We start from the raw sequence: 142,177 nt of genomic DNA, 5'->3' as shown, positions 1-142,177 counted from the left end.
GTTATTGTTGTAATTAGCATTCTCTTTCTCTCCTGGACAATCCTCGGAAAAGGAAAGATTTCTTACCACTTGTCTGGAAGGAGTACCTCCCTCCAGGGATGGAAGAATGCTCCAGCTAAAGTGGACTCTAAGGGAAGCATCTCCCAAAGAGTTTGTATCCATATGTGTATACAACCCCTTGTGAGATGTCACGTAAGGGTATATGCATTCCTCATCTTCTAACCCTCTCTACCCTAATCATGGTCAGGACTAGGGGGCTTAACTGACCCTGAAAATGTCTGTCTCTGGGTCCTAACATAGAGTTCAAGTACAGCTGGGAATGAAAGAGATAAATTAAAACCTTTGTGCAGACAGCTGGCCATTCAGAATCTTTCTTGTTTATCTGTCAGTAAGTTGCCCAACTCCTAGCCTCCCTTATAATTAATGTGAGTTCCATACAATTATCTGTGGGACCATGTGCCAGGAACTGAGTCAATCTTCACAGTAGGAGATAGGGCGATGAATCAAAGGGGGCCCTGGCCTACGCAGAGCACCGAACCAGGGTGGAGAAATGGGCATGGTGGGGTATGTCATGTTGGAAGCAAAGCATGTGGGCATGTGGGATAGACTGTGGTCACTTCCTGCTGAACTTGGCAGTGGGAGAGAGGGGGTTGTTTATTATGATTATTAACACATATTAGTTGAACAAATCAATGCAATTCGCTGTGATATTCCTACATGTGCTTGCATGGCATATTAAAGAAGAAAAAGTTTTAAACCAACCATAGGGTCTAACTAATAAGATATTCTGGGTAGGGAGAAAGATAAGAACATAAAAGAAAGGTCAAAAACAACCTGGGTATGGGTACTGTAATGGAAAGTCACTGAATGGTACCTTGTACTGACAACCAGGTCAGGCTGCTAAAGCACAGGCTCCTTGAATTTGGAAGCCTGTGTTGAGAAAAGATGAGGAACTGATCCCAGCCAACTTAATCAGAGCTTATGGCTTGAGATACTAACTAGATAATTTTCTGCCCTGTTTCACAGGTCTGTTGTTTTCTGCAATCCTTACATCATTTGCAAATTTCCTCTCCCCAACGCTCTTCCGGGTCTTCCGTCTGGCCAGAATTGGCCGCATCCTCAGGCTGATCCGCGGAGCCAAGGGGATCCGCACCCTGCTCTTCGCCCTCATGATGTCCCTGCCCGCCCTCTTCAACATCGGCCTCCTGCTCTTCCTGGTCATGTTCATCTACTCCATCTTCGGCATGGCCTGTTTCGCAAACGTTGTGGATGAGGCTGGCATCGATGACATGTTCAACTTCAAGACCTTTGCCAACAGCATGCTGTGCCTTTTCCAGATCACCACGTCAGCCGGCTGGGACGGCCTCCTCAGCCCCATCCTCAACACGGGCCCCCCCTACTGTGACCCCGACCTGCCCAACAGCAATGGCTCCCGGGGGAACTGTGGGAGCCCCGCGGTGGGCATTATCTTTTTCACCACCTACATCATTATCTCCTTCCTCATCGTGGTCAATATGTACATCGCAGTGATTCTGGAGAACTTCAATGTGGCCACAGAAGAGAGCACAGAGCCCCTGAGCGAGGACGACTTTGACATGTTCTATGAGACCTGGGAGAAGTTCGACCCAGAGGCCACCCAGTTCATTGCCTTTTCTTCCCTCTCAGACTTCGCAGACACACTCTCTGGCCCTCTTAGAATCCCCAAACCCAATCAGAATATACTAATGCAGATGGACCTGCCATTGGTGCCTGGAGATAAGATCCACTGTTTGGATATCCTTTTTGCCTTCACAAAGAATGTCCTGGGAGAGTCCGGGGAGTTGGATTCTCTGAAGACTAATATGGAAGAGAAGTTTATGGCAACTAATCTTTCTAAAGCATCCTATGAGCCAATAGCAACCACCCTCCGGTGGAAACAGGAAGACATCTCAGCTACAGTCATTCAAAAGGCCTATCGGAGCTATGTGTTGCAGCGCTCCTTGACGCTCTCCAACCCCCTGAGTGTGCCCGGGGCTGAGGAGGAGGACATGGCACCCCCTGGGGCAGACTACGTTACATTCATGGCAAATGACAGCAATGGGCTCCCAGATAAGTCGGAAACTGCTTCTGCCATCTCTTTCCCACCATCCTATGACAGTGTCACCAGGGACCTGAGTGACAGGGTCAACATCAGCTCATCTAGCTCAATGCAGAATAAGGATGAGGTCAGCAGTAAGGAAGGGGACAGCCCCGGACCTCAGTGAAGACACTCAAGCATGCGCAGGGTGGGTTCTGATGTCTTCCTCTACTGTGATAACTCTCTTTCTCTAGAGGTGGTACCCATCCACAGCCTTACCACTGCATGCTGCTGCTCATGGTGTCAGGGCTGAGGGTCCTCGAGAAAGACTCCACACCAATAGGAATCAAAAGCCAAAAATAAATCTTCACTTCGATGCCTCTTCCAGTTTTCCAGGAAATGCCGTTGCTTTGTTTATTCTGTTTGTGACTAGAGATGTGATTTTTTCCATGACCAACTTCTCAGAACCAGAACGTGTAGAGCTACACAGCAAGGACATTTCTGAGGGTCTCAGGTAGGCTTCGAGAAGCCACATAGTGATGGCACTGCTAATTAGGGTTTGCATGACTGCATGTACACAGCTGCTGGGCAACACCTGTGAGACAGCCATTAAAATTAGTATTTTTAAAGGTATGGCTAGAGTAACCTGTGTGTGTTTGTGTGTACTCATGTGCATTTGGAGGCCAAAGGTCAATCTCTGATGTCATTCCTTGGGAACTTTTTGAGATGGAGTCTGTCACTGGCTGGGTGATGAACGCCAGGGACCTACCTACCTCTGCCTCCCCAGCACTGAGGTTACAGGCACACTCTCCAAACATCTGGCATTTTCACATAGGGTAAAGGGGTTGCTTTCAAGTCCTCAAGCTTATTTATAAACTGAGGTTTCTCCCCAATCACTAGCATTATACCTTTACGTATCATTTTATGCCCCCCGCTAGAGATTTGATACTAACATTTACCATGAGCGCCTTCTCCCTCTCTCAGGGCTCCTGATGCCATTGCAGTCAGAACTTGCAAATGACAGAGGAAACCCTGTCCTAGTAGTTGGAGAGCCTGGTTCTAATTTTTAAAAGTTTTTAAAACATACATGTATATGAGGGATAGGCATATGTGAGTACAGATGCAGAAGCCAGAGAGGGCCGACGGTGACAGAGAAGGGAGGAATCTACATCTGTGAGAGACACAAGGAGAACCATCCTCTGTGCCTTTTAACTTATATCATCAAAGAACTTTACTGTTCAACACACAGCCAGGGAATTGACCTGAACTTTTTTGATTACGGCTGGGAATCTCTCAAGAGTTAACAGAAGATGGTAAGTGCCACCTAAGACACCAGGGAGAGTACGCCACAGCCAGTGCCTTCTTTTTGGATGTCTGGCCTCCGGGAATGCAAGGAAATGCATTTCTGTTCTTTAAGCCACCTAACCTGTGGTGGTTTGCTATAGCATCTCCAGAAAACAAATGCACCACATTCTTCATAGTTTTCAGGAATATGCTCAACACAATGCAAGGCCGGCCGTCTCTCTGCAGCTTTACTGAATCTTGGCTCAGTGGGTTAAAGCACTTGTTGCCAACCCTGAATGCCTGAGTTGGGTCACCCAGGACCTACATGGTGGAAAGAGAGAACTGACTCCCTTGGGTTGTCCCCTAACCTCCGTGTGTGTGCAGTGGCACATGCAGCTCCTACCCAACACACTCAAAACAAACAATCGTAATTATTAAAACTCCACTAAGTCCGCTTCTAACGTTTTCCTAGTGGCCCCATTACAAGGTAAGAGTTGGGCTTCCAGGGGAACAGATGTGTAGAGTGCAGGTGTGTGGAAATCCAACCTCACACACCTGCAGGAGATGGCAATAGAACATCTTTGGTCAGAATGTGCATGAATCCTTCCACACTGGAGGAGAGAAGATGCAGATCAATGGCGCTGACCGTGCAAGTATCCAGGAAGTGCACCTTCCTTACTAAGTGCCTCCTCTGATGCAGCACTCACTCTCATCAAAGAGGCTTGCTTTTGCAGCTGGTGAAGATTATTAAAGACATCCACAACTGGTCCAAATTCAGACAACAACTGACCATGGGCTGCCTGATCCCAGTTGGTATGTCTACAGCACAGCCCCACACCTAAAGCTTCGGGAGTATCTCAGAAGAGGAAGGAGAATGACCAGAAGAGCAAGGCGTGGCTGCATAAGCAAGCCTTTCATAACGATGACACCAGCTGGCATAACAGCTAGGAAGGGCACGTCTTAGATGAAGAGCTGCAGGCAACTAATGGCTGCTGAGAGATGGAGGACCAGGGACTTTTGGATCCAATCCCAAGCAGTCAACCCTAAAATACACACACAACATTGAATGGGCTTACAGGATATGTTTATCTACGTGAATGTGTGACAATAATTAAATAATAAGAGGCTTGAGAGGGAGCTAGGGCGACACAGGCGGAGGTAGAATAGGTAGGAAAGGATACAAATGTCGTTATGTGCAGTGCTCATGTATGGAATTTTAAACAAAAAAAACTTTTAAATTTTTAAATTTTAAAAAATTACTACATTTTATGCCATTAAACTAACTAACCCACAGATGTAGTTTTTAAAAAAAGAAAGAAAGAAAGAAAGAAAACCCAACACATTGTCAACATGAAAGGCCAAGCATGGGCATTTGCCTTTAGACAAAGGTTAAGACAATTTCCTCAGTTCTGGAGTTGCAAAACTTGACTGCTGACCACGTAAATGAAAAGGCAATCCTCAGAGTCCCGTAGCAACAGAGTAGCATATTTAAAGGCTTCTGCCCCTGAAGACACAGACAATGCTGGTTAGATACCGGATGAGCAGCAAGTTGGGAGGCATGAGTAGAAAAAGCTGCATTGTCCGTGGGAGGAGCAAAGGATTCATTATGTTCAGGTTCTGCTTAGTTAGGAACGTGTGGTTTAATTACCAAAGTCACCAGTGACACAGCAGAGGGAGTATATAACCTCCAATAGGACAGGGAGGAGCACACTAAGAAACAATTAGGAAAGAAGCTAAGAGGGCTGGGGAGGTGTCTCCGCGAGTCAAATGCTGGCCGCAGAGCCATGAGGGCCTGAGTTTTACACCCAGAACCTATGTTTTTTAAAAAAAAAAAAAAAGGTGCTGGGTGTGGTGGTATGTGCTGTGACCCCAGCAATCAGGAGGGAGAGATGGGGGACAAGGGTGCACCTGGTGCTTGCTGCCCAGCCCACTTATGCAAATCAAATCAGTGATAACAGCGAGAGAGCCTTCTCAAATGAGAAGGCGGAGAGCATCGAGAAAGACAGCCAAGGGTCATCTCTGGCTCCCCACATATGTGTACATACGTATACATGCACCTGCACACACATAAATATGTATACACACACAATATGGTAAAAAAAAAAAAGGGGGGGGAGGGAAGAGGAACAAGTAGAAAAGAAACAATTAAGTAGTGCTGCAGTGTACATGTACCTATATATGTGTGTATATGTGTGTGAAGGCCAGAGGTTGACATACGGTGTCCTCCTACCTTAGATACAGCTGCTATTGCTGTTGACAAAACACCAGGAACAAAATCAACCTTGGGAGGAAAGAATGTATTTCAGATTACAATTCTATACTACAGTCTGTCCCTAAGGGAAGAAGTCAGGACAGGAACCTGAAGGCAGGAGCTGATGCAGAGGCCACGGAGGGGTGTGGCTTGCCAACTTGTTCCCAGTGGGTTGCTCAGCTAGCACCCAGAACCACCGCTCCTAGTGGCCTAGGCCTGCCTATATCAATCATCAAGAAAAAAAGAAAATACACCACGGGTTTGCCTATGGGCCAACGTGGTGGCAGTATTTTCTTAATTGGGGTTGCCTCTTCCAAAATAACTATAGATTGGGTCAAGCTGACATAAAAGCAGCCAGCACAGCTATTCAGATGTCTCCCACTGAACCTGGGGCTCCCTGGCTGGCTAAGATGGCTGACAAACAAGTCCCAGGAGTCCTCATGTCTCCCCTCCCCCAACGCTGGATTATGAAAACACACAGAAGCACCCGGCTCTTAAATAGGCCCCAAGGGTCCAAGCATGGGCCCTCAAGCTCCCACATCAAGAGCCTTACCAACCCGAGCTACTTCCCAAAACAATATACAGATTTAGTGATAATTCCATTAAGTGAAACGAACTCAATGCTCCAGAAAATAGGCAAACAATGTGAGGCAGGACTTTGTAGCTTCAAATAATATGATCTCTATAGAGGGGCTCACTTCAAACCTAAGGTTTCCCAGGAGTACACATAAAAGGTTAGAGGGATCACATAAATATCAACCAATCAACTAAAAGAGCCAGAGCTCCAAGCCCACAGTCACACAGACAGGCCTGTTTCAACTCAGAGGTTCGCAGAACAAAACGGATAGGCATGTGCGTGAGAAAGAGCTGTGTATGGAAGATGAGGGGACAGGGTGCTGTAGGGAGACAGGACAGCATGATGCTCGGAGAGTAAAAAATGCTTTATATACAAATTTAATTAATAAAATAGAAAAAAACAGCAAGAGATTCAAAGAAGCCCTTCACAATAGAGGCAATCTGAATAACTAATAAACATATAAAAGGGTACGCAACCTAATTAGTAATCAGGGAGATGTGCAAATTAAAACCACAGTAAAATACTGTTATATGTCGACTGGATCTACAAAAATGTTAGAATCCAATAAAAATCAAATGTTCGCAAAAATGGAAAAAAACAAGGGCTCTCCTGTGCTCTTGGAGAGAGTGTAAATTAATACAAGCAGTTTTAGAAAACAGCATGTCGTGGAGTCGAAGGCACATAAGTTCATCTCTGTCCTGAGATATGGCACCTAAAGAAATCCATGCACTCATGGTTTAAGGGGTATGTACACTAAGGTTTCTTATGAAGCCAGGCACAATGGTACAAGCCTGTAAGCCCAGCACTTCCGAACTGGAAGCAGAAAGGTCAGAAGTTCAAAGCCATCCTCATCTGCAGGGTTGCAGGCCAACCTGTCTCAAACAAAACAAAACAAAAACCAAGCTAGAGAACTGGCTGAGCAGTTAAGGACACCAGCTGGTCTTTCAGAGGACCTGGGCATCTCACAACTGTCTGTAGCTCCAGTTCCACCGTCTTCTGGCCTCTGTGACCAGGCACACATGTGGTACACAAATATGCATGTAGGCAAAACAACCATGAATGTAAATTTTTAAAATTTAAAACAAAAATATTTCTTATGGATTTAATAGACCGAAATTAAAAACAGTCCACTGTCTGTCAGCAATAGAATAATTTTAATAACTCATGTCATTTGAATAGTGTAATCTTACGCAGTAATGAACATGACTGAAAAATAGCCTCCCACCAGTCTTTAAATGAATCTCATAAGAGTAGTATTGAATAAAAGAAGCCAGACACAAAACTATCCTATATGGCTCTAGGAGATTCTGAAGCAGGCTGAATTAAACTTTTTTTGTGTTTAGGAACACATACACAAAAAAACAAAGATTAGTTATGAAAGCCAGGAAGAAGTTCCTGCCAGGCAGAGGGGACACTGGTGACTGGCTGCCGGCGACGCTTTGATTGCACCTCTTGGGAAGCAAGTCAAGCACGTTTGTCTAGTGCGTTTTCTGTGTTTTACCTTACAATTGCAAAAATAAGAAAGAGACTTCGAGTGGCTGGGCTTAGACTCTCCTCGCTGTTCGAAGAAGTAATTACTGTCTGCTGCTCTCCATCATGGCATTTACATCTTGGACGTAGGTTATGTGCGCCTGGAGGGCGAGTAGGAGTTCAGGAGTGGGTAATTAAAACAGGAAGTTCTAGGGAAAGTGAATCAGAGCAACACCGGACACACTCAGGCAGCCGGAGCTACTGTGAAGCGGGCATGGCAGAGGGAGGAAGAGCGGGTAGAACGCTCACGGTGGGGGATGAAGTTTGGTATCCCAGGATACTTCAGACAGCATGGCTGCCACGGGGCTTCATTCTGAGAGGCCATCTACCACCTAGGATTGAGGTCACAGGACTACCTTACACAACCAGACATACTATGGTGGGTAGCTTCAGTTATCAAGGTGGCACAGTTTAAAATCGCTCCGAAGAATCTCAGTGAGGGGTTGTCTAGATCAAACCAGCCTGTGGGTGTCTGTGTATGAGTGTGTCTGTGTGTGGGTGTGTGGTGTGTGGATGTGTCATGTGCAAGTGTGTGGTATGTGGGTGTGTCGTGTGTAGGTGTGTGGGTGTGTGGGTGTGTGATGTGTGAGTGTATGGTGTGTGGGTGTGTCATGTGTGGGTGTGTCATATGTGGGTGTGATGTGTGGGTGTGTGATATGTGGGTGTATGGGTGTGTTATGTGTGGGTGTGTCATGTGTGGGTGTGTCATATGTGGGTGTGATGTGTGGGTGTGTGGTGTGTGGGTGTGTCGTGTGTGGGTGTGTGGTGTGTGGGTGTGTGGGTATGTCGTGTGTGTGATGTGTGGGTGTGTGATGTGTGGGTGTGTCGTGTGTGGGTGTGTCATATGTGGGTGTGATGTGTGGGTGTGTGGTGTGTAGGTGTGTTGTGTGTGGGTGTGTGATGTGTGTGTGTCGTGCGTGTGTGTGTGTGTGTGTGTGTGTGTGTGTGTGTGTCATGGGTGTGTGGGGGTCTTGATTACATTAACTGGTGTGGGAAGAACCAGCCTCAAGGTGGCTAGCAACATAGACTATGGAGACATGGGGTGGGGGGAGAGTGCAAATTGATCACAAGCATGCTTGCACATTCCTGCATCCCCTCTGTGTTTTTGACTGTGGGTGTGACCAGCTGCTTCAAGTTCCTGCAGCCACATCTTCCTTAAAGTTGGTTTTGTCTCAGGGTATTTTACCACAGCAGACACAGAACTGAAGCACACTCTGACCAGTGTAAGTGATAGAAACTCACACCCGGAGAGGCTATTTGATTAAAGGCACTTGCCACTCTTGCAGAGGACTGGGGTTTGGGTCTTAGCACCCACAGATACCTCTAACCCCAGCTGCAGGGCATCTGACAGCCTTTTCTGGCCTCCAGGGGCACATTCACATATACACACACACACATGCACGTACACTATATAGACATATGTACACGTATACATACACATGTGCATGCACATACAGAGACACACACATAACAAATAATAAAATAAATCCTGTATCTTCCTTCGAGACGGGCAGCTCTGTCTGTCCAATCGCTGGCAGCCCTGTCAATTCTGTTTTCAAATCACAGGCGGGAGTCACCAAGTTCACAGCCTTCACTACACAAAGGCTCAGCACTATCCAAGTCACCATTCTCTCCCATGCCTATGTTGGTTTCTTTCCAAGCAGTCCAACCATTTCCACTCTGGTCTCCAACTCCTACTTTCAAACAGTAGCCCAGTTCAAACCTCACGCCTGGTTCTTTGGTACGCTGAGCAGTCATTACGATGGCTTTACCTAATCTGCCCCTCACTCTTCTCTGGCCTCACACTCCCTTCACCCTCCTCCTCATAGGCTGCTTGCTGCCCCTTAGAACAGGCACGCTCTTGCCTCAGCGCAGAGGTCCTGGAAACACGCTTCACCTGCAGCAGAGCGCACATGGCCCTCTTCCCTCACTGTGGTGGTTCCTCCATGACCAACCTGTGCATTTACCAGCCATCTCCATAGCTCTTATCCTCCTAAGACAGCACCATGGTCTTACTGGCTGTCTGTCTTTCCTGTTAGGATGTAAGCTCTCAAGGACTCTGCCTGGCTTACGGATGTATCACTAACAACAATGTCCAATTAAGGTCACAGACATCTGGCAAATGGGTGACAAATATCTGGCCCGTAAATAGTTCTTTACAGGCAGTACCCAAAGGCCAGCTGTCCAATCAACATGCAAAAATAAAGACTTGAGTTCGCCTTGCTGTGCGGAAGAATCTCTCCTCTTGTGAGACGCAAGCACGGAGAAAGAGTGAAGAGGTTAGGAATGGAACAGGAAGCGAAGAAAAGAATAAAGAATAAAGGAAGAGAGAGAAGGAGAGGAGGGCCGAGGATGGAGGGGGCAGGAAGAGGAAGAGAAGCATGAAATTAAGGGGAAGGGAGAAAAAGGGGGAGACAGGGGAATGATGGGAAAGGAAAGGGAAGGAAGGAGGGCAAAGAATTTGACAGAAGATGGACACCGGCTAGACAGTCTCATGATGTCTCGGATCACCAGCTGGGCCCTTGCTTCCTAAGGACGCTTCTGGCAACTCTGAGAAAGCAAACAGGGGTTGAACACAGAGTGAGGGGAGCAACTGTGGCCAGTGAAGACCTGAGCTGTGGTTTTTGTTTATTTGGTTAGTTGGTTGGTTGGAGTTTTTTGTTTTTTGTTTTTGTTTTTTAGAATCTCAAGCAAACTGACTAAAAAACAATGAAGCCTGCTCCAGAGTGTTCCTGGCATGACCAAGGTGCCCGCTCCTCCGTTCTTCTGAGGCAAAAGTAAGTGATGCCTCCACCATCAGCAATGGACTCCGCTCCAGAAAATTATTCATCCGCCCCCTCGAGTGGAAGTACATCTGAAGTGTCCTCTTGAAGGGCCTGAGATGAGTCATCCCCAAGTGAGTCCAGGCGGAAGAGGCAGGATTCGCCTGTACGCATCGAATATGCAGCTCAGACATTCGAAGCTACTGTTGACCTTTAAACACCGTACCAACAGCACAACCAACAACTAAAGTTGGCCACTGCCATCCGCTGGCAACGGTAACTGTGGAGGGCAGTATGAGGAGAAATCTCATTCTCCAGAGTCAAGACTCGGCAAATTGATGATTAGAAACCTGGCTGTCCATGCTTCCTGCTTCCAGATATAATTGTGTTGTAAGGTAAATTAGAGGGATGTGTGTGTGCGTGCATGCACATGCATGTGTGTTTGTGTGTGTGTCTGCTGGGTAATGATGCTTCCTGTATTTGGAATAGGGAGCCCCAGAAACACTTGGCAACTGAAGGTGTCTGAGGATGGTCCCGCTTGGCTCATTAGCTAGGCACTGTGGTGCCCTGGGCTCCCTCTGAGGGGAAGAATGGCCCAGCTTGAGTCCAGACCTTCTGTTACTTCAGTCACGACCATGGCTTTCACTGATCAGGCTTCTGTTTTAGTTTGTTTCTCTGTTGCTGTGATGCAACACCAATTTGGGGCGGGGAAGGGTTTATTACATGCTAAGGTTTAGAGTCCATCATCAAAAAAGCCAGGACAGGGGCTCAAGCAAGAGCCTGGAGGCAAGAACAGAAGCCAAGACATGAAGGGGAGCTGGTTACTGCCTTGCTCTTTGCACGGCCTGCTTTCTTATAGCACCCAGGACCACCCCCCGAATATGCACTATCTACAGGAAGCTGGGCTCTCTCACCTCAGTCATTAGTCAAAAAAAAAAAAAAAAAAAGAAAGAAAAAGAAAAAGAAAAGAAATGTCCCCATACAGCCTTACGTACAGGACAGTCTAATGATGGCAGCTCCTCAGCTGAGGTCACCTCTCCTCAAGTGACCCCAGTTTGTGCCGTTTCCAGAAGCTAAACAACACACCAGCCAACCCAGCAGAGAGACTCGAGGGGTTGGGGTGGCTGGTCTGGCGAAATACTCATTGTACACACAGGCCTGGACATGTGTTTAAGGAGTATGGATTCTTTTTAAAAAAAAAAAAAGTTTTTGTTATGGGCCTTTTGCCTGCACGTACGTCTGTACCACATGCCTTCAGGGACCAGAAGAGGGACTTGAATCCTAGAGTTACAGATGGTTGTGAGCTGCCAGGTGAATGCTGGGAACCGAACCTGGGTCCTTTGAAAGAGAAACCAATGCTCTTAACTGCTGAGCCATCTCTCCAGATGCACACTCACAGTTTAAGATGTATTTAATTGTTATTTATACATATTCTGCCCTCCATGTGTGCCTGCAGGCCAGAAGAGGGCACCAGATCTCACTGTAGATGGTTGTGAGCCACCATGTGGTTGCTGGGAATTGAACTCAGGATCTTTGGAAGAAAAGACAGTGCTCTTAATCTCTGAGCCATCTCTCCAGTCCCGCACACTCATTCTTAAATGTTGCTTTTGAGCTTGTGTGAGCCTGACAATATCTCCTCAAATTCACCACCATGACACATAGAGTGCTCCACCTTTGTTCTGGACCTAATGGTCGTCGGTCCTAACCCATTAATAAACTTGTGGATTATCAGCTGTAGCAGACTTATTCATCAAGGTTGTGGCCACCAGCTCACTAGCCATATGTCCTAGTTTCACGTGTTAGTCATCCAATACACCTGGGTTCCTTCACGTCCAACAATCATGTCCTCCACCTGGGTTCGTTGTCCTGTTTACTGATGTTGCTCATCCAATTTAGCATTTTTATTATTATTATTATTATTATTATTATTATTATTATTATTATTATTATTATTATTATTATTACGCATTTTAGTCATACCAAAAGGCATGCAGCAATATGCCCACTGCAGTATTAGTTTGCATATCCCTAATTGTCAACAGTAAACATATTTTCTGGCCTGAAGAAATGTCTTGGCGGTGCTTCCTGCTCTTCCAGAGCACTTGGGTTCAATTCCTAGCTCCCAGCTTTGGGCCAGCTCACCACTACCTAAAACTCCAGCTCCAGAGGCTATGATGCCCTCTTCTGGTGCCCATGGGTATCTGCACACACATGCACATATACACCCACAGTCACATGCACATGAATAAAAACAAAAATAAGTCTTTAGGAGCAGTGAGCCTATTTTGTGGGCTTGCGAGCAACTGGTTAACCTTGTTTGTGCCTGTTAGCCATTTTCTCACCAGAGGGTACTCACTGTTGAAACTGACAATGCTTTAACTATTACAGATAGTTCCTTCTGCTGGGTATGTGATCAGCAACAGGCCTCCCTCATCTTCAGTTTGTCCCTTCTGCCTTGCAGCAGAGACATCCACACCCTCATGGCAGTGGGTGCCACTCGCCAACTTCCCTTCTGTGGATCATATTTTTGGGGTAAAGACTAACCCACAGTCCTAAAGCTTGTCACCCGTGATCTCCTGGAAGTCTTGAGCTTTTTTTTTTTTTTTCTTACACCCAAGGGTGTATTACTTCAATTCTTTTTGTCTGTGATGGCTCTAGGGATTGAACCCAGGGCCTTTGCATGCTAACCTAGTGCTTTGCTATTGAGCCCAGCCCAGCCTTTTTGAGTTAATTTTGACACTGGGTCTGGGACTCCTGTTCTTGCCTTGCTCCTTCCATATCCACCCTCTGACCTCGCAACCTCCAAATCAAAAGACAACAAAAACTTAAAAAAAGAAAAAGAAACAAACAAAAAACAACAAACACTGCCCCTTGGAAGCTGCAGTGGCACAGTATGTCACACAGTATTCCCCTTTTCGCAAACATCTTTAATTGAAAATGTTCGTTGCCAAGAGTCGTTGGTCTGGTTCGAGTTCTGTCTTCTGCTACACCATCAATACTGGGTCTTCACTGAAATCCTGTTGTTGCCCTGTGCCGTGGAGATCCTGCAGCTTTGGATCTGTAGGGCTGGCCCTTTTATGCACTCTAGCAGTTCATGGATGCAGTAGATTTTGGGGTTGGCCAACTCAAAGCCCTGGATCTGGGCTTGGGTGGTATCTGAACTGGTCACCCTACCAGCTCTCCTCCACCCACCCCACCAGGTCCAGCTCCAGCACCGCCCCAGTTAGCTCACCCAGTGCCGCAGCAGGCAAGGCTGTGGCTTAGCTATTATAATTCTGAGCCTTTCCATGTAACATTTTGGACAGGTTCTCCCAAGTCTATGAAAACTTCCAGAATCTTAAAGTACAATCTGTGTGTGAGAAACTGAGTGTGTGTGTCTGTGTGTATGACTATGTGTGTGTGTATACATGTGAGTGTGTGTGTGTGAACGTGTCTGTGTGTATGACTGTGTGTGTGAGTGTGTGTGTATGACTCTGTGTGTGGGTGTGGGTGTTACTTGTGTGCAGGTGCTCACAGAGCCTGAAGAGGGCATCAGAACCGCAGGAGCTGGAGTTACAGGTGGTTGCAAGCTGCCTCATGTGGGTACTGGGAACCAAAAAGAAAACTCCAGATCTGGTAGCTAGTTACATACTATTTTCTATTTTCTAAATTGTGTCAACCTCCCAGGCTGAGAGTTCCTTGATTGGGGGGGGGGCAGGTAACACAATCTGCATAAAGTTGTTCTTGATAAGAGATCCATGGGTGTGTACTGTAAATGTTCTACCGGTCTTTCTCTTTGAGGCCTTGTGATCACTTACTTTGGTAGCTGTGCACTGCAGGAAGCGGGAGTACCATCTCAGGGTTATGTTTGTTTATTGGTCTGTCTGTTTGTTTGGGGATGATTTCTCTGTGTAGCCCTGGCTGTCCTGAAACTAGTTTTGTAGATCAGGCTGGCTTTAAGCTTAGAGATCTGCCTGCCTCTGCCTCCTGGGTGCTGGGATTTAAGACGTGAACCACTGTGCCCAGTTAAAAGGCAGGTCTCAGAATGCTAGTCATGGCGTAAGTGGAAAAGTGAGCACGTGTGAGAGTCGGGTGGAAAATGCTATGATCCGAGCTCTGTACTGGAACACAGTACAGTCAGCCTCCCCCACCTCCTGGACCTAGATCTGCCACCAGCAACATATGTTTGTGTAGATTTAGGTTTGCATTACCACTGAAACTTTTATTCATTTACATTACATTTGTTTGGGGTTTGGAAAGCTATAGCATGGCAAATGCTTTTTTGCACAGCCTGGTATCAAGGACTCTACCTTCTAACAAAGTTAAAGCAAGGGTGGAATTGGAGATGTCCTTCGGGTGTTGTCTGAGTATTTGACAGAATGTACAGGGTGCTGGCTTCCATCCCCAGCACCACACAAACTGGGTCCAGCTCTCAGGAAGTGGAGGCAGAAAGATGAGAAGTTCAAAGCCTCCTGACAACTGGGAGACATGCATTTGGCAATAGGCAGAGCACCCACATTCTTGGTTTGTTTGTTTTCATACTTGATGCCAGGGCTATTATTGTAGAACATGCCAGGAGGAGGCCCCTGAGCCACTCTTTCGACCAGGATAGTAACAGCAGTGGCTTCCTGGCCTTAGGCAAATGTCACAGGTCAGTGACCGAGCAAAGCTTTAAACTTGCTAAGGTGGTGATGTGAACTACACCCCATCTCCTGCACTAGTGTGGCCTGTACCAGAAGGCTCTCAGAATGTCTGTGGGCATTCTGATTGGGAAGTGTTTCCAAATGCAGAATTTGAGGGTACAGCCTTCCAGTATAAACCAACACAGCCCCTGGCACCCAGACACAGGTGAGTAAAAGATGCTCTTACCTTCCGATCAAGAGGCATCTTGTGTGTGACCGGCAATATACTGAATAGCTTTTCCATCAAGCTCTTTAAACCAACCTGTCTCTGCAATGCTACAGCGTAAGAAATAATTATCTTACAGATTTCTGTGAATACAAGGACACTCGTCCATGTCATGTCTTTCCTGATATTATTATGGTGATTGGATCTGGTGATAAAGTTGAAGCAGAGTTCTTTGTTGCCTCGGTAATATAAATATGAACCAGAAAAATGAACTATATGAATGGCAGACCCCATTAAAAGGCAAGGGTGCATGGCCCAGCAGTTTTAGGTTCATTCACTTGAAGTATTTTATCATAGTGTTTATCAAGTATTTATCATGGTGACATACTAGTAGGAATTTTCTTTTAAAAGATCCGAAATGATCAGATACTTGGTGCATTTCATATATATTGGTATGCTTGTATATATGTGTGTATCTACCTATATATACACATGTGGAGAGATGGTTCCACGGCTAATGCACTTGCCACACCTTTACAAGGACAGACCTTGGTAAATGCCTGGCGGGCAGGCAAGGAGCCTGTCCTGTGTCCCAGCCACAGAGGGCGGAGACAGGATCCTCACAGCAAGCTGACCAGACACACTAGTCAAACCAGGTCTCTCTGGGTTTGACTGAGGGACCTAAGCTCAATTTGTAGAGAAGACAGCTACAGAGAGTGCTTGCGTGCATGTGCGTACACACATGTAGAAACACATACATAGGCGCGCGTGTACACACACACACACACACACACACACACACAAAAAGATCTAACTAAATGGAGACATATAATCATGGATCGGAAGGCTCAACACAACTAGGAAGTCAATTCTCTGAAATACTCTATAGACTCAATAAATTCACAGTCAGAATTCCAGCAAGATGGGTTTTTTTTTTTTATAGAGATCCACTTGAGAGAGACTATGTGTGCCCTCAACTATAAAACATAAGTTGCAACCCCCCTGGAAGAGTACGGCTCTTAACCTTAGAATAGGCCACGATAGATACACCAGAAAAAGCAATGCCCATAAAACACTACATGAGGGCGGGAGACCTGGCTCGGCTGGTCCCAGCACTGCTCCTGCAGAGGACCCAGGTTCTGTTTCCAGCACCCTCATGGTGGCTCACAGTCATCTGTCACTCCAGTTCCAGGGGACCCAATGCCTTCTTCTGGCCTCTGTGGGAACATGCATACGTTCAAGCAAAATAATCATACAAATCAAATCAAATAAACAAACCTTAAAAAAGAAGCTTTAAGAAATATGCGATATTGGGCTAGAGAGATGGTTCAGTGGTTGGGAGCACTGACTGTTTGTTCTTCCAGAGGACCCGGGTTCAATTCCCAGCACCCACGTGGCAGCTCGCAACTGTCTGTAACTCCAAAATCTGACACCCATAGACAAACAATGCACATAAAATAAAAATAAATAAATTTAAAAAAAAAGAAACATGTGATGCAAAAAACAAAACAAACAAAGAAATATGCGATGCATTGTCCTTCACTAAGAACTTACGTGCCAGGCATGGTGACACCTGGCTCTAGACCCAAGCACTTATCAGGGTGAGGCAGGAAGGTGACAACTCCAGTTCCAGCCAAGGCTACATCTGCCTTAAAAATAACTACATAAAAAAGCATCTGCAAGACAGACTGTTAAGGAAATGCAAAGATAAGAATCAAATGTGGTGGTCACACACCTGTAATTCTAGTGCTTGGGATGCTGAGGTGGGGGCTGTCAAGAGTTCGAAGCCAGCCTGAGGTATACAGTATGCTCAGGGCCAGCTTGGACAAGGCCAGCCTTCGATCCATCAAAGAGCAAGCACAGGAACAAGCAGAAAGACAAGGGATGGAGAGGGAGAGAGGAAAAGGAGGAGGAGAGGGAAAGAGGCAGGAAGAGGGAAGACAAAAAGGCAAGACACACACAGGACATGGGATTTAGACTCGGAGAACACAAGGAATTCTCAAAGCACAATGATAAATATTAAAAAATCTAACAGAATAAGTGGGCAAGAGAACATTCTATACACTGAAAGTAAAAGCCACAAACAGAGCTAACGGCTGTATATTAACCAACCTGCTGGACTGTTTCACATATAATTCAAATCTTTCATTACTGGCCACAGTGGGTGTTGGGGACAATAAAGGGGAGTTCTCGCTGGTGGTGGGAATGATACAGTCACTTTTGTTTTCTTTTGTTTGTTTGTTTGTTTTTGTTTTTGTTTTTCCGAGACAGGGTCTCTCTGTGTAGCCTTGACTGTCCTGGACTCGCCTTGTAGACCAGGCTGGCCTTGAACTCACAGCAATCCACCTGCCTCTGCCTCCCAAGTGCTGGGATTAAAGGCGTGCGCCACCACCGCCTGGCTCAGCCACTTTTAAAGTCACTTTGAACTCTTTTTCTTTGACATGGGGTCCCACTTAGTAGACGAGGCTGGCCTGAAACTCACAGAGATCCACCTGCTTCTGCCTCCCAAGTACTGAAATTAAAAACGAGCATCACCACATCCATATTGGTTTGGTTTGGTTTTGGAGACAGGGTCTCGCTACAACCCAGGCTTCTCTGGAACTCACTTGTAGGCCAAGCAGGCTAAGTCTTGAACTTGAGGCAATCTTCCTGTCCTCATCTTTCAAATGTTGGGACTGAAGGCATGAGCTACCACACTGTGCTCAGTAGGACCTTTTTCTAAGAATTATTTATTTGCACTGCTGTTTTGCCTGCATGTATGCATGTGAGAGAATATCAAATCCTCTGGAACTGGAGTTACAGACAGTGTTGTGAGCTGCCAAGTGGGTGCCGGGAATTGAACTCAGGACCTCTAGAAGAGCAGCCAGTGCTCTTAACCTCTGAGCCATCTCTCCAGCCCTGTATGACCATTTCTTTACAGGCTAAACATACCTCTCTCTCCAAATCAGCCACTTCACTTGCAGGTACTCAGCCAAGAGGAAGGTGGGCACATGGTCATTCAGAGACCTAAGGAGAGCTTGCTGCGAGCTGAACGTCCTTGAAGGCAGCCTACTGGCGTTTGTCTGCCTGGGAGGGGCAGGTGGACCTCCCCAGGCTTTAGAGCAGTGGTTCTCAACCTGTGGGTAGCGACCGACATAGGAGGTAAATATCAAATATTCTGCACATCAGATACTTACATTATGATTCATAACAGTAGCAATCTTGCAGTTATAAGGTAGCAATGAAATAATCTTGTGGTTGGGGGTGGTCACCACAGCCTGAGGAATTATACTAAAGGATCTCAGCCTTCGGAAGGTTGAGGACCACTGGTCTAGTCTAGAGGAAGGAATTTAAGCCTTGAGGATGGGAGAGCGCTACTCAGTAGGCACCTTTGAAAGAGCAAAAGCCAAGTGCAGGGCTTCGCTGAGAGTCCCTTGGAAGGGCGTGTGCACAAGGTGTGGCCCTGCCGGTGGAGAATATGGCTGAACTGGGCGCCAGCGCTGCTTTATCAGAAAGCAAAGCTGGTCCTTCACTGGCTGCCTGCATTCGGTGGAAAGGTCCAAGGGGCGCCATATTCCTACGTCACACGCGTCATGCCACCCGCCCCCTCCAGGCCCTCCTCTAGGGTTCCCATCACAGGTCCTGGGAAGGTCCTCAGATGGGGCGGTGGCTACAGCGGCAGTGAGCCCGGGGCGGGATGCTGTGCAGCAGAGTGGGAGGTAGCGCTCTGTTCTTCTGTCAGTGTTCACTTGAAAAGTCTGCACTCCAGCTTCTGCTCTCATCTCCCTCACAGGCCGATGTGCTCAAGACAAGAGGTGGGCTTTTGTCATCCGACGCCAGCTTTGAGTGTTTTTCGCCTCTGAGTATTGACTTGCGTGGGTGGGGGGGGGGGCAAAGTCTTCTGAATTCACTTGTCAGGCCTGGCACCTGGCTTCATTCACTTCTTCGAGCACGCAGGTTCCACGAGGTGGGAGGAGACCCTCCGGATCTTGTCAGCACCGGACTGTAGAGATGAAGGAAGAGGTCCAGGAGAAGGGAGGATACAGCGGAGAGCGCCACCCCCACCTCCCGCGAGCTTCCTTCCTGTGTCAAGGCAACATAGCATTAGCCCAGAACAGCCCACCAGATGATTTCAGAATCGATCGGTTTTCCCTTTAGGCACCAGGACACAGAGGCCCAGAGCAGGCTTCCAGTGCGGCTGAGAGTCGATGGAAGTTGAAGGATTCGCCCGCCTATTTGTCCTTCAGTGCCTACTACCATGTCTGTTTTAGGGAGCTGTGAGTTCTGGGCTCCTGTAAGGACCAGACACCATGCCAGCTGCCCTCAGACCGGTGGAAGGCAGGGGCCCTAACACACCTCAAACCACTCAATACCCCAAAACCACTCATCACCCATAAACCCACACACTCCCAACATGTGCCATTTCCATTCAAAAAGGCAAAAATGCCTTCATGTTTATATGTGTTCATTTTCATTTATTTATTTTTAAATTGGAAGTTGGGCAAATTCTTTTTTTTTTTTTTTAATGAATGCTCAGCTGTGTACTCACCACCAATGATGCCCCAGCCCCCTGAGATGCTCCCTCCCTCAAGCCATTGTCCTGCTTCTCTCCACCTCAGTCCCTGGCAACCACAGAACTACTTCCTGTTCCACAGCTCCTGTACACACACACACACACACACACACACACACACACACTCTTTCCAGGCTGGCTCCTTTCACCTAGACTAACATATTTAAAGAGTCCTGTATGTGCCATATATATGTGTGTGTGTGTGTGTGTGTGTGTGTGTGTGTGTGCACATACATGTGTAATTGTGTTTGGACAAGTACACGTGGGTATGTGAATGTGTGTGCACGCGCGTGTGCCTCTATGTGTGTGTCTGTCTAAATCTCTATATGACAGTCTTTTGTCTCCTTCCTTTTTTTTACCTTGAGACACCATCGCTCGCTGGCTTGGAGCTCACCAATAGGTCATGCTGTCTAGCCAGCGTCAAGGACCCGCCTCTCTCTCTCTCCCTCACTGGTGCTGGGATTATAGGTGAGATTCACCATGTCGGGCTTTTCATGTGGGCTCCAGGGTCAAACTTAAGTCCTTGCGCTTGTGAGGCCAGTACTTTACTGGCTGAACCATCTCCCCAGCCTCCCACCCCTTGAAAAAAATGCTTCCTAAAGGTACAAAACAAAAATTCTGGTGGGAACTTAGTGCCCACCCAGGGTAGCCAGTCTCTTGCTTCCCTCAACTCTGGCTCTAATTGCACACAGCCTACCCAAACCCCCAATCCTCTGACCTCCTGACCTTCCCTCCCATGACCTACCTGCTCTGAGCCTACTTCGCCACATTGAGTAGGTGCTCAAGAGTCCCTGCAGGCAGCTGACCCTAGACCTGAGTCGGGGAAGCCTCCACAGCCATTATTAGGTCCCACCAATAAGCAAATGCAATCTGAAGAATGCTTGTTATAGCCAAAGCCAGTCACATGACGATGCAACATACCTGACGCCCTCGCCCCACCCCCAGTGCATCTGTGGCCTGGATCCTGGCGCCAGGACTCCATCTGCAGCCTGACCTCTCACCCTGACCCTCTTACTCCGTGAAATGCAGCATTAAAGTGAAACACAACGGGTCCACAAGGTGACAGAACTTCATGCGGGTGGCAGAACTCAGGCTGTATGTCCCCAGTGAAATGTGGAGGACCATGGGGACACAGGTGTCTATCATGGGCTTCTGTGGGTTGTAATTGCTGTGGGGAAGGAGATGCCAGCAACCTGTCCCAGCAACCCAGTGCTTCTCACCCACAAAAAGAAGTCAAGTCCAGGAGGCATTGTTCTATGCTGAACCATTTACTGGCTCTCCTTGGTCCTTCAGACTGCAACCACCAACAGCAGCTCAATCTATTTCCAAACAAGGGCAGCGGGGAGATGCCCAGAACCCTTGTTAGGATCTAAGTGCTGTTGATTCCTTGGTCTCACCCAAAGTGATAGCCCCTCATCAAGAGCAGTGAGTTGCCAATAGCTGACTACAGGCGGTGGGGAGGTGTAGGAAGACGGCTTCCACTGTGCTGAGGAGTCTGCTTAGCTCAGGGGCTTCCTGGAGCCTGGCTGCTGGGCCCACTGGTATGACACAGCTGTAGTGTTTGGCTTTTCCCTCTTCCCAGACCTGCTACCTCCTCAGCCTTGAGGATGTTGCTTCTGAAGTTTTGCAGGGGATGTTGCATCTGAGGTTGCACAGTAGACGTCTCTGTGTGATGGGCTGGAGACATAGCTCAGTTGGAACAGCATCTGACTAGCAGGCATAAAGCTGTGGGATCGACTCTTAGCACTGCATAAACTAGGCATGGTTGGACACAGCTGTAATCCCAGGACTTAAAAGGAGGAGGCAGGAGGATGAGAAATTCAAGGTCACCCTCCCTTACACAGGGAGTTCAAGGCCTGCCGAGACTACATGAGACCCTGACAAAAAGAAAGGAAGGAAGAAAAAGAAAAAGGATGGGAAAAGAAAAAGGAAATGTATAAGCAAATCTCTCCCTGGAAGTCTAGGGTTTACTTGTCTATTGAGTGAAAGGGCTTTAGGTACCAGGATGGTCAAGTTTGATGTGTAAAACATGTATTCCATCTTTAAAATCCTTCACTGTGCTATTTCATTTTCTCTCAATGACTGGTGAGGCAGGTAGACAATTATCCCATCTCTTACGTGAGTATAAGATGCAGAAAGATCACATACCATGCATGAGATTGAGCTGACCTAAGCCCCTGCCCCCAAGCTATGCTCTGCACTCCAGTTACTGCAGTAGCCACAGCTGATGGGTGAAGGATAGCACAAAGGCAGGTAAACCGAGGCAAAGCCAAGGCCCACTATGCTGGATGGTGCACTTCTGAGGTCAGAGGCTGTTTCTCTGGCTTCCAGTGGGAAGCCATGGGATGTCTTGAGGAAGAGGCATCATCTGGGGGCCAGTGGACATCGCTGGACATATGCATCGCACTTGGGTGTCTACAGGAAACAGTGCATGCCTCCTGCTTGACAATGGTTTCTCCAATAAAAAGCATCCCTGTGCTTGACTAAATCACCATCCCTCTCTGGTTGGGAAGGCATGTTCTTGTCCTTGGCCATGAACCCCTGTCTCTCTGTCTCTGTCTCTGTCTCTCTGTCTCTGTCTCTCTTTCTCTCCCTCTCCCTTTCCCTCTCCCTCCCCCCCCCCCTCTCTCTCCCCCTGCCCCTCTCCTGACTGGAAATAAACTGTAATAAACCAGGAGGTTAGCACCCATTGACTATGTGACATCATCTCCACTAGAAAGTGAGATGGGAAGGGCAACCTTCAAAATCAGTGGCATCCAGAAACGTCTCTAAGATGACAATGAGGTAGGTCAACAACACACAAACTCTACATGGACCCCCCAAAAATGAAAGAAGGAGCCAATGAGATGGTTCAAAGCATAAAAGTGCTTGCTGCACAAATCGGACCACCCAAGTTCTATTTCAGAAAACTCAGGTGAAAGAGGGCATAGAAAACCAACTCCACAAAGCTTTCCTCTGATCTCTACACATAGGACAGTGGCACCCACACATACCATATACACATTCATATGCACTAATAATAAATAATCATATATATATGTACAACATTAAAGAATGAGGAAAAAAAATAGAAGAGGAACCAAGAGCTTACACATTCATATGCACTAATAATAAATAATCATATATATATGTACAACATTAAAGAATGAGAAACAAAAATAGAATAGGAACCAAGAGCAGAGGCAAGGAGAACTTTCTGGAAGTTTGAATGGGATTCAGAGGGAGAAGCACTGTGTCTCTGGAGTGCAGAAAGAGAGAGAGGTGTTGGCTCCTGGGTTCATTGTCATTGGGATCAATGTCTCTCCTGATCTCTTGGCAGGATCTTCATGGTGCAGAGGCTTGGGCCACTCCGAGCAGAAGGAGAGGGGCAGTAACCAGCCCCACAGCCGCAGGGCTCTGCTGAGGGGAGTTTCCTCCCAATTTGGGCTCTTGGCCATCCTCAAGTTCCATGTCCACACGGAATCCATGGAAATCTGAGGGCCAAACTGCAAACATTGCGGCCTTCATGAGAGACACAGGCAGAGAAAGAAGGGCGGGTGGGGGTGAGGAGGAGAAAGACTGAGTCTCCGGACAGACAGATTGTGAGGGAGCTGCAAGTCTCAAGAGGTCTTTCCCCGGTTGCCTGAGCAGTGTGGGCGTGAAGTGCAGGTTAAGAACCAGGGCTCCCGGGCAGGGAGATGACAAGAGGGGTCTGTGCAAGTGGGCCTGCGTTCTAGTTCCGGGACCCATGTTTCCTTTTTTAAAAGCCAGATGTAGCAGTGTAGCAGTGTAGATTTGTAACTGCAGGGCTGAGCAGGCAGACAGAGAAACCAGCAGCATCTACGGGGTAAATTCCAGGCCAGCCAGAGACTTTGTCTCAAAACAACAACAATTTTAAGAAGACAGATGGCTCACGAGGGACAACATCTGAGGTTGCACGCACACACACACACACACACATACACACACACGTACACACACACACACACACACACACACACACACACACACATGGTAGGGAGAGGGTTCTGGCGCCCAGGAGAATTATGAGATTCAGGGGTCATGTCCTGCCTCTAAGATGCAGGTAGTCCTGCCTCTAAGATGCAGGTAGCCCTGCCAGCTCAGATCCATCAGGCTTCAGCTGGGACGCCCAGTGCAGGGTAGGGAGGCAGTGGGCCATTGTCTGCTGTGGTCTTGGTATGGACTTTGCATTAGCCCTGCCCTGTACTACCATGTTCTAGAGCATCTGTGAGGGCAGTGCTCCTGGGTTCTCAGAGCCCACTACTCTTGCTTCTGAGCCCTTCTCCACCTCTTGAATCGGCAAGGTGAGGGAGGCAGCAACACAAGACAGTCCCCACTCTTCCATGCGCAAGACAGCCCCAAGCCTCGCCTCCATGGGAACAGGGAGAGCAAGGGACATAGAGGCTCCACATGGGGCACACTGCAGCCGAGTGAAGCTGAGCTAGCTGCCTACACAATGCCACAGATTGAGCTCAAAGGCAGAGAACACACACACATACACACACACACACACACACACACACAGAGAGAGAGAGAGAGAGAGAGAGAGAGAGAGAGAGAGAGAGAGAGAACTAAGAAAAGAACAGAATCTTGAATAATGCCCATTTATATAAATGAAAAGTGCAAACACACAAGTGGCCAATAAACCATGAAAAAGTGCTCAGCTTCATTAGTCACCAAGGAAATGTCAATTAAACCACAATGAGAAACCTCTATACACCCACTCAAGCAACTAAAGCAAAAAAAAAAAAAAAAAGACAAAAATACCCATTGCTAGAGATCGTGGATGAACCGGACTATTGACTGTAGTGGCGTGAACGCTGATAGAACCAGCTTGGAAAACTGGCGATGTCTACAAAAGGTGGACACACTCCACGGCGACTCAGCAGCTCTCGGCCAGGCTCAGGGGCACATACGTGAATTCATGCTCCACAGTGCTCATGGCATGCTGGTCATACTAACCCTAACTAGTGCATCCATCAGCGGTGCCATGTTAATATTCACAGAAGGGCCAATGGGCTGGAACAAAAGCCAGACAGTGACTGGATGGATTGACAGACATGAAGCTGATTTTGAAGAGAGTTTGTACTTTGTGATTCATTTTCAGACATATGCTCAAAGTAAGCAAACTCAAGGCTAGTGTGGCAGGACAGCACACAAAATGCTTGCCACAAAAGCCCGCAGTCAGAGTTTGCTCTGCAGAATCCACATGAAGACGAAAGGAGCAGACCAACTCCATAAAGCAGGCTCCTGACCTATACAAATGGGTCATGGCATAAGCAGTCACCCGCACACTTCATCGTCATTGTCATCGTCATCAATGTCATCATCATCATCATCAATAAAGTTTTTTTAAGCAGGCAGTGCCAACAAGATTTCTGAGTGGGTTAAAAAAAAAAAAAAGACATTTGCCACCAAGACTGACAGTTCAGAGCCTGGAACTCACATTATAGAAAGACAGAACTGACTCTTGCAAGTTGTCCTCTGACTTACACACACACACACACACACACACACACACACACACACACACACACACACAAAATGAAAAAAAAAATGAGCAAAGATAGCCAAGAGATTTTGATGTGGTTAACTCTCGGGCTGGAAGCAGCCACAGTGAGAGTCGTAAAGTGTTTTCTGGGGTGTGGCCATGTTTGGTTCCCATGTGCTGGCTATAAAGGATGTGTTTGGGGGCAAGGCCTAATTAGTAAGCATTTAAGCCACGTGTACTTTTCTGTGTGCAGGTTTGATAGATGAAGACACAGAAACTAGAGCGGGGGGGGGGGGGGGGGGGGAAGGGCAGTCAGAGATAAACCGGAAGCCCCTAGCATGGGCCCCAGTGCATACAGGAGTGGGAACAGCCTTCCACAGAGGTGTGCGTGCACCATATCAGGAACTCTCTGCTCTGTTAGGAAGGACGCTTGGTAGCGGCATAGCGGACCAGCGGCAACAGGGAAAAGAAAGGAAGTACTTGTGATGGCTAAATTTTGTTGTCCACTTGGCAGCATCTAGACCTAGGAGACCCACTTCGGGGCATGCCTGACAGAATCCCGAGGTTAACTGAGCCAGGAAGAGCCACACTGAACGTGGAAAGTCTCAGTGCCGTGGGCCAGGGCCCTGGACTGGATAAGAAAGAGAAAGCAAGCTGTGTGCCTTTGCTTCCTGACTGCGGGTGCACTGTAACCAGGCAGCCCCTGCCCCACGCCTTCCCTGCCACTATGGAAGTGTGAGCCACAATAAAGCTTTCCCGTGTTTAGTTAGCCTCAGCCATGGGAAAAGAAACCGACCTAGTCATACAAGAGAGGAACCGTGAGGCCTAGAAAGATGGTGCGCTTAATGCAACTCTGAACCTAGGAAGGAGGCAGGGTGGGATACAAGCGGAGGTGGGGGGGGGGGGGGGGGGTGGGAGGGAATGACCTTTGCTGCCTCTGACTGCTCTCTGCATATTCCTCACTCACTGAATAGGGCCTAACAAAGAGAAGGCAGGCGGCATCCTGGATCTTGTAAGATCTCTCAGTGACAGCGGTACCAAATACTCCAGGTGTCTGCTGCCCTTTCTTGCACTCTGCATCCTGTCTCAGAACCCCAGATGTGAGTTGGTTGAATCTCCAGTGGCTTTGGATTGTCATTTCTCCTTCTGCAGGCTTCACACACACGCACACGCACGCACGCACGCACACATGCATGCACACAGTTTAAATCTAGTGTATCGATGCACTGTGTAGCCCACCTCTCCTGGCTACATCTCCTGGCCCAGCACCAGGGAGAAAGGATAGAACTGTGCGGGATTAGGAGTAAGAAAGTCTCGCCTCTCACTCCTAGCACCTTTAGTTTCAGCCCTTCTTCATTCTGCAACTCTGTTTGCAAGTCTGAATCTGAATTCTGGATCCAGAGGCTGGTCGTTAAATCTCATGGAGGGTGGAACGTGGGGCGCGCTAGTCATTTGCCTCCTGCCTGATGGGTGTCTGGTCCCACGGAAGGATCTATGGGTATCTGGTCCCACGGAAGGATCTGCAACGGGACGCTGGATGCACTTCTCATTTTGACCACTAGTGGGAGCTGCTGGCCAACCTCAGGCCTGTCAGGAGCTGGAGGCCAGCGGGCCGATTGATCTGTGGTCCACCTGTCAGACCCTGCAGGCGTTCATTCATTCAGAGTCTCCTGCGTCCTGGACATCACTGTTATTGACTTTCTTATATATACTCCATATAAGGCACCAGAAACTCCTGGAGCCCCACACTCATGTCCCAAATGGATGCCACCACTGGCCCATAGCCACCTCTTCAAAATTCCAATAAAGAAGTTGCTGGGCAGAGCACGATGCCACAAGCTTTTAATCTCAGCATTTGGAAGACAAAGCCAAGCAGATTACTGTGAGCGCAAGACTAGCCTGGCCCATATAGCAAATTCCAAGCAAGCCAGAAATACATAGTGAGACCCTGTCTCAAAACAAAACAAAAAAACAAATGGCAGGTTCCAAGCCTGCTGGGGGGGCGGATGTGGGGGGGAGGGAGGGGGAGTGGTGGCACGCATGGCACACAGGCTTTCTGCCTCCCAAAACTCAGCACTTCAGCGTCCTTTGAAGGCCAGCACCAGTTTTGCCTTCCAAGATTGCTTGTTTCCTAGTGTTTCCCCGTGTGTGTGTGTTCCTGTGATAACCCTGGGCAGTGCCACTGCAAAGCGGAAGGAGCACCATCCTTTGCTGTGACCTATGGTAGTGGCCTGTCTTGTTGAAATTTAGGGAATGTGCTCCCACTGTCCCCCCGCCCCCGTCTTTCCCTATGGGTCTGCCTGGCTGTACCAGCAAATATAAATCTGTACCTATGTATGCAGTTGTCTGTCCGAGTGTACACCTGTCCGTGAAGATATCCCTGTTCGACAGTCAGTCTCCTTCAGTGTGTGACTTCTTGTTCCTCTGTGTGTCAAGCAGAAGGCTGAACATGGCTCAGGAGGGTGAGTGTGTGGAGATATTCATGTCTGTGTGGGTTTCCTAGCGTTTGTGTATTTGATACTGGGTCTGGGGGTGTATTTTGTTTCTGTCTGCACCTGTGTGTAGGCGTGTCCACATAAATATCTACAATGCATGGGTTTCTGTATTGTCATTGTGTCTCTATAGAAATGCGGCTCTAAGTGTCCCCATGTCAATGTGTCAGCGGATGTGTGTCTCTAAGTGACTCGGTGTCATTAGGTTTATCAATATGTGTTCCTCAATGTCAGTGTGTGTCGATGGTGTCTATGTCCATGTGCGGATCTGTGCGTCAGTATCTGTATCCGTCGGCATGTTTGTCAGCATAGGTGTGTGTGTGTGTGTGTTTCAGCATGGATGTCAAGTCATACCTGTGTCCACGTGGATAAACGGGATGTCCGAGTTAGGGTCCTCAAGGCAGCGAGGAGGGGCGTGTCTGTATACTCGGGCTTGGGTGATATGTGTGCTAATGTTTGTCGGTGTGTGGTGTGTGCCTGTCCAGGTCTGCGTGGGTGGCTCTCTGTGGCGAGGAGTCCGCAGGTCGGTGTGCGTCCGCGTGTCGCTCCGTCCGCGTCCGCGTGGGCGGCCGTCTCCAGCAGGGCGCGCCCGGGGTCAGAGTGGTGGGCGTGCGCCCCGCCGGGGACCGGGTGGCTCTCCCAGCGAGCCGGGCGGGCGCAGCGCCACGTGCGGAGCCCCGGGCGCGTCGCTCTGGGGCGGAGCCAGCCTGGGGCCCCGGAGCCCCAGGCCGAGCCCAGGCGGGGCCCGCCCCCGACCCCGCCCCCAGCCCGAGCCCGCGCCGCCCGCCGAGCCCGGGAGCCCGAGCCGAGCAGCGGAGCCGAGACGGCGGCGGCGCCCGTGGGATGCGGGGATCGCGCCCCGGGGGCCGCTGAGCCTGCGCCCGCTGCCCCTAGCCCTGCGCCGAGTCGAGCCCGCGCTGCGCTGCACCCACCCATCCCAGGGCGCGGGCCGGGGACCAGCAGGTGAGCGAGCGCCTCCCGTGTCCCGCAGCCCCCCGCGCCCCTGCGTCCGCCGCCGCCGCCCAACTTTCCTCCCCGATGGCCCGGAGACGCCCGGCCGGGTACCCAGCCCCCGCAGGCGCTGTCCCCGAGGGGGGAGGGGCGGGAGAGGCGCAGGTGGCCCGGACCGGGGTTCCCTAGGGCGTCGCTGGTCGCCGCGGGTCTCCTCTCGTCCCCTCTCCTTCCGGGTTCCCCGTGCGCTGTCGAGGACCGGGGGATGGGGAGCTTCGGCCCCGGCTCCTGGGCCATAGCTGGCGCACGCTCGCCGAGGGGTTGGGATTGGGACCCGGATTCCCGAGGCCGGAGACCCCAAGGTCAGAGCAGCGACAAGGCGCGCGGAGAATGTCGCTCTGGAGAGCTTGGGGGTGAAAGGGCTGAGCGGGCACTGACCAGGACTAGGGAGCAGGCCGAGTGCTCGGTTTTTTTTTCCCCCCCTGGGCCAGGGGCGTGAGGGGACCAAGGCACCGGGGCCGTGCCCTGGGTTAGACAAGATTTCTGCACCCCACGAAGGAATCTGTGCGCTCTATCGGGTCTCAGATCCATGAGTGTGCCCTGTCTCCCACCACCCTAAGATCTCGGTGCCCTGTCGTCGCCTTGAAGCAGTCGCATCTCCTCTCAACCTCTGTGAGCTCTGAGAGGGGAGAGATCAGTGGACATGGAAATTTGGGAGAATTCTTTCGCTCTCCTTGCTTTGACCTGGGCAGACCCTGAGCACCCGAATTTGAGAGGGAGGCAGCCCCGAACCTCTGTGTGATTTGATCGTCTTTGGAGGTGCCCTGAGAGGAAGTGGAGGTGCCTAGTCTTATCTGAATACTGGTGGGAACTCGTGGCGTGGCAATCGTGATGCGGAAAAATGCTAAAGTGGAGGCCCTGGCTGTAGGCAGGCCTTCCAAACACCTGTTGGAGGGCCGCTTACAACTACCAACCATAGAACTCCCTCTTGTCTCCTTAGCGACTTCAGTCTAGTGGGGCCATGAGCTCAGCATGGCCTTGGGGTTCTCAGCTGCTCCTTCCAGCAGTGACCCCAAGCACCACGCAGAAAGGCGCAGAACGGGACCACCGTGACCCCCCAGACTTTCTGTAGATTCACCACCATTCGGGACTAAGGCCCTGCAGCCCAGCCCTAAGCCACCTCTCCCCTGGCCCTGGCCCTTCCCACTTAGAATTGTCATACATGGGAGAATGAAACAGAGGTGGGACAGGCTGCTGGCCTAGAAGCAAGTTAAGAGGCAACGGGAACGTGGTACATACACTAGTTCTTTGCTAGAATGCCCAAGGTTCTGAAAAGAGCCCCGTCTTACCCTTCCACCTCACCCCTCACTACCACCACGTGCACTGAGACCCAGAGGGGTCAAGGACTTATCCAAGGTCACACAGAATCATTGGGCTGGGGAGGACACTCAGGGTAAAAAATCCCTTGGAATCTGTTCGCTGGTGGCCAGGCTGGTCTAGAACTTACTAAAGGGGTGGGAGTGGGGGTTATAAATAGAAAGAGGGGTGGCCCTCAGGTGCTAAGAATCCATTTTCAAAGCCAAATGTGGCCTGGACCCCTGTCACCCTCTGGAGTGCCGAGTCCCCGTGTGTGTGTGTGTGTGTGTGTGTGTGTGTGTGTGTGTGTGTGTGTTGGCGGTCACAGCGCCTCTGGAAGAGTTCCAGGGTTGACTCACTTGGCATGAAGAGAGAAGTGGTGGGAAGCAACAGAGTCAGATGGGCATTGGCGGGGCATGGGGGGGGGTGTAGGGGAGGCTGGTGCCCAGGCAGCCCACAAAGGAGAACCCTAGGGGCAACCTGGAGCAGTCACAGGAGAGGCATTCCTTCCTGTCAGTCCTTGAGGAAGCTTTCGGGGGTGGGGGGAAGTGGGCAGTGACAGAGGTATCTCCCCCCAAAGAAAGAGGTCATGACTTCAACCAAGAGAGTCAAGAGCATTGTTCTAGCATAGGTAACCTTCCACCTGGGTTTTGAAGTTTAAGCAGGAGTTTTCCAGGTGATTGTAGTGTAGTTTTTGCCCTCACCGATCAATCAAAACAAAATAGGGATGAAACAGCAGTTAGCTGAGTGATCTGTTGGGTCCCATGATGGGGGGCGGAGGGGAGCCAAGGCCCCGATCACAGGAGGTGGGGGTCGGCATTTGCAAGCTCTTCTTGTGGATTGGGGATGTATCCTGAGTAACCGGCACTGAGTGCTTCCTGTTGACCAGACCAGGCGCTTCATGGGGCTCATGGCCTAGAGTGTCCCACATCAGCCCAAGAGTAGAGACCTCAGTCACAACCATTTTACAGATGATGAAGCTAAAGGCCCAGAAGAAAGGGAAAAAAAAAAAAAAAAAAAAAAAAAAAAAAAAACAGCTGGGTCACTGGCACATCTTCTCCCTAGTGATCAGATTCTGCTGTGCCACCTCCCTGTGCAGACTTAGAAAGTCCTTCAGCTGAAAGAGTGTCACTAGGCAGGCTACTGGTGACACCCAGTGGTGTCCTTCCCTGAGAAACCTTCCACTCTGCCACCCCCTGCCTTCCAGGGGACCCAGAGGGACCTACCCCTTACCCTATATACACAGTGAGGGGCATATGGGTGGACAAGCTTGATCTCAGCGGGGCAGCTCCAATTGAGCATTAGAGGGTAGGATCCAGGAAGGAAGCTTTCAGGAGACCCGAGCTGCAGGTAGGCACTTCAGAAGGGCAGCAGAGAGAGAGAGAGAGGCTGGTCAGAGCCAGGGCTGCCTGGCCACCAGAACATCACTAGGGAAGCAGCACATTAAAAAAAAAAAAAAAATCTGCTTGAGACTCCGCCCCCAGGCATGCTAATTCTCCCCACTCTGGGGTGGAGCAAGCAGCATCCTTCTGAAAATAGAACACAGGTGATTCTGATGGCGTTAGAGGGCAAGGCTGGAGCCAGATGCTCAGAGACCCTGATCAGTCGAGGCAGAAAGGAAGCCAGGAGCAGAGATGGCACCAGCTAGAGGCTGAGAGGGCCCCTCCCCCAGGAAAGGGAAATCCCCCATTTCTGCTGATAGATTTTTAGAAGGTACCTTCTGCGCCTGTTCATGGACAGATGAGCAAGAATGAATAATTTAGAGAGAAGTGCCCATTAGATCAAGCCACAACGAGGGTGCCAGTGACCTCGGCAAGAGGAACGGCACTCTGTAAGCCCACGGGTTGTGGTGCCCTGCGTGGCTAGATTCTGGTGAATGAACACACTAGGGGTGCAAGCTGGTTGGGAGTGGGTTGAAGGCATGAGTGGGTGGCTATGATGTGGGGAAGCACAGGTAGAGACAGACGTACTTTGAAGGGTCTGAGGGAGACGGGGGGAGCACATGAGGGGCGGGTTTGGTTTTAGGTAGAACCCAAGTAGAGACTATAGGCTAGGTGGTCCTGCAGTGCATCATGGGCAAGGGCTCATGGAAGACATCTCAAGTAAAGGACTGGACATCTGTGGCTCAACACCGCACCGGAGAGGTGCACGCGTCACAGTTTGCGTACGGGGCCAGTCAGGGAGGCCAGGGTAGGGTGCCTTCTGTGAGGAGCATGAGAGTGGGAACTGGTTCTTGCCTCTGCATGGAGAATGAGTGGCCCTTTCCCTAGGATTACACCCAAAGCTGTCTTGGGACACAGGATGGGCTTGCCTAGAGCGGTTGTCCAAGGTGACAGAATTTGGAGAAAAGGGCCTGGATTCAAAGTCCCACCGCTAAGGGGTGGAGAGAGAAGAGAAGGCACAGAGGCTGGACATTTTGGACGATGCCACACCTTCTGCCAGGCCAAGCTAATCTCCCACAGAGTTCAGAGGCAGTAGAGTCCAGCCTGGAGGGTGGGGTAGGGAACCAGAGAGGACTTTAAGCAGCTGTATGCTGTGGAAGGTTTTAGGTAGCCAAGCAAGACAGGTACAGTACTGAAGTTTGCATGGTCACGGGGGGGGGGGGGGGGGGGGGGGGGAGATGACGTCACAAAACACATTGAGGATAAGGATAGGTGGCAGCAAGTACCATGAAAGGATGAGGCAGGATTCCTAGTGAGAGATGGTGCATCCATGTAGCCTGGCTGACCAGGGAACATCTGAGGAGGCAGCTGGTCTAGGGCCTAAATAACAGGAAAGAGGTAGGGAGAGGAAACTGTGTGCAAAGGCCCTGGGGCAGAAGGCAGCTCAGTGGAGGCCCGCCATGGCTGAGCAGAGGGCATGGGGTGGGAATGGAGAGATACCACACCCCCTCACTGGACTGCCCCCTCTGTGCGCCCACACCACTCTCCTTGGGCTGGCGCTGGCAGCAGTTCCTGGGAATGAAGCTATTTTTAGATACGACTTGCCTCTCCTGTGGGGCTAGAACATACCGTGTCTTTTAAAGATGGTCAATATGTGCTGGCACTATTTATAGAGACCCCCCCGACCCCCCCGTGTCAAGCCCTGGGGCCTAGGACCCCTCCCCTCCCCGACTTGCTAACCTTAGGGACATTAGTGTAGATTTGTTAATCCACTCCTCCGCTTTTGTTTTCTACTCTCGAGGGGCAGACAGAGACACTGAGGAGCCTTGGAGCCTCCCCAAGACCACCTCCTGGGCCAGGACAGGTAGAAGACAAGCTTGCCATGGTGGTTGCTCAGTGTAGAGCAACAGAAAGCCTGGCTGGAGGGTGCGGGCCTGGAGGGTGCAGGCCTGGAGGAGGCGGAGGGCTGGCTGGGCTTGGGTCTCCTGGACTGTAGTCGGGGTTGGTCGGTAGGGAGAAAATGTTTATGCTCTAGGCCTGAGTCTTTTTTCTCCTTCAGTGCCTTCTCATTAAGTCTCCCAGGGAGGCAGTGGAAAGTGGAGTCCCCTCCCCCCCAGGGGTATCTGCTGATGGCACGGATGGAGCTGGTCTTACGATGTCTGTGCAGCCCTAGCTTTCTCTCTTGCTCACTCAGGGAGCTCTGTGTACTGAGTACGGAGGGCTGCTCTCACACCCATGGCCACCCTGGGGGCTCAGGGACACACAGGCAGGCCGTTAGCCAGTCAACACCTTGGTCCTGAATGGCACTAGAAGGCCTCATCCTAGATGGGAAAGGTAGAAAACGCCTCTCTGGCAGGGCTGGATTCTTGGAAAGACCTGGCTTTGGAGCTACTTTCTTCAAAGAGATTATAAGGCAGGGAGAGGCCACCTGACAGCTTAGGTGCCAGAGCAGTTTGTAGACTGCACCCGAGGCAGGAGGAGTGGGGGCGGGGGCGGGGGTGGTATCCTGCCGTGGGTTGGACCAGCCTGGACAATTAGCCCATCCTGCCTGGCATTAGAGCCCAGCCTTGTTGATGCAGGCTAGGGAGCCAGGCAACCCCCTTGAGCTACCCAGAGGAAGAAGCCCAGCCCAGCCTATTCCTTTCCTGGCCAAAGCCCCACCCAGGGGTCACTGGTTGGCAGGGCTGAAGGACCCAGGCCTACCCTCACAGCCTCAGGCGCCCAGCGCCTTCCCCGCCGCTGCTCTTGGGTCGGATGCTGCACAGACTGTCAGTTAAATAAAGCGACAGCTAGTTGCCAACAGCGCTGGAAACCCAGGGAAAGCCCCCACTCGCTTACTGAGCCTGAGTGCCGATTAGATGTGTAATTGCTGAGCTTCCGTTTCAGAATCTGTCCGAGGCAAGGAGACAGAGAGACAGAGAGAGAGAGAGAGAGAGAGAGAGAGAGAGAGAGAGAGAGAGAGAGGAAATCAAACCTCACTAAGGAGCCTCCTACCATTCCCAGAGAGAGTGGCCACCAGGCGCCTTCATCTTTTTCATGGATCTAAGGATTCATGCCCACATGGGTCACTCCTAGCCACTATATGCAGGTAGTGTAAAGTATACCACCTGACAAGGGCTTGTCTAAAACAGCCCACACATATCTATGATGGTCTGTAAGAGGCTAAATGAATTGACATGGTGGGCACTTAGCAGTGACCGAAAGGGGCAGAGGTGGGGACCTTCGCTATCTCCGTTGGGGGCATCTGTCAATACTTACCCAGGTGTACACTTTCTGAATATGTTTCCTTGAGTTTAAATTCTACTTCAGTTGCAAAGTGCATTAAAAGAGAGTCACGTGTTTGGCTATAGGGTGTCCTGGCTGCCTTTGTGGGTTAGTTCATCTCCCTCTGGGCAGTAAGAGACTCCAGAGGGAGAGCCTCTCAGGTTTCCCTGGGGACATGTAGAGCTCCTTCAATGCAAACAGTAGGTGCCCCATAAATGCCTAGGTTGCCATAGCATCCACACACAGTTCCCGCGTGAAGGCTTTTTCAGCTAAGGTATCAGAAAGATGAGTTGGGAAGGAACTGAACCTAGGCAGAGTCGGGATGCTGGCAGCTGGCTCCTCGCCTGTGCACTCTGAGGGTCTGCGGGAGTCCGAGCAGGGGCCACTGTGTTTGGGTACAGCTCAGAGGCTGGGGTAGATGCGCCTCTCTGTGACTAAGCCAGTCCTCTAACCCTGTGCCTTTGTGGTCACAGGGTGTTAGCCCTGGAGAGGCAGGACTGGGAAATGTTGGGCCCTTGGAGAATAGCGCACCGACACCTGTCATATTAGAGATCTGTGTGCATGGGCCTCTGAGAAGGCTCACGAGAAAGGCTGGGCGTGGGGCCGGGGGGAGGGCGCTCTGTTCACTGTGTACTGCAGTGTGCGTGTGTTTGGGGGGGGGATCCTGGAGATTCTGCGGCTCCCCTGACCTAGCATCTTGACTGCCAAGCAGTTTGGCTGAGTGCAGGAGCCATTGCCCCATGCTTGCTGTGGGGGAGGGGAGAGAGAAGAAGGCAAGGTTTAGGAGGAGAGCTCCTGGTTTGTCTTTGGCAGGTGGGTGAATCCAAGGTGGGACCAGATAAGCCAGGCTCCGCCCCAGCTCCCAGCCCTGGACAGACGTAGGGGACCCCGTTTCTATCCCTGCCTGGGGAGTTGCTTCTGCAGAGCTAAAGCTGATAGGGTTTTCCTGTCAGCGGAATTAGCCGGGTGTTGGAATAAATGAGATGCAAATGTGTGTAAATGAGGGCATCCCCAGAAGCTGGGGTGGCCATGGTCTCCTCAGGAGGGAGGGCGTGATTGGACAGGACTTCCCTGAGATCTCTGAAGGCGGGGCCAGCGCCTCAGACGTGCCCTGCTCTTCCTTGTGCCTTGGATCAGAAGGGGTTAACGCCTCTGCCGAAGCCTCAAAGGAGTGGAGCCAGCAGGGAGCAGGTTAGCAGAGGCTCGGGTGCAAGGACATGTCAATGTGCCTTTGATCTGGGAACAGGGACCTCTCAATGCAGAGGCCAGGGCACCAGCTGGCACCCCCGTGGAGCCTTTGTCCAAGCAGTCACCCCAGAGAGCTGGGGCTGTACAGATAATTGCCTGGGCGGGAGGGATGAAGTGAACTTGCTGTTGGCCCCTCCCCCACTACCCCAACCTGTGGCTTTAGCCTCCGTGGCCACCAACAATCATTGCCAGAAACCAGGTGGCCACTTTCTGGTCTTTTTTTTTTTCAACCCCTGCTGTTTGCCATGCCTAGTCCAGAGACCAGTCTGAGGCAGGATGCCAAAGCAGGTGGGGCCTTGTAGATGCTGGTTGCTAAGCTGTGCTGTCCAATAGAAAATAGCAGGATCCCTGAATGCCATTCAGGAATTTGGGGGTCTTTAGTAGTTATATATAAATTTTTTTTTTAAGTAAAAAAGTTGCCAGGCAGTGGTGTGCACGCCTTTAATCCCAGCAGAGGCAGGCGGATCGCTGTGAATTCAAGGCCAGCCTGGTCTGCAAAGTGAGTCCAGGACAGTCAAGGCTACACAGAGAAACCCTGTCTCAAAAAAACACAAAACAAATAAATAAATAAGTTATTTTAACATCTTCCTTTTGATCCAGCATTTTATCAAGTTAAATATTATACATTTAACTGTATCAACATTAGAAATGATTAATGGGTTGGCCAGCATTCTTTATCTCCTTCTAAGCCTGCACAGTGGGTCACACACAGCTTGTCTGTCCTCAGCCCTCAGAGCCAAACGCAGCGGGTAAGTGACTCTTGGAGGATGCCAGAACTGAGAGGAAAACTGCCAAAGGATCACCTCTGTCAGGGGATGTGCCAACGTTGGGCACAGGCAGAAACTGGCCGAGTCTCCTTAGGACCATCTGCCCAGATTCCTAGGGGTGAACCAGCCCACCTTCAAACAGGGTGTTCACAGACAGCCATGCCCCTTCCTCAGCTCTGGCCGCAGAGGAAAGAGACAGGTAGTGCAGTGGTTAGGGTCTTTCTAAAGTCTGAGCTTCAGATTTCTCACCTAGAAAGAAAGGATAACACCCATCATGGGATTGTAGCAAGGCTAAAATACCATGATCCAAAACAGTACTTGTAGACACCAGTGTGCACGCGCATGCACACCTATCCAGTGTCAGGCTTATACAAAACATTAAACAATGCTGGCATGGTGCTTAGCTCCATGTCCATGCCCAAAAAGCTGCCAGAGTCACAGTGTGGCTTCATTACTGGACAGCATTTACCCATGCATTTGTTCCTTCAGCCGTCCAGTTCACTCCACTCTGCTTGGCGAGCTCATGTTGAAGGGGTCCAGGGCGGGGTGGGGTAGGGGGGATGTGGAAATGAATTCTCTGCCAGGGTGTACCGGGGACTTAAAAGGAAAGAGACATGCAGACAGGGTGGCCCAGTGTGGAAAGAGGCTCTCTGAGCTGGGTCGCCATAAGAAAAACAATGTGGTTACGTGTGCTGCGTAACAGCGTTCCCAACAGCGACGGGCCACACAGAGGACCACGGTCTCTGGAGATTCTGAGGGAACTGAAAATTACCTACCACCCAGTTAGTGACGCTGTAGTCATCCAAGCATCTCAGTGCAGGGCTGTGTGTGTGTGTGTGTGTGTGTGTTGCTGTGGAAGCACACCTATATTGTGAGCATAAAACATATGTGCAGTTGTGTATAGTGTGATTCCTGGCAAGAGTAAGCAATCATGTTATTAGCTTTTGTACCTTAAATGTTTTCATTTATTTATCTGTGTGGGTATGAACCGGTGTGAGGTCATGCCTCATGGAGCCCATGGAGACCAGACCAGGCTATCATCAAATCTCCTAGAGCTGGAATGAGAGACAGCTGTGAGCTACCCAGTATGGGTGTTGGGAACCAAACTTGGGTCCTCTGCAAGAACAGCCCATGCCCTCAACCACTGCGCCGTCTCTGCAGACCTGCTTTGTGTACTTTCCGCGCTGTGCTTTTATTGCTATTATAGAGTGAACTCGTGCTTGGGAAAAGCAGGCAGCTGCCTCACATGGTCCATGTGTGTCACCTCTCCAGACGGCATTGAGGCTGCATTGAGTTTAGGGGTGTTCCGCTCAGGGAACTGTGTGTGGTGTCGCAAGTCGTTGTCGTGGGGGAAAGTGGCCGGCATAGGTTTGTGTAAATACACGCTCATGTTCAAAGGACAAAGCTGCCAAATGATGTAATTCTTATGGCTTCTCAGGATTAAATGACACATGGTAATGACAGCAAAGCCCAGGATGACAACAGCAGCTAGAGATCACTTCGTTTGTGCTGGCCTGAGATCTGGGAAAGCAGCGGCAACATAGTTACATACTTCAGAACAGCCCTTGGAAACAGGAGAACTCCCCCCCTCCCCCCCCTTCTCTCTCCCTCCCTCTCTCCCCCTCCTTCCCTCCCTCTCTCTCCTCCCCTCTCTCTTCCCCCTTCTCTCTCCCTCCCTCCCTCCCTCTATCTCTTCCCCATCTCTCTCCCCCATCTCTCTCCCTCCCTCTCTCCCCCTCCCTCCCCCCTCTCTCTCCCCCCTTCCTCCTTCTCCCTCCTTCCCTCCCTCCCTCCCTCCCTCTATCTCTCCCCCCATCTCTCTCCCCCCTCTCTCCCTCCCTCTCCCTCCCTCCTTCCCTTCTTTTCCTCTTCCTCTTGATTTTTTGAGCCGTGGTCTCGCTATGTCACCATGTAGCTCTGGCCATCCTGGAACTCGCTATGTAGATGAGGCTAGCCTCAAACTCAACAGAGATCTTCTTGCCTCGGCTCCCAAGTGCTGGAATTAAAGGCGCACTACCACACTGGGTCTCCAGGACTGGTTGACCCACCCTAGGCAAGCAGGCGGCAGGGCCCAGTTTCACCTGTGTGGGCTGGCTTCCAAGCTACAACCCTAGCCACTTCCTCATCCAATATCAGAACAAGAAATCCCCAAGAGAGGGGCGTTGGGGGAGGGGAGCCACGGAAGAGGAGGCAGAGATGGGTGGGGGGAGGGCAGAGGTTCTCTGGACATGGTCAGTTCCTCATTACTAGTCTCAGCAAGTCTGGATAGGAGAATGCCCTTTTGGGTCAGTGTGGAGTTGGCTGGTGGAGTCTTCTTCCCATCTGACCACCACCAGTTGATTTGAGAAACTGAGGTCTGAGGAAGAAAAGTAGCCTCTGAAGCCATTGCGCAAGGCCATGCAGAATGGGTACCAAATCGGTCTTATGGAAAATTGCTAGGAGTGAGCTGAAGTGTTTTTTAGTATGTTCTCCTGAATGAAGAAACCGCGTCGCCTGATGCATGCATGCATGCATGCATGGGCCACAACTCTTGGGCGGGGGTTGTCACAGGCGACGCCCAGTGGACAAAGAACATCCCACTTGACATGCACCATTAACCTGAGTGGAAAGCAAATGACCGGATGGTACATGAAGTGCCCTGGCCTCTCTCCCTGACGTTACAGCATCTTCCCATAGACTTCTTTAGCACCTAAGGGCAGGCCCATTGGGAGTTCAGACCCTGAAAGGAGGAACCTGGCTGGGAAGGATGGGTGCCAGGGTGGTGGGTCACCCAGCCAGAGGTCACGGGCCTGCCAAGCAGGAGAAAGAGTGCAAGACAGGAAGCCGGCAGAGATTTCCTAGGAAGCCTGGGAGCCGCTGTCCACAGAGGGCTGTGCATAAATTTACATGGCAAAGAATCATCTTTTGCATGCTGGGTTCCAGAGACTCTGATTCCACGGCGACCAAAATGCCAGACATGATTCAGGCAGGAGGCGGGAGTCAGGCTCTGGGATTGAAGTAAGGAGGGGGGGGCTGCCTCCTTCCTCAACCCTCCGTGGTCATCCTGAGAGTTTGCTGCTGAAGCCAGCCAAGTCCTGCACAAACCAGGACAGGTTAAGCCACCTGACACTGGTCCCTACCCTGAGGGCAGGGGACAGTACCCACGGCTGCATTCTTAAGTTATGTCTTTGGCCACTGGCGTGAGCCACATCTCCTCACGAGGCTTCAGGAAGGCCCGCGTGGTGGCAGTATGCAGTGTTTATGCCCCACGGTATCTCCATGTGACTGTCACACAGGCTAGCCCTGCCCTCAGTCGAGAGAGAGAGAGAGAGACAGATAGACAGACAGACAGACAGAGACACAGAGAGAGAGACAGACAGAGAGAGAGAGAGAGACGGGGGGCGGGGGAGGTTGGGGGGGAGGCCAACTGGGGAAAACAGATTTATCCCCAGAAACTGCTAGTGACCCTTGTGTGTGGATGAGGAAGGGCTGCCACACAGGACACAGGCAGCTGCTTGGGAGTGTCTGTCCTAGGAGGAGAGAGCCGTGGCCATGTGAGGACACGGCCATTGGACTGATTAATGTGCTTGCTGCCATGACGGTGGCTAACAAAACACGCAACCTAAGGAAGGAAGGGTTCTGTTGGCTCACAGTTCAAGGGACACAGCCCATTATAGAGGGGATAGCTCTGCGACAGGCAGAAGCAAGAGGTCACTGGTCACATTGCATCCGCAGTCAGGAAGCGGGGTGGGTGGGGGTGGGGTGGAGGGGTACACTGGTGCTCTGCGCACACGCATGTGCGCACCTCTCTCCTTTTATCCAGTCTGGAGCTTCATTCCCCCCGGTGCCCCTAGCGTTCAGGGTGGGCCTTCCTGCCTCAGCCACTTAAGTATAGAACAACTCTCACAAGTATTCTCAGGGACTTGTCTGCTGGGTGATTCTAAATGCTGTCAAGTTAACCACCTCAGCTACTATCCAAGCAGGGGTTAGGCCTATCCCAGGCTACGATACTGGGAATAGGGGCAGAAACACTGGGTGAAGGTGGAAGGCATATGGCCAGGATGGGTGCTGGTATGAACTAGTTTGGAGGAGGCAGAACCGTTTGCTCCCACTAGCTCCAGAGCCAGTGGAACTTAGGGAGACATGTGCCCAGTGACTTGAGTTGGAGGGATGGAGTCTGGATGGAGTAGACTCTCATGGGAGGGGGCTTCTAGGATAGGGGAGACTGCCCTAGGCAGAGGGGGCAGCTGAAAGAAGCCATCCTGGCCTCCACAGCATCTGGAGGGCCAGCGCTAAGAAAGGCGCCAACCGAGGGCTTAACTGGAGCAGGGGTGTGACATGCCGACCTGTCCTCCTGTGTGGTAGAGACTGTCACCTTGAGACCAAACCCTCCATAACCTCCCAGCATAGGGAGATGGACGGTAGAGGCTTGCTTGGCTGTGTTCCCTTTCTGCCTTCCACAGCCACGGACGCCCCCTCCCTCCACCCCCGCACTCTCAGCACACTCAGACCCATGCTGGAGCCCACCACATCCTGGCAGCCTGTAATCCTGCAGCTGGGCTACACCAGGCACTACACTGAGTGGCGCTGAGCTGCTGCAGGAAGGGCAGGGCCCCAGCCAGGTGCAGGCTGGAGAACAAGAGAGAAAACCGATCCTGCCTGCGCACCACACCGGGAGTATCCCAGGACACAAAGGCCACTCTTGGCTGGTTTACTTTGGAACCTGAGGCAGCGAAGTGTCATCTGGAGTCTAGTTTCAGACAGACCTCTGGCACCAGGGGCTCCCAGGATGTGGGTGCTATCCTGCCTTGGGATCCAAAACCCTGTAACTTGGCCAGACTTGGGGTGGAGGGGGCAAGGAGGTGTGGTCCTTTAACCTAGGGCTGTTTCTGAGGTTCCTTGAATTCCCCAAAAGCGCTCTATCTCACTCTGGAACCCAGTAAGACTCAGAGCAGAATCTGCCAGGTTCGAGGGTGGGCGAGGCTGGGGTCTCCAGGCTAGGCTTCTCTCTTAAAGAGTCAGCTGTGTTGATCTCCAGTCCTGCCCAGGGATGCCCCAATGTCCCACTGAGCCTGGGAGAGGGTGACAGCCACCGCAGTGCATCATGGGAAAGGCATCAAAGAATCCAGGAAGGACTTAGAGGGTCCTCCTGCCAACAGCTAAGGAAGATGGGCCCCAGGGCCAGCAACTGAGCAGGATTGAGCCAGAGTCTGGGAGTTCTCCACCGGTTGAGAGAAGCCTGTCCCAGCATCTGTCTTCAAGATGAAATGTGTAGCATTAAAAGGAAAATCAATTGTATTGAATACAGCTGTTGGGACACTTAAAAACCGAATTTCGGTAGTATGTGGGCCTCTCTTAATGTCCTCAATGGGATCGTGCAGGTGCTGGACGCACTATGACGTCGACAGTGTGGGCAGCGATAATATCTGAGGTACCCACAGCTGCCATGGTGGGCAGGGATGTGGAGACCGAGTCCCTGGGTCTTTGAGTCATAGCTGTTAACACTGCCTTCGCAGGTGAGGGAAATCCCCCATTGAGTTCATGAGGAGATACCATCTCTCCTCCCATAATGGTTTCCCGTCTCTCCAAGAACCCCCAAACTCTATAAACAGGCACACCTCACGGTGTGGCTGCCTGTGATGTTGGTGTCTGGAGGGGCACATGAAAGTGAGGTGGGTGCTGGTTAGCACAGATGTTCAGGGTGTGAAAATGCACCCACCTGTGCATGAGGATTGCATGAATCCTCGGTTTCAGTTCACACTGCAAACTCGTCTTTACTGAGACAGATGCATGTGCGGGGTGCAGGCTTGTACACACACGCTCCTGCCAGTGTGTACACATCCCTGGGCATCCACGTGTCTCTAGAGCCCTTGCAGGCGTGTGGACACAGATGGATACCACAATCCATAGAACACTATTTTTAGCAAAAAAAAATCCCAAGCTAAGGGGTGGCTTCCCGATTTACAGATGGAGCAATTGCTCACTGTGGAGAGGGTTGCCCCAGTGTCCTCCCAACTGGGCTTTTTTTTTGGGGAGGGGGGTTGGTTTTTTTTTTTTTTTTTTACATGAAGTGAATAATGCCTTTATTGTTTTGCAAGCTCATCATAGCAGATTCAAGCAATATGGGAAGGTGCAAAGAAAAAAAGTTTAAAATGACCCAAATTCTCCTCAGCTAGGGAGAAGAAAAATCACCATTCATGTTTGGTGATAAGTGTTTCAGAAAATGCCTTCTGCTCAGTCAGAGGTGGAGGCTAGACACGGAAAGGCTCTTACGAAGTAGGGACCTACTCTCTCACCTGCTATTTTTAACAAAGATGGTCCTTTAGCGTCCTGTGAGTCAAACAAGCAGCTCAGAAGGATGGGGCAGCTGTAAGGGGAATCTCTGCCTTCCTGCTTCATTTTATACTGTGCTTGGCTAGGGGAGTGGCACACACACTCACACATGCATGTGCACTCACACACACAAACTCACTCATACCAGGTAGGGGTGGTACATGCCTTTAATGCCAGCCCTCAGGAGACAGCAGCAAGTGGATCTCTATGAGTTCAAGACCAGCCTGGTCTACAGAGCAAATTCCAGGACAGCCAAAGAAACCTTGTCTCAAAAAACAACAATATCTCTCTCTCTCTCTCTCTCTCTCTCTCTCTCTCTCTCTCTCTCTCTCTCTCTCTCTCTTTCATGTTCATGTTTGTGTGTGTGTGTCACAGTGCAGAGGCACGTGTGTGCCAGTATGTGGAGGTCAAAGGTCACCCTGCAGTGCTTTTCCTCAGGAGCTGTCCAACTTGCCTTCTGAGGTAGGGTCCCTCACTAAGACTTGGGACTAGCATGACTGCCTAGCAGACTCCAGGGATCTTCCCGACTCTGCGACCCTGCACTAAGATCACAGGCAGGCACTACCTTATAAAGCTTTTCAACCAATATCTTCACACTTAACCAACTGAGGCATCTCTCCAGGCCCTAGAGGTACCCTCTCTGTGTTTTTTCATTTTATTACATTTATAGTCTCATGAGTTCTTCCGTGTGTGTGTGTGTGTGTGTGTGTGTGTGTGTGTGTGTGTGTGTGTGTGCATGTATTGCCACAACAAACATGGAGATCAAAAAACAACTACCGGGAGTGAGTTTCTGCTTCCACCAACGTTGTGGGGCTCCAAGGACTGAGCTCTGGTCATCACTAGGGTTGGTAGTGAGGGCCTTGCCCACTGAACCGTCCCAGCAGCCCTTTTGAGGCTGTGTTGTGTCTGATCACTCGCTACCTGCAACCCAGGTTGGCTGCCTGCAACCCATGGTGCTCACGGCCCCCTGAATCCGGGTCCTTGTTGGCCCTGTGCTGGCGTGGGTGCCACAGAAGCCCATAGGGGTCATTGGTGGCATGCTCCACAGGAGTGAGATCAGGGCAAAGCCCTGGCTGACAGGAAGGGAGCGTGTCCCTGGCAGATAGCTCCAGCAGGTGTCCAGTCTGCCTTCTTGAGCTGGTGCCCAGCCATTCCCGGGTTTGGTGTGGTAATTAGCAGTGCTTGGTGTCATAGTCAGGAGCCCTCTGGCCACATCCTGTTTTGGTGAGCAAGTCAGGAATGCATTCTTCTGCCTTGCTGTCATAGACAGAGTGTGTTCGCACCAGGTTCTGAGTCTTTTGAGGCCGCCAGGGGCCACATTCTCTCTGTTTGACGTCACACATGTGTGCCTGTTGGGTATTCTCTTCGGTGTGGTCACCGTCTTCTGGTGCTGCTGTCCCCTAGAGATTGGCATTTGTTTGCCCCCTTTCATCAGGGAAGAGGGGACAGTGTGATGAGCCAGAGAAACACCCGTCACATTTCTCATCTTTAGAGTCAGTCTAGTTGGGCATGGCACTGCACCCAGGGCATTCCTATGAGATACTCAGCAGGAGGTCTACGCAGCTGTGCATACTGGAGTGCCAACATCTGGGTGCCAACTCCCGTGTTCCTGCCCAGCTGTTTCCGAAAACCCACAGGGTTTTCCTGGGTCCCTTGGGGCAAACACAGATGCCCTCCTGAGTTGCTGCCTCCTGTGCCCCAGGCTTGATTGACATCATCTCTCATGAGAGCATAGGAGTTGTGGGTGACTGGACACCGCCCAGCCTGGGAATGGTCCCTGGAGAGGGGAGAATAGGACCTGGTCCCTTGCAGGGCCAATTCCTGACATAGGCATGCTTTGCCTTTTTTGGGTGGGGGTGTGGGGGGGGCGGGAAGAGATGCATTCTGTCAGGATCTGGGATAAAACAAATGACATCCCTGTCCACTGGAGCCCAGGGAGCTGGGTGGAAATGTCCTAAAGGAAGTCAGTGGAAGTATTTTCTTTGGTGCAGAGTGGGCACACAACACTATCGTGATGGCACTGGTGTTCAGATGCAAACACTGAGGCAGGAGGGAGGACAGCTTCAGTGCCACTACACACACACACACACACACACACACACACACACACACATCACAGTGGAGGGCACCACAAGTGTGCACCCCAGCTACTGCCAATCGTTTGCCTGTGCAGCAACTGGCTACTGGGGACCCTGTGCACATTGGCGAGCCGTGTCCTTTCTGGCCCCGCACAGCTCGCTGACCACCCTGCTTTCTGGCAGTGCGCCCCATCACACCCATGTCTCTGTCTTCCAGCGTCCCTCCAGGCAGCCTGAGGACAGCCTGTGCCCCAGAAGCAGGATGAGAAGATGGCAAACTTCCTGTTACCTCGGGGCACCGGCAGCTTCCGTAGGTTCACCCGGGAGTCCCTGGCGGCCATCGAGAAGCGCATGGCAGAAAAACAAACCCGAGGTTCGGCCACCTCACAGGAGAGCAGAGAGGGCCTGCCGGAGGACGAGGCTCCCCGGCCCCAGCTGGATCTACAGGCCTCCAAAAAGCTGCCAGATCTCTATGGCAACCCACCCCGAGAGCTCATCGGGGAGCCCCTGGAAGACCTGGACCCTTTCTATAGTACCCAGAAGGTGACTTCCACCCCCTCAGGACCCTCCCCACCCTTCTAGGTGGCTCCTGGGAAGGCGGGCTCTGCTCATTGGAGTTCTGTGTGGGACTGGCTCCCCTCGGCTTTTGGGAATGACTCACCATTGATCTGTATTTCAGAGTTCTTAATTTTAGAGTTCTGGGGTAAAGACATAAATCATGCTGTTTGAACCCCTAGCAGGGGTAGGAGGACAACTGAAACGGTATCTTCTTGTATAGGGCTTTGGTACATACCTCTGGGGGATTCCTTCCTGTCCCCAGACATGTGGGTGTTTGGAATGAAGCCCTGAGTGGTCCCCCTCTTAATTAAAAGTGGGATGTGCCCCTACCATCCTCCTAGCAGCTCAGAGGATTAGCCAGGCCTAACCCTCAGGGCCAGCAGGCTCAAGCTGAGCCACAGTTGTAGTCTCCTGGGCCTGAAGGCCTTCCCTGAACCACAGAGGCCATGGGAAGGCTCAGGGGGTGAAGAGGCCATGGCTGCTGAGGCACGGCATGGTGAGGAACACTTGTTCTGCCATTGTTGCTCCTGGGGAGAGGAAAGGGAGTGTTGTGTCTCCACAAGGCCCTGCCCTGGCCTACTCTTCAGGCCACAGGTCAACATCTTGCACCAAACAAAGTGACAAGACACATGGGGCTCCCACAGAGGGCAGGCTGCCCACACAACTGTCCACACCTTCTGGGCCGAATTGTGGGGGCGTTGGTGGCAGAAGGACAGGCTGGAATCTGGAGGAAGGCTTTTCTGTGAAGGCCAGGGTGGCCATCGGAGTTGCTGTGGTCAGCTCCAAGCTAAGGGCAGAGCAACATAAGTGCAGTCAGTGTGAGAGCCTGTGTGGCAAGTGTGCAACTCTGTGTCTGTCACCATGGTTGAGACTGTGTTTAGGGGACTAGGAGCCTGAGTATGTGTGTCTGTGCATGGGCTCATGTGTGATCAGGTGTGGGTATAAAGGGACACACACACACACACACACACACACTCCGTTTATACAGACCATCAGGAGAGCTGACCTGAACCCTACTGGACTCTGAGACTTCCAGAACTTCTACCCAGTTCAAGTGACTGGAGTAGTCAAGGTTGGGTTTAAGTGTGAGAATTATGGCCAAAAGGTGCAGTTGTGTGAGTGAGTGAGTGAGTGAGTGAGTGAGTGAGCGATTGAGTGAGTGAGTGAGTGAGTGTGTGAGTGAGTGTGTGTGTGAGTGAGTGTGTGAGTGAGTGTGTGTGTGAGTGAATGAGTGAGTGATGTGTGAGTGAGTGTGTGAGCGAGTGTATGAGTGAGTGAGTGAGGGAATGAGTGAGTGTGAGTGAGTGTATGAGTGAGTGAGTGAGGGAATGAGTGAGTGAGTGTGTGAGTGAGTGAGGGAATGAGTGAGTGAGTGAATGAGTGTGTGAGTGAGTGAGCGAGCGAGTGAGTAGACTTGGGTTGTGATAGGTCAGAGCTGACAGATTTGGGATTAGAGTTAAGGACATGGCTGAGAGTGAGTCCAGGTCACCATGACAGGAACAGAAAGGATTAGATTGGAGTCAGATGACACCAGTAGTGATCATGGCACAGTCAGTGTGGGCAGAGCCTAGGACACCATTACACACACACAAACACACACACACACACACACACACACACACACACACACACACACACACCAGAATGCTTGATCAAAGATTTGCTCAGTGCCCTAGATTCCATCCTGCTTCCATTGCTGACCATGGCTACACGGGCTGGAGTCTCACAGGCTGGCACCTCACAGGCTGGCACCCCCACCCTGTCCCACCGCCAAGGTTAAGTAGATCGTTGTGCCATCCACTCAGCCCATGAAGATGAGCGATCTCAGATCTCAGACGCCTGCCATGTTTCTGTCATGCTGGCTGCCTTTGGCTCTGGCTTCCACTCGGCAGCCTCAGGCTCCCATAGCTCCCCGCCCCGTTATGCCAGACAGGCAGAGATCGTCTAGAAACGAAGGAAGCCTCTCAAAGCCGGGCCACCCTGGGATGCTCATAACCCTGCGTGTGAGAGGGAGACACTAGGTTGAGTGCAAGTAGGAGGCTGACCTTTGCCCAACCCGGGAAAACTCTGGGTGACGACTGTTCAGCCTCTTTTCCCCTCCTCACGCCATAGCCATGACCTGAGGACACTAAGATGTCAGCCGCCTCTAGACTTAACATCCCCTCTTGTCCACAGACCTTCATCGTGCTGAATAAGGGCAAAACCATCTTCCGGTTCAGTGCCACCAACGCCTTGTACGTCCTCAGCCCCTTCCACCCCGTGCGCAGAGCGGCTGTGAAGATTCTGGTACATTCATATCCTTTGCTGTTAATTCCTGTTGCCTGCCATCTGTCCTGAGGTAAATACTGGTGCTGAACTCAGGCGAGGGTGGTGTTGAGTGTCCTCACTGCTCCTGGGACAAGCGACGCGGTCATCGGTGGCAGCCGATGAGAGAAATAGAACCCTGACCTCCACCCTAGACACGGCGAGTCGGCACCTGCATTTTAACAAGATCCCTAAGGGTTCTGGAGGTGTGGGGGAGTTTGAGAAGCCCTCACATCCCTCTGCTGCTTCAAGAGAAAAATCAGCCTTGAAGCTAAGGATGGGGGATTTCCAGAAGCAGTGATATTCCTGTCTCTCATGGCTCTAAGTGTCCTCACCCACCGCCAGCCCTGAGCCCTCCTCCTGCTGCTGCCCCTTGCAGGGACCCAGCCAAGGAAAAGCCATTTCTTGTTTTTTGTTTTTTAAGCCTCTAGTTTTTGTCTCACGTGGGCATCTTTCGAAGGAGGCAGCGCTGGCTTCTGAACTAGGTGTTGACAAATGTTTGCAGTTTGAGAGCTTCTCAAAGAACTCTGGTTAGCATCCAATTACATAAACCGCAGCCTAAAAATGCTTCCTGCCTGCTAAGAGCTGTTGGAATTGAGCAGTGAGACGGAGGGACATAGTGCCAGGCCAGTGTTGGGGTCCTCGTGCCGGCAGCACCTGAGGAGGGGTACCACTCCTCTGGATCTCGTTCCTGAGTTATATCTATGTGCTTGTTGCATTTGTGTGTCTGGGGAGTGTGGAGGCCGGAGGACAAACTGCAGGATTCTGTATTCTCCTTTTGCCATGTGGGGGCCAAGGAGCAAAAACGGGTGGTCAGGCTCCATGCCTTTGCAGCCGAACCAGCTCGCTGGCCCAGTCATCTCTGGATTTCAGGAAAGGGACCTGAGTATGGAGTCACAGAGGAACGGTGGTGGTGTCCACCAACACAGGCATCCAGGCTACCTTGGCCACCGTTGGCTGTGGCCAGTGCCGTTGTTCTTTGGTTGGTTGGTATTGGTTTTCTGTTGTTTTTGATTTTGTATTATTATTACATTCATTTGTTTATTTGCTTGTGGTGGTGTTGGGGGAAGCATGCACACAACATGGTGTGTATGTGGAGGTCAGGAGGCAAAACCCAGTGTTCTGTTTCCAGCATGTGGAGCGGGGTATCGAACGCAGGTCATCAGACTTGGCTGCAAGCACCGTAACCCACTGAGCCAACCCCTAGGCCCAGAAGCGCCTATTGTTAATCCCAGTTATGTTGCTGAGCTCTGGGTGTGGTGAACTGGGTGTACAGAGCTCCCCAGGCCCTCCTGAGCCACATCCACCCCTGAACAGGTATTTCCTCTTCAGAGAACTCCGAAAGAGTGATAAGGTAGCTACAAAGTCGACATTCCCTCCAGAGTGTGGTCACAGCTTTGTAGGAAAAACAGAGCTGAAGGAGAAGAAAAAAAAAACGGTTTCCTCAGGGCTGGTCTCTAGCCTGCCGTAGGGGTGTGGCCACCCGGAAAGCATCCTCCTAGTTCACTCAAGGCTGCTTCTCCAGGTATCTAACCAACCCAACACTGTTTGGCAGCCACAGAAATCTCCAGGGATGTAGCCCGGGTCCCGTGGTTCTCTCTAGGCGCTGGCCTGACTTGCAGATGAGAAACTGAGAACATGTGGATGAGGAAGACAGCAGGGATATTGGGGTCCTCAGCCCAGCTAGAGGTGCACTGAGTGGTGGCTCTGAGGCTGTGAGTTGCTGGCCCTGTCTGGTAAGACTAGCCTTGAGGCCCTGAGCTGCCTGTGGGGCCTCCCCCAGGACAGCTACCCCAGGGAAGTCTGTGAGGCCCTACCCTAGGCTGTGCGGCTGCCACAGCACTCCATTACCCGGGGATGGGCTGATGGCCCCTGTCAGTGCCACCTAGTGGAAGAAGGGCTAGATTTGTGATGTTTTCAAGCCTAGCCACCCAGCCTGGCCAGCTCCCAGTGTCCCCAGTGTGGTGGAGCACCCACAGGGCCGTCCAGCACCACCAGGATTTCCCGGAAACTGCAGAACCCTGGGCCCTGCCTGGGGACCTGCGTTTCGTTGTTCCACCTGTCTGGATGCAAGAGTCACTCAGGAAGTTTGTTTAAAATTAAGATTCTTGGGCCTTTCTGGACTCAATCACCTGAAGAATAGGACTCTGCGAGCTCTCTACTGATGCCTTCTGGAAAGTTGAGAGCCATTTCACACCTCATAAAACGTTTCAAACTTATTTTAAACTTTAAAATTCTCTGTGTGTGTCTCTGTCTCTGTCTGTCTGTCTGTCTGTCTGCCTGCCTCTCCCCACCCCCTCTCTGTGTGTGTCTCCTACATGGGGGTAAGTATTTGTAGATGTCCACTCCCCCTGAAGCTGCAGTTACGGATGGTTGTGTGCAACATGAATGTTGTAAATAACTTCAGGTCCTTTGCAAGAGCAGTGTGCACTTTTAGCTGCTGAGCTGTCTCTCCAGCCCATAAAACTTATGTTAAAGTCTGTGATTCCTCGATTGACTTTTTTTTTAGCATATTTCTAAGGCTGCACAATCATCCCCACTACTTACTTCTAGATGAATTTCATCGCCCCCCCCCCCAGATCAAGCTCAGCTGTGCCCATTAGTAATCACAGTGCAGCTCTTTTTGAGAAAGGGGCTCACTGGGTAGCCCACGAAGGCCTGGAATTCATAGAGACCCACCTGACTTTTGACTGCTGGGAGTAAAGGTGTGAGTGCCACGCCTGGCAACACAAAGCAATTCTGCTGGGAGTTTTAGGCTTTGGTGGAGGCTTTTCCTGCCTGCCCCAGGTTGACCCAGAACTCTGAGAGGCCTCCAGCCTCCACATCTGGACGAAGGTGCCCTGGCTCACAGTGAACAGTCTACACTCACACTTTCAATGAGAAACTTCACTGTGCTTAAATTTTCACATCCATTCAAATACCCTCTACGTGTGTGCATGTGCAGAGTGTGTGTGACAGTCTTTGGAGGCTGGGCAGGGACAAGCTTAGAGGGACAAGAATACATCCTGATCTCCTGTGGCACTTCTGTTTGGCTCAGCTCTTTGTTCTGAGCTTGTGGTGTATCCCTGGGAAATGGCTGGAAAAGTAAATATGGGCACGTAGAATTGGTTTGTTCCTATGTATTTTTATTATAACCCCGCAGAATGTGTTCCTGCCACGATTAAATAAAAGAAACTAACGGAACTCCGAATTCCACTGCAGTCACATTCAGGGAGACCTCATGTTCGTGCCAAGAAGCATTTGTCTTCCTTGGTGCCCAGGAACTGCTCACAAAACCCTCCCACGTTTCTCTACCAGATTCAAATGGGCAATCAAATTAAGTGTGTGTGTGCACACGCGCATGTTCAGTGAATAGCACAAATCATGACAGTGCCCACCCATGGTTAATTCCCTTCTTTTGGGGAGACATGGTTCCTGGAGCTGAAGACTTAGTAGCCCAAGGGTCAGGCAGTCTCTGTTGTTGCACAGGCAGTCTCTGCTGTTGCACAGGAGGTCTCTGCTGTTGCACAGGCAGTCTCTGCTGTTGCACAGTCAGTCTCTGCTATTGCACAGGAGGTCTCTGTTGTTGCACAGGCAGTCTCTGTTGTTGCACAGGTGGTCTCTGTTGTTGCACAGGCAGTCTCTGCTGTTGCACAGGAGGTCTCTGCTGTTGCACAGGCAGTCTCTGTTGTTGCACAGGCGGTCTCTGTTGTTGCACAGGCAGTCTCTGCTGTTGCACAGTCAGTCTCTGCTGTTGCACAGGCAGTCTCTGTTGTTGCACAGGTGGTCTCTGTTGCTGCACAGGCGGTCTCTGATGTTGCACAGGCAGTCTCTGCTGTTGCACAGGCAGTCTCTGTGTTGCACAGGAGGTCTCTGCTGTTGCACAGGCAGTCTCTGTTGTTGCACAGGCAGTCTCTGCTGTTGCACAGGCAGTCTCTGTTGTTGCATTGCACAGGCAGTCTCTGCTGTTGCACAGGCAGTCTCTGCTTGTTGCACAGGCAGTCTCTGCTGTTGCACAGGCAGTCTCTGCTGTTGCACAGGTGCAAGTCTCTGTTGATGGCACAGGAGGTCTCTGTGTTGCACAGGCAGTCTCTGTTGTTGCACAGTGGTCTCTGTTGTTGCACAGGCAGTCTCTGCTGTTGCACAGGAGGTCTCTGCTGTTGCACAGGCAGTCTCTGTTGTTGTACAGGCGGTCTCTGTTGTTGCACAGGCGTCTCTGCTGTTGCACAGTCAGTCTCTGCTGTTGCACAGGCAGTCTCTGTTGTTGCACAGGTGGTCTCTGTTGCTGCACAGGCGGTCTCTGATGTTGCACAGGCAGTCTCTGTTGTTGCACAGGCAGTCTCTGTGTTGCACAGGAGGTCTCTGCTGTTGCACAGGCAGTCTCTGTTGTTGCACAGGCAGTCTCTGCTGTTGCACAGGCAGTCTCTGTTGTTGCACAGGCAGTCTCTGCTGTTGCACAGGCAGTCTCTGTTGTTGCACAGGCAGTCTCTGCTGTTGCACAGGCAGTCTCTGTTGTTGCACAGGCAGTCTCTGCTGTTGCACAGGAGGGCTCTGCTGTTGCACAGGTGGTCTCTGTTGTTGCACAGACGCTCTCAGTTGTTATAAGGAAATCTTTGCCAGCATTTTAACTGTGAGGCTAGGAGAGGGTGTTTGGGACAATGACAGGATTGAAGATGTTCTGCTGTGCGCAGGGCAGTAGATCTGGCCTTTGCTTCTGCCCACACAGAAGGACCAGCTTGATGTTGGTCTGAAACAGCAGCACAAACAGATGTGTCCTGGCTGGGACTTCAGTCTGGTGTTGGCCTATACTGGGCTCCTTGGAGTCTTGGGGTGCTTAGAGAGGAGGCCTAAAGACGAGATAGGGAGAGATGGCACTCATGGTACACAAAAAACTAGCGCGAGAGCCATCCCCCAAACCAAGGAAGCCAGATGAAGCTTTAGGGGTGCCAAATGGAAGAAGGACCGGAGCTGGTGCACCACAACCCAGGTCATTTTCAGATCTAGAAAACCTAGACAGTGTTCCAGAGCTTCCCTCATGGTAATGTTCAACTTTGTGCTTGCCTTTCTAGCTACATCCGTGAGGGTGTCCACATCAGCCTGTCCATACAGTCACTCTCTATAGAGATGCCTCCTTTCCGCTCTGAGGAGTTGTGAGTGGTCAACTCAGAGTGGGGTCTGTGAGCTCAGTCTATGCTGTGTTACCAGGACTGTCTGGGATGACTGCTTGCTGAAAGAGCTGAGTAGCCTTATATGCCTCCTCCAGGAGGGCCTCCTGGTCAGCCGCTCTTCTGTCATAATGTCCCATTCTGTGATGTTTCAGGGACATAGCTCGACTGTCACTTACTTGTAGCCTGGTGACATTTTTTTTTTCCTTTAAATGACACATAATAAAGGCTGCAGAGGTGGCTCAGTCAGTAAAGTACTTCCCTTGCAAGCGTGGGGTCCTGATCTTAATCTCCAGAATTTATGTAAAAAGACTGGACATAGTGGCACAGTTGCGATCCCAGCACTAAGGGGGCAGAGACAGGCGGATCCCTGGAGCTCTCTGATAAGCCAGCCTAGGCCACTTAGCAAGCTCAAGGTCACCCAAGATCGTCTCCTGCCTCATCACCCACACATGTACATGTGTGCCGGCACACATATGCATGCACAAAAAGGACATAATTTCCTTGCCCCTCCTGTGTGGCACTCTCCTGGCACTTCACAGAGCCCGTCACTGGGTTGGTTCTTGTACAGCACCGTGGTGGTAAGGAATAGCGTGCTTGTTGTCAAGCGAGGGTTGAAGGGGTGCAGCTGGCCTGAAATTCTTCATTCCAGAGGCAGGAGAGTGGACCAGAGGACACCTCAATTCCTTCCTGCACAGAGGCTGCGACAGAGGCGGCTCCTCACCCTGGGGTGGGGTGGGGTGCAGATGGGGCTCCGTCCTCCGTCACTGTTGTCTCTGTGCCAACTCCTGGTGTCACATGTTAGCTTTGCAGAGCGCACCCATCATTTCACAGCTCTGGAGGCTCTCGCTGTGTGGAAATCAAGGCGTCGGTGGGCTTCACGTCTCTTTCTGGAGGCTCCCGGGGTGAGGTGGTTTTCTAAGTTTTTCTCTTTCTGCGGGCCTGTTTCATATTCCTGAGCTCGTGATCTTCTGTGTGTGAGTGTGCAGTGGCCAATCAGGAGCTTTAGACCGTCCTGCCCATTTTTGTCATACTGCTTCCTGCCTCAAGTATCTAAGTTGGGTCACACCTGCAATGCCGTTTCATTTCACGTTTGCCATTTCAATGAACAGAGTGCCGGCTACCAGGGACTCAGCAGTGGGCATCTTTGGGCAGTATCCTGCCTGCTACAGTGGCCTTCAACTTGACCGTTTTGTGCATGAGTTTTCCTATCTCTTCAGATGGATCTGAAGTTCCCACCTCTCAGGAGTCAGGCTGGATCACAGACAGAGCCTGGCTCCTAGGAGGGACCTCTGGGTGCACTTCAGAAATGCTGAGACCTTCCACAGTTCAGCAGAGAGCCCATGGGAGTGGAGGAAGCTGGCTGACGGGCTTGTTCACCCAGGGAGAGATGTTTCATCACAGAGCGTGGGTATGGAGATGCGTCAGGGTTAGGGATGGGATCCTGAGGGGAGTGTCTGAACCCTGAAAGGAAGATAGGCCTGGCCATGGCGACTGTTGTGACTGATTTCTGTCGCCGTGATAAAACGCTGGCCAGAAGCAGCAGAGGGGAGGAACAGGCTTGTTTCAGCCTATGCGTTACCGTCCATCACTGAGGGAAGGCAGGGCAGGAGCTTAGAGGCAGGAATCGTGGGGGACGCCGCTTGCTGGTTTGCACACAGGCTCTTGCCTTGCTAGCTTTCTTATATAACCCAGGACCAATACCTGCCCATGGGGTGCTGCTGCCCACAGCGGGCTGCGCCCTCCTACATCACCAATCCATCAAGACAGTTCTCCACAGCCATGCCCAGAGGTCAGTCTGATCTTGCAGTTCCTCAGCTGAGGCTTTCCTCTCATGGCTTGCTTGCGTTAAGTTGACAATTAAAGCTATTCAGGACAGTGGCCTTACAACAGCTGCATGGTACACTGAGGTAAGGACCCCAGGGCCTGAGGCAGTGCCCTCTCTGGCTGAGCAGTCCTATAGGCCAGCCCTAAATTAATGAACCAGCCCGATCGCCTGCCCCCCCCCCTTTTTGTTTTTTTGGTTTTTTTGAGATAGGGTTTCTCTATGTTATCTTGTGCGTGCTCTCTGTCTCTCTCTCTCTGTCTCTCTGTCTCTCTCTCTCTCAATGAAAAACTAGAGGAGTAACTATAAATGGGAGACTGCTTTTTTAATTAACTGAGTTTTCTAGAAGTCTGGGGGGTAAGAAGGACGTTTGCCTGGCTAGACTCCGCTCATACACACCGCAGAGCAGGCACCAGTAAGTGCCAGCCTGCGGTCAGGAGAATGGAACTGTACAAGGAGGCACAGGGGGTCTGCCCTTGGGAGTCACCATTTGGCAGCCATGTGCTCAGGGCTGAGGCTGGGCTGTGGTGTCCCAAGCCTGGAGGCTGCCATTGTAGGGGGGTAGGGGGGTCAATGCAGCCTCTCTGAGGTGGAGAGCGGATCTGTGAGTGCAGCCAGGCCTCTGGGGCACCCCAGCCCCTATGAGGCCTTGGGTCTGATCCTTACTCTTCCATCTTGCAGAAGCGAAGGGAAGAGTGGAGGCGGTCAGTCAGACCTTAGTCCAGCCTGAAGCAATGGCGAAGACACACACAGGCAGAGTCGGGGGATGGCGGTTTAGCTGATACCTGGGATCCCACAAAGATACGCAGGACACAATGCTAGTGTTCGTAGGGCCCTCTTTCTGACAAGAAGACAGATGGCTTGTCTTTCCGTGAGGAGCCACAGTCTAAAAAGGGAATACATGGCCCCTGGGGGTGTGAAGTAGCAACAGCCAAGGAGTTGGGGTGGTCTGCGAGCGCCGGGAGCTTCCCGCTGAGGGGCCTTTTGAAAGACAAGGAGAGCAGTGTGTTAGACTAGAGAGAGAGGCAAGTGCAGTGGCCGGAAGCACATGGAAAGTGCCCCCCCACCCCCGTGCATGCATGCACACACGCACATAGGTACATGCGCCCTAACCTGGGAGGTTTTTCTCCAGCTATGTTCTAGAGAGGGAACTTGAGACCCTGCCTGTCCTTCTGGCCTTCCCCAAAGTAAAGAGCAGTCCGCAAAGCTTGGCTCCCTCCTATGTAAGTAGGAGCAGGAGTCAAACCTAAGGTCTGGGGTGTCTTTTCATTCCATGCTGGGTCCCACAGAAAGCCCATCTGGTACCTGCTAAAACGCTTTGGGACAGGGTGGGCTCTGGCAGCAAGTACCTGGAGGGACAGAGTGCTCTGTAGAGTGGGCTTGGTGTGGAAAAGTTGCAGCACCTGGGGCGTCTTCACTGACCTGGCAGCGTTTGCCTGGCAGTGACAACACCAGGGCCAGCCGCTCAGCAGCTCTGGTGGCTTAGCTGACCTCCCCATGGATTTGTGTTGCCTCTTCAACAGTTTTCTTTAGAACCTGCCCTCCCTCCCCCGGTGGATTTGTGGAACTCTAGGCTTCCCGCAGCCCCTCCCATGGCTTTCTGTGGAACCCCTTCTGTGGATAAGGGGTCCCTTTATCTCTTGTGGGTAAGGCCTTCCCTGTGGGTCCCCTAACGTGGATCCGTCCTTAGGCTCTCCTGTGGCTTCCTTAACTCCACGCCACGCTCTTCAGCATGCTCATTATGTGCACCATCCTGACCAACTGTGTGTTCATGGCCCAGCATGAACCTCCGCCTTGGACCAAATATGTCGAGTGAGTATCTTCGAGGGCCTCTCTTCCAGCCCCATTCCTCCTCCTTTCTGTCCCATGCATGGGCCCCATCCCATGCCTAAGACGGAGGCTGTGGCCACGCCTGGAGTCCTACCCTGTGGAGAGTGGCCTCTGCCCTCTTGCCTTTCTCATGTATGTGCTTGTTCTAAGTGTGTGTCCTTAGAGGTAGAAGCCCTACAAACTTGCAATGTGTGGAATCCCTGTCATCCCCTGAAGAGGGACATGGCCAGACACTGTTACAAGATAAGCAAGCATCCTCTTCATTAGTGCCCCCCCCCCGCGGACAGCGGGGTCAGCACAGCCCCTGTCCCATTTGGCAGATGGGCAGACTGAGAACTGAGTTACATGGCAGCAGGTGGGAGAGGCTGGCCCACTCCCTGCTTTAGTACTACACTGCTGCCCTGGCCCCCAGCTTGAGAACACTGCTTCTGCTTTGTCCCTTCCTGAGGAAATGTCTGATTCCTCCAGGGTCTAAGCAGACTTGGCAGGCCCTTACCACACTCAGATCCTGGTTTATGGAAACCTCTAGAAGGTACAGCAGCCTTTCTTTATAAGAGTGGCTTGCACACAGGGCCGGGAGAGGTGTTGCTGCGGCTGTGCCTGGCTACTCTGAAGCCGGTTACTGCCCCTCTCCTGGGTCAGCCCTGGCACATGGGCACTTTGGATTCCTCAGGATGCTGTAGGCAGAAAGGACCCTACCAGCTTTATACGCTAGCAGGAAGGTCTGCAGCCCCAGCTAGAACCCTGGCCCTGTAGGTACTTGAGGGTGTCCCTGGTCCCCATTGCTAGTTACTGAGAGCCCACAAACATGGGTAAGGCTCAGTGACTCTCTCTTTCCATAATGTCCTATTGTGCATATCTGGTAGTCACTGTATGCCTGTGAACAACCCCCCCCCCCCCCAGGGATGGAGTGAGGGGAACATGGGGGTTTTCGGAAAGAAAGCCAAGCATCCCTCCAGACACGTGACAGTCTCTCTGTAAAGCAAATAGGCAGGTGGGCTTGCTGGCTGGATTTTTGGCCCGTACCTGCAGCCCTTACTAAAGCCTTCCTGTGGGCACAGCCCGTTGTGATGGCTCTGAGATGAGGAGCTGCCCAGGGCTCACACCATGTGACAAAGCTTAGGAACTCAGTCTGTGGGCTCCAGTCCCCCCTGAGAGCCCCTGCTGGCCTCTCCTCCCCAGGTACACCTTCACTGCCATCTACACCTTTGAGTCTCTGGTCAAGATTCTAGCGCGAGGCTTCTGCCTGCATGCCTTCACCTTCCTTCGGGACCCGTGGAACTGGCTAGACTTCAGTGTAATAGTCATGGCGTAAGTATCCAGTCCGTCTCATCGGGGTGCATCACACCCTGGCGCTGTGTAAGGTGGGAGTCAGGGCTTTCATGCCCCATGCCCCAGGCTCTCTGGGCTTCCTTGCTGTGGTTCACGTGAGCTACGCATGCTACCTGCCTTGCTCTATGGCAAGGTGAGGGCAGGATAGAGACTTACAGCTCGTCCTAGTGAGGCGAGGCAGGTCCATCAGGGGTCAAAGCGCTTGAGCACCCTGGCTCATCTGGGGACCGCGGCAGCCCCATTTTAAAGGGACATCGTTAATATTAATATTCTACATCTTGGTGTTTGGGCTAAGATCAAGTGAAGAGTCTACTCCGGGCATTTGGGAGGCTAAGGCTGAAAGATGGCTGAGTTTGAAGCCAACCTGGGCTGCGTAGTGCGTTTGAGGTGAGCCTGGCTTACCAAGACCCAGATGATGGGGGTGTCGATCCCCCCTTTAGCATCTTCTGTGCTATCCATCAAGAAACCCAGCCCCAGATCCCATTGTGACCAGTGACCTGGCATCATCGAGGTAATTAATAGTGAAACTGCAGTAGAGAAACCTGGGGACAGAGCCAGCTTCCCCTAGATCTTGTGCCAAGAGGACTCCCTGTTAGCATTGCTTAAAGCCACTGAGCCATGTCAAAGGATCCTCACAGCAGCCAAGGAGGTGTGCTGGAGGCAGCCAGCCATGCCTAGTCTTATAGATGACATAATCATCTATAAAGCACACGCTTCAAACTGCACATTCTCAATATTCTGATCCCCCCCATTCATCATTATCCTGGGCCATGGGCTGCAGTCTCTGGGCTGCAGATTAGATGCACCTCTTAGTCACACTTCTCCAGCTAGGACACTAGTGTCTGTAACAGAACACACGGCATTGTGACCCCAGACCTGCTGCAGCCCCAGCCGCAGCCTCAGCTCCTTTCTTAGGGGACACTTGAAGAGCTGTAGGCATTGAGGTGCTCCACCCCCCCCCCACCACCACCACCAGATATCACGAGCCAGGCACCTGACTCTATTGAGACAGCTGATCAGGGCAGAGCTGCTGTACTGAAACTCTTGGTCAGGAACTGAGCTAGCCGACCCTCTCTGTGAGCTGAGGACCCAGTGTGTCCTGGACTGAGCTCTGCAACTCAGCCAAGAGCAGGCACCGCAAGTCCACACTCGTCCAAGTCCTGGCCTCCCCGGTGCAGAAGAACCGGGTGGGATCAGAGACTCAGTTCAGTGCCCGCTTTCTTGGATTCTTGGGTGCACCTGAGCTGTGCTGTAAAGGAGAGCGAGGTGCGGGAGGAGCTGTTTCTGGGCATTTGTAAACTGACTCTGGGGCTCTCATTTTACGGATAGGGAAACAGGCTCAGAGACAGTATACCACCTACCTGAAGTGTAGAGTCAAGTCTGGGCAGAGCTGAATAAGCCAAGGAAAGAATGATAGAGGGTGAAATTGAAGGGTGGTATGTTGGAGGTAGACCATACTGTTTGTCCTCAAAGGTCAGATGAGAGCCAGACAGACTGATAACCACTAAGGGAGGTGAGCTTGCAGAGCTGTGAGGTGACGGAGCTAAACTGTGCGGACCACAGACTAGAGGAAAATGGGTAGAGACAGACAGGGGCTAGCCGTCTTACTTTCATAGCCAGAGGAGAGAACAGAGGCTGAGACCGGTGTCTGAGCAGAGCTGAGGGGCCCTGGTCAGTGCTGGGTGCTTTGAAGGTATGGCTGATGCGTTTTGCTTGTAACAGATGGGTGGGCAGCAGAGACTGCTGAGGGGAGGAAACAGCTGAAGGAGAAAGGGAGTCAGAAGTGCGTTTGGGGGATCCCCTAAGTGTGGAAGGGTGAGATGCAACAGGGTCATCCAGTCTGGAGTTTGGGAGCATGATCGAAGGTGGAGGCATCTGTTAGGAGCCATTGGGAAACTGAAGACATTGAAAGCCAGATAAGATAACCTAGGTCCAACCTGTAGATTGTTCTCCTGAGAAAGGAAGGCTGGGGCTGGAGAGATGGCTCAGCTGTTACGAGCACTTCCTGCTCTTCAAAAGCCTGGGTTCAAGTCCCAGCACCCATTTTGGCTCACAGCCACCTGCAGCCCCAGTTCCAGAGAACCTAGTGCCCTCTCCAGGCGTTTACAGGCACTGCACAAACATGGTGTACATTCACACTCACAGGCACACACATATACATAAAATAAATACTTTTTTTTTTTTTTTAAGGAATAGAGGGATTGGTGGGATGGCTTAGTGGTTAAGAGCACTGGCTCTTCTTCCAGGAGACCTGAATTCAATTATCAACCATCCCACAATGGCTTACAACTGTCTGTAACACCAGTTCCAGGAGATCTGATGTCTCCTGGCCTGTGTGTGTGCCAGGCACACAAGTGGTACACAGACACGCATATACGCAAAACACCCACAACTACATACATAAAACAGGAGGGGTGTGGCACACAAAGACTGGAGGGAACTGGCCAGCACAGGGGAAGACACCCAGGAGAGTGTACCCAAAGTCCAGCAAGGAAGAGCATTCAATGTAGACTATGCCAGGAGGAAGCTGGTGAAGGTGATGGCAGCAGATGGCTTGTTAGACTTGGGATGGTCACCGCTGCACCTGGCAAGGAGGTCGTGGTGGAGAGGGAGACTCTATGTCTGGGTAGAGACAGTCTGGGTGGGAGAAAGCATCGTGAAATACAGGTATCTAATTCATAGAGTTTCTGTGAACAAGACAGAAAATGTCGTGGTGGCCAGAGGAAAGTGAGGGTCAAGGAAGGACTTTGAAAGAAAAGAGACTAATGGAAATGGTCCTGAAGAGAGGGGGGCCCTCTGATGAAGGCAAGGAGGGGCCGAGGCACCTCAGGAACAAAGCCTTCAAGCATCCAGGTGCTGAGGTGGAGCGCTGACCTTCAGCTCAGGGACGGCCGGGTTCTGGCTGGAGATGGTGGTAGATTGACAGAGCTGATGAAGAGGGAAACAGGAATCTCTCTTCTGATTGCCTCTATTTTCTCTGTGAAATAAGAAGCAGGATCATCAGCGAGAACGGAGTCGGGGAGGCGAGTCTGGGGTTTGAGAGGGAGAACTTCTCAGAGACTGGAGGCTGCGCTGGCTAGGGGTTTGGAGTGCAGTGGCAGGCCCAGGCTCTGGCACTGGGGTCTTTGTGGGACGCAGCAGTGAGCACTGTTTCCCCAAACATGAAGAGCTTCAGGCCAGAGAGTGGCTAGCGTCTGCCTGGGCTCCACCTAACTTCTGCATCCTGGACCTATAGAAAATTACCATGGAGATGCTTGGGCAAGCCATCGCCCAGGACCAGCTCACCCTGAGCTGAGCCCTGGTGTTTTGAGGATGCTCTGTGTGGCCTTGTGGCCCCAGCAAGTCCTACAAGGTCTTTTCTCTTGAGGGAATCCCTGTCCCCTGCTTCCATGGAGTTCCACGGCCAACCACTCCTACACAGAACCACAGAGAAAAGAATGTGATGCACCTTCCTAATAAGCCCAGCCACACCTGTGCCAGGAACAAGTCTGACAGAGAAGCCCGACTCTATACTTGGATAGTCACCACATTTCTGAGCATCTAGAGATATGGCCTGTTCACTTCTGCCAGAGTTGGATGGACTGCTTCCCTTCACTAGGTCACTAGTCAAACCTGCCCCGCAGCTTTGATCGACATCCACTCTGCCTCATGAGAGCCAGCTAGTTCCTGCCTCTGTGATGCATTCTGCTATATTGAAATGTTCCCCAGGATGATCAAAGGCTCTTTGGTGGCACAAAGTTGAATGAACTAAAACCCAGCATCCAACCCTCCTTTTGCCTTTGTGGAAACTGAGGTTCAGAGAGAACCTACCTGCCCGTAGCGATGGAGTCAGCAGCTGTGCTGGGCCTGAACAACAGCGTCCCGGCTCCTAGCCAGGGATGGATGGGAGAGGCCCTTCCCCAGCTCACGCTCCTCGGACACCCCCACCCAGTTCAGAAGCTGGTGCAGGGGGTGCTGGGAACTTTGCCAGGCTCATATCACAACTCAACATCCAGAGATTGTCTCGCCCCCCCCCCAAAGCGGGGCATTACCTGCCAGTTAGCACAGCCTCCCGCCTTCTGGGGTTGTTATGGAAACCAAACCTGGAGGGAAAGGAGGGAGGGCACAGAGGAGGATGCCAGTCACCACAGGAGCTAACAGCGTGGGCTCCACTGTCTCGGGGGTAAGGGTGAGGCAGGAAGAAGGCCAACACGGGAGTTTCTCAGCCTCCAGAAGGCTGCCTGTGTGCTGGGGCTGGTATGACATTGTAGAATTCTCACTTGCCACCCTCTGCTCTTTCTATGGCGGGCCCGTGGTCCTACCCAGTCACCTGCCACTGGCCAACCAGGCTTGGGGTGGGGTGTTTGTCCATCTCTTGCCCATTCTATCCATGTCACTTCTGAAGCCAGCTCCCTCTCACGGAAGGGTCTCCTTTGCTCTGCCACCTTCAGGGGAGGGGAGGCCCCCAGAGAGGTCTTAGTGGAAACCTGCCATTCCCTGCTGGGAGGTACCAAGTAGTATGTAGGTAAAGTGAAACAGCAAGTAGCCATCTTGTGACATCATGGTCTCAGTCATACTCAGCTCTGGCTCCTTCTGCGAGACTTCCTCCAGGCCCAGGCTGGACATATTTCATCTCCAGCCATGTGGTGGTAAGCCTCCCGGGGCATAGCAGTGCATGCCCTGTGCTGTCACCAGCCTGTCCTTATCCCCTGGGGTCCTGGCTCCTTTCCTCTCAGCACTCACTGCTGAAGATGCAGCACTGTCTTCTTGGATTGTTGAAGGACTGGGTAGGCAGGTCCTTCCCCCAAGACACCAGCAGACAAACCAGGCTTTCAGGGGTTGGAGGAAAAAAGCAAGATGGCCAGTTCCCTCTCCCTTGCTTGTACCCAGATCTGCTTATTCGCTATATCCAAGAGACACGGCCTTGAAAGCGCTGAGGTGAGGGAGAGCAGCTGGCATCAGCGGCCACACCCACGACACCAGCGATGAAGATGGGTTTCTTGAACATCTGAGCCATGTTGTCCTCAGAATGGCAATGCCAGCAGTATTTCATGCTCAGCTGCACAGTCCTGTGGCAGTCTAGGCAGAGACCGGGAATAAAAGGATGGGACAGAGGACCCACCCTGGAGAAGAGAGGAGCTCCAAAGCTGCAAGAGCCTTATCAAATTAGCCATTGTCTAGGTGATTCTGCTCCCCCTCAGCAGATGATGGGATGTTATCTGACTGCTGTGTTGGAACTTGTAAACTGAAGCAAGCCTAGGGAATGGAGTGGAACCTGTGCCGCAGAACAGCCCTTGGGTAGCCAGACAAAGGAAGGCATGGGGAGTGACGTGGGATTAAGATGACAGCCGACATTCCCCAGGACCCTGTCACAGAGCCCAAGAGTGACCAGAGCCAGGCCAAGCTGGCCCTGCTGGCCCCAGGATATGGAGTCCCCTGACAACCGCACCTGTGGAAGTTCTCTGCAGGACTGTTGGGCAGAGCGAACGGGTTCGACACTCACCAAGCCCTGCAGGGCTGACGACCTGGCCTGACATCACCCAGACACCTGGGCCAGACACGCATCCTTTGTCAAACATCAGACACCTTCAGCTAAATGTCAAATGTCCTGAATGTGAGGTCTTTGGTTAAATATCACAGGCCGTTTGCCACTGTCCCTGTGGCCTTAGTCACGTACTGTGCATCCACATGTCCAATATCTTTGTGGTCAAGCGGCCTGCCCAGGGCATGCACAGCCTCGAGTTCTGCTTGGGAAGATCCCTGCCCCTTCTCCAGACAGGTGCCTTCTACACCCATGGAGGTCAACGAGGAGTTGCTGTCCAAGTTCGAGATGGGAGTCCTCTAGCCGCTCAGCCCTGCCAAGTGTTCCTCAGACCAGTACAGGACAGAGCCTAGGCCCTCCCTTCGCTCGGCTAAGACCTCCACCTCAGGACTGATTCCCACATGAGTTCTCATGCCATCTTCTTGTGACGTCACAGTCTATGACCACTCCCCTCACAGAGAGGGCTGCGGTACGGAAGAGCTGGTGGGCACTTCCCAGAGAGATCTAGTGCCCTCAGCCAAAGCTTCAGAGCCAGCCAAGTACAGTGATGTTGGGAGCTGGAAAAAAGAAAGAAAGAAAGAAAGAAACCTAGTGAGGCCAGAAGGCCGCATACTTCCAGCATTGCCACCTGGAGCCATCTCCCTCTACACACTAATGTGTCCCCAGCCTCAGACCTAGTCATGGAGTTTTATGTTCAGTCCCCAGAGTAGCTGCCTCCTAGCACCAGTTAATCTTGGGACCATCTTGGAGAAAGCCATTTGAGAGCTTGCTGCGCACACCCTTAAGACTCCTAGGCTGAGATCCTGTGTCAGGAGGAGGGGTCAGGAGGAAAGGCCAGGGGAGGACCCATGTGTACCACCTATCCCACAGTGGGACCCGGGAGATGGAGAGGGGGAGGGTTGGGGCACACTGCAGGAGAAGGGAGGGAGAGGGCGGGTACGATGCCCTTGGCTTTGTAACTTGCGGTAACTGTGGTTTGGTCCCACAGGTATGTATCAGAAAATATAAAGCTAGGCAATTTGTCGGCTCTTCGAACTTTCAGGGTCCTGAGAGCTCTGAAAACTATTTCAGTTATCCCAGGTAAGACCAGATCTGCCCACCGACCTCAGCCACAAGTGACTCTCTCTTTGTCTCCCCGCCCTCTCCTCCTCTGACCGTGTGTCTCCTGTCGCTGTGCTGTCATCACTGTGTCGTGTGTGTGTGACTTCTCCCTTGTTACAGATACACAACTGAATTTGTGGACCTGGGCAATGTCTCAGCCTTACGCACCTTCCGAGTCCTCCGGGCCCTGAAAACTATATCAGTCATTTCAGGTGAAAAAAAATCAGGTTGAACGCCAAGGCTGGAGGGGACGGACACGCCTGGGCCTTTCCAGCCACCTGGGAGCCAAGGCTGCCTCCCAGAAGGCCCTTCAGATGTGCCTGTCGCCAGAATACCTTTCCCAGAGCTGAGGCAGTGGAAGAACCTCTTCCCCCTGGAACCTCAGAATGGGCTCTGGGCTGTCCACCCCAGCCAAGCCCACTCTCAGACACCAGGCAGGCAGGAGCTCAAACAACCCATGGCCAGGCGGGGCTGACCCCCCAGGTCTCACCAAAATACTCAATTGTGCCTCCAACCTGAACTTAGCTGCTTTCCGAGTGAAAAGCTGGCAAGCCACGTACGTGCCCTGAGCAGGAAACCAAAAAGGACTGTGTTCGAGGGAACCGGCCTACCCGTAGCAGTCTTCTGCAACTGAATGCCACATCCCAGCCAGGTGTCCCGCATGGTGGCACGTGCAAGCCTCTGCCCCCCCACCCCACCCCACCCCCGTTGTATGACACAAAGCGTACTCTGTTGACAGGCATCATCGGACCTTGGCGTCCACCAGCCCTCGCTGCATGGCGCAGTAGAGGTTTAGCAAATTGTGCATGGTAGCCTCGGGAAGAAATCCTCCTTGACAGATGTTGGCAACTGTACCAGGGGCGGGGGTGGCGGGGAGGCGGGGAACCCAAGCCCAGACAGCCTCAGCAGTAACTGTTACACTTGTTCACGTGGGAGAGTACCCAGAAGCCCATGTGTGTGCAGAGTTTGGCGCTAAAGGTGATACCACTCACCTTGACCCCTCGAGCCTCTTACCCCCACTGTTTATCCCACTCTCCCCAGGTTAGCATGAGCTCAGACTCCCCCTATTTTATGGGCTTGTTCTGGAGGAGCAGTGAGCAGATCCCAAGAGCCCCTGTGTGAGTACGCTGTCCTCAGTACTAACTGGGCAAGGCGCTTAAGAAGGTGCCTAGAGGGCTGGGGGGATAGGGTGACTCAGTGGGTAAGTGCTGATAGCAGTCTTAAGGACCTGACTTTCGACTCCTAGAAGCTACATTTAAAAATCTGCTTCTAGTGGCCTGTGCCTGCACCCTCAGGCTGGGGAGGCAGAGACAGGCAGATCTTGGGGGCTTACCAGCCAAGCCAGTCTAGCAGAAATGGTGAGCTTCAGGCGCCATGAGAGACCCTGTCTCAAAAAATACGGTGCAGAGCATTAGAGAAAGGGAGCAGGTGCCTTAGAGCTACGAACCACCTGGACCAGAGAGTGCCTCTGCTCCTAGAGTACCGTGCTGGTGACCTCCAGGCCCGTTGCCACCCGCGGGGCATTAGGAGATGGAGACCCCTGGTTACAGGTTAATAATCTAATAAGCGGAGCTCCTGACCATTTTGTACTTAGACTAGATGTCAGAATGTCTCTCCTGACCCCAGACCCCACTTGATATGTGCACAGCAAGGCCACATCTTCCCAGTGTCCACCCTAGTTCCAAATCCCTGCCCAGAAGAGTCTGCAGTTTCAGCTGCCTGGGATGCTGAGCCAGGAGACAAAGGCCTGCCTGAGCTACATAGCGAGTTCACGGCCCGGCAGGGATCTTGCCTCCAAGTTTTAAAGTGCATAAAAGAACTGAGGAGGTAGAGACATACAGACGGCTCGCTTAGGGTTCAAGTTCGTAGCACTACAGAAAGGCACAAGGTAAAGAGGCATTAACAAGCCCTTTGAGGCCACGAGCAGCTAAGCCAGGCAACAGAAAGCAGCTCTCAGAGTGGCTCTAGAAAGTGGTGTTTGTAGCCTGAGGGAACGCAGCCTCAGCAGTGCCCAGGAGGAAGTCAGAGAGGGGCCACTCCAAACACCTGCAACTTGTTTGAAGCCATTCTTGACATACATGAACTCTGTCTTGGTTACCAGGGAAGGCTTTAAAGAGTGGTGACCTTTGCTGCTGTCTCCATAGGCCGGAGTTGCTTTGTCAGCCCCAAATAGAATATATTTGGGCCAAAGATCCTTTAGCCTGACTGTTGGGGTACAGTTCAAGGTGGGCATCCAAGCCACAGCCATCATGTGCCCCTAAAATGCATCTGTCTCCAAGCTAGAGGACCAGACCCCCACACATGTCTCCCACTAGGTGCTCAGAGTTCTCAACTGAAAAGGACACATGGGTCCCACTCTCACCCTCATCCCCACCCTCACCCCTACCCCACCCCCACCCACTGGGCAGTTGCCAACATATGCCAGGATGATTTCCATAGCGTCCCAAGTGCCAGAGCCCTGGGCAGGCAGCGGTGATGGTGACGTTGTGAGGAGGCTGTGCCCTCCTCTCTCTTGTCTGCCCATCACTGCTTCTCTGTCTCTGGGCCGTGGACACAATAGTCACAGGTGCTCCTAACACATTAATGGGCTGGACAGTGGGTGGAGCTTAACCTGAGGTCTGGCCGCTTTGGTGGGTGGTGGGGGCGCTGGGGCCCTGCTGCTGGGCAGGGGAGCCCCTTGCTCCTGATGCTCTGCTCGCAACTTGCCCTAGGACAGTAGCTGAGGGTCAGATGGGATGTGTGGACACATGCTTTTCTGTCACTCTGCTGTATGGCGCTGGCTTCTGCAAGGACTTGGAGTGTACAACTAACAGACCACAGCCACTCTGCTTCGGGGAGATGGGAGGGATGGAGAGGGCCCCAAGCGTCAGGGCAAATGAGGAAGAAGGGTACAGCCCAACCTAGTCCCTGCCTTCCCCCAAAGATGGCTCCACCCCCTTAGACATCACCCCAACCCTGATAAAAATTCCCCTAGAGCCCCATATCTGCCCTACACACTGGTGGGCCCCAGCCCTAGCCCAGACCCTGCCTTCCCTAGTTTCCTTCACATAATTGAAACCCTGTATCTCTAAGACAGCTGGTCCCAGCAGTAGAGCAGGAAGAAACCCCACCAGGAGCAGCTGTGTCTCTACCCATTTCCAGATCAGACTGAGGCCCCTGCATTAGCTTAAAATGGGTCTGGACTTCAGCTTCTTTTGCTGTGGGCTATGTTTAAAAAAGGCGAGACTGGGGACTTTGGGACCAGTCCCAACGGGACCCTAAGACACTTTCCATCCACTCTATGTCATGTATTCATACATTGGGCTAGTGGGGAATAAAGAGTTTTGAGCCACTCTGAAAACACAAAGCGGGGCTGAGGCCTTCACCCTTGCCAGTCAGGAGAGGCTCGGCTGAAGACTTTGCTCATTGGTCTTATAGGCCCAGAAAGAGAAAGCTTCCTTCACGTTCCCCCTGCCTTATGGTTGACATGCCTGGTGGCAGCCCCGTTCAGTGCAGGACTCAGGGAGGCCCTGTGCCCTTCGACAGGCCCAGCCTCCACCCAGAGGATCAGATCAGAGCAGCATGTCTGTGGGTGGCCTCACGCTCGGTCTCACTTTCCCCAGGCCTGAAGACAATCGTGGGAGCCCTAATCCAGTCTGTGAAGAAACTGGCCGACGTGATGGTCCTTACTGTCTTCTGCCTCAGCGTCTTTGCCCTCATTGGCCTGCAGCTCTTCATGGGCAACCTGAGGCACAAGTGCGTGCGGAACTTCACTGAGCTCAATGGCACCAACGGTTCTGTGGAGGCCGATGGCCTAGTCTGGGACTCTCTGGACCACTACCTCAATGACCCAGGTATGGACTCGACTGTGCCCCCAGAGAGAGCGCTGGGAGACCCATCAAAGCTCGGCGTCTCCCACCCAAACTTCACTAGTGGGCGGCAGGCAGGTCTCCAGGCCCGATCAACCATGGTTGGGACTCTAAGCTTGGGTTGTAATCCTCCTGGGCTCCCAGGCTAGCTGGAAAGATGGTATTTGAAAGATAGGATGGTATTTGAAAGGTAGGGAGATGGTTCAGTCAATAAATTGCTTGCTATTAGCATGGAGACCTGAAATCAACTCCTAATGCCTGCATTTAAAAGCCACTTGTGGTAGCGTGCACCTGAAACCCCAATGGTGGGAGGTGCAGGAGAGCCACTCACTTGCCAGCCAGGATACCCAAATCGGTGGCCTTGGTTCAGGGAAAGACCATGTCTAAAAAATAAGGTGGAAAACACCTGACATTGACCTGTGACCCTTCCATAAGCGTCACGCGCACGCACAAACACACACCCACAATTTATGGTTCTGACCCTAGTGAGATTTGAGAGGCACCATGTTTGGACTAAGAGCTTTCGACTCAGCTTCCTTGCTGAGTGTCCAGGCTGCTACTTTGATGTGCACACACCCTTCCAGAAGGTCGTGACAAGCTGACTTGTATGGTTGTGTGTCTCCTTCACTTTATCACCTCTCCAGGCTGTTGGTCACCCCCTCTTTCAGGAAGTACTATCCATCTAGATCAAAGGAAGGTGCTGGGGCAAGGCCAGATGCCAGTCTACAAGGGTGCAGAGGGCTCCCCTGAAGTCAGGGCCTCTTACACGCATGTACCAGCACCCCACTGGAAAGCAAGCAGACAAAGATCAGCGAGCGGGTGTGGGGGTGGTGCTGTTGTGACCTCACAGAAATGAATGGCTCCAAACTAGAGTCATATATCAGAGTCACCTGGAAAGGTCCAGAAAACACAGGTTGCAGCCCTTGGCCTGCTTCTTAATCAAGGGTAGCTTGCATTTGGTGAACTGTGGCTCGGCCCATCCCAGACACTGTTACTGGTCAGGACCACGCTTAAAGAAATGCTTTCCCAGACAACGGTGGGTCATGGTGACTGACGGAGAAACAGCAGGACAGGTGGCCTGTGTCTCACCTGGTCTGGACCCAGCCCCATCAGAACAGACCACTGTGTTGCCATGGTAATTGGCAGGCATCTCTTCCACCAGCTTGTCGTGGCAGTGGGCCACACAATGGCACAGTAGCCAAGTTGGAGCTGTGCCCAGACCCTTGCCTCCTGGCTCAGGGCCTCTCTTGGGCCTGGTTGGCCCCCTGGGTGGTTTAGAGCTGGGTGCGGAAGCTGCCTAGAGGGACAGGTGAGCCCTACCCAGGCCTTTCTGGGTCTTCAAGAGTGTGTGAGACACGAAAGAGGAGGATGAGTTCAGAGAAGGAGCCAGGGCCACCCCCACCGAGTCCTGGCCAGGCATAGGATAAGGACCAGCAGAGAAGCAAAGGGAAGTTGATGACCAGTGATGTCTATTTCAAAACCCAGTGTGAGGCTGGGTCACCCAGAGGCTGGGGCACCCGTGCCACTCACATCCAGGTTTTTTTTTTTTTTTCTTGCAGAAAATTACCTACTCAAGAATGGCACAACTGATGTGTTACTGTGCGGGAACAGCTCTGACGCCGGGTAGGTGGGACAGGCCTCTGGCCTTTGGTACTTCCCAGCTGCTGCGTCTGTTGACACCCCAATTCTAAGACAGTGGCACCTCCCCTGGTCATCTTTCCTGGCCAGAACCCTGGAGTGTCTATAGAAAGAACTGGCAAAGCCAGACCAGGAACAGATCTGCAGGGAGAAACGGGGGCACCCTAAAGATGGGCCTGGGAAGGAGGGCACCCAGGACACCCTGCAGGGTCCTAACGAGACCTTGCCGCTATCTCTCCTTCTGCCCTTAAGGGGTGGGCGTGGCCTCAGTCTAGCAGCTGGATTTTGTTCAAGGCCATGCAGACCCTCAAGCCTGTAGCCTAACATGCCCGGTCTCCAGGTGGAACTTCCAGGTAGTCTGGGACAGGATGAGGGTTCACAGGCTCACTGTGTTGGAAATCGGTTTCGGGGCTCACTTTGCTGCCTCTTTCCATTGTGGGAGAGACATCTGGGGAATCTGGGGTTTGAGTCACTCTTAGGAATATCCTGGCACTGGGTAGGTTTCTCCAACCAGATTTCTCTCTCCTCTCTACCCCTCCCACACACACATACATGCACACATACACACCCTGTCAAGGAGAGAGAAAGAGACTGAACTCTGCGTGCGCGCGTGTGTATGTATGTGTGTGTGATTGGCACTTTTTCAGATGCAGCCCAGTCCAGCCCTTTACCCAGTGACCCTGCCTCTGCCTATACTTAGCCAAGCCTCGCTGATCTTTCTCTGCCTCTGGGGCTCCCAGTATGTTCAGCTCCCCATGGAGTGGACAAGCCAAGAAAGGGATCAGTTCTCCTCCTCCAGGAAGGGTGTGTCATGGGCAAAGGGAACTGGATGTGGGCCTTAGAGATTCCACATAGGTCTAGGAGAGAGGAAGATGGCGACTTGGCCCATCATGAACGTAGCAAGAACAAGATCGTGGGGACAGGACCCAGAAGCCTGGCAGGGTCCCTCACAGCATGGGACAGAGTGTGTGTGTGTGTGTGTCTGACTACAGGACATGTCCTGAGGGCTACCGGTGCCTGAAGGCAGGTGAGAACCCAGACCATGGCTACACCAGCTTCGACTCCTTCGCCTGGGCCTTCCTTGCGCTCTTCCGCCTGATGACGCAGGACTGCTGGGAACGCCTATACCAGCAGGTGCACGGGTGCCTGGGCCAGCGTCGGGTGTTAGGCATGGACACCAGGCAGGCAGCACAGATGGCTAGCCAGAAATGCCCCCAGTAGCTTTTCAGTGGTGAGGGTTGTGGAGTGGGCAGGGAAGTGGGCTGGTAACTTAAGTTCAAGTTTCTTACAGAGGGTACTCTCTGGAGTAGCTACTGCTCTACCCTGTGTGATCTGTAGATAGAACAGTCAGTCTCACATTAGGTGAGGTGCCTGCCTCCTTCTGAGTGAGATGCTCTCTCCTGTGGGGTTAGCACATGACCGCCAGGCTTAAGGACACCAAACCCCTGGTGACTTAGAAATGCCATAACTCGGAGCCTCAGTGAGGGTGACCTCTGGCCCCCCCTTGCTCCCCCAGACCCTGAGGTCCGCAGGAAAGATCTATATGATTTTCTTCATGCTTGTCATCTTTCTGGGCTCCTTCTACCTGGTAAACTTGATCCTGGCTGTGGTGGCCATGGCCTACGAGGAGCAAAACCAAGCCACCATCGCAGAGACAGAGGAGAAGGAGAAGCGCTTCCAGGAGGCCATGGAGATGCTCAAGAAAGAACAGGAGGTGAGCGAGAGCGGTGCCTGAAGGTGTGGTGCATGATGGGTAAGGCTGGTAGGTGGTGCATTCTGTGTACGGTCTGTTCCCATTACTGCTCCCGCCAGGGCCCTCCTGGCCAGGCGAGCCTTCTAGAAGACCACTGTCCTTTTGTTCTCCTGCTTCTTCTGTTCCCCTCTCACCTGTCCCACACCCCTGCTTAGTTACTGGTTCTCCCTTCCGGCTTCTTCATCTTTCCCAATGTGTTGTGGATCTGCCTGGGATGACCTCCACCGTGTCCCCATGCTGAGTCCAGTCTGATGGGGGCAAACCAAACCACCGAGAGATACACGGGTTACCTCAGCCTGGTACCCAAAGTCTGGCCATGACCAAACACCCTTCCTTCCATCCTTTTCCAGGCTCTCACCATCAGGGGTGTGGATACTGTGTCCCGTAGCTCCCTGGAGATGTCTCCTTTGGCCCCAGTATCCAACCGTGAGAGAAGGAGTAAGAGAAGGAAACAGCTGTCTTCGGGGACGGAGGATGGTGGGGACGACAGGGTCCCCAAGTCTGATTCAGAGGATGGCCCCAGAGCACTGGTAATCCTGACGTGGTTCTGGCCTTTGCAAAAAACCCATCATGGTGGCCCCTGGTGTGGTCCCAACCTCAGGCTTGGTTTCCAAGAAAGGCCTCCTGGAGCCTCTCCCAGCCCTTCCAGTTTCCCACAGCCATCCTTAAAGTGAAGGAGAACCAGGGTGGGGGTTGTGTGTCGATGACACTAGCCCTCAAGTCAGAGGGCCAGGACTAGGGGTCGGGGCCTGTGGTGCGGGTGCTGGGCCTACCTCTTGCTGCCCAGCCTAGCCCCACCTCCAGGTCCAGAGCGAGCTACTGGAGTGAGTAGAGACCCCAGGAGATTCAGAGGTCACCCCATGTCTTCCTAAACACCCACCCCAGCCCACCCAGCTCCCACAGAAGCCTCAGTGCTCTGAGAAGCAAGCTGTGCTGGCACCATGAGAGGTAGGCTGAAGCACAGGCTGGGACACGTGGCTCACACACCCTCCCTGTGCCCTCAGAATCGACTCAGTCTTACCCACGGGCTCAGCCGGACATCGATGCGGCGTCGCTCCAGCCGAGGGAGTGTCTTCACTTTCCGGAGACGGGACCAGGGCTCTGAGGCAGATTTTGCAGATGATGAGAACAGCACTGCAGGGGACAGTGAGAGCCACCGCACATCGCTGCTGGTGCCCTGGCCCCTGCACCGTCCCAGCGGCCAAGGCCAGCCGAGCTCTGGAACCTCGGCTCCTGGTCATGTCCTCAATGGCAAAAGAAACAGCACTGTGGACTGCAATGGGGTAGTTTCTCTGCTGGGGGCAGGAGACGCAGAGGCTACCTCCCCAGGGAGCCACCTTCTCCGCCCTATGGTGCTGGACCGACTCCCAGACACGGTGAGCCAGCGCCCCCTGGCCTACAAACACCAACCCAGATCTCTTCCCCAAACTGGTGATGAGTACCAGGTTGAGAACTATTCACTAAATGTTGATCAAGCATCTCCTGTGTGCCCCGCTCCCAGAACATCTCTCCCATCAGGATTTCCATGCCAGCTGGGTAGGCAGACAAGGCAGGCAGGCAGCAGGTAGACAGGCAGGCAGCAGACAGACAGACAGACAGGCAGACAAGGCAGGCAGACAGACAGGCAGACAGAGCAGGCAGGCAGACAGACAGGCAGGCAGCATATAGACAGGCAGACAAGGCAGGCAGGCAGGCAGACAAGGCAGGCAGGCAGCAGACAGACAGACAGGCAGACAAGGCAGGCAGGCAGGCAGCAGATAGACAGGCAGACAAGGCAGGCAGACAGACAAGGCAGGCAGGCAGGCAGCAGATAGACAAGGCAGGCAGACAGGTAGGCAGCAGACAGACAGACAGGCAGACAAGGCAGCAGATAGACAGGCAGACAAGGCAGGCAGGCAGGCAGCAGATAGACAGGCAGACAAGGCAGGCAGGCAGGCAGACAGACAGACAGGCAGACAAGGCAGGCAGGCAGACAGACAGGCAGACAGGCAGGCAGGCAGGCACATAGGGTGATAAGAGTGATGAGTGAAGGACTTGGAAATGTCACACCTGATGATGTGCCAGTGCTGAGGTGCCATGGTAGACCTAGACCAGCGTCCCAGAGTTCATGTGCTGTCAGGTGCCTTGGCATCAGTCAGTCAGAAACAAGCAAGGCTGTGACCAGGGCTAGGTAGCAAAGAGACACTTGGGATTCTAGACAGTTACTCAGTAAGAAATAGTCGAGTACTTTACTGACTTGTAACTCAGTGCCAGCCAAGGTGTGGGGAGTGGGAGCAGGAAAAGGAGAGGGGGACCCCCCCAAACACTAGGAGGCATTTAAGCAGTGACCACAAGAAGAACCAGTTGCTTTCTACAGCTAAGAGGGCTGACATGCAGACTGGTTAGTGTCCATGCTCTTGACATTAAAACCTAGGCTTGGAGGCCAGACCACAGCTACCAGCTGGATGGCTATTGGCGAGTTTTTTTACTCCTCTGCGCCTCAAGTGCCTCATCCATGTAATGGGTGAAAATGAAAATGGCTAACGTGGGCGGATCTAAAGACATCCAGGGACGCGATGGGCACTGTCAAAATGCCAAGGTGTGTCACGCACCGCAAAAGTGCAGACAGCCTGAGGAAGAGCCTGTCTGGCTTGGGGCACCATGAGGTGACTGTGATCAGAACAGAAGGAGTAGACTGCTAGAGCGCTTGCCAGCCAGGTGTTCATTGGGGAAGGTCTGTCAGGGGCACACAGGTGTTCTGCTGGCCCCTGCACCTCCACACACAGTGCCTAAAAAGTCCCCTCAGCAAAATGGAGGTGGTGCGAAGAGGGAGGGCACGGTCCACATGGCCACGAGCCGTGGGACGTTATACGGGCTAATCATCTGGAGCCTCAATTTCCTGCGAAGTGGAAATCAGATTTAGCACATACGTCAGCAGGTGGCAGGACCAAGAGGGTTGAAACAGGTCCAGGCTTAGGCCAGATCTCCCCGTTGAGTGTGTCACTGGTTACCGTTACTATGTGTTGTTGACGTGAGCTAGCAGAGGCTTCTGGGATGCTTTGCCAAGTGTCCAAGTCCTGTATAGGAAGTGAAGAGGAACTTCAAGACCCGTGAGGGCTGCAGAGTCCTCTGTGTCCTTCAGGACCCATCACCTGGAGGGTGGCGTATCTGGCTTCCAGGCTCGGCTCTGGAGCCCCGGCCTCAGGCAGGCAGAGCGCAGCAGCCAGGAGCTCTAATAGAATTTCCTAATCCCATTAGGGGGAAAATCATCTCATTGTGCTGCGCATGTCGGGAGGAATCCAAGTTCACACACTTCATTACCGGGAACTCTGACTTCACCCATTCTCACTTCTGCAGGGCCCGTTTGTAACTTAAAGGGATTAGCAAGGCCAAGGCAGAGTCGTTTGTAAGGTTAAAGGAATTAGCGACCAAGATGGAGAACGTTTGAAAAGCCAAAGAGATTAGCAGGCAGAAGCCTCTAGGATGGCCTTGCCTGCTCCGAGCCAGCGCTCCTAGCTGGTCCCCAGTGAGCCCATTTCTAGTCTGCAAACAGCCATGGTTGGGTACCTAGGGCTCCAGTCAGCACGGAGACACAGAGACGGGAGGCCTCTCTGAGTGAGCCCAGAGTGCCTGCCCACCAGCTGCTGCCCTGAGGTGTGACTGTGCTGCCACCGGCGGCGTTCTATTTGCAAGAGGTTATCAGAAGGCAGTGCAGACTCGGAAGTTCATAAAATGAATGCTCTGTCCCGTTCACTCCGCCCAGCCCCACTTCCAGAAGGGTGAGCACTTGAACAGTCAGCCGTTTGTCCTGCAGATCTTGTCCTGGAGGTGTTCTCGTGGGGGTGTCAGCCTCTCGCTGTTGTCTTTATCAGAGGTTAGGGTCGGGCTGTAGCCACAGTAGCTTCCAGATCGTCTTCCTATTGGCTGACTGTTTTGTTTAGATACTAGAGCTGCAATGGATGTCATCTCTCCACGTTTTGGTGTGTATATAAAAGGATCTATGGAGCTGGATTACAAGACAAGGAATCTCGGGACCATTCTTTAAAAATGGGGATGAAGAGACGGTCCAGTGGTTATGGGCACTGGCTGCTCTTCCAGAGGACCAGAGTTTGATTCCCAGCACCCACGTGGAGGTTCACAACCATCTGCAACCCCAGTTCCAGGGGATGCAATGTCCTCTTCTAGTGTTTATGGGCACCAGGCACACACATGGTGCACAGACATACATGTGCAGGCAAAACTCCCATACATGTAAAATATAATCATTTTTTTAAAAATTAAAATTTTCTAAGTAGATACAACCACACTTCCTCCGCATGACATGGCTGGCCCCAGCCTCATCCAAGCGCTGTGCAGTGTGTGCGTTTTCTGTGAATGTCATCCCAGGGTGTGTTAAATCTCTCCAGCCTCTTTCTTGCCCTTGGTAATCGAGAGCTTTGATCAAGGCCACTGTCGCGTGTTCTAATGATGTACGAGGTACTTTGTCACCAGAAGGGCCTGAGAGCACAGAAGGGAGATGGTGGACGGGGGGAGCAAGGACCAGGGTTGTTAGCTGGAGTAGGGCTAGCCTCGCAAGTCCAGCGCTCGCTGTCCCGTCGAGACTTCCATTCTTGGGACTGTGATGTAGTTCAGTGGTGAGAGCAGTTACAGTGCCGGCCTCGCATGCATGAAGCCTTGGGTCTGATTCCCCAGCACAGCATGAACTAGACATGGTGGCACACGCCTGTAACCCCAAGAGCACTTGGGAGGTAAGAGCAGAAAGATCAGGAGTTCAAGGACATCCTCAGCTACATGTCAAGTTCAAGGCCAGCCTGGGCTACAGGAGACCCTGTCTCAAAAAATTAATTAACTAACTAATTAAGGGTTAGTGAGATTGTAAGTGGGTAAAGCTATCAATCTATGACTTGAGGTCAGTCCCAGAGATGCACGCGGTTGGTGCAAGAGAGAACTGACTCCCACCAGCTGTCCCCTGACTTCCGTGTGCACACACCCACTCGAACAAATCAACAGATAAACAACTGCAGTTTTAAAATCAAAGAGCAAGGCACAAAAGCAAGGCTTTGCCCTATCTTCTTGAGTCCTTCCCAGCATGAGCCCCTCCCAGGCTGATTTGTGTCCCCTCGCTGCACGCAGACTACACCATCGGAGGAGCCCGGTGGGCCCCAGATGCTGACCCCGCAGGCTCCGTGTGCAGATGGCTTTGAGGAGCCCGGAGCAAGGCAGCGGGCACTCAGTGCCGTCAGTGTCCTCACCAGCGCCCTGGAAGGTCAGTGTCCCTCCCCTGCCTTCCCAGTTCCCTTTCCTCCACTCCAGACTCCTCAGTGTCTTCTGACTGTCCCCACTCCTGACCCCCATACCTCTCCTAGACTCCTCTTCTGCCTGTGAATGTTGTCTGTTCTCTGGTCTCTTCTTTGGTTCTGCTACATCTTTCCCAGGTATCCTCACATCCATCCTGCACTGTCCCGGGCCCTCCCCCACCCCATCCACTTATCTCCCAAGCATACCTCAGTCAGCCTAGAACCACCCTGTCTCCCGCATGCCCTTCCTCTCCTAGTCTGTTCTCAGCCATTGCCATGTCCACTTCCATGGTTGCAGTGGGCTCTGAATCCATTTCAGCTGGTCCTGCCGTAGGCAACTCCACACACTCCCAAGCCTGTCCCGGCTGCAAATGCTTGTGTTTTACAGCCTATCCCAGCACCCCGATATCCTGTGTGCCCTTACACCGGAACTTGGCTGTTCTGCTTGCTGCCCTCATTTGCAGCCTGCCCTGCTCCGAGCACTCCCATGCCCTGTCTTTCATGAGCCTGCATTTAGCTCTCATCTCTCATACCCGCCTGTCCTTCACATCCATCCTTGTTTCTTATCCTTGCAGCCCTCCCCTCCCACATTTCCAGAGTAAAAAGCTGAGATGCGAGCCACCCATCCATCCCCTTAGCAGCCTGCCCCGCCCGCCCCCCCTCCATGCAAGTCCCAAGCCCTCTCCCCAGGGAGCGTCACCAGGTGCAGATGTTAACTCCCTGGCCTGTCCCCAGAGCTGGAGGAGTCCCACCGCAAGTGCCCGCCCTGCTGGAACCGCTTTGCCCAGCGCTACCTGATCTGGGAGTGCTGCCCACTCTGGATGTCCATCAAGCAGAAGGTGAGGTTTGTGGTCATGGACCCGTTTGCCGACCTCGCAATCACCATGTGCATCGTGCTCAACACGCTCTTCATGGCTCTCGAGCACTACAACATGACGGCCGAGTTCGAGGAGATGCTGCAGGTTGGGAACCTGGTGAGGACCACCCGGCGGGCGTCGACTCCCCTGAAATGGCGTGGCCTTTGTGGGAAAGGGCCCCCCCCCCCGCACGCCAAGGTCGCTGGAGGCATGAGGAGGGGGTTTTGGAGTCAGGTTTTAAGGAGCAAAGGAGTGCCGGTCTGAGTGGGAGGCTGGGGTCCCAGTTTGTGAACAACATGTTCAAACTCGAAAGTGAGTGGGGGTCGGGTTGGGGGGGGGGTGGACCCGAGACAATGGTGAGTAAATAGTGAAGGAAAGTGCATGAAGGAAGGGGCTGTTCCTGTATGGTGGGGAGGTGGGCGGGGGTGGGGGCGGGAGGTGGGCGGAGGGGGATTGTTGTTGAATGGGGAAGAGAAAGGGGGAGTGGCTGGGTGGATGGGAGAAGGGAAGAACAGAGAGATAAATGGGTTGTTATTATTAGAAGTAGTGAGGGGGGAAAAAAGCCATGGTGTGTGGCGCACGCCTTTAATCCCAGCACTCGGGAGGCAGAGGCAGGCGGATCGCTGTGAGTTCGAGACCAGCCTGGTCTACAAAGCGAGTCCAGGACAGCCAAGGCTAACACAGAGAGACCCTGTCTCAAAAACCCAAGCCGGGGGTGGGGGGGGGGGCGAGAAATAGTGAGAGATAAAGGGATGTATGATTAAATGAAGAATAGAAGAAAATAGAGATGAGGATAGACGGTAATAGATGGTGGGTGTAAAGTATGGAGGGCGGGTGGGCGACGGACGGATGGACAGAGAGACGGACGGATGGATGGATGGGTGATAAGAGAGCAATGAGTCAGACGAGGAGGATGGACAGACAGACACTTGGGGAGAGAGGAAAGAAAGAAGGAAAAGACAGACGATAAGAGGTGATGGACTGAGAGACGGACAGATGGTTGGATGCACAGGTAGATGTGGGAGAGACAGGGAAGAGGGAGGAAAGATGGTTGGATCTGTAGGCGACAGCAAGTGGATGATTAGGGAGCAGGAGAGCGTGGGAGGCAGGGATGGACAGATGGGTGGGCGGATGATTGCACAGTAGAAGGAAGAGAGGAGAATGGACGTGTGAGTAGATGGTGACCGGGCCAGTGGGTGGAAGGTGGACGGATGGATAGCTGAATGCGGGGTGAGTCAGTCAAGGGTATGCAGAGCCGGGTTTGAATTCTGACTCAGCTCTCACTCACCATGGAACCTCAAACAGACTACTTCGTCCTGGTAATTGGCACAATCAGTATTTGCTGAATTTAATAAATGCAAGAATCAGACGATCTGCGCCTCATCGGAAGCTAATGACGGTGAATGAGATAATGTTGGTGGCGTGCTTTCCTCCACTTGCACGGACAACAGGCTTTCAGCGTAGATGGCACTGTAGCTGTTGTTGTTACAGAGACTGACCCCAGGAGTCAAAATGTCTGAGTTCCTTCAGATAATTTTCCTGAAACCACATCTGGTGGACAAACTGAGGCAGAAGGGGCGGCATGGAGGGGGTAGAGCTTCCTGTGCATCCACTGTATCCTGACATGTGGACACGGCCAGCTCCCCCCTCCCCCACCCCCTCACCCCTACCCCCGAGGTCATCAGCAGGACTGGCCAGAGTCCCTAGGATCATGGCTCCGGCAGGTGAGGCGGCCCCTGCCTAGGTCTCAAGTCTCTCTCACAGCCAACCTGGCCCTCTCAACCTCACACGCACAGCAAGCTGTGGATATTTTCTTCCGTAACTGCTTTATAAACCTAGAACTTTTAAGTGGTCGTTTGCAGAATTTATTCAACATTTTTCCAGTCATTTCAGCCCATTTGGCTATTCTGGTACTTTCTTCAAGTGTAGCATCTCGTGGTGCAGCCGGGGGCTTATCGATACATCTCAGCGTGCGGTCTCATAGTGCTGCTGCAGGTGCTGAGCGGATGGTCATTGTGGGATTTAAGCGGAGTGTAGTTTCACTGGGTTGGACTGGGCAGCGGCTGGATGTGGTGCAGGACCTTGGTGGCTCCCCTGACTGCCAGCCTGTGATTAACAGTCGCACTAAACCAGTGACTCTGTAACGGTAACGGCCGCGTTTCGTATTGTTTGAATAGCTTTATTACTAATATGAAAGGCTTTGGTTTTCTTGAACTTAATATAGTCCAAGTGGCTTAAATATTAATGTAAAGAAACAGAGCCACCAAAATAACCTTAGGTAGGTAAACTTGGCGTGGAGACAGATGCTCCAAGCATGTCTCTGAAGGGGGACTCTGTAAAAGAGAATGCAGCCGATGAGCCTGTCGCCCATCGCATAATCAAAGGCAGCATTGCGCAGTACATAGCTTGGAAAGCCTCCCATAACAAAGGAATTAAAAATGCAACAGCTTGGAGCTGGGCTTGGAGAGATGGCTCAGTGTTTAAGAGCACTGGCTACTCTTGCAGAGGTCCCGTGTTCAGTTCCCAGCACCCACATGGAGGCTCACTACTGCCTCCTTCTGCCCTCTGCAGACGTCTGCATACACATGCATAAACACACACACACACACACACACGCATAAATTAAATAAATCTTGAAAAAAAGAGTAAGAGGCCTGGTGGTGCACACCTTTAATCCCAGCGCTGGGGAAGCAGAGGCAGGCAGATCAATGTGAGATCGAGGCCAGCCTGGTCAACAAAGTGAGTCCAGGACAGCCAAGGCTACACAGAGAAACCTTGTCCCGAAAAACCCAAAAAAAAAAAAAAAAGAAAGAAAAAGAAAAAGAAAAAAAGAAAGAAAAACAGAAAAAAGAGTAAGGTGGCAGTTTTTCTACCATATATTAAAATATAATACAAACCCCCAAAAAAACTGTGGTATCTATAAACAGGAACAGGACTATTAAGATGATAAGAACCTACTGGAGATGAAGCAATCCCATTAGAGAATTGGTAACAGGCTTGTAAAGGAATGAGACCAGGATGAACCGCTCCACAGATGGTCCTGGGAGGGACGGTCCATTTATACAAGAGAAACTTACTTTAGGTCCTTACTCCATGCCGTGCTCACTAGTTAGATGCTGAGGAATTGGCTTTGGCACTTTTAACTATAATAAAAACGTTTTTAAAGTTTAGAGTATGAAAGAAGATTGTTTACCTTACCCTCACTAAAATGCACAATACTGTAAGCCATGTGAGGCCACTTGCACAGAGCAGACACTAGCATTCTCTCTCTCTCTCTCTCTCTCTCTCTCTCTCTCTCTCTCTCTCTCTCTCTCTCACACACACACACACACACACACACACACACACACACACACGTACACACGTGTCTACGAGGACACAGAATTCAGGCAGTTAGGAACCTCTACACATCAATTAGCAAGAGAAAGGACAGTTAATGTCTGTCCCAGTTTCACTCTGCTGCCGTGGAAGCCAGTCTTGGGGACTGTATTAGTTACTTTTCTGCCGCTGTGGTAAGACACCATGGCCAAAGGACCTTAAGGGAGGGTTTATTCTGGCTTACGGTGCCTGCGGTTCCTGCGGTTCCTGCAGGATAGACGTTTGTAAAGGCAGGGAACCTGGCAGCAGGAGCTAGAAGCTGAGAGATCGCATTTCTACCCCAAAACAGGAAGCAGAGTGAGTGAACTGGGATGGGGCCCTGTGGCAGCCCCTCAAAGCCCAGTGATGGATTTCCTCCAGGCTCCATCTCCTAAAGGTTTTTATAACCTCACAAAACAGTTCCACCAGCTGAGAACTGAACCTTTAAGTACGGAAGCCCATGGGGGACATTTCTCGTTCAAACCACTACAGGGAGGAAAGAGTTTGTTTGGCTTACACTTCCAAGTCACAATCCATTGTTGAGAGAAGTCATACAAATATATGATATATTGTTATCATGTGTTTAATATGTAAGAATATGGACAGACAATACACATCAAATTTGGGGTGGTGCCACTGTGGGCGGTTTTATAACTTACCTGTTGCGGTAGACGGGAGTGCTTTCATTTGTGTTGATGCCTAAGCTTTCTATGTCTGTTCTTTTATTTGTACAATGGTAAGAATTAGCATTACATATCACACAGGGTTCTCGTAAGGAGTATATGGTGGAACTTAACGTGAAACACTAGAATAGTTGCCACGTAGCATATGGCAGATACCGACTCAGTCGTTAATACTATTCCATGAGATTGAATAGGACAGTACTGGGCCAGGTGTGATGGTGCAAGTCTTTAATCCCGATGCTTGGAGGCAGAGGCAGGCAGGTGGATCTCTGAATTGGAAGCCAGCCTGGTCTACAGAGTGGGTTCCAGGACAGCCAGGGCTACATAGAAAATTCCTGCCTCAAAAAACAAAACAAACAAGCAAAAAAAAAAAAAAAAAAAAACCCAACAGCAAAAACCAGTATTGGGAGAAAATAGGGAGATGTTAATATTTTGTTGTTTTGTTTAAGGCTGGGTCTCATGTAGCCCAGGATGGCCTTGAACTCCTGATCCTCCTGCCCCACCCTCCAGTTCTGGGATTATCGGCATTCACCGTTACGCCTAGCTCTTAAATTATTTCTTAACTTTAAAAGTAAAAATAAATGACAAGCCAGGAAAATAACAGCAGCACATATAGTGGCCTGGGAGGAAACGTCCCTAGTCTAAAGAGTATATTACATACAATTCAAAAATAAGCAGACACTGTGATAGGACAATCAGCCCCAGCTATGAGCAGCAGTTTGGAAAAAGATAAAATACAGAGATGAAGGAATAGCTGATAACACAGCTGTGTGCTTGGGGTAGAAGCGCGGGATTAGCAGTTAGACGGAGACGGTTGTCACACAGAGGGTAAGTTAGCCATATCAGAATCCCCAGTGATGGTCATAGACACCAGCCCATTTCTAAAACTCTGCTCTATGAAAAGAACTGAACAATGTGTCCGCAGAATTCCATTTATTGTGACAGTCTTTCTAACAGACAGGATTGTCTGCCGTAGAGAATTGGTTCAACTGTCACGGCACACCACTGCCGTAGAATATGCCACCGATGCTAATGATAATAACAGAAAAGAAAGGGATGTTGTAAGTTGTTTTTAATTAGCGTGGAAAGAGGCCACGGTGTTGCATGTTAAGCTCATGTGCTTTACACTGTGTATTGTGTAACCTCATGAAAGATAGATGCTGAGGTCAAGAAGGGGTCAAGTTCAAGGCCAGTCTGGGCTATGGGAAACCCTCTCTCAAAAGGACCCCCTTTGTAAAAAATATTTTTTATTGTTTGTGTATGTGTTTTGTCTGTATGTCTGTGTGTGCCACATTAGTGCAGTACCCAAGGAGGCCACAAGAGGGTGTCAGGTCCCCTGGACCTGGTGTTACAGCCCATTGTGAGCTGCTGGGAATTGAATAATCTGGAAGAATAGTCTGTGCTTTTAGCGACACAGTCACCTTTCAAACTTCAAACTTGAGGTTCCCCAGAAGTCTCCCACGTGCTGGGAAGTCCCCATCAACGCTGATAGGGAAGCCTCTCGCTGCGGAATCCGGGGACATAGGAAGTATTCAGCCCACTGAATACCCAGGGCTTTCTGTATCTGAACCAGCCCTTGCTGGTCTGGTGCCCTCTGCCCCACTCAGGAGTTCTTGGATACATTTGCCCTAAGGTCACTGGACATCAGAGCTTCCTGTACCCCGTGTCTGGCTGCCATTCTGTGCTTCTGTGCATACCAAATAGCATCAGCTGCAAGCTTGGGTCAGGTTGGCCCCAAGGGCCTTTGCTGAACACTGCTCCCCTGAACTGAGGACTAACACCCACGAGCCCATCAGACAGGCCTTCAAAACACCCAGGCAGGTTCTAGGGAAGTCCAAGACGGTGTGCTGAAGGAGGGGCAGCCAGTGGCCACTCTTAGGGACTCCGGGAAGCTGAGCACTTTGCAGGGATCTGAGCACAGCTGAGTGAGAGCTCAGGCCAGGCAGACAAGGCTCCCTTGAGGAATGGAAGCAGGCATAGCGGAACCAGGATGGGGGACATGGTAGCCTGCAGGCCTGATACAGCTCCCAGGGCGTGCTGCCTACCACCCTCCCACTTCCAGCAGCCCCCGGGGGGCCTTCTCGGGCCAGCCCACTCCTCACTGTGGTCAAGCTAGCTCCCATTGACCCCTGACTTTGCACCAGCTACAACTTTAGCAGACGTACCCTCCTCTGGAGAACATGCCTCTGTCAGGCTGGCATCCTTCAGAGCCTTGGGTTGTGTCATGGCTGCCCGCCAACACCACAGGCTCCTGATTTCAGCCTTCACAAGCCAACGTCAGGCAGTTTGGTCACAAGTCAACAAACCCAGTAAGGCAGCCTCTGTCCCCTCAGGAATGTCTCTGGGAGAGCAGTCCAACCCTGGACATTGCAACATGGTATTGTCATTTAGCAAATTCAAATTCAAGAACCAGAAAATTTAGAAAAAAAAATTTTTTTTTTAATTACAAGTTTTAAGTTTACTTGCCATGTTGGGCCTCAGCTGCTGGTTGGGCCAACCTGCCACTCTGTTCTCTAACTTTCTATAACTTTCTAGCTCTGTGACCCTAGACAGCTACTTCATCTCTCAGTGCCTCGATTTCCTTACCTGTAAAATGGGGACAGTGATGCTTTCCTCATCAGATTTCTTGAATGAGCTTTTTAAAATACACGTGGGCTGGGGAGATGGCTCGGTGGGAAGCAGGGCTTGTTGTGCAAGCATAAAGATCTAAGTTTAAATCCCTAGGATCCACATGACTAGCCTGACACAGTGGCCCACACCTTTAATCCTAACACTTAGGAGATCTCTAAGAGTTCAAGACCAGCCTGCATAGAGAGCTCTGGGCCACCAAAGCTACATAGTAAAGAGCTTATCTGAAGAGGGGGCAGAGGGGGGGCAGAGAGAGAGAGAGAGAGAGAAGAAAGAGAGAGGGAGGACGCTTGTTTTAAAGCCAGGTGTGGCCATACACACCTCTGACCCCAGTGACCCAGTGATGTCGGTGGCAGAGACAGGAGGATCACTGAAGCTTGCTGAATGCCAACCTAGTTCTAGGTACACTGAGAGACCTTGGAGTGATAGAGCAGGGTACTTGATGTCTTTCGTGGGCTTCCACACATGTGTGTGCCACATAGCCCTACATACATGCGCGCGCTAGAAAAAAACAGCAGGTGGTGGTCAAACACACCTTTAATTCCAGCACTAGGAGGCAGAGGCAGGCGGATCTTTGTGAGTTCCAGGCCAGCCTGGTCTACAGAGTGAGTTTCAGGACATCCAGGGCTACACAGAGAAACCTTGTCTCAAAAAAAAAAAAAAAAAAAACCCAAACCAAAGCCGAAACACCCGCGAGTACTCTGGAGCAACGGCTGCATGTTGCCAGCCGCTGGGCAGCAGGAGCTTTTGGACGAGGAGAAAGGGCATGGGAACATGGGAACAGGTGGAAGCGAAGGCCCTGAGCCCCAGAGTGCTGTAAGGCTGCTGTAGCCGCCCAGCTTCCCCTGCTAGATGCACACATCTGCAGAACCCGTGATGAATGTGGGCTGTTTCTGAGCTGATGACCTGGCCAGTAGCCGAGCGGCTTGTGGGGGAAGACACTGGCAGGGCTAGAGTCAGGAAGCGGGATGCCTGCTGGCCGTGGTCTCCAGCCAGCACTTCAGGACTGACTCCCGCCCTCTCTTCAGGTCTTCACAGGAATCTTCACAGCAGAGATGACCTTCAAGGTCATCGCCCTTGACCCCTACTACTACTTCCAGCAGGGCTGGAACATCTTCGACAGCGTCATCGTTACCCTCAGTCTCATGGAGCTGGGCCTGTCCCGCATGGGCAACCTGTCTGTGCTGCGCTCCTTCCGCCTGGTATCTGCCTAGACCCTCTGCACGGGGGTGGGGGGGTGGGGGAGCAGGTGATGGGGGAAGGGGGGAGGGGGAAGGGCGAGAGCAGCGAGGCCTGGGAACTCCCTCTCCACAGCCTGTCGGGATACTCATGCTTTGCTCTCTTATGCTCTGATGGTGTCAAGGCATTTATTAAGTGCTCCTGGGTGCCTGGCCAGGTGTTGGGGGTGTCAGGTGGCGGTAGGCAACAGAGGAGGCATCTCTCAGGGGCACGATTGACTGTTGCACGGCTTTCATGTGCCTCCTGAATCCTAACACGATCCAGGAGTTGGGGGGGGGGTCTGTGTTAAAGGATTTCCAGCTCGCGGATGAGAAACTAACACTCAGAGACAACGTCCCCCCGGAGCCATGAGTTAATAGGCACATCCAGGTCTGTGGGTGGCTCACTCTGGGCATTGCCTTCAGAAATGGCATTTTTAAAAAAAACTTGCAAGTGCTTAAATTACCCAGGATCTTGCTAAACTGCAGAGGTAGATTCAGTGGGTCTCAGATGTCACTGACTCCTCTGTCCGTGGGTCACATTTGGAGCTTGGGATACCCCGAGGCCCAGCTGGGGCTGGTGGTGTGGTCAGGGAAAGCTTCCTGGAGGAGGACTGGGGCAGCCCCAATGGGGGGATGTAGGAACAGCAAGGAAAGCCTAGGCTGTCGGCTCTAGTTCTGGTCCCGTTCCTGTGAGCCAAGGGAACTTACAGAAGTCACTCTACCTTTGAGGACCAAAGGAGGCTAGCAATCATGCCAAGCTTGTGTGGTACCAGAATTCCATATTAGTCCTAGGCACAGGCCTGGGACACGCTGGGTACCCAACGTATATGGAGCACCCGCCATTCTTCTCTGTGATGACTGAGAGGAAAGAAGGCTGAGACTGGTGGGCCAGATGGCTTGAGCTGGCCTGAAATAGCTGATGGAACAGGTTCTGTAGAGGAAGGGCACACCAGGCTGGGTGAACCCACAGGGTGGCCCCTCGAAGTGAGAGTAGGCAGGTAGGAGGCTAGTGAGGGCCAGAGAAGGGCTAAGGTGGAGAGACGGCCTGGGGCTGAGTCCCGACTTGGACTGGAGCCCAGGAGGCTTTCCGCAGACTGTGCCAACAATCAGAGAAACTAGTTGGGGTGTGCATTGGGGGATCAGGGCCTCGCAGGGCTTACCGGCAGGAGCTGGGGTCATAACTGCCCACGAACAGCAGAAACCCAGACCCATCATAAAGGCGCCTCCTCTTCACACACACACACCCCTTTCTCAGCTTCGAGTCTTCAAGCTGGCCAAGTCCTGGCCCACCCTGAACACACTGATCAAGATCATCGGGAACTCCGTGGGAGCCCTGGGGAACCTGACGCTAGTGTTGGCCATCATCGTCTTCATCTTCGCCGTGGTGGGCATGCAGCTTTTCGGCAAGAACTACTCGGAGCTGAGGCACCGCATCAGCGACTCGGGCCTGCTGCCCCGGTGGCACATGATGGACTTCTTCCACGCCTTCCTTATCATCTTCCGCATCCTCTGTGGAGAGTGGATCGAAACCATGTGGGACTGCATGGAGGTGTCGGGGCAGTCCCTGTGCTTGCTGGTCTTCCTGCTTGTCATGGTCATCGGCAACCTCGTGGTGAGTTGGCCAAGGGCCTCGTAGCACGCACCGCCCACCCACCCACCCACCCATCCCTTCGTCCGCTTATCCCCACTTCCTTCTCTCTGGCCAGTCACCTCGCTGCCTGTCAAGTCACCCACCTTCCCATGAGCCTCTGGTCCAGCTCCCCGTTCACTCTTCTGCTTGCCCATTCGCCCATCTTTCCCTTTCCACTGGACTGTCCATCTCGCAGCTGCGCACACACTTACCAGTCCACCCGTGCAGGGTCACAACTCATCCTTTTCACCTGTCGGCTCGTCAGTGTGTTCACCTAGCGAGCCGAGGACCACTTAGTCCTCCGTCCCCACCCACCTTCCCATGTTACCAGCCCTCCCATCCACCCACTCAGCCGTTCACCCATTAGCCACATCTGCGCCATCGCTCACCCGTCCATTCCTTCACTCACCTGTCTACCAACTTCCCGTTCACACACATGCACGCGCACACACAAACACACACACGCGCGCACCCACACACCCCTCTCTCCTACCTACTCTCTTCTCTTCCCTCCACTCGTTCACCCTCCCCACCCACCAACCAGCCCATACATCCTCCTTCCCCGTCCCCACCCTTCTAACCGATCCATCCAACAAGCTGGTCGCTTAGCCGTCGACTCAGTCACCCATCTATCCACTAATTCATCTGCACACTTCATCTACGTGTGTATTTCATCACTTGCTCGTTTTTGGTTTTTTTTTCACTCGTTTGTTCATTGACTTGTCCTTCACTGCCTGTGAATTACTGCATGGTTTTCTGCTCAGAGTAACAAAGACTTGCTAAGCATTTCTTGCTTAGCCAAACCTTACGCTGGATGTGGGTGTGGGTGGACGTGCAGAGGGAAGCGTGGCCTGGCCCAAACACTGGTGGCACTCACCAACTTGAGAGATGTGGGGGGAATGACCCTCAGACAGAAATGACTGACCAGGGCCCCTAAGGACGAATCCATGAGTGTCACGCTCCCAGCTAGGGAAACTAAGGAAGGCGTCCAGCTCAGAAGAGGTAAGAAAGTCACTGGCTCAGGACGGGAACCGCCACACTGGACACATAGGTGACCAACACACCACCTGCTTGGCTTGGCCCCACTGTGACTGTCGTGTCCCTCCTGGGCAGCACAGAGTCTTACCAGCACGTGGTGGGGAGAATTAGATGTAACGAGAGCCGTGGGCTGCACAGCCATTCCCCAGACCTGCCTGTTCTCACCATCCAGGTGCCTCAGCCAGGCCAAGCCAGGATCCAACAGAGTGGCCACCCTCTCAGGGGCCCCATCACCCCGCTGTGTCCCCCTCAAAGCAGCTGCCCCTTTAGGGAGGAGCCTCACATAGTCCCCTACCTGACTACAGTGGCTGCCAGACTCTTTCTGTGCCAAACAGAAAGCAAAAGCAAATTGCGCCCGGCCTGATGCCAGGCTGAGCCACCCCTCATCCAGAGCCCTGCCATTTCTGAGCGGATCTGCCTGGGGACAAGAAGATTAGAGGCTCTGGAGGAGGGACGCTGCTGCCAGCCCACGCTGCCGCTGCCGCCTCAGGGACTGGGCCGCTGTTGGGGCCAGCCGCGTGGGTGGAAGCAAGCTCGCTGCCTAAATGGGAAGTGATCTAGCGAGGCTGGGAGCCACGCGTGATTGACGGGGAAGCCCTGGAAGGAGCTGACTTTCAGAAGCTGAGGACGGGAGGTCCTCGGGTCCCAAGTGGGTGGACAAGGCCTCCTATGTTGCCTGAAGCTTGGACCCAGGACTCCCCTAGGGAGCCAGGATTTGTGAGCGCAGGAGTGGGTGAGAGATGTGGGCCACAGGGAACCCCTACAGTGGGCAGCAGGAACAGAGAGCCGGCTGGGCTTAGAACCTGAAGCCCCGAGGCCAGGGGCCAGGCTGGAGGTTGGCTCTGTCAGCAGTTCTGATTACCATTGGCTCTCTCGTCCCCAGTGAGGACACGAAAAAGGGTGGCTAAGTGTCAGAAGCGGTCACTTCTCCATAGTGGGCACAGAAGCATCTTTAGCTTTGTTGCCATCAGAATGCATGTTACATGTAATCAATGGCTTTGTGCTAAGGCCTGGTCCTCACTGTCACCACCACCTCCACCAGAATGCTCACACACACACACACCCCAGGGTTCTGGCAAATATGGACTCCCTGTGGCGGGGGTGCCGGAGAATGTTCACAGGCCCCCCACCCCACCCCCATCGTGGGGTTAGGCAGTGCACCTTGTCCCATCACACCCATCCAGATGTGTCACACACCCCACAGGGAACTTGAGACATGAGTGCTACTGCCTTCCTTGTCTCCTTCCCTGCCATCATCCCTTCTCCGCTCGCTTTCCTGTGACCCTCACATGGAAAGGTGCCAAGACCATCTTAAGACTCAGACAGACTGCGGTCAGCAGCTGCTGGCAGATGATGAGCGGGTAGCCCACCTCTGTGGGGAGCCTCCCTCTTACCCACAGACTCACCAGCCCTTTCAAGGCTCTTAGATCTGGGAGTTGTTTCTTTGAGGGACCTTCTGCCTTGTCTCTACTCCCCACTTTCCCAGGAGGGAGCCCTGGGGCCACCCTGCCCACTGTGCTCCACTACCTCATTAGTCCAGAGAGGGAGGGGGTGGGGAGGGAGGCCTGAGTGTGGAGGTTGCTGGTGCCTGGTGAAGGCTCTTCCCGTCTCTCCGCATGACTCTGGGCAAGCCCCTCACTGTCTCACCCTCATCTGTAGCCCTCGATACAGGATGAACAGAGCTTCTCCCCCTGACCCTGAGCTGAAACTCAGGAACCTAGTCTGAGTTTTCATTGCGGTTGTCTGAGCCTTTCACAGAAAGAATGTGAATTCATTTTCTTTTTGTAGATGAAAGCTCGCATATGCCACAGAAGGAGAGGAGTGAGTGAGAACCCAGCATCCTGGGCTCTGTGACTCTGAGATGTCTGTCATCACCGTGTTCAAGTCTCTCAGGGCCTCGGTTTCCCATCCAGGGTCCAGCAGTGCCTGGGTGAACTTGACCCGTTGCCTCCCTCAACAGGTCCTGAATCTCTTCCTGGCCTTGCTGCTCAGCTCCTTCAGTGCAGACAACCTCACGGCCCCCGACGAGGACGGCGAGATGAACAACCTCCAGCTGGCCCTGGCCCGCATCCAGCGGGGCCTGCGCTTCGTCAAGCGGACCACCTGGGACTTCTGCTGCGGGCTCCTGCGGCGGCGACCTAAGAAGCCAGCGGCTCTTGCCAGCCACGGCCAGCTGCCCGGCTGTATTGCTGCCTCCAGGTCCCCACCACCCCCAGAAGCCGAGAAGGCACCCCCAGCCCGAAAGGAAACACGGTTTGAGGAAGACAGTCGACCTGGCCAGGGCCCCCCTGGGGATACGGAGCCTGTGTGTGTGCCCATTGCCGTGGCTGAGTCGGACACTGACGACCAGGACGAGGACGAAGAGAACAGCCTGGGCACCGAGGAAGAATCCAGCAAGCAGGTCAGCCCCTTGTCCTGATGGGACGGCTGTCTGTTTGTATGGGGTTCAGAGCACAGCACCTAGCCTCAGCCAGACTACCTCAGCGGGCCAGTTCCACAGCAGCCAGCCCTCAGAAGGGTACCAGGCCCAGCTGTTGTCCATTCTTCCTGTTAGCCTAACTTTACAGACAGGGAAAGTGAGGCATGGCTAGGCGTTCCTCATGAATATCTCTGTCCTCACCCTCCTCCAACCCCCAGCCCTGACCTTTGCCCAGCACCAGGACTAGCAGGTACAAATGCCTGGGAGAGAGAGGGCTATGGTTTGATGACCTCACGACCGTCCCTTCCCCTCCTCCCATGGCTGAGGCTAAGTCTGAGATTTAAAAATAAGCAGCCCTGAGATGGAGGTGTCAGGGACAGCACTATCTTATCTCTTGACCTGTTACTTTTAACACTTGGGACCAGAGTCTGGCCAAATCAAAGCGTCTGCCCCTGCCCCGCAGGTTTGCCTTGACCTGAGCTGGGCCCACGGCTGTTCCTTAGAACATAGCCCATGGTTCCCTTCCCTGGTGGTGGCCCTTCCTGACTGCTCCTCAGCTGATAGCAGTTGAGCCTGGCTCCATGGTTCTGCCTCCTGCTGCCTCAGATGGCCTCACAGTCCAACCTTGGCCCATCTAGTCATGCTGTAGGGCTGCAACAGTGGCAGTTGAGAGAGGGAAGACCACAGCTTCCAATGTCTGCTGCACAGGAGATGGGAGTAAAATTCTGGCTGGTCCTTTTTTCCTCCCTTTCTCTTGTGACCAGGGCAAGTGTGTGTGTGTGTGTGTGTGTGTGTGTGTGTGAGACTTGTGGGAATCAGTGCAAACAAAGTGAAGTATCTTGGGGACATGAGAGTTAGTACATCCTTCTAATTAGAGTTGATAGTATATTCATAAACAGGCATCATAGTCCAGTGACATTTGCTGAGCTTTGGCTATGGGTCCTTTGCCTGAACTTACAGGGACCTCGCACTGACCCAAGTCAGCAGAGAAAGGATCGTTCGTCCATGGCTGTTCATGACGAGGCCAGGAAGTAGTGGGCGGGGGCTGCAGTCCACAAAGCCAGGGCCCTGGAGACCCCGTGCCCGGGTGTTTAGGCTCTGCTCATGGGCTCTTTTCAGCAGGAATCCCAGGTTGTGTCTGGCGGCCTAGAGCCCTCCCAGGAGCCCAGGGCCAGGAGCCAGGTGTCAGAGACCACATCCTCTGAAGCTGAGGCCAGTACATCTCAGGCAGACTGGCAGCCAGAGCGGAAAGCGGAGCCCCGGGTCCCGGGGTGCAGTGAGGTAACAGTGGGGTCTGTCGCTGGGGCCAGAGCCAGGCTGTGAGAGGCCACAGCACAGGCTACGTTTCCTGAGGGAAACCACAACCAGTGTGCAGGGAGCATGGAGACCCAGTGCAGAGAGGAGGGTGGGGAACCCGTGCCCGACAGGCAAAGATGGTACGCACCCCAAAGCCACAAGAAAACCGTGGAAATCAACCAGCTCAGGACTCTGAGGCCTGACTAAGCCTGCGCTTCCATGTGTTGGCCCTCTCCTCACACGCTGTTCTTGTGTTCTTGGACCGTTTGGCACGCGTTTTTGTCCTGTGATTGCCTCCCCCCGCCCCCCCACTACCACCACCATATCCAAGGAGGACTTGAGCCATCTCTCAGAATAGTCCTCGCCATATCAGTCCCCTGGTGTCTCTTCCTTGCAGCAGTTGAAGGGGGTGGGGGTGGGGAGCATCCCAGCCTGTGACCACAAAAATTAACTACCAGAGTGAATTAACTGCCACCTATTGGGAGCGTTTCTGTTTAAAAAACAAACAAACAAACAAACAAACAAAACCAACAACATTTCGTGTTTCTCTTTAAAACTCGAGAGTGGCACGACCGTGCTGTAGACTGGAGGTAGCTACTGTCCAGCCCCAGCTGGAGCTCTCTGGCTTGCCGCAGTACCACCTGCCTGATGGCGTGTGTGACCTGCCTGGCTCCTCAGCTCTTGTGAGGCAGGAGAGCCAAGGAGCCCATGTCATGGCCAGCCGTGCTCAGCATCACTTGCTGCAGCATGTGGAAGGGAAGCCCTGCGCTCAGAGAGAGCCAGTGGCCTCACTCCCAGTCCAGCGCTTGGGACTTTGGCCCTAGGATGCTCCACTGTCACGGCCAGGCTTAGAGCATGGGTTCCTGGTGGGGCTGTGTCCTGACTGTGCGGGTCACAGCCGTGTCCCTCGATGGCCTACCACTCTACATCACATAGAGTAGGAGGATTCAGGATGCTTCAGGAGAGAGTGAGAGCGTCACACAGAGCTTTGTGGCTTCTTCCCTTCAGATGTTTGTGGTCCCCCGGAAGAGGGGACGAGACAAACACTGGGGTGTTCCCAGGAAAATGACTTCTAGACTGACTGGGCATGTAGCTGGGTTGCTAGAATGCTTGCCTAGTGTGCAGAGCCCTGGGCTTGACCCCAGCACTGCATAAACTAGGAGTGAGGCCCCCAGCTGTAACCCCAGTGCTTGGGAAGCAGAGGCGGAAGATCAGGAGTTCAAGGTTAATAGCACCTGCACAAGGAATTGAGTCTCAGAAAGAAAAAAAGAAAGGAAGGAAGGAGGGAGGGAAGGAGGGAAAGGGGGGAGCTTTCTCCTTCCTGCAGCAGGGTCGCAGCTTTGTGCCTTAGAGGCTGCAAAGCCCTAGCTGGTATCGCCATCCTCAGGAGCATGGGAAACCACAGGGCACAGCCACTCCGAGCAGGCTGGCTCCCTCTACCCTCCCTCCCCCAAGACCTAGTCCTTCTCCACCACAAACCTCAGAAGTGAAAAAAGCATGAGGTACAGATACAGGCATGGTGACTCATCGAGGATGTGCAAAGAAGGCAGCAAGAGCCACATAGCTAGGCCTGAGCCTAGACTGGCCTCAGGCAGCCAGCTGAGATAGCGCTGAGAGTGGACGGAAGTAGATGGAGGTTCCCTTCCTCACAGATGCCCTCCTGACTTTTTCTAAGAGGGATGGGACCTCAATGTAAATGACTCGTGGTGGCAGTGCTCGCTGGAGAGGCCAGAAAGGACACACGAGAAGCAGATGAGGAGAAGAAAGGAGCTAGGCCAGGGCCAAGGGCAGGTTCGCTGGAGTGGACATCAGCGTGTACCCCTTGGGACGCAGCAGAGCATTGAACGGGTCCCCTGTGCTGTCCTACCTTAAGGCCTGTGGTGACTACCCCAGCTGGCAGTTCACTGTTCTTGTAGAGGGGCCAGCTAAGCTGCAGGTTCACAGTGATAGGGCAAGGTGATCTACCTACCCACCCACAGACCTCTGGCATTACCCACAAGTGCCCATAGCCACAAAGCACAGTCACTCACAGGCTGCCAGATGTCCTATAGCAGTGGTTCTCAACCTTCCTAACTCTGCGACCTCATTGTAAATCATAATGTATACTTGGAGGGAAAGGGTTACCAAAGGGGTCGCGACCCACAGGTTGAGAACTACTGACCCGGAGCCTCTCTAGGAGCCAAGCCAAGTTATTAAGGTCTAGGGGCCAAGGAGAGATGGTTCCAGCACTTTGCCCTCACCGCAACACCTGTGTGAGCTGGGTGGGACACATGGGCTGTTTGCTAGCATGTTCTCTGCATGTCTGACGTGCTGCTGTGCGCCTGTGTCTTGGTTTTGATTCTCTTCTGGATGTGTGTCCTGTTGTTCCTCCTCCCTTGTCTGTTTTGTCCAAGCATTTCTTACCCTTGAGTTCTCCCAAAGCCCCTCATCTCCCACCATCCCTAAATCCAGCGGGAGTCCTGAAGGCCAGCCTCTGCTCTGCCCACCCTCCATGGCTATGAGCCACTTTCATCTCAGATTCTCAGGGTGTGCAAAGAGGGGGCCATCTGGACTCGTCCTAGGCTCCCCTAGATGCTAGGCTCTAGGTGGAGGCTGGTCCTCAGCCCACGATCATCCCTCCCCATCCCCCACAGACCCCCGAGGAGAGTTACTCAGAGGGTAGTACCGCTGACATGACCAACACCGCCGACCTCCTGGAGCAAATCCCGGACCTTGGGGAGGACGTCAAGGACCCCGAGGAGTGCTTCCCTGAAGGTACTGGACAACCCTGGACCACACCCAGAGGGGACAGGAGATCCAGGAGTTCCTCAGCACCTGGGCCGTGCCATGCTGCACCCTGAGCTTTACCATTCTCCTGTGATGTGGGTCATAGCAGACATCAGTAAGGGATGCTAGCACCATGTTTGTGGTGTGGTGGGCATCTGTGAGCCGACTTAACCCAGGTTCACCACTCCCTGCACAGTCATTTCCTGTCTACCCATGTGGCTGTGGTGTATGGCCATGTTGGTGACCGGCACCTGCAGCTTTGCAGACAGGTGCATTGGGAGTGGGGAGTCGGGGGGAGGGGGCAGCTGCAGTGTTGACGGCCACTTAAGGCTCCACCATTGCCAAGGCTCATTGCAAAGATGCGGTGGATCCTGGGAGATAAGCATTTCCAGAGCTCATTTCCTGAGGGAAACAGGCTGGCACCCATGCCATTCCTAGCCCTGCCCCCCCAGCTCAGTGCAGCCAGCTTCTTCACAGGGCATTTGCTGAGTGCGGAGAGCCCTGACAATCCTCCTGCACTGTGATCCCACACCACGTACCCCATCATTACCTTTCTCTCGGCTGTTCCCTCAGAGAACCAGGCTTCTGCCAGTCCTTTCTCTAGGCGTTCACGGGCCCTGTTCCCCCCCCCCCCCCAGGCTGTGTCCGACGCTGTCCCTGCTGCACAGTAGACACTACGCAGGCCCCGGGGAAGGTCTGGTGGCGACTGCGCAAGACCTGCTACCGCATTGTGGAGCACAGCTGGTTCGAGACGTTCATCATCTTCATGATCCTGCTCAGCAGCGGAGCGCTGGTACCTCCTGGGGATGCAGGGCTAGGTGGGGGGCGGGGCTGGAGGAGGAAAAGAGGGCAGCTAGAGCACCTGGTCAGAAAGTAGGGCTGTCCTCTGTTGGAGTGGCGCTCCCCAGGCCCCTGGATCAGAGCAGGCTCAGAGGCCTCACACCCACATCACCTATGGAACAGAAGGGCTGCCAGGTGCCTGTGTCTGGCCCACTGACTTGTTCCATGAAAAGGAAATTATTTTCTCTGGATCACCAGCCTCCCACATTGGAACTCGTCCACCAGGCCTCTGCGTGTGACATGCTATGAGGCCATTAGACTACAGCCATGACTGATGGGGCAATACTGGCTCCACACCCCCCATGGCTTCACATATTGTCACATTCTGCGTGACAACAGAATGTTGCTTCTATGGCAACACTCATCACTTACCCCTAATTCAAAACTGGTATGTGAACACAGGCAGTCAGATTCCCAAGCCTGTGGCCTTGACCTTTCCTGTATCTGATGGTCTTTTCTAAGCTCTCTGTGCTTCTGGCCTCGGGGTCTTTCACTGTAGTTGGAGGAAACCAGACTCATCAGGTTTGAGATGTCAAAGATCAACGCAAGGTAGAACAGAATAAGAATGGAGGACTCTGGGCAGTTAGGGAGGACTCCCGGGAATAAGCAAAGAGGCTCACAGTGGGAGACAGCCAAGGAAGAGCAGTGAGACCCTCCAAAAACTCCCCATGTGGCTCGCAAGCACCAGGTCTGAGCCTATAGGCCTTCTACAAAGACGGGGTAGCCCTGGAGATGGTTCAGGAAGGAAGGTGCCAGTGAGCAGGGATGGGCATAGTCCAGAGGACGTGGGGCACAAGCACTTGCGTTGCTGGCAACATGATGGGAGCACTCAGATGCCCCTCCCTGCTTTAGGTTGGGCCTGGAGCCACAACTTGCAGCCTGCCTGCTGTTTTACCATCAGCAGCTTGAGCCAAGTCTCCGTAGGTTTCAGAGAAGTATGATTTGACAATATGTTAACAAGTTTTGTTTTTTAAACAGCCACAAAACAAGGGCAGCCAGAGCCATTTAGTCTGGGCTGTGCAGGAAAATCTCAGGCTGGCATAAGTGAGGAGGAGTTTTGGCAAGCATCTGGTAAATCTAATCAGGGTAGACAGCCAAGCACTGTTGCTAAAAAACCATGTCAATGATATATTGGGAAAAAGAAGTCTGCATGTGTTATTTAAAGTTAAAAACTTGCTTAACGGAAAGCAAACTATATCTCTTCCAAAGTGCTGAGGGTGGTGAAGGAATTAAGAAAACAGAGATATCACAAAAAAGAAAACAAGAAAAGCAACAATGAAGTGTTAAAAAAAAACAGAAAAGTATACAGCAAAGCAAAATCAAGCATATCTTAATAATAAATGTAACTGGATAAAATTCACTTTTTAAAAGGAAAAGGACTCTCTGATCTTGAAAAAAATCATCCACGTGCAACAAAGTGACTAAACATGAAACAAAATTTAAGCTGGTTGAAAATCTTTCATTGCAAATGCTTGTGTCCTTTGCTTATTCAGGATCTCCAACTCAATAGAGCTTGTAGACCCCATCACGATAGATCAATAAAGCATCCTTTGCTGTTTGCATCGGGGGAAAAAAAAAAAGAAAAGAAAAGAAAAGAGAAAATGCTTGTGTCCAGAAGTGTTTCAGATTTTAGAAATTTGGGCATTTGAGACTGTTCGCATAAAATTACTGGTGGAGCAGCCTAAACCCAAATGTCATAAATGCTCGATACCTGGAATTCTGGTGTCATGTCAGTTCTCAAAAAGTTTCAAATTTCGCTAGGCAGTGGTGGCGCATGCCTTTAATCCCAGCACTGGGGAGGCAGAGGCAGGCGGATCGTTGTCAGTTCAAGGTCAGCCTGGTCTACAAACTGAGTCCAGGACAGCCAAGGCTACACAGAGAAATCCTGTCTTGAAAAACCAAAAAATATATATATATACATATATATAAGAAACATTTAACTACTTTCTTGATATTAATCATTATTTAATAATAATCTTTAAGTACTTACTAGTATAATTAATTATTTAAAAGAATATTGGTTGAATATAAAAGCAAGAATTGAGGCCAGGCATGGTGGTGCACACTTTTAATCCCAGCATTCAGGAGGCAGAGGCAGGTGGATCTCTGAGTCCTGTAACAGGCGGGTCTACAGCGTGAGTTTTAGGCCAGGCAGAGCTGCACAGTGAGAAGAGGGGGGGGGTGGTTGAGAATGGGGGAGGCTTTAAAATAAGGCTGGGAGATGGCTCAGGGGTTAGAGTGCTTGCCACGCATGAGCCAGGACCTGAGTTTTAATCCCTACCACCCACGTGAAGCTGGGCGTGTTAGCATACCTGTGTAATCCCAGCACTTCTTCAGCAAGATGGGGGAGGTGAAGACAGGAGAACCCCTGAGGCTCATGGGACAGTTAGCAGCAAATTAGAAGCCCTGTCTCAAACAGTATGGAAGGTGCCTGACACCCAGGGTTATCTGTGGACCCTCCACATGCATATGCCATGTTCACACACAGGAATGTACACACACCTACATACTAGACATATACATTGCACAAGCACCAAAGATTCTAAAAGACAATCATAAACGGGCTGGGGAGATGGCCTAATGGCGAAGAGCACTTGTTGCACTTGCTGAGGGCCTGGGTTTGATTCTCAGCACCCATATGGTGGCTCACAGCCGTCTCTAACTCCAGTTCCAGGAGTCACTGTGTTCTCTCTGGAGGTACAAGGCATGCATGTAGAACATAGACACACATGCAAGCAAACACTCATAAAATAAAATATGTACATAAACCATTAAAAAAATACACATAACATAAAAAAATAATCATGATAAAGTGGGGCTGAGGCTCAGTAAAACAGGACCAAGTGAGGCCCTGAGTTCACTTCCCAACGTGGCAAGAATATAATGAAATTAATAACACTTTTTATTACTTGTGGCTAATATGGTCACATAGGGAAAAGCATAACCCACTAAAAACATCACATGGGCCGAGGAGAAAACTCATGCAAGCCTGAGGACTGAATCCAATTCCTGGAGCCCATTTAAAGGTGGAGAAGGAGAGAGCCACTCAACAGGCGTGTCCTCTGACACACACACTGACCTCTACACACATGTCACACACACGCACACTGTGCACACGAATCACACAAACAACTTTTTAATTAAGAGAAGAAACAAGCTGGGGTTACAGGTGTGCACCACCGTGCCCAGCTTACACCCAGCTTCTTGCTGCTCTTGCAGAGGCCTAAGTTCAGTGCTCATCATGTCTGGCAGCTTACAACCAACCATAACTCCAGCTCCAAGGGATCTGACGCCATCTTCTGGCCTCAGTGGGCACCGCACTTACATGCACATACAAATAAACACATGATTAGAAGATTTTAAAAAATTGATAAGTAATTTCAAAGCAAATGTTTAATGTAGCCTATAAGAATCACATTGCACATGTGTTTGCACACATGCATATGCACACATTCACACAAATGTCATCCAAATGTTAGTGCCTCATTCTTGTATGTTCATGAAGTTGGAAATGCCAATTTTGATCATTTCTGTTTTTGTTTTGTTTTGTTTTGTTTTGTTTTTGTGAATTTGTGTGGAGCTCTGGAGTTCAAGCCCAGAGCTTTATGCATGCTTTTCACTGAGCTATGTCTCTAGGCCTGTGTGAATCCTAAGAAGGATTTTTTTTTAACTTCAGAAAAAAAATAAGAACATAGATATCAGTAGATTAATAGATCTCCACTTTTATTTTGAAGCCTCTCAGGTCCATCTGAGGGCCTGGACTGTACCACTGTGCCGCTCACGCAGGCCCAATTAGCCACACGGAGGCCTCAGCTGTGTGTCCCCAGGCACTGCAGCAGCACTCCTCCCTGGATCAGAGCAGAGGCCCTGAAGTCAGACACGGGCCCAGGGGTGACAGAAGGACGCAGCTCCCTGGGATCCCTGGTGACATGTTGCCTAGACAGGGAGACTCAAGGCACAGGCTAGCTGGAGAGGAGAAGGAACAATCAGAAGACCAGAGGAGGAAGGGCAGCCGGAAGCCCCAGCAGTGTCCCAGTGGCTCAGGAGAGATGCTCTAGAGATGAGGAAAAGCAGGGGAAATCGTTGTCACCTTTAGTGTGCTGGGACAGGTGCTCCCAGGGCCTCAGCCATGCCAGGCAAGGGCACTGGGCTGAGGTTACACGTTTGGCTTCTAGATTCTGAGGAGAGCCTATTTGTTCTGGGCGTCAGAGCTTGGATTGCTTTAATGAAAAGTCTGCTTTGATTGGGCACATTGGCACACTCTTTAATCCCAGCACTCGGGAGGCAGAGGCAGGCAGATGTCTGTGAGTTCCAGGCCAGCCTGGTCTACAAAGAGAGTCCACGAGACAGCCAGGGCTACGCAGAGAAACCCTGCCTCAAAAAACAAAATTTTTTTTAAAAAAAGAGGAGAACAATAAAGAAAATTCTGCTGTGAACCCAGTGTTGCTAGGTTGGTTTGTTTTTGTTTACTTAGGTGTAGTCATTATAAGGGGCTCCTCAGTCGTTGTTAGAGTGGAGTCCAATATAAACTCCCATGGAAAATGGTAAATATACAAGATAGTAGAGTGAACACAGACATGGGGGAAGCCAGAGCAGGTCTGCGCGCTGACCACGGACAGCTGTGGACCCACCCCTCTCTGCCTTTAAATGGGCAAGTTTTAGAAAGCTTAATTTAACTGTTTTCCATCTTATTTACTTAATTCAAGTTACTTAGTTATTTTGTCTCTGATGGGAATCGAGCCTAGACCTTCACACACACTAAGGAAAGACTGAGACCAGAGGCACAGCCCAGCATTTATTTATTACTTTTTATTTTGAGGCAGGATCTCAAAAAGTTCCTCAGGCTAGCCTTGATAGCTCTTCCCACCCCGCCTCCCTTTGTCTTCCCCCGGTTGCCCTCTCCTCTCCGCCACCCTGTCTGTCTCTCCTCAGCTAAGACCGGCCTTGTGGTCTTCATGCCTCGGCCTCAGTTGGGATCCCAGGCCTGCCTCACCAAGCCCATCCGGGAAAGCGATCTTAAAACCCATGCTGGAAATGACGCTTGCTCTTTAGTGTGGACAGAGCTCATCCTGCCCAGCTAGCCACCTACAGTGAGGGCAATCTCCTGGCCCGCCCATGGTTGGATGAAAAGAGGCAGGCCTCCCTTCACCAGTGCCTGGCCTCAGTTTCCCCCACTGCGGAGCAACAGCTGTTGCTGGAAACTGTGCCCCTTTCGAGGTGAAGTGCTGGGTGTTGGCCTGGCCTCTGAGCCCTCCCGTCTGCCTTGCCCACAGGCCTTCGAGGACATCTACCTGGAAGAGCGGAAAACCATCAAGGTACTGCTGGAGTACGCTGACAAGATGTTCACCTATGTCTTCGTGTTGGAGATGCTACTCAAGTGGGTGGCCTACGGCTTCAAGAAGTACTTCACCAATGCCTGGTGCTGGCTCGACTTCCTAATTGTGGATGTGAGTGGGCACGTGGCTGGGACCTAATCGGTAAGGGGCTTATGGCAGTGCCCAGGATAGAACGACTGGGCCAGGCAGGCTCACCATGCAGAAGGAAGCCAGGAAGAAGACAACTGAGAACAGAGGCCTGCCTCAGAGCAGGGTCTGAGGGAGACAGGCAGGGAGTGGAGATCTGTTCAGACAGGGTCCTGGGCCAGGAGCAACAGCTGGGCATGCTCTCAGGATGACCAGAGGGAGGATGTGAGCAGACACTGCTGTGTTGGAGTCCTCCGCAAAGGCAGGTCACAGTGTCTCAGGCCCACTAGCATAAGGACTGCCAGGGAGCCTCTGTCCGAGCCCTCACAGGCTATGGAAGGATAGTGGGTAGATGCAGAGTGAGACGGGAATCTTGCCCCCCCCCCTTGGGAAGGTGGTCCCAGCCATGCCACTCAGCCTCTCCAAGGATCCTCCAATGGTGAGTGGAGCCAGCATGGAAGCTAAGCTGGGTCCCCCTCAGTGCCCTTTGGCCACCCCTGCCACCCAGGGCTTCCCAGCTTAGAAGAAATCTCTGGAATTTTCAGCTGCCTGCTCTGCACAGCCCTTCCCACCTGCGCCTCTGTGGAACCAGCATAGGGCAGGGCTCCAAGTAAGACCTTTGGCATGATGGGGTCCACAGAGGGGAAGTGTGGGGAGAGGCTGGAGGGAGCAGAGAACAGAGGCACCTCCAGTGTCACCTACCCCGGCCTAGGTCCTTAGAAGATGTCAAAACGTTAGGAAGTCCGGCTTAAGGGAAGTGCTGAAGTGCCCCTGTGTCTGGGGCTTGTATGTAACCCAGGGCTGCCCTTCCCTTCCCCCAGAACAGACTTCTCTGGGAGAAGAGGAGACCGACTCCAAGGTCGGACTTGAACCCAGACTTTGTCTCTATTCTGCCACATGAGGGAGAGCAGGGACAGGGTGTCCTGGTCCAAGGGGTTAGTGGTTGTAGATACATACAGCCGTCTCTCTGAAGGGCCTACAGTCATGACAGCATTGGCTTGCCACAGGCCTTCAACGCTAGCGTTCACAGGCTCATAAAGAAGAACTGGCCTGCCAGTCTGAGCCGGACTGAGAGCCTAGCCTGCCTCTGGAGCTGTCCCTGCCTTTCCGCCCCCTCTCCACAGGTCTCGCTGGTCAGCCTCGTGGCCAACACCTTAGGTTTTGCCGAGATGGGTCCCATCAAGTCACTGAGGACACTGCGTGCGCTGCGACCTCTGAGGGCCTTGTCGCGATTTGAGGGCATGAGGGTAAGTCCTAGCAGGTGGAGGACAGTGGGGCATACCCCCCAGCTGCCCGGAAAGCTGGATGCTCTCCTCCCTGACCCTGAGGGGTGTGGCACAAACTCTCCAGGAAGGGTTCCAGTGCTCCCCATCAGGAGGGAGTCACGGTCTCACTGACACCCAGGCCCATCGGCACCGCGGCCCTCTCCTGCTCTGCCACGGGGCCCACCTCCCTGTGTGCCACTCTGCAGGCTGGCCTGAAGTCCCTCACTTCTGGCAGTCACAGGCTGCCTTTCCCATGTCCTTATGTGACAGTGAAGGGCAGTGTAGCAAGAGCCAAGCAAGGCACTGTAAAGGAGGCTGTGTTCTCACCTTCAGACGACGGTTTGTAAGTTCATGGCTTAGCAAATGCCTTTTTGATCCCATAGACATTTGGAGGGACCACATTTTACCAAAGAATGTGAGAATAGAAGGCAATTTTAATATCTTTTAAAAAAATGTACGTGTGTGTGTGTGTGTGTGTGTGTGTGTGTGTGTGTGTGTGTGTGTTACACTTGTGAGCATGGGGGCCCATGTGCCATTTGGAGATCAGAGGACAACTTTCTGGAACCGGTTTGTCCTTCCACTCTGGGTTCAGGGGACCAAACTTATGTTCTCAGGCTCTTACCAGCTGGCCCATCTCCGTAGCCCTGTTTCTTTTTTAAAATAATAATTTTAGTTATCATGCAAAGTAACAGATTTCTCCATGACATTTTTACATATACTTAGTTCCTGCTGGTTCCCCCACCTCCCAGCTCCCTGCCCCCAGCCCTCCTTGTCCCCTTCTGTCCCCTCCCATTTCCATATCATGTTTGTCTGTTCCCCCTCCCCACACCTCTCTCTTAAAGCCTCTCCCCAACCCCCTCTCACGGGCCCCTTTCCAGGTCTCCACCCACACTCACTCCCACGTACATATACATATATAAAAATTAGAAGCTGGATGCGCAGACAAGAGGGAACAAACAGTATTTGTCTGTCTGAGCCTGGGTTACCTCGCTTCATATTTTCCAGTTCCATCCATTTTTATGAGACGAATTTTAAAGCCCTCAAGAAAAACAGCCACGAAGGCTGGGGAATGTGCGTCTCTAGCCGAGCGTTTGCCTCAGTGTGTAAAGCCCTGGGTGTGACACCCTGCCTCCAGCACCGAAAAGGAATTAGTTATGATAGTCAGCAAGAAAGAAAGGGTGTGCGCGCGTGTGCGTGCATGTGTGTTGACATACACAATTCTTTAGGACTTCAGAGAGCAATGTGTATCCATCTCCCTACCTCGGCAAGGACCAGCACAGAGTTCATCATTACTTGGTGCCTGTGAACCTTGCCTGCACCACCAATTACACTGCTTAGTCCTGGCGGTAACCCACCCGCAGGGAGTAATCGGACCAGAGTTAAATGTGTCTTTGGGAGCCAAGGACACTTGATTCCAGAGGGACACAGAGTGATGCTAGGTGCCAGGAATGCCTCTGATGTGGCTGCTGGCTACAGTGCCAGCCAAGGGCAAACTCTCTGCAGAAAGCTTGGTGCTCTAGGGAGTATAGTTTCCCACCTGCTCCAGGGCTGTGCTGTCTACTTGAGAATGCCGTCCCCTATCTCGACAGCAGACCCTCTGTGCTGCAACAGAACCCACCCAACTTCACCCCCATCCATGTGGTAGACAGATTCCTGGCTCCTGGGCAGCTAGGCGTGGACCGTCTTTGGACCGCACGCAGGTCCCCAGATCTATCGGTCAGCAAGCCACCTTATGGTGGCTCAGGACGACTGTGAGTGGTCAGACAACAGCCTGCAGACATAGCACGTGGGTCCCCCGGGGAGGTTCGGGGAAACCATCCTCTCCCGGCAGCAGCAACCCTAAAATAAACCAAAAGTTTGGCACAGAGAACGTATGGACCTGGGGGACCAACATGGCCCAGAGCCTTCCGCTATGGATAAGCCTGTCCTTCCCAGTAGACTCCCAACCACTGCAACTACCAGAGACCCTGAGCTATGAAAACTGAGTCCTGTAGACCATGGCTGAAAGCAGAAGAGGGCCGGGAAGGGAAAAGGCTGGTGTGCTTTGGATGCCCTCAGCTGTTAGGGTGTGGATGAAAGGGCTCTTGGTTCCCTCTGCCTTCCCTCACTCGCCACCAGAGCTGTAGAGGCCGCCTTGTCCTCATGACTGGAGCCCTAACTCCCACCCCCACAGCCACATGTAGCCCGCAAGTGTTGGGGGGGGGGCAAAGTCTTGAAAGGACAACCCCAAGAACCAGGTCTCCTCTCTGTCCGTGAGGTGGTGGTCAACGCGCTGGTGGGCGCCATCCCGTCCATCATGAACGTCCTCCTCGTCTGCCTCATCTTCTGGCTCATCTTCAGCATCATGGGTGTGAACCTCTTCGCCGGGAAGTTCGGTAGGTGCATCAACCAGACCGAGGGGGACCTGCCTCTCAACTACACCATCGTGAACAACAAGAGCGAATGTGAATCCTTCAATGTAACCGGAGAATTGTACTGGACCAAGGTGAAAGTCAACTTTGACAACGTGGGGGCTGGGTACCTGGCCCTTCTACAGGTGGTAAGTATGGGAGACAAGGGTCCCCTTACTCCACTGGTTCTTCAGAAATACGTCCCTCACCCTGGGGTGTGCAGGAGCGGCACAGTGGGATCCCTGCAGTAGGGTCACTGAGCCCCAAGAAGCTAGGATTCCAGGGACAAGGCTCCTCGGGAAGTCACCAGAGCCTCAGTTCTAGACTGATTCTACATTGTCCAAGGTGGACTGCATGGGCCCAGCACGAGATAGGACCAATCCCCAGCTGTCCATCAAGTTGACCTCTGTAGGTGGCACAGGCTAGCTAGAAAGGATTACTGACCCGCCAGGGACTGAATTGTTAGTAAAATTGTGACTGACCACCCTCGATCATAAAATGCTATATGCTGTTTAAAATAATACATTTGGGATGGCGATGTAACTCAGTGATAGGGCACTTGCCTGACATATGCAAGGCCCTGGGTTCGAGATCCCCACCCCCCCAAAAGGAGTGTATCTGCTTCCATCTTTGATGTGCAGGTCCTCTCGGTTGTCCATTTATGTTATGAGCAGGATGGTGTAATGGTTATAACACCCGCCATAAAAATCAACCCATGGGGCAGGGGAAAATGGCTCAGCCAATAACGTGCTTCCGCACAGGCATGAGAGTCTGAGTTCAGATCCCAGGCACCCACATCGTAAGGCAGGTGTAGCGGCACATGCCTGTAAACCCAGCGCTGGGGAGGTGAAGCCAGGAGGATCCCTGGGGCTTGCTGGCCAGCCAGTCTAGCCATATTGGCAAGCTCCAGGTTCAGTGAAAGGCCTCATCTCAAAATAAGGTGGAGGGCTGGTGAGTCACCTTAGTGAGTAAAGGCGCTTGTCACTAAGCCTAATGACCTGGGTTCAATCCCCAGTACCCACGTGGTGGAAGGAGAGACCCAGGCTCTTGCTCTCTGACCTCTACGTAAATGATAGGTATGCACACATGTACATACAGACACACACACATACACACACACACACAGAAACTCCTTTAGCACCCACTACCATGGCTCCTCTTCCTAAGTCCTAGCCAAGACTACATAAAGACTCCCCTGCAACCATGCAACCAGAACCCAACCCAGGCAGCTGTCCGTCCCTGCGGCTGTCCTCAGTGTCAGAGCCTTGGAAGGAAACTCCTCCTTTTAGACTCAGGACCTCCCACTTTTCCAGTCCAGACCTCATAACCGTAGGCGGCTCCCCAGCAGTCTCCAGAGCAGTTCGCTACCTCTGTTCACAGCTGAGAGTCTCACAGCACGGGATGCTCACATGGCTTGCGCAGCTGTGTTGCTCAGCTTTCCATGACTGTAATACATGCTCGAAACGAGGCCTCACTTATAAGAATGTTGGCTTGCGCTCACTCTATGGACGCTCCACTCTATGATAAGTTGGCTCCTTTCTTTGGGTGCATGGTGAGGCAGATCATGGCCAGTGTGGCAAGTTGTACTTCACGGCCAAGAAAACCAAAGGAAGGAAGGAAGGAAGGAAGGAAGGAAGGAAGGAAGAAAGGAAGTAGCCCCACTGTCCCCAGTAAAAGCAAACCCTTCATGACCCAAAGACCCTTCGCCAGACTGTCTCTTAAGGGACCAAACCTTTTAACACATGAGCCTTAATGAGCATTCTATACCTAGCTGCCTGCTTCATAAGAACTTTTAAATGGGCTGGAGAGATGGCTCAGAGGTTAAGAGCACTGACAGCTCTTCCAGAGGTCCTGAGTTCAATTCCCAGCAAACACATAGTGGCTCATAACCATCTCTAATGTAGTCGGATGCCCTCTTCTGACCTGCAGGTGGACATGCAGGCAGAGAGCGCTGTATACATAATAAATAAATCTATCTTTTTTTTTTTTTTTTTTAAACAACTCTTAAATGGGACTAGCTAGATGGTTCAGGAAGTAAGGGCACTTGCTGCCAAGCCTGATGACATGAGTTCAATCCCCAGGACTCACATGTAGGAGAGAACCAGTTCCTGAAAGTTGTCCTCTGACTTCTGCATATGCACCATGGTGTGTACACACACACACACACACACACACACACACACACACACACACACACACACTTTAATAAATTATTTTTTAAAGATAATTCTTAGCCAGGAGTCAGGTGGTGGTGATGCATTCCTTTAACCCCTGCTCTTGGGAAGCACAGGCAGGCAGGATCTCTGAGATCGAAGCCAGCCCGGTCTACAGAGCTAGTTCCAGGACAGCCAGGGCTATGTAGTAAAATCCTGTCTGGAAGGGTGGGGGGAACTCTTAGATGTAGAAAATGTGTGGGACTGGAGAGGTGGCTCAGCAGTTGAGAATGCTTCCTGCTCTTCCAGAAGACCTGAATTCAGTTCCCAGTCTCTATGTCAGATGGCTCAGAGCTGCCTGTAACTCAATTCCAGGGGACCCAATACTGGCCTCTGGGGGTACCCCCATGTACAGGCACAGAAACCAACACAGATATACACACAAGCGCATACATAAAAATAAACTTTAAAGAAAAAAATGTGGATAGCCAAGCAGTGGCTCCAAAGGAGGCTTGGTGGAGGGTTAGGTTTTGCTGTCGACGCCGTGGGATTCCCCTGGGGAGTTGTTGGTGTCACCACCAAGAGTGTCTCTTGCGCTCTGACAGCAGCCCCACTGTGCAGACGACACAGACCCAAACCAGGGCCCCGCCTCCTTCATGTAACCTCCTTCCCTCCCTGCTGCCTCGGTGAGGTGTGCAGAGGCTGGCTGGCACCAGCCCACGGGGTTTGAGGGTCACACTTGCAGAAATGTTACAAGCTGGCTGTTGGACACAACCATTATAAGAAGATTAAACTTTACAACTATATAAGTGAGCGATGCTAAAACACAGGATGAGTCTGGCATTCGTTTTTTATCATCTGGGCTGCCCAGGTGGCTGTTGTCTGTCACACATGTGCTGTGTGTATTCTGTAGCTCTGAAGTTTTCACCTCTTCCCATAGGTCGCATTATGGTGGTGAGAATTGGTTGAGGTGAGAATATTTACATCAGAGAATTCATCAAATACATTAGGGAGTTAGCCATTTACCGGAACAGTGGCAGAAGGGAGCCCTTTGCTACAGGCAGGATGCTGGTCCTCTGAGTGGCAGGATGCAGCTCACTGGATCAGCCCTGAGGTCAGCTAGTAAGTCAGACCACTGTCTGGACCCTGTGCTGTGTTGGAATCTGAAATACATGTTTTTGAGGAGCGAGTCTTCTCTTGCCTTACCAGACCTGAGGGCTGAATTGAGAAGCCTAGCATGGCCTTCTTGGGGTTTCTCCTCAGCATCTTCTCCTCCATCCTTGACCCCTACTCAAAGCCTTTTCCTGGGCCACTCGACCTTTTGGACACTACTGAACAGTTGGGCTGGGGCCTGCTTGCTTCTTGCAGGAAGCTGTTTAGCAGCTGAATTGAGATGAGTGTTCTTTGTAGCTGAAGCAGAGTGCCAAGTCTGATGGCTTTCATGCTCTCTTCCTCACAGGCGACATTCAAAGGCTGGATGGACATCATGTATGCGGCCGTGGACTCCAGAGGGGTAGGTTTGCCACTAGCTTTTCCCAACAAAACCAGCATCTGAGGTTCCGGGCCTCATGGCCTGAAGGCCCAGCCTGCAGGAGGAGCTTGGGTCAGCTTCTTAGGAATGCTCAGGCCTGGCCCTGAAACAACCCATGTGATCTCTCTTGGAGTCCCCAAATTCTCCAGCCCACTGTGGGTTCTTCATCCTCACTCAGGAGAACAAGTGGAAGTAGCCGAGACATCAGTGAGTTTCTCCTTGGTCCTTGTGCCCCATCCTGTCATACAGATGATTGAAGGAAGACAAAGAGCCCAATGTCACCCTGTTTCCAATTGGCCCAGGGCCTGGACACACACCGATATGGGGTGACCCCTTAACCTGGCATGCCAGCTGTCCTTGCCTGCCACCATCATCTCCACTCACCTCTACCCACCACCACTTTGATCACAGCCATTCAGTCACATATACCTGGGCTGGTGACGCTCTGCCCCCCCCCCCACACCATGCCCCCACTGCAGCCTCATTCCACCTGTCTGATTTCTCCCCCACAGTAGGGCTGGTGACGCTCCGCCCCCGCCCCCCCCCTACCATGCCCCCACTGAAGCCTCATCCCACCAGTCTGATTTCTCCCCCACAGCAGGGCTGGTGACGTCCCGCCCCCCGCCCCGCCCCCGCCCACCACGCCCCCACTGCAGCCTCATCCCGCCTGTCTGATTTCTCCCCCACAGTAGGGCTGGTGACGATCCGCCCCCCCCCCCACCATGCCCCCACTGCAGCCTCATCCCGCCTGTCTGATTTCTCCCCCACAGTAGGGCTGGTGACGCCCCGCCCCTGCCCCGCCCCCTGCCCCGCCCCCACTGCAGCCTCATCCCGCCTGTCTGATTTCTCCCCCACAGCATGAGGAGCAGCCGCAGTGGGAATACAACCTCTACATGTACATCTACTTCGTTGTTTTCATCATCTTTGGCTCCTTTTTCACCCTGAACCTGTTTATTGGTGTCATCATTGATAACTTCAACCAGCAGAAGAAAAAGATACGTAGACTATTGGCTCCACCTGGGTTTGGGGGGCAGAGGAGGGCAGGGTGCCAGAGGCCACCACTGCGTCTGCTCTCTTGGGGATAAGCCTCTTTCTTCTGATGAAATATGGCGGGGAAGAAAGGGGGGTGCACATGGCCATGTTGATGGGTCTCTGCCTGCCCCCATCTAGCTAAGAGATTCAGAGGTGAGAATTTGAACTGTTAACCCAATCTGTGATCACGAGTCATGTGTGGGGCCATGCAGAGACCCAAGGGGATAGACACCCCAGAGACACCATGACTAGGCTGTGGCCAGACTAAGTGAGATGCTCAGACAGATGCTGAGGCCTGGCCAAGCTGAGCCAAGGAGAAGGGTCAAGTGAATATTGGATGTGCAGGCCACAGAAGCCAGAGGGATTTCCCAGGGAACAGAGACAGGAGGGACCCTGGGAAGGCAGGTTTGGGGGGAAATCTCTCCATATAAAACTTTGGGACAGGAAGTTAATAAGTGGTTGAGCCTGGTACTTTTCACATGGGAAAGAAGATACTAAGAACCCCAGAATTATGCGGGTGCTGTCTTTCTATACTTAGGGGGCCAGGACATCTTCATGACAGAGGAACAGAAGAAGTACTACAATGCCATGAAGAAGCTGGGCTCCAAGAAACCCCAGAAGCCCATCCCACGGCCCCTGGTGAGCTATGCTCCCTGGCAGACTTGGGGAGGGTTCTTCTTGGGAGCCCCCCTCAAAGCCCACCATCAAGGGATCTTCGGGCTTCAGCCTAGCTGAAAGGCACTCTCAGATTTCTCTTCCCATAGAGGCCTAAGCCTCACGCAGATAGGGGGAAGACAGGAGGCAGAGACATTGGAGGCACACTGCATACTCGGAGGAACTCATCTGCTTCCCGTGGGCCTCCTCCTTCCTTTCAAGGGTCCAGTCTCTTCCCAGAGAGTATAGTGAGCTTTCACATAGCTACCCCTACACAGTCTCATCCTCTGAGCTCTGGGATAATCCAAGAACTATATGGGGTATGGGTTTCCCTCTTGAGTAGAGCCAGAGCTGGCGTTCTGGAATGAGGACTTGAGTCATGGTGGTACCTACCTATAATTTCAGCACTTGAGAAGCAGAGGCAGGAGGATCGCTCTGAGTTCAGGGCTACATATTGAGGCCCTGTCCTAAAAAACAAACACGTGAAAAATGGAATGAGGGAATGTTCAGAGTAATTAGGTGAGATGACCCTAAGCCACCAGCCAACTAGACAGGCCCAGTATTTTAAAGCTTTCCTGTGCTTCTTCCTACTCGCTCTCTTCTCTACGAGAGGGGGGGGGGAGGAAACACACAGAGAGAACAAGCATATTTTTAATCTCATCTTTCCTATCTCTTCAAATAATCTGGGCTCATTCACAATTAAAGACACATAGAGTAGCTAGAGTAGGTGGCTCAGTGGTTAAGATCCTGTGCTGTTCTTGCAGAGGCCTTGAACGCAGTTTCCAGCACCCACATGAGCCAGTTCACAACTGCTTGTGATGCCAGCTGTGGAGGTACAATAACATTTTCTGTACTCCACAGGTACCTGCACTCACATGTACACATACCTACATTCAGACACACACATATACACAATTTAAAAGTAAAATTATTTTTAAAATATATGGATATAAAATAATTTTATTCAGTAGAATAAATAACATCTATTCCATAAAAAGCATGGGGAAAATATATTAATCTGAAGGCATATACAATTGCAAGGACTGAAGTTTAAATTTGACCTTGAGTCTCCAGATTTTGAGACCAAAGAGTGTGCTGAAACCCAGAATAGAAGTCTACCTGCAGGTCCTTTGGGGATAGCATGGTGGAGAAGGGAGCCTTGGGGCTGGGCCTTAATGCCTAGAGGGGATGGAGTAGACAGGCAAGAGGGCCAACTGGTCTACCTCCATGGTTTCCTCCCCTACATATGTATTTCTAGTAGGGGTTGGGGGACTGTAGTCTCCCAGAAGGTGAGTAGGATGCAAGTTGTCTGGGATAACTGGCCCCCAGGTTCTTCTAGGGTTCCTGCTGTACTGAGCCCCTCACCTCTTCTTCTAGAACAAGTACCAGGGCTTCATATTCGACATTGTGACCAAGCAGGCCTTCGATGTCACCATCATGTTCCTCATCTGTTTAAACATGGTGACCATGATGGTGGAGACAGATGACCAGAGCCCTGAGAAGGTCAACATCTTGTCCAAGATCAACCTGCTCTTCGTGGCCATCTTCACGGGCGAGTGTATCGTCAAGATGGCTGCCCTGCGCCACTATTACTTCACCAACAGCTGGAACATTTTTGACTTCGTGGTTGTCATCCTCTCCATCGTCGGTGGGTATGCAAGTCGATTAGACAAAGAAGTCCTGCGCAGGCCACGGTTTCTGCTAAAGCCCTCTGTTCTCTACTTTGTGCCTAGGCTCCCTCACCCTCTCTCTCTCTGTATTCCTCACCTCCCCCTTACACACACACACACACACACACACACACACACACCTACACACCACTCTAGAAAGAACTTGTCTGGGAGGGCCCATTCAGGCCAAAGTGGTCAACCTGAAGAGACCCCAACACCCCATTTTGACCCTACTCCCCCTGGGACACAGCTCTGTGGCTATTCAGAAAACTTCAAGGTTGAGGCTAGGAAAAGGAATGGCCACCACAGAGACTCTGCTACACTACAAACAGAAACTTGCAACCTAGGCTGAAGGAAGAGGTAACTTGAGTCCCTAAGAATGAGAGGTAGATTTTCTCATAGTGTAGATAGAACGCATAAATCATCCAGCGTGTGTGCCAGGTTCTTGCAGAATCACCTGCCTCCTGCAGTTCACCAGAGGAGGGACAGCACAGGACAAGAGCATAACACAGACAAGGTGTCCTCATCATGTCTCTTCAGCCCCGGAATATAAACGTGTTTTTTTCCTGGAGTTTCTCTATGTCGTCCTGGCCATCCTGGAACTCACTGTGTAGACCAGGCTGGCCTCAAAGTCAGAGAGTCACCTGCTTATACCTCCCTAATGCTGGGATTAAAGGTGTGAGCCACACCATCTGTCTAGAACCCAAACTCTTTTTGTTTTGTTCTGGGATGCAGGGTTTCTCTGTGTAGCCTTGGCTGTCCTGGACTCACTCTGTAGACCAGGCTGGCCTTGAACACACAGAGATCCACCTGCCTCTGCCTCCCTGAGTGCTGGGGTTAAAGGCATACGCCACCACATCTTGCTGAGCCCAAACTCTTACATGGCAGCTTTATTGAGATGTGATTTATATACCATAGAATTCACAAGTGAACTTAAAATTCACTTAGCAGTGGACATCAGGCATTGCTTAACACCAGGGGTATGCTCTGAAAATGTGTCATTAGGCGACTTCATCATTTTGTGAACATCTCCTAATCTACCTAACACAAAGACAGCTACAAGGTCACTTTGATCCTGTAGGACCATGTCACCCCGTGGTCTGCCACTATCTTTCACAGAACATGACTGGATTGTTGTGGAACTGAGCAGCCATCACCACTATATAATGTTAGAAAGCCCCCAAGAGAGATTCTGCCCACTTGGTAGCCCCTCTCTATGTCCGGTGTCCCTCAGCTCCTGGCAACCATTCATCTAACTACTCAGGAATTGCCAAACCATTTTCCAACGTGGCTGCACTGTTTGCATAGTCACCATTGCCGGTCAGAGCTCCCACTGGTCCCCTTCCTCACCAGCACATACGACTGGCTTTCTAGGATGGTTACAGCCATCCTGGTGACCAAGTACCCTGGTGGCTGATGGAACTGAATGTCTTTTCCTATGCTTACTAGCCATTTCTTTATCTTGCATGGAGAATTAACTATTCAAAAATTAGAGTATTTTATCTTTTTTTATTGTTGAGTAGTAAGAGCACTTTATCTATTCAGTATTCTAATCCCATATCAAATACACAAAATTCAGTTTCTCTGTTTTCCTGTGTTTGTGATGTCTACTGAGGCACAAGTATTTTGTTTTAATTTTAATGAAGTCTAATATTGACCCTATATATTTTTTCTTTGTTGCTGTGCTTACAGCACAAATACTTGACACACAGCCATTCCCATAAGTACACATCTGCCTTTGGGGTCACTCTGAGTTTGCTTTTCTTCCATAAACGTCATCTGCCTCTAGTGAATCCAGGTTAAGGCACTCGTGGCCACTGCATTGGTGGGCAGGCATGGAGAACATAAAATAGGCTCAGAAACGCCTCAAGGCCCCAGGTGGAGGCAAGGGTGGCAGTTGGCCTTATAGGGCTGGAGAGCAGTGTGGGGGATGCAGATGTCAGCTGGAGTGGACCACCAACATCTTGGAGGCTTGAGGAGGTACAGCATGTATTTCTGAACCTCCTGCTAGTCCTGCTTGGTGCTGGTCTGGCTTCCCTCCCAGCTTGTCACTTGGGTCAGTTAACTTGTCTTGGTTCCATCTTCTGGAAAGGAGATGATGCTGGTGGCTTGCTTCCCCAGAGTTCTGGGAAGGCCAGTGAAACAAAGGCTGAAAGTGCATAACCCAATGCTCCTGGCACATGCCAGCCATCAGCGTTACTGAAGGAGAGCTGGGTCCCTTGCATCTCCAAGAAGCAAATGTACTTCATCTTTCTCCTGTAATATACCTGTGCCCTTAGAGACACAAAGGTAAGGATAGTAGGACTGTCACAGGGCCTCTGAGGCTCAATCTGTGTGAATAACGGTGGTCCTACACCAACAAGTCTTGCCCTTAGTATGCACCTGCCATGTCTGCATTTGCTAAGAGGAGATTTACATTTCCACTAGGCCTTCAGGAGGTCCCTCAGTTGCTGGTCCTCAGACCATGTCCTGAGTAGCAAGGAGCTGGAAGCCTCGAGCTCTGGTTCTTGGTAGGCTTGCTGGAGTGATGAGTGAGGGCCCTCATGCCTCAGAACCCATGACAGACTATGTCCTGGTATACCTGCATGTACATGTTTGTCCTTAAAGTCAGAATAATGGAGCTGAGGAGACAGTTAGCAAAATACAGGCCTTCATCTCCTGGGTCATAGAGGTAAGAGGAGGCCACGTCCTAGAATGTCCCATTGGCCTGGTCTTCCTGTAAGGGCCTTCTCTTTCACAGACACACTTGCCCTTGGTGAACCTGGCCTGAAGGAGGGCAGAGGCGCCATGGTGGCCACAGTCTTGCTTGCTTCCCACAGGCACTGTCCTCTCCGACATCATCCAGAAGTACTTCTTCTCCCCAACGCTCTTCCGGGTCATCCGTCTGGCCAGAATCGGCCGCATCCTCAGGCTGATCCGCGGAGCCAAGGGGATCCGCACCCTGCTCTTCGCCCTCATGATGTCCCTGCCCGCCCTCTTCAACATCGGCCTCCTGCTCTTCCTGGTCATGTTCATCTACTCCATCTTCGGCATGGCCAACTTCGCTTATGTCAAGTGGGAAGCTGGCATCGATGACATGTTCAACTTCCAGACCTTTGCCAACAGCATGCTGTGCCTTTTCCAGATCACCACGTCAGCCGGCTGGGACGGCCTCCTCAGCCCCATCCTCAACACGGGCCCCCCCTACTGTGACCCCAACCTGCCCAACAGCAATGGCTCCCGGGGGAACTGTGGGAGCCCCGCGGTGGGCATCCTCTTCTTCACCACCTACATCATCATCTCCTTCCTCATCGTGGTCAACATGTACATCGCGATCATCCTGGAGAACTTCAGCGTGGCCACGGAGGAGAGCACAGAGCCCCTGAGCGAGGACGACTTTGACATGTTCTATGAGATCTGGGAGAAGTTCGACCCAGAGGCCACCCAGTTCATTGAGTATTTGGCCCTGTCCGACTTTGCGGATGCTCTGTCTGAGCCACTCCGCATCGCCAAGCCCAACCAGATAAGCCTCATCAACATGGACCTGCCCATGGTGAGCGGGGACCGCATCCACTGTATGGATATCCTGTTTGCCTTCACCAAGAGGGTGCTCGGGGAGTCTGGGGAGATGGACGCCCTGAAGATCCAGATGGAGGAGAAATTCATGGCGGCCAATCCTTCCAAGATCTCCTACGAGCCCATCACCACCACCCTCCGACGAAAACACGAGGAGGTGTCGGCCACGGTTATCCAACGGGCCTTCCGGAGGCACCTGCTGCAACGCTCGGTGAAGCATGCTTCCTTCCTCTTCCGCCAGCAAGCGGGCAGCAGTGGCCTCTCTGACGAGGACGCCCCCGAGCGAGAGGGCCTCATTGCCTACATGATGAACGAGAACTTCTCCCGGCGCAGTGGTCCGCCCTCCAGCTCCTCCATCTCCTCCACGTCCTTCCCCCCCTCCTACGACAGCGTCACGAGAGCCACCAGCGACAACCTCCCGGTGCGTGCGTCTGACTATAGCCGCAGTGAGGATCTCGCAGACCTCCCTCCATCTCCAGATAGGGACCGAGAGTCTATAGTGTGAGCCTGGACACCGCTGGCTGGGACACACCCTCCTGTATCCTGACACACCTTATGCAGTTAAAGCCAGTGTCAGCTGACACCTTCTTGGCTCTGGAGGTGACAGATGAGCCTCTATGTGGAGGAGCCGCAAGGCAGAGTTCTGTGGTCTCTCTGCTGGAGCCAGGGCAGCTGGAGGAACCCCTTATTGGTAGAGGCCTGCCCCTGGAGGCCTGGCACACCCCAAGTAGCCTGGTCTGGCCAGGGGGCACACCATTGCTCTGAACAGCAACTCTGTCCCAACCTCTGTAAAGTAGGGTGGAAAACACACTGTACATGTTGTGAACAGGCTTTCATAGATTTATTATATTTGATATTTTTTTACTTGAGCAAAGAACATCTTTTCCATGAACATCTGCAGCAGTTCACACTGCCTCTCCTTAACCCTGAACAAGCGTGTCAGTGGAGCTGCCAGAACTCTGCTGAGGAGCCGGGAAGGCCTAAGCGACACACACACACACACACACACACACACACACACACACACACACACACACACACACACGTGCACACTTTTCACACACTTCGGCTGGAAAGGCCACAAGGGCCCAGGATCCCTTCAGGCAAGTGTGGTCGGTTGCTCCAAAAGAGACAGGTTTTTCCTTCCTGGCCCCCAAGAGTGGGGTTCTTCCAGTGACCCCCATTGTTCCCAGGATTCTACTTTCCTCTTTTTATCCAGGCGTCTTTGAGGTCAGTGCTACAAAAACTATAAGCTTCCAAAGGTCAGCTTAGATCTCAGAGATGGGCCCTGCCCTTTGCCCTCTCCATAAGAGTATTAGTGTTGGAGTCCAAGGATACGAGGCACACAGCCTCTCCTGGGCCATGGCAGGCCCTGTCCACAGGCCAAGGGAAGAGAAAGCTGCTCAGTGTGGGCCACTGAACTGCGCTCAGCTATAGCAGCTGCACTGCCCATCTGACAACGCGGTCTCCATTCCAGGCTCCCTTGGGGCCTCTCCACCTCTGACCATGTGAAAAGGGCATTCCCACTGGGTCTCCCAACTCCTCTTCAGACACTGTAGAAGTGGGAGGGCAGCCTGGCTCTGCCTACGAGAAGGGCCCTGGATGGTCAGGCCTGGCCTGGTTCTGTGCTCTGGGAGGAGACAGCCATGCATCCCATTGGGAAAGGAGGCAGTGTGGCACCCAGACCCAGCTCAGGGTCTGGGGTTGTCCAGACACTGGACTCCCGAGGGCAAGGCTCTGACTATCCCAGGGGTCTTCTGAGAAGGCTTTTTCAGGGAAAAATTATTTTACCAGTCCAATTATCCCCCACGACCTCTTCAGCTGCTGAAAGTCCTATTTAGCATATGCAAATATTTTAATGTAGAGAACTGTCACCGCTGAAGTGACTGGCTGGTGGAGCCTGAGCTGCAAAGGGGCTCAGATGCCCAAGTCTAGCTCTCCAGCAGGGCCACCCTCGGCTGGGGGTACCCACCACACAGGCCACCTCAGTCTCACCTGCCCGCTGCAGGCTGGCTGCTCCTACCTACCTCGCCGAGCTGTCGGAGGGCTGGGCGCTCCTAGCGGTGCCGAAGTTGGGCACTGCGGACAAGTCAAGTATTATGTTTTTTTCTTGTCACCTCAGTTCCCTTGGTGGCAACCAGCCCCCACCCTACCCACTCCTGGAGATTCATCCAATGTCCCCATTGAGCCCAGTGTGGGGGGCTTGGTTTTGACTGTCCAGGTGATGCTTCTCTGAGTGGAAATCTTATTTTTGTAGATCTGTGCTTTGCTCTCAAGGCTTGGAGAGATGTGTGTCCCTGGCACTCATTTCAGGCTGCATAGGTAGGAATGTGGCCTAGGGCTTGCCAGGTTGGCAGGCTTTGCCATCCCAGCTGGCCGGAAGGAGACTGTGGTTTCAAGCATACCGATAGCCTTGGAGCCTTAAGACAGGTGCCTGGAGCTGGCTGCAGACAGGATGGCTAAGGGCAGGAGCAAGCTAGCCCCAAATCCTTGGCTCACCATGGTCTCTTTTTCTAGAACTGCACAGTGATGGGGGAAGAAAGTAGGCAGGAGGACGGAGGGACATGCATCCATGTCAGGTGTCATCTGAAATAAATGGGCACTTCTCACCAAGCTTCATGTATAAATGGAATACATTATTTTTCAAACAAACTAATAAATGGCTTACATGACCTGGTCTGGATTCTGTTCTTATGCTAAGGTGTAATGTGAGCACCAGGGAAGGGGTGGGGCATCAGAGGCTGGCTGAAGCTGTGAGGAGGCCTTAGCCTGAGAGGGGCTGGAGAACGGTGGGGGGGGGTGTGGAGGGGGTGATGGAGGAGGTGGTAGAAGTGGTGGAGGTGGAGGAGGTGGTGGAGGAGGTGAGAGTGCACAGGACTCAGGTATGGCTTCAGGTTGTCACTGGAAAACAGCAGCACAAGTGTCCCCAGCTAGCACAAGTGGGGATGCAGACAGGGCAGTATGTCCCCCAGGAGAAGAGATGCCTGGGCCGTTCCTTGAGGACCTCCTGCTGTAGGGCACTGGGGAGAGGGAAAACTGTACCTCGGAAATACCAAACCAGAGCCAGCCTCAGGCAGGGCCACTGGTTGGCTTGGACCCTTGAATTGACTGGTCCTCTCCTCCCCTCACTCCCTGCTGCCACATGACCACATGCCACATGACCACATGCCCTCATGCCCACATGCTCTGCTAGCCTATAGGACCTCCTTGTGGCTGGACTTAGTAGCATCCCCTCTGTCCTCATCTGCAAATCCTTACCTCTCTGTGCGCAGCGGGTCACCCAGGAAGTGCTTCCCTCCCCTGCCTGGAAACTGCCCTTTCTAGGCTTCACCTGCTGCTTTCCCTCGTTTCAGTTGTTGTTTTTTTTTTTAACAGTAGTAAAACACGCATAGTGCTGAGCTCACTGCCTTAACTGTGTTAAGCATCCAGTTCAGTGATCGTCACTGTCTTCCCACCCACCCACCATCCATCTCCAGAATGCTTTTTGTCTTGTAGAACGGAGCATGTGTGTCCAGCAAGCCCGTCCTCAGTCCTGTCCACAGCTGTGCCTCGCTCTCTGACTAACAGCTCTACGGGCCTTATAGCCAACCCTTGTGGTTGGTTGGTTGCTTTTACTTTTCTCTCTTGTTGCCCTGCTTCCTCCTGGCTCTTGACTGTGCCTTTCCAGACCCACATGAGGCTTTGAAGACCCTTTCCTGAGCTGGGCCTCTCCACTGAGCCCCCAGCCAGTGGTCAGCAGTCTATGCTGGGTTATTACTAGACCTTGCAGCCAAACCACCCAGTGCTGAACTCCCTTGCCTGGCTCCAGGCCCATCAGTGCCATCTTAAATGCCGACCCTGACATCCAAACCCTGGGGCCCCACCTCCTGGGTGACTCTGAAATCCCACTGTTCCATTCTAAACTGTTCTTGTTGGGTTACGGGCTCTATGTCTTGCCTCTTGGAGACCATCAAGATGCTCCTCTGCTAACTTCATCCAAATTCTTCCCTCAGTGGCCAGGGTGATATTTCAAGCCAAGATTACTAACTCTGGATAAAGTTGCTCCGTGGCTTCCTGGTGATTTAGGATCAAGGCAAACTGTCCAGGCCTCCAGCCCTGCTGGCCTCTGTAACCACATCTCTCCAGCCCCCAGGGCTCCAGGCTCTCAACCTCGACAGCTGCTGCTCCTTCTACCCACAATACTCCTTGCTCTTCTTCTCTGGGTCATGACTCTCCTTCTCCAGGATGCTTTCCTGACATGGCCCAGCTCCCTACTCATCCTGACACTTCCTGTCACAGCTCCCCTTTCTACAAATGCCAATGGAGTGGTGAGCAAACAGGACCCCCAATGTAATGGAGACAGGTCTTGCCTAGTGGGAACCCCTCCCTGGGCCTAGGTGGGAACAGGCAGGGCCTGTGGCACTTCTGCTTGGGGAACACCAATAGCCTCTGTCTCAGCCTGGCATGAGCGGGTGCAGTGCTAGGGGCAGGGTGGTTTCTCCCAGGGCAGGGCGGCTGGGATAGTTTCTCCCAGGCAGGGCGGCTGGATGGTTTCTCCCAGGCCAGGTGTGCAGATAGGAGAGCTCTGCTGCGCCTTCTCCCTGCGGTTTCCCAAGAGAAGCCCTGTAGGCTCAATTTTCTTAACAAATATATTTTATTACAAACTTATTAACCGAGAGTACTTCACTTATAACCCGAGTAACCTGAACAATGGGAAAAGATTAAAGAATACAATAATGAAGCCACAAGGATATCAGTTCCGAGGAACAATTCTCCTGGCGTAATCAGCAGGATTTCTTCTGCTGAAACCTGGAGCAACCAGAACCCGGAACCTCAGCCGGAGCCGGGAGCCCTGAAGCCTTCCCTCAAGTGGTTCTCTCTAGGAGCGTGTTGGAGTGGAGCGAGGAACAGCCAAAACTATTCCAAGTCTCCAAAGGCCCCGCCTCCTGTTTTTGGCTCACATTTATACCTCCTCTCAGCATTTGTTCAAGGATGTTTTTCAGCTGGTTAACAACCAATCTCCCCCTCCACACGGTGGTTCAACTTCTAAGGGGATAAACATCACCTGCTCTCTCACAAGTCTTTTTCTCATCCCTGACTTGTGATCTAAACAAAAAACATGTTTAGCTCTCCTTCAAAGTCCCTTTCCAGGATCCCTGCTGGTCTTTGTCCTTGTCCCCAGGGATTCATGTCAAGATGATCACCATGTACTTGAGCTCGCTGAGGCCTAGCAAGATGCCATCCGCCATGTCACCATCCCCCATGTAGCATCCTGACACACAAAGCCCGAGTGTAGAGGTGTCACACACCTGTCTCTCAGGACCTTCCTCAAGAGGAGGCCCAGGGGCCTGGAAACAGCACAGTGATAAAACTCGCCAAAGGAACCTTCTTACAGCTGCCCTCAGCTCCCCCTCCTCCCTCTTTGCAATGAGACTGAGAGGTCTAAGTGGCATTCACGTATGAATGATCCCCAAGTGAAAAATAGTTGTCTGACACTGTTGGTCACTCCCTTGGTCACCTCCTTTGTTGTCTTTCCTCCAACCAACCAGGGCCTTTCAAGGGACAGTCCACATCCTAAGATAGTAGGCCACAGCCAGCATTTTAATAAACATGAGAACCCCAAACCTCACGGCATGTGTGATTTTGTGGAGCACTCAGGAGTGCCTGCCAAGTGATGATATAAATGTCTCATGAAAACATCCACAGGATAGAATTTAAAGAAATACTGAAGGAACTGGTGAGAGGGCTCCATAGTTAGGAGCGCTGACTGCTCATCCCAATGACCCAGGTTTGATCCGCAGAGCCACACCCATCTGTAACTGTGGTATAGCTCCAGGGGACCTTACTCCCTCCTCCGCTCTGTGGGCACCTGGCACAAAGGCATACATGCAAGGCATCCGTATACATTTAAAAACAATGATAAGAGAAACACAAGCAATGGCTTCATATTCCTTTCCTCACCACTGTGCCCCTCAGAGGCTAGGTGTGCAAGGACTTCAGTGGCCGCCATAAAGTGAAGAAGACTAAGAAGTCTGAGGCTGCAGCCCCCACCACAGGACCATATAGGGCTTGAGTCTTCTTTCTCCCAATCTCCAGGGACACTAACTACTCCCTCAGACTGGATCAGCATTTTCCACTGGTCTTGAAGCCAGGACTTGGGAGTCTGGGGCTCTTGACGGCCTATCACTAGAGCCTTCCCCAGTTCCCTGGGGTGAGAGCATTCAACTGTCTTAGAGAGTTTTGCGACTGGACCAAGTGAGGCTCTGAGAGAAGAGCCTGTCCTGTACCTACTAAAATGCCACAGCTGTCACCAGGCCAAATGGGAGTGAGGCTGGGGTCTGGGTAGCAGATGACTCTATGAGTGGCAGAAGCCAGCTCCTGTGTCAAGGGAGAAGGCATGCAGCCGGGAATCTCAGTGCTTGGCAGGGAAAGAGATGCTCCTGGACAGACATCAGCTCTCACCCCCAGGCCACGGCATTGGCAGCTGCCCTGGCCCATGCCAGCAGCCCTCCATCAGCCCTGACAGCCACGAGACTCAGTGTCCAGGAGGTTGGGAGGGGCAGGGAGAAAGATGTCTGGGCCCTGCTAGAGGCAGAGGCCACAGTGAGGAAAGTGACCAAGGGCAAGGCAAGGGTGTGACAGATCTGTAGTGGACTCAGGGGAACCCCCGCATCCAGTGCCTCCCAACCCTGGCAGCTTCTCAGGATTTGTGCCGCCACAGTGCCTCTGTGCCCTGCCCCCAGTACCCTGAGCACACATATCACACCCATCCATCACACTAAAGGCTGTGGCAGGCCGGGCCAGGCTCATAAGGTTTACAACCTTGTCTCTAATCCTAGCCTAGGTGCCCTGCACAAAGGAGGTATGAGGATGTCTATAGAATCCATCAGTAGACTGGCCAACGAATCCACTGTGTGGCTTCACCTGGACCACTTATCTGAGCCCTTCCTGTTCCTGAGGTCTCTAGCCCTTTCTCTCCCTAGCGGTCCTGCCGTCCGCTCTGTTTTTCTGGAAGAAGGCAAGACCCCTTTTGGGGTCTTCACCTGGATGGGTTCCACCTATATCCAAAGTGCCAGGGATGAATCTCAGGCTTCCTGTCCCAAACCCACTCAGGCCACAAGCCTCAGGATATTCCCAGGGGCAGAAGTAGGCTGACAGGACATGGGGACTTCAAGCAGAGTGACTGCTGCGGGACTTTGATCAGAAATGATCGTCAAAGGTCGACAGCTGCCCAACAGTCTGAGGTGCAGGGTGTCTCAGGGCAGCCTTAAGGCCAAGCAGTTGGCACCGCTCTTCGCGGTATCCCAACCATCTTGAGCAATAGCAATGAGAGCTGAGGAGCCTGAGCCCAGCACGGGTAATGACCACTCTAACAAGCACTTCCTCCCATGCCAGCTCACGGGGCTGGCATCCTGGGCAGCCGCCAGGCACCTGCTGCTGACAAGAAAAGACCCATCACCCCAACCCTTATGGAGAGACAGGCCAGCTCGGATTCCTGAGAGGTGTGTAAGGTCCCAGCAGAAGCCCTTGCCCGGATGTGGGCTGAGTGGCCAGCAGTACGTCCTGTCCTCCTGTCACTCCCGACCTATGCCTGGCTGTATATGGGGCACAGCATAGCAGGGCACATGCTGGGATGTAAGTGCAAGCAAAGCAGGGCTAAGCTTGCCTCCAGCAGAATCACCCTGTCATGGAGAGACCCCTCTTTGTGGACAGCCAGAGCCAGTCCCCTTCTATGTGCAGGACTGTGGAGACATCTCGAGGTAGCAGAAGCAAGGAGGGCTAGGCCAAGAGAAGAGGCCAGGTTAGCAGAGATGACTGGGCCGCCTACATCCTGTCCCAACCCATCACATTTACAGCCTCCATTCCAGACAGGAGACAAGGAAACGACAAAACCAATAAGCTCATAAAGAAAGTGTAACAGAGTATCCAGGATGCCCAACCCATCCTGAGCCGAGATCCAGGAGCAGTGCTGGCCTGAGCCTCCCTCGGTCTCTGCCTTGACTTAACCCACAGGTCCCAGGAGACAGCTAAAACCACTAAGCAGTGCCCACAGTGGTGCCCAGCCGGATTTCCAGCTTCCCAGGCCAAAAGCCTTGATGCCATCCTTGCCTCTTCTCTTTCCCTCACACCCCATATCCAATCCGGCAGGAAATCCTGTTGGCTCTGCCTTCGGAACACATCCCAAGTCCAGCCGGTCTTCAACGCCACCACAGTGCACTGAGCACCTCCCTCCATTGGCCTCCTAACTGGTTTTTGTTCCTGGCTGTTCAGAGAGTAGGGGACCAGTTAACGTGGCTCGCTCATAGCCAGCACTCTGCTGAAACTGTCTGGAGTCCCCCATCGTGGTCCTCCGTGATAGGCACAGCTCCCCCTTACTGGCTTCTGGCCGCACCAAGCACCATGGGCTGAGGCCTCTGCACTGGCTGATGCTCTCCTGGACTGCTTTTCCCAGGGAGGCTGGGGTCACCTACTTCTTTGCCCAAGTCATTTTATAGATTTCGCTCTTGTAATGACAATGTGACACAGTGACCATCCTGTCGCAACTCACTGTTTTTAAATTAGATTTATTTAGTGAGGTATAATTTTTCATAATAAAATTCAGCCTTTAAACACTTTTTAACTTTATTTAATGGGTGTGTGTAGAAGCAGATGTAGAGGTCAGAGGATTGCTTGTGGGAGTCAGCTGAACTCACATCACCAGGCTTGGTGGCCAGCACCTCTACCACCATGCCATCCCACCAGCTGTCACACTCCGGGTTGGATCAGTCTTTGCATGTTGCCATCAGCATTACCTATCTCTTGCTTGGTCGCTTGTTTTGGACAGAGGGTCTCAATATAAAGATCAGCCTGGTCTCAAACCCACCTGCCTCTGCATCCCACCTGCTAGTATTAAAGGTGTGCACCACCACACCCAGATCTTAAATGGTTTTTAGTTGGTTGTTTATTTTTGGTTTTGGTGGTTTTGTTTGTGTTTGTTTTTTGCAGGGTGTTTTGTCGGGTTTTGTTTTGTATCTCAGCAATTTGATTTTGGAATTCCTCAGTGACTAATGACTGAGCCTTTTTTCATGCAGTGATTGGCTGTCTTTCTATTCTTTGGTGAAATGCCTGCCACTGTTTCTAACGCTCTCTATGAAGACACCTAAACACTTTCAGCATCATTTGGAAGTAAAGGGCTCCCCAGGTGAGACAGTGTTCTGTTGCTGGGCTGGGGCTTGCTGTATGATCTGGCTATTCCTCCTCAGCTGTGACACGGGGATGGGAGTGACACCTCCCCAGGCTCTGGCTCTACCTCCTCAGCTGTGACACGGGGATGGGAGTGACACCTCCTCAGGCTCTGGCTCTACCTCCTCAGCTGTGACACGGGGAGTGACACCCTCACTGGAGTTTACGTGACTCTGCATGCTCACACGTGGAAGGAACTCACAATGTCCCCAGAATATAGTACGCACCCAATGAATGTCCACATGGTGATGGTTGCTGGGGATTGTCCTGGTGTCCTGTGTGTTCAGATGCTGAACTCTGGGGCCCTGAGATTTGGTTGCAGTCTGGACGAGGGCATTTGTCACGTACACTGATCAACGTTGTGTAAACGTTGCTCCCTAGTTATCTCTGATTGGTTAATAAAGAAGCTGGACAGCCAATTTTGGGCAAGAGAGAGATAGATAGAGCTGCCATTCCCAGTCTTGGGGTCTGAGGTAGGGATCACGAGAGAGGGGGACGGAGAGGGAGGGGGAGAGGCGGGGAGAGAAGAGGGAAAAGGAAGAAAGTATAGAGAAAGGATGTGGCCTGATTAGCAGAAACAGCCCAGACAGGACCAATATGGCAAGTAACTTGGGGCATGTAGCTAGGAAGTTGCCACACTAGCATAGGAGGATTAGAAGGCGTATCTGCCCAGCTACTAAACCTAAAGCTTATTAATAAGTCTAATAGATCTGTCCCATTTATTTGGGAGCTAGAACAGGCGGTTAGAAAAGCCCCCCCCCCAAATATAAACTATCTTCATCAGATGGTCATGACTAACTCCTGAGTGACTCTCCCCAGCTAACCCTTGTCCTTTTCAGACCTTGTGTTTCTGTGTGGATGGTTGTGTCTCGTGGACAGGGGTAGAGAGCTGGACAAACAGCACCTCTCAACCACAGTGCCAGCCAGCGAGCTCCAGAATTATTGTTTGGTGTCGTACTCCAACAAGTCCCTTCGGCATCCCAGGGTCACCCCCAGCAGCCATGCCAGCATGGTGATAGAGCTATGCACACAGGGCAGCAAGAAGGTGACCTCATCACCTGACAGCCCCGCCCCCCTCAATGACCCAGAGCCGTTCCTCAGTGAGTGACGGAGAAGAAGGCGTGGGGGAAGTAAAATGGCTTTTGAGGGTCTCATCTACAACCCTGCAGGCTCCATTCGCTTGCCAGTGTACCACATGACTCTCCCCGAGTTAGCTCCACTGTTCTGTGCGGACCCCAGTTCCTGTGTCTCTCATCCCTGGGCCTCCTCCCTCCGGGGCAGTGGGGTGGGAAGGAGGGCAGCTGCGTTAGGAAATCAACACAGGCAGATGTGGGGCCAGTGCCAGGGTGCCACAGAGATGGAGGAGAGGTGATGAGAGGACACTGCAGCTCAGCAGAGCCCGCCCCGGGGCCATGGGAAGGGAAGGAGCAGAGCTGGGGTGCTGGGGGTGCAGCTGGGGAGCTGGTGAAAGGAAGGAGTTCAAAGGCTGAAGCTTCCAAGTTCTAGAAGATGAGATCAGAGGGAAGCAGAGGCACCCAGAGGCCAGGGTGCAGAAGGGTGAGGAAGATGGAGAGCAAGGAACAGGGAAGACTCGGGGAGACCAACCTCTGCCCGCCCCAGCCCAGCCCTTCATCTCCACTAAACACACTCTCCACACTCATTGTCACCTCCTTGACTGCCACAGGGTTGTCCTTGGCTTTACGTAGCTCACAGTCAAGTTGGAGATGTGAGCAGCCGTGCAGCACTGCCTGGAGCTGCAGCCAGGGAGGCAGCCCAGGAATAGTGGGTAAGACTTGTGATGATAATAAACACCTTGGGCATTGCTAAGGTACACTGTGGCTGGGGCTAGGGCCTTTCCAAAAGGCATCAACTGAAGGAAGGGAACCCCTGAATGTAGTGGCGCCATCCCACAGGCCGGGGTCCCGGACTGAATAAAAGAAAAAGGGAAATGTGCTGAGCCATCCCCACTTCCTGATCTGCCCAGATAGGAGCAAGCAGGCATGTGTTCCTGGGGCCACAGCCAAGGGCTGGTCTTTTGTTGTTATTTTGTTTTGGGTTTTTGTTTGTTTGTTTTTCCAGACAGGGTTTCTCTATGTAGCCCTGGTGGTCCTGGGACTAGCTCTGTAGACCAGGCTGGCCTCTAACTCACAGAGATCCACCAAGAGCTATTCTTAATCACCTCGTCTTCAACATGCAGGCTTGCACCTTTGAAAACAAGCTCTCACACATCATTTCTGGCCAGGATTTGGTCACTGAAGTGAGAACAGTGACCAACACAACATTAAGGGACAGAGTTGGGGAAGACCGTTTTTGGTGATAGCATTGAATTCGACCATGTGGGCCTTTTCAGGCAGAGGTAAGTGTGAGATGCTGAGGTGGAGGGGACGTGATCCATTCCAGAAGGGCAGCATGGCTCACGTGGGCAGAGCCAGCGAGTAGAAGTGATGCAGGCTGGTAAGGTCCAGGAGAGGACCTGAGGCACGTGAAGCTGCTGAAGAGAGTGACTCCGCCATATACTTTTGTTTATGAGGGCGAAGGCTGTGACTCCTCACGAGGCCTGTGCTTTAGCAAGACCCTACACTCTGGTCTGCAGGAGGAACTGTGTGAGACAAGAATGAACCGGTGGCCTCCACAGGAAGAGACAGTGGAGGTTAGGCTGAGGGCAGATGAGGGGACACTAAGTGGCCTCCTCGTTACTTCCTGGGGAGACACTCCTACCCCAGCTGCCCCCTTGACACTGCGAGAGTAACTGGTGAGCCCCTGGGGACTCATTACATCCAAGAAGTAGTTTAAGGTCCCATCTGATGGACCGTCTTACAGCAGGAGCTCTAAAAAGTTCCCTGTTGGAGGTGGCACAGGTGCATGATCACTAACAACAGGGGGAGGCAACACTGGCTTCTCTGGTAGTGTAAATGTAGCTGTGGTAACTACCTTCTCGGCACACAGCAGAAAGGTGCAAACTTTTTTTGTTAACTAATCAAGAATGCACACGAGTCAGGTGGTGGCGGCGCACACCTTTAATCCCAGCACTTGGGAGGCAGAAGCAGGCGGGTCTCTATAAATTCAAGGCCAGCCTGGTCTACAGAGTAAGTTCCAGGACAGCCAAGGATGCACAGACAAACCCTGTCTCCAAAAACCAGAAACAAGCAAACAAACAAACAAAAAAAGGTGGACACGGCGGCACCTTGCACTCCCAGCACTTGGAAGCTGACATGCAAGGTGAGCCTGCACTAAGTTCAATGCCAGCTTAGCCACACGATAAACCTGAACTCATGTCTTAAAACTCAGAAAACGTGGGCCAGCAAGATGGCTCATCTGGTAAAGGTGCTTTGTTGTAAGCCTATTGACCTTAATTCTGATCTCTAAAACCCACATGGAAGAAATGAGAGACTCCTGCGAGTTGTCCTTTGACCTCTACAAGTGTGGTATATGCACTCCCAGGTGCACACACACACACACACACACACACACACACATGCATGTACATACACTTGGGGGTGGGGGTGGTGGTGGATAACCAGCATTGCCATCATGCTTTGAGGATGATCATAGCATCCTTACTGTCCCAGCACAGATCACCAACCAGGAGACAGTCAGGAAGGGCCCAAGGGTCCCACTTCACTTCCCATCCAGGATTCCCGTGGATGGCTGCAGATCACAAAGCATGGCCTAAGCATTAAGGAGTCTCTAGAGCGTTCAACAGCAGCCCGAGCAAAAACAAGGCTGGGCCCTTGTTAACCTGTCGCCACAGGAGACTCCAGAGCTTTCACTGCGGATGCCTGACTACACACCTCGCTAGGTCTCCTTCGCTTCAACCCCAGGGGGCAGCCTCCCTCCAAGAGGCTCTAAGAACTCTGAGTCAAGAGGAGTTAACCAGGGAAGAAACTACAGCTACCCACCCATCCCACAGTTGCATAAGGAAGGAGAGCATGTGAGTGGCCTTCATTAGATTGTGACTTCTGTCCTCCACTGTCCCCGTCACCTGTGATAGGAGAGTGGTGCCAGCATTTAAATCCTCGTGGTTCTCAGAATTCTAAGGCGTCTATGGGGAGCAGACCCCAATGGATGCCCAAAGCCAACCTCCACTGGGCTTAGGACTGAGTGCTCTCCTACAGAAGAAACACTTCCAGGTGGAAACCTTCCAAATGTGTCTTCCCAGTCACCTTGTCACCAGATTGTCCTAAGCACAAACTTTCTCAGGAATTATCTTTGCCTTTGGCTCGTCACACAGAAAGGTCACATAGTTGTCTGCCTCTGATAGCACATGCAGAGCAGGGGAAATGGCTTCAGAGGTTTCCACAGCTGGAATGTCCAAAGGAATGCTTGACTAAGAAAGGGGAGATGAGGTCATGATGACTGAAGGAGGGGCGGGAGGCGGCAGGGAAGGACAAGGGACCCTCGCACAAGTCGTCCCACTCTGTCTCCCTCTCCTCAGCCACCCCCATCACTGCATGCTAGTGAACAGACACACAGAAACAGCTGGAGGCTGGGACACGGCAGTGCTGATTAACACCACCGCCTAAATCTTGGTCTCTGGTATCATTTTCCACTAAAAAGAACCAGAACTCCAGGTGAAATGGGCAATTCAGGGGTAGAGTGGGAAAAAAGGACCAACTGTGACTGGAACATTGTGTTGTGCTAGAACATAAAGTGCCAGAAGACAGATGGACAGATGTCCAAGGGCACAGGAGGCAGTGTAAATGGGATAGCCAAGAAGGGTGAAAACCAGTGAATAAAGTTGGTAAGACCAGAGGATCGCTGGAGTTGCCCATAATTATGTGTTAAGAACACGGAAAAAGGGATCACGTAGAAGACCTGGCAGGTTCCACTGAAACCAGGCAACCAACGGGTGGATAAGGACACTGTGTGCTGCCTGACGTCAGAGACACCCAACGTCATCTCTGCAATCATCTTGCCCCAAAAAAAAATGCACAGCCTGAAACTACCAGACAGCATCAAATGGGCTGAGCAGCTGCACTCTACAACATTGCTGTCTTGTACTCTTCAAATGCCAAGTTCAAGACACACAAAGAACGAATGGTGATGAATGATCTCTCCCAGTCTGAAGGCTAAAAGCCCATGACAATTAAATGCAATGGGTGACCCAGGGACAGCACACAACGGAGAAAAGATGCAGGCAACTGACAAGGTGTGGGACTAGATGACAGTGGATCAATGTTAGAATTCCTGATTTGGGCAACTACACTGTGGCTTTACAAGGGTATATACACTTCCACCAACAGACAGTGAAGAGTTTAGAGGGTCAAACAACACCTGTCAATTTATTCTTGAATAATTCAGAAAGAATGTGTATGAGTTGTATTATATGTGACTTCATAGATATGTAATATAGAGATTGTGTGTACACATGAGGAATGAATGATAAACTAAGTGAGCAAAGCACAGACAATGACAGCTGGCATCACAGGCCATTTCCTGCAATGTTTCTTTGAGTTCACCGTGGCATTAAAGTAAAATTTACTAAAATATTAGTCACCAGCAGTCATAAGGTGCACACTCTGAGGACTGCTTGAGTTCACTCCATGAACTCACATGGTGTTCTGTGCAGCTATCTGTCATTAGAATCGGGTGCTTCGGTTTACAGAGGGGGGGAACAGAGGCACACAGAGATTAAACTGCTTGCCTGAGCTGTCCTATCTGCTAAAATGACAGAGCTAGGATGTGACACCAAGTCAGCCTGTCTGGCTCGAGTCTGTGCTCTTAGCCAGTAAACTGCTCTGCCTCTTGAGTTGTTCAGAAAGCCAAGCATGGAAACACAAACAAGCACGCGGAGCAGTTCTCATCGCACCCTCGCCCCCCCCACACACACCCCTCTGGAACAGAATGTCTGCAGCTTGAAAAATCAAGACAATGTTCAGACTCAAGGATTTTAGAAGGTCGCCTTTCAGCATAGAGCCCTAAGCCTTGAGGACTCACAGTACAGAACAGGGACCTAGGAGCCCTGCATTCTGAGGGTCTCCTGCAGCTTCCAGCCCAGCATGATTTGTCTTCTCTAGAGACCCAAACTTCCGTTTCTGTCTCCAAGACTTCTCTGCCCATTATTCCATTCTTTTTTTTACTTTCTCCCTCCCAACCCCCCCATCCCCCCATCCGAGACAGGGTTTCCCTGTGTAGCCCTCGATGTCCTGATAGATCAGGCTGGCCTCGAACTCAGAAATCCGCCTGCCTCTGCCTCCCGAGTGCTGGAATTAAAGGTGTGCGCCACCACAGACACCCATGCCCATTCCATTCTCATGAATGCATGTGTCTGTGCGCACACATCAAGGCACATGTGGCGATCAGAGAACTGATGAGCGTTTGCTCTCTCCGTCTATATGGACGCTGGGGGATCGAACTCGGGTTGTCAGGTTTGATGGTGACTGCCATTATTCCATTACCCACTGAGCGACCTGCATGGCCCGGAAAATGGCCTTCTGGTCAATGGCTACAGCCATTGGAGGAAAATGTGGACCCAGACAGAGTGGCTGGAGGGCTGGCAGCTGACTGAGTAGACAAGAGGATCGGTCATTGAGGTGATAAGAAATGCTGGATGTGCCAGGCCCAGCAACAGGGGTCACTGCAGGAACCACCCCTGGGGGTGGAGGATGGGTGAGCACCTTCCTTGGCACTTTGCCAGAAAACTGGAGGAGATATAGTCCTCACTAGGCCTTGGGCAGCAGAGAAGACAATGGCAGAACCAAGGCTGAGAGTCAGGGATGATACCATTCTCTGGGCCGGTCTAGCCCCGCAGGGAAGTGGAAGTGAGGGGAGAAAGATGCTGACGCCTGAGTTCAGAAGCGGAGTGGACCCTCCCTGCCGAAGGGCCTGTCACAAGGCGGCCACGGCTCACACCTGCTTATCAGGGCTGGGGTGTGGAGAGGGTGTCTCAGACAGGAGATAGAGCTGGGACAGGGCTGTCCACACCAGCTCTGCTCTGCCTCCCTCATTCACACCTCCTCAGAGGCCCTCAGTCACTCTGCCCCTGCGGCCTCCTCTGAAAACCACCCCTGCAGAGGGCCTTTTCCCAACGAAGGCTGGGCCTATACAACTAAAGGACCCCAAGTCAGGAGGGACCCTGAAGACTGTCTAGCCCATCCCCTTACCTAACAGGGAGGGAAACTGAGGGATAAGGTACTGCTAACCTGAAGTCATACCACAAACCCACCTAAAAGCCAGAGTCGGAATCTAGGTACTGACCCCACAGCAGACATGCAAGGGTCCAAGGCACAGCATAGGCCAAAGGTTTTATGTAGGGGAGTGGTGGGCACGCGTCCTTGTGTGTCAGTCTGAGTTTTAGACTTACATAGGGAAAGAAGACACAGTGACATTATGCTGTCCTGGCTCTATTCGCTGGGGACAGCATGGCCAACGTTCCATCTCAGCCCACAGAGCAGAGAAGATCTCCTTCACCTGTGTCAGATAACAATGGCGGGCAAGGGGTCTAAGGCTCTGTCCAAGGTAGTGAGGGGCTAGGGAAGAGGAAAGGGGGCATTCACTGAAGGCCAGTGAGATCTGTCTGCCTCTGCGTTCCAGAGTGCTGGGATTACAGGCATGCGCCACCACACCAAGCCCACCAAGCCCACTTCTGTTGTCCTGTATTTACTAAATATACACTTGAGGAAAATAAAGCTACTAGATTAGCATGGAAATCATGAAGCCTACCCGATGGGGTAACCTCCACTCTCCTGCCAGGCCTCAGGCCACAGTCTGAGTGTGAGGCTATCACAGCCCAGCATAGCTGACTCCTGTGGAGATGTGACCATACTGACCCCTAGAGGCAGAGTGAACAGTCAGCCAGAACACCCTAACCCACAATGGTCATGCCCATAACCAATCTCATTGTCCTCAAGTACATGGGGTTCCCCTCACAGGGCAAAGCCCCCTGCTTACCCTTCTCTGGTAACTTATTGATCTCCACACGTGGGGCTGAATGCAGAAGACAACACAGCCAGTGTGAGGCCAGCCCATCAGCTCCACCAGGACAAACCAGTGAGGCTCTGGGAAAGGCCCACAGCGAAGAAACAGGGTGAAGTGCCGAGGGCTTAGCAGGAGCAAGAACCAGTCGACAGGGTGCAGTTAGGGTAGGTCATGTATTACTTCTGTCACTGTGACAAACCACTGGGCAGAAGAAACTTCGGGTTTATTCGAGCAGTAGGCATTCCAGTCCACCTGGGCATAGGAGGCGGGGCAGCAGGAATGGCTGTATGCAGAATGTGAGGCAGATGGTATTTACATAGTGGCAAGACAGGAAGGCAAGCACACAGGCCAGAACTGAGGGGGCGCGTAACCTTCAAAGCCTCGACTGATCTACTTCTACCAGCTAGGCCTCCCCTCCTGAGAACTCTACAGCCTTCGAAGCTGCACGGGCTGAGGATGTGCCAGTGGCGCACATGTTAGATGCCAGCTCTAACAGGCTGTTGACAGGAAGCCTGCCATCGTAACTGGAGTGAGGTCAATAATACCCTCCGAGATGAGGCAAGGGACACAGGTGACCCGGCAACACTCAGGATCACTGGTGTCAAGCTGCAAGCTGAGCGCAGCTCTACAGGAAGCCAGTCAGGATCAGACTGCCTTTCCTGCTGGGCACTAATCAAAGGCCTAAGAGGCAGAGGTCTCTGCTGTTTAAGGCGTAAATGCAGAAAGGGCACCCTTCCTAACCTTTGAAACGTTTAGTGAGGCCTTTGCTGCATTCAACTTTGGCCAAACAGCCTCAATGCAGAGGCTAAAGAACTGAAGATGTCACTAGAAACTGAGAAGGGTCAGGGATTAAGTCCCCTCCCCACAGGCAGGGACTCCCCAGGCCAGAGCCCACCCGCCTGGTCATTTCTCTGACCTGGAATGGTAAATGGCCCAGAAGGCAGTGGCCGGGCTCAGCCTGAGAACCTAAGGGAACCTGCTGAGGAGATGACTGGACAGTGACCTGCTCAGGTCTGGCTGGTCACAACGTTGGTTTCTGACACATCTTATACTCAAATGAGGCCCAGGAGTCTGGTGCATTGGAACCCAGAAAAGCGGACAGCCACACTGAGGGGACCACAGTGATCTGATCTAGAGGAAATTCTAAGTGTTCAATGTTCACATGAAATTCAATCACTGTTGAACACCAATACACTTTTTACACATAAAAAATGAGGTCAGCGATTAAGAGCACCAACTGCTCTTGCAGAGGACCCAGCGTTCACATGGTGGCTCAGAACCATCAGTAATTCCATTTCCAGGGCATCCAACAGCCTCCTCTGACCTCCGTGGGCAATAGGCACTCATGTGGTGGGCACGACACATAGAAACACTCATATAAATGAAGATTAAAAAAAAAGAAAGAAAGTGAAGTCTAGCGTATTGTCTTTTTGTTCTGTTCTTATTTCTATTTTCCACATCGACCAAGTAGACAGCATCTTTCATAGGAGACAGAGACTTACTGATACAGCCGAGATTCCTCACCGTTCAGGAGGCAGGAGTGAGGAGGGCATGGCAAGCCACTCCAGTCCCCCAGCCGGTCAGGCGGCACAGGAGAGTGGAGCATGGCCACAGGAGTGGGGCTCAACTGCATATACATGGCAGGGACCTGCGACACAGCCCACGAGGCACCCGCCTCCCTCCCAGGGCCCCACCATAACCTTCCTTCTGAGGAGAGAGAGTAACAGATCTTTTTTGGTCATGGTGACATTCTGGCTTTCCACCCTTAAAAGGACTGGCACAAGCTAATGGGGACAGCGAGATAAAACAGAATGGCATCAATCAGCGACTGTGCCCTACACCCGGCTTTCTCTTCTTACTCAAATGAAGGAGCAGAACACGGTCATGTCTTTGTTGTAAAGCCGTGGCATTTCCATCAGAGGCAAACATGCCACAAAGAGCACTCTCTTACTGCTTCGACAGACAGTGGCAGCGTGACAGATTCACACAAGTCCTTCCTCTGGAAGCTGCTGACTGTGCGTGCTTAGGACAGCTCAAGATCTTTGTAAAGTAGCCCCGAGATCACACAGAAAGCAGCTGCTCTCCCACTCCTCCCCCCTCCCACTCCCCACCCATCACCCCTAGAAAGAACTGGTTTGGACCTGGGCCTAGCCCTATCTACCTGTGGTGTGCTGGCCTGGCGAAAAGCAGGACCAGAGGTACCTGGTAACGCTCAGCACACACCTTTCTTGGGCTCCTTCAGAAAGCCCCCTAGTGAAACAAGAAACACACCTACGTGGTACCACATGATCCCTGGAGGGAACTGCAGGCTCTGATTAAACCCACAAAGGGACTCCATCTTTCAAAGACATACTCTGTTTCTTCCCACAGAAATAAGGCTCTCACTCACTCCTCCTTAGGAGACAAACTTAAAAGGCCAGACCCTTCTCACCAAGCAGATCACAGGACCGGAAATAGCCATGGATATAGGTGCATACTTGAGTCAAACCCCCACCTAACCTTGTCTTAACTCTGAGGTACCCTGGATGACTCCTGTAGAACACCAATGGGGAAAGCACAAAGTTCTGTGCACCTCAACTTCCCCACAGCAGTATGAGAACAGTGGGATCCTACACAGAGGATCGCTGTCAGACAACGCAAGCAGAGCACTGGGTTTGCACAGCATACAAAATGCACTAGGGACGCAGTCGTCGGGCGCTTCAACACAGGTGGGAAGGCTTCAAGGTCATAAGAGAAGAAGCGACGGGGTAAATCATAACGTATTTGGACAGGAGGAGAGAGATTCTAAAAGCCATCTCAGCCAGCTCACCCTAGCGAAAGAAAACACCACTGAGTTTTGAGCTAGTGAGTCTTCAAAGGGATTTTTAGTCAGGATTCCATCATTTCTTGAAAATAAATCTGCTAAAACACATGTGCCTGGAGACGCACACCTGCTCATCCATCACAGGTCAGTGCACACGCAGACAAGCAAGCACTAGGACGGCTTCTCCAGCTGGGTGTCTGTCTGCTCCTTAGCTTTCAGTTCCTCTAGTTTCTTCCCATAGCGACTCAGGAAGTATTCGTCAGGCTCCACCCCTGAGTTCTTCAAAGTTTCCAGGACCTTCTCCAGTCTGGCCACAGACCGGGCTCCGTCAATCTTCCTGGTGCTCAGATACAGAGTGAACTCCTGGAAACCCAAGAGCTTGCATGTGTCCACAGAGCAGATGTTCTGGATGTCCCTGGTTCTATCCAGATGGGGGAAAAACACCAGGCCTGCCATCTTCTCCAGGGCCTGGAGGCTCACCTGGAACTCAGGTAACTGGGCCTGGAACCCAATGGCTTTATTTGGCACCACAAAGGCCCCAAGTGCCAGCGGTTCAGTCGATTCCGGGCTTCTGCGAGCCAGGATCACCTTGTAAAGGTGTGAGGGGACTGCCACATTGTCCTCACCGATCACCTGAAAACAAAGCAGCCCAATTAGCGGCACTGACGGTTTCCAAGGTCCTGTTCCCACAACTTCTTACATGTGTTACCGGAAACGCTCTTGTGAGCAGCCTCTGTGTACCTCGATGCATTAGAGTCCAACTGCCAAGGAAAGTGAAAAAGATTCAAAGTTCTAAGCAGTCTTTAAAATAGCATTATCCCTGCTGGGCAGCGGTGGTGCATGCCTTTAATCCCAGCAGAAGCAGAGTTCACAGGGTTCAAGGTCAGTCAGGTCTACTGAGCTAGTTCAAGAACCGCTAAGGCCACACAGAGAAACCCTGCCTCGGGAAAAAAAAAAGTATTGCCCCCAGAGCAAGAGTCCCAGTATCACAGGTCAGAGGATGACAGGCGTCATAAGCAAGCACTGAACTCTCAAAGGGAAGAGGCTGTGCTCATCTCCTCATCCCTGACCCGGAACTTGTGATGCTCTAAGCACAGAGGTCAACTCCCAGCTTGTACAGTAAGAACGGCTCGGCCCAAACCCACCAAGAAACAACAGGCAGCCTTTGCACAGAACATTCTAGACCCGTCCATCGCAGCTCACATCTTAAAGTTAAGTACATGTAACTGCTTTGCTTAGTTTCAAATGCTCTTGGACTACCACACGCTGAACTTCTAAATTGTGTTGTCAGCCACAAACGAGGAAGGCAGAGGCAGGGAAACAGCTGCCCGTGTGGGTTGACCGTATTAATGAAATAACAGCATTATGAAGCCTCTTCAAATGTCCTTCCAATATGCTAAAAAGCCTCATCTGTTGTCTAAGAAAACAAAAGCTGAATGTCCATTTCCTTAATGGTCCTCGATAAAACGACAAGACCCAACTGAGCATGCTCTGAGTGCCCCTTGCAGGCCTTTGCCTGCTGTCAAGCTTTTCTCTGCTGCCCAGACACTTCTGGCTATAGATTCCTTGTCAGAAGCAGCAAGGGTCAAAGCCAAAGAGGATTTTTTCTGATTTTACAAACTCCTGTCCACACTGCACACAGCCAGAAGTCCCCGGCCATGTCTGTCTGTCACATATTGCCACAGCCAACCACAGGGCTTCAGGGAGACCATTGTTGACCACACTGAAAGAGGTTAGTCAGGGCTCAGTACACACTGTCCATAGGTTGAAGATTCTTACCCAAGAATGACGTGAAACTAGGATCAGGTCAAAGCAAAGAGGATGTGAGGAAAGCTGTGCTCACCTCTGGCTCACAGACATCCGGGAGGGGGTAGCCAACGATGGTCAAGGGCCTGAGCCTTGCACAGACCCTCCAGCACAGTGCAAAATGAGCGTGGTGGTACAGCCAGCAGTCTTAGCATCCAGGTGAAAGCAAGGATCAGAAGTTCAGGTCATCCTTGGCTTTATACTTAAGAGCTCAAGGTCAGTCTGGACTATACATCTCATTAAAAAGAAAAAGAGGGGAGCAACAGCAACTCTGCTCTTAGGCAGTACACTATCTGAGGGGGGAGCCAGCTCCCACACTTTCCCTGTAGGCAAAATGCTAAAGATGATAAACAACAACCAGGGCCGGGAACCAGAACTAAGGGCACAACTGCTATGGAGCCATGTTCACAAGGCTATGAAATGAGCTTGCAGACCCACAGTGGCTGGGGACGCAGCTGGCAAGCAAGTTCTTGGTGCCACCTGGTGGGCTTCCTACACTACTACAACACAGCCTGAGACCCATGAGAATCAAGTCCACGGAGAGCCTTCTCCATCCCCTTCTCCTCCATCCCCTTCTCCTCACAATAGCTCAAGGACCTTCAGTGCTGCGGTCCAGCTCAGCTACATCTCAGTCCCTGACAATAAGTGCCTCTTGTAGCCAAAACCTTCCTGACAAGTAAAGAGAAAATGAACCCACGTGCCTGAGTCAGCACTTTGTTCTCAGCACGTGGAATTCTAACACCCACTGTCTCTTCCTTAAATGTGAGACTTATCGCCAGGTGATAGTGGTGGTGGCACACACTTTTAATCCCAGCACTAGGGAGGCAGAGGCAGATGGATCCGAATTCGGGACCAGCCTGGTCTACGAATGAGTTCCAATACACAGGGCTATACAGAGAAACCCTGTCTCAAAAACCATACAACAACAAATGCAAGGCTTATAAATAATTTTACAATAACAAGGTTCTCTTCCTTATAGATAAGTCAGCAATACATACAGTGTTTTTCCCTCTGAGAAAATCACTTCCAGAAAATGCTCCTAGACCGCACACACAGAAGCACATAGCTCAGGGGACTAGACAGACATCTGTCAGGGTCCACTCTGCTGTAAGCTGCACTCACTCTGGGGCTCTTGCCTACATTTATAAAACAGCACCCATACCCCAAGCGCCCCACAGATCTGTCATAACAATAGACTAACGTACTACTTTAAAAAAAAAAAAAAGCACATGCCTTTAATCGCAGCACATGGGAGGCAAAGGCAGGGGAACTACTGCAAATCTGAGTTGGGGTGATCCAGGGTTATATAGTGAGACCTGTATCTAAAACCACAGGGGATGTGATGGTGTGCGCTTACAACCTCAAAGCCTTGAGAGGTAGAAGCAGGAGGATCAGGGCTTCAAGACCAGCCTGGGGTACAGGGGACCCTGCTCCAAACAACAACAAAGACCTCAAAATCATCAAGACCTATAAAAAATGACTTTTTGTAGCGGATGTCAGGGTTAGGCAGGTTTTGCAGAAGGAGGGTGGGGAAATGAGCTCCAGCAAGATTAGAGCAGTTCAAAGCCAACAGCGGGGAGTCAAGACTGCAAAGGATTTCTGTATGGCTTAACCCCGAACCAAGCTCTGAATATCAGTACATCAGCAGCAAACCTTTTCACAGAAGACTCGGCAGAACAATGCTTTACAAAGGAGATCACCACTGCTATTAAAACACTCAGGGGGGAAAAAACATTCAGGAACCCTGAACGCTTGTCAAGTCTAACAAAAATTGGAAAGCAACCAAGTGGAAGTGACCAGAAAATACAACACACATAACATGTGTAAGACAGACTCTTGTGTGACTGGGTATTTCCTAAATACTGGTGGGAGAGTGCTTCCCTCCTTGTAAGCGACAGAAATAATAAATTATCCCTATCTAGTCACAAAGTTCAGCCCCAGCTGCAGAAGGTGACAAGAAACAATACAGGCTTACTTTGCTGTTTGTAATGTCATATAGTTGCTGTGTCTTGAGTGAAGTTCTTAAGATAAATGTATTTAGTGATGCTATTCCCAGTAAGACAAGGAGGAAAGGAAAAAAGAAAGTCAGACCAAAACTAAAACTGCTGGCAAACGACAGAGACCAAGCCCTTAAAGTGCCAGTTACACGAAAGAAAAAGAAAAGAAACAAGCAGAACAAAACAAAAACCATGGTAGTTTGAAAAACAGGGATTCCACACATACATACAAGGACAGAAGGAAGAAGAAAAGTAAGCAAGGCAGCACAGGAGACGTCAACAGGAATGTTGGTCCACACCCTGCAGAGACCTGGTAGGAAGGCGGCTCAGGCTGGGTAGAGCCTCCATCTGCTGGGCAACTGCCTCAGGGAGTTGAAAGGGAGCAAAGTTCCCCTCTCCTACCCCAGGATGCCAGACTCCTGAGGCAGGTTTTGGGTTTTCTCCTTCCCTGAGAGTAATTGGCAGAAACCTGGACTGTGAAGGGCGGCCGTCAGACACCGCTCACATTGCCACCACACTGCCAGGTCATTTACAATGCTCACACATCTTCAGCTTTGTTTCACTTGTCTGGACTCAGCCCCTCTTGTAACAGACACACTGGAGGAAGCACATGGACGGCCTCGGCTACACTCGGGGTGACTATGATTCGGGCTGTCATGACTCACTTCTCATAACATCACTGCTACCCATCCTCCCTGGGGCGCATATGCACTCAAGTTCTAGGGTACTCTGATCAGTTCCCCCCAGATTCTAGTGGACATTTCTGCCTGGCTATCAGGAGCCCTCTTGGCCCATTTTCTACTATTTCTGCATGCTAGCAGATACCCCTTACAACTGGCCTCCATCCACATCACTGATGGCCCCCAGCTCCGGACACTCAGTCACCCCTTTGCCACAGACCCTTGCAAGCCTCAAAGGACAATGCTCTGACTAAGCATGCAGCTTGCGGAAAGACAGATACAGGTTTGGATCGCGCCTTGTAATGATGACCTGGATTTGACCTCTGCAGTCCTCAGTCTTCTGTATGTGAAAGAACAGGGCTTCTTTTTGGTAAGGGTTGCAGTGAAGACTGAAAGGGGCAGCATGGTGAAAGCTACTGCGGTGAGGCACAGTATAACGGGCCTGCTCAACGCCAGTCGATTTGTCTCGCTTCTCCAGAGTCTAAGCGCACCCGCTCCAGGCCTGCACAGCAAACCCAGGAAGCTCTCACACTGGTTGTATATGTCCCCCTGGGGGAGCCTGTGTACAGCTGAGAACAAGCCTGAAACACCACGTGACTCAGACTCGTCAGGCCTTACTGCCAAGCACGGCCTCGGAGCGCTCACAGTGCATACTACTCCTGGAGAACCGTGCAGTGTGCCCCTTCTCAGCACCATGGCAGGACACCGCTGGACCCTGAGGTGCTTGACTGGAACTGATACTTCCAAGAGGCCCCACATGCTAGAGAGCCACCTGCACTTTAGCTGGACTATCGCGTGTCTGCCTCCAGGCCCCAGTGCTTCATCTCTTCTCTTCTGCACAAACGTACTCTCTGCTTCTCTGACACAGGCTGCCTCTCCCGGCTCCTCCCAGCCCCTCCTCCCCTCGACTGTGCTGTCCTTAGAGAAATTCCAAGCTTATATGTATCTATGTGTGTACTCAAACACAGTTTTGTCCAGTTAAATTCTCTCTTATTTTTTCCTTTTACTGAAAATTATTTGTCTGTCATAATACACCGATTATAGTTTCATCTCCCTCCACTCCTCCCAGTCCCTCCCCATCCCATCCCGGTCCACCCCCTTTCTGTCTCTAACTAGAAAACAAACAGGCTTCTAAGTGATAATAATAAAACAAAACTAGCACATTGGAATAAGATAAAGCTAACAGAAGGAAAGCGCACCAGAGACAGACACAGACCCACTCATTTACATACTCAAGAATCCTATAAAAACACAAACTGAAAGCCAGAATATACACACTAAGGACTAAGGACCTTAGGGTAAAAAGGAGAGGGGAAAATGTGTGTGTGTGTGTGTGTGTGTGTGTGTGTGTGTAAAATTAAAAAATTTTAAACAAGATTATTTCTTTTTTAAGCCCAACACAAAGTTATCAGACAAGGAACTGCCAAAGATGCCCTAGAGCTCTTATCTGTTGGCCACCTGCCAGACCTGCACCCTATCCTTAACAGCTGTTTATTTCCCCAGGGAGACTCCTTTGGAGAAAACTATTATAGAAATTATTATAGAAAACTATTCTATAGTTATAGAAAACTCCACTATTGAAAGGAGTAAGTACATTAAATTAGAAGTCACATTACAGGTGCCAGGGAAGATGAAAACTAGATTCTAGGATCAAGTGTTATCAACACGCGACTTCATATATATATTCCCCGACATATAATGGTTAGTGACAGGGTTCACAAACTCCCTTCTCAAAAACCACAGTAAGAAAGGCCTTGTAGACAGTGAGCACTGAAGGCAGAACTAGACTCGACCCTTCGGGGCTCTCTGCCCACTAAAAGGGTTAAAAGTGTATGTGGTGGACACAGGACAAGCCAAACAGCACACACAAGACCAGCTTGTCCAGACCTCAGAAGCAGGGATCCTGGAGAGGTTGACGGAAAAACCCACCACAGAAGCACTGGCCTTGCTCTGCCTGGAGGACGGTGCTAACAATTCCCCAGGGAGGGCTTCTCAACCCTTATGGTCCACGTCAAGA

General features: G+C 51.9%; 3 protein-coding genes across 7 annotated transcripts in view; 2 read left to right on the top strand and 1 right to left on the bottom strand.

The window, feature by feature from the left end:
- Scn10a (sodium voltage-gated channel alpha subunit 10) overlaps positions 1-2,653 on the top strand; it is a 107,528-nt gene extending 104,875 nt beyond the window's left edge. For all 4 annotated transcript variants that reach the window (XM_051139999.1, XM_051139998.1, XM_051139997.1 and 1 more), the window contains one exon: positions 1,027-2,653. In XM_051139999.1, the coding sequence (XP_050995956.1) occupies positions 1,027-2,243 (1,217 nt within the window). In that variant the 3' untranslated portion in view covers positions 2,244-2,653. The remainder of the gene's footprint in view (positions 1-1,026) is intronic.
- A 25,996-nt stretch (positions 2,654-28,649) lies between these two features.
- Scn5a (sodium voltage-gated channel alpha subunit 5) lies at positions 28,650-116,927 on the top strand. The gene is made up of 28 exons (XM_051140000.1): positions 28,650-28,785; positions 45,398-45,723; positions 47,914-48,032; positions 56,734-56,823; positions 58,024-58,152; positions 64,916-65,007; positions 68,398-68,628; positions 70,203-70,266; positions 71,274-71,415; positions 71,798-71,995; positions 72,385-72,564; positions 73,039-73,410; positions 77,147-77,279; positions 78,046-78,284; positions 85,864-86,037; positions 87,311-87,667; positions 90,684-91,124; positions 92,262-92,423; positions 95,072-95,192; positions 95,843-95,997; positions 101,318-101,491; positions 102,631-102,753; positions 105,029-105,310; positions 108,774-108,827; positions 109,703-109,840; positions 110,412-110,516; positions 111,909-112,179; positions 115,021-116,927. The coding sequence occupies exons 2-28, from the start codon at positions 45,451-45,453 to the stop codon at positions 116,259-116,261; spliced, it is 6,060 nt and encodes a 2,019-aa protein (XP_050995957.1). The 5' UTR covers positions 28,650-28,785; positions 45,398-45,450; the 3' UTR covers positions 116,262-116,927.
- An 18,683-nt stretch (positions 116,928-135,610) lies between these two features.
- Positions 135,611-142,177, bottom strand: part of Exog (exo/endonuclease G) — a 22,135-nt gene continuing 15,568 nt past the window's right edge. For both annotated transcript variants that reach the window (XM_051140518.1, XM_051140519.1), the window contains one exon: positions 135,611-136,310. In XM_051140518.1, coding sequence (XP_050996475.1) covers positions 135,849-136,310 — 462 coding nt within the window. In that variant the 3' untranslated portion in view covers positions 135,611-135,848. The remainder of the gene's footprint in view (positions 136,311-142,177) is intronic.

The sequence above is a fragment of the Acomys russatus genome, chromosome 32 (genome assembly GCF_903995435.1).
Source record: "Acomys russatus chromosome 32, mAcoRus1.1, whole genome shotgun sequence".
NCBI lineage: Eukaryota > Metazoa > Chordata > Mammalia > Rodentia > Muridae > Acomys > Acomys russatus.
The sequence above is the reverse complement of the archived record's forward strand: the minus strand, read 5'-3'. Positions and strand labels throughout refer to the sequence as shown.

What these genes read in the sequence shown, in the direction of transcription:
- Scn5a (XM_051140000.1), top strand. Translation starts at nt 45,451, where the DNA reads ATGGCAAACTTCCTGTTACCTCGGGGCACCGGCAGCTTCCGTAGGTTC. An exon ending in CCACTACCTCAATGACCCAG is followed by an intron (nt 68,629 to 70,202) that starts GTATGGACTCGA and finishes TTTTTCTTGCAG; the next exon opens with AAAATTACCTACTCAAGAAT. An exon ending in CGCGATTTGAGGGCATGAGG is followed by an intron (nt 102,754 to 105,028) that starts GTAAGTCCTAGC and finishes TCTGTCCGTGAG; the next exon opens with GTGGTGGTCAACGCGCTGGT.